Source organism: Heloderma suspectum, chromosome 4 (genome assembly GCF_057233095.1).
Source record: "Heloderma suspectum isolate Gila_16-S chromosome 4, 16-S_ref, whole genome shotgun sequence".
Classification (NCBI taxonomy): domain Eukaryota; kingdom Metazoa; phylum Chordata; class Lepidosauria; order Squamata; family Helodermatidae; genus Heloderma; species Heloderma suspectum.
In genome coordinates this window covers 280,670,994-280,815,172 of record NC_139461.1, presented here as the reverse complement: position 1 = coordinate 280,815,172, position 144,179 = coordinate 280,670,994, and the positions used below count along the sequence as shown (strand labels likewise).

The following is a 144,179-nucleotide window of genomic DNA, read 5'->3' as shown; positions in this document are numbered from 1 at the left end:
GGGAATGCTGATCAAATTTGCAGATGACACAAAATTGGGCAGGATAGCTAATACTTCGGATGACAGAAACAAAATTCAAAGTGATCTTGATAGACTGGAGCACTGGGCAGAAAACAACAGAATGACATTTCATAGGGATAAATGCCAAGTTCTGTACCTAGGAAAAAGAAGCCAAATGCACAGTTACAAGACGGGGGATACCTGGCTCAACAACACTACAAGTGAGAAGGATCTTGGAATTGTGATAGATCACAAGCTGAATATGAGCCAACAATGTCATGCGGCTGCAAAAAAAGGCAAATGCCATTTTGGGCTGCATTAATAGAAGCATAGCTTCCAAATCCCGGGAAGTACTAGTTCCCCTCTACTCAGCACTGGTTAGGCCTCATCTGGAGTATTGTGTCCAGTGCTGGGCGCAACATGTTAAGAAGGATGCGGACAAACTGGAGAGGGTTCAGAGGAGGGCAAAAAAGATGATCAGGGGACTGGAAACAAAGCCCTGTGAAGAGAGACTGAAAGAACTGGGCATGTTTAGCCTTGAGAAGAGAAGACTGAGGGGAGATATGATAGCGCTTTTCAAGTATTTGAAAGGTTGTCACAGAGAGGAAGGCCAGGATCTCTTCTCGATCATCCCAGAGTACAGGACACAGAAGAATGGGCTCAAGTTACAGGAAGCCAGATTCCGGCTGAACATCAGGAAAAACTTCCTGACTGTTACAGCAATACGACAATGGAACCAATTACCTAGGGAGGCCGGGGGCTCTCCCACACTGGAGGCATTCAAGATGAGGCTGGACAGCCATCTGTCAGGGATGCTCTGACTTGGATTCCTGCATTGAGCAGGGGGTTGGACTCGATGGCCTTGTAGGCCCCTTCCAACCCAACTATTCTACGATTCTATGATTCTCTTTATGCTCCGGTCTTCCTCTCTCTGATCTTCCTTTCACTGGCTCTCTCTCTCCTTTTTTATCCCCTCCTCTCCCAAAACTGAAAGTACTGTTTCAGTCCTGAAGAAATGAAACTTAATTCAGGAAAATGAAACTTAAGCAGGGAAATGAAACTACTTTTCTCAGGGATACCCCCTCCCAACAACAATAACAAAACCCCAGGCCTCTGGCCTGACCTTTTCCTTTTCCTTGCCTCTGTAGGCTTCAAACCTTCACACACCAATCAACTGTGTTTATTAATAATCAGTTGATAGACATCCTACTGAGAAGAATATCCTTCTGAATTCTAGGAGACTTCCTAATATCCCACTTCTCACAACTATATGTTTTCTTAGGGAAGAGTAGTGGGGCACATGCTTTGCATGCAAAAGGTCCCAGGTTCAATATCTGGCTGAAACCCTGCAAAGCTGCTGCCAGTCAGTTAAGAATATACTCTGTTAGATGGCCTCTACTCAGTATAAAGCAGCTTCCTATGTTCCTAAGCTTAGGATTCCATCCAAAGGTTCATGTCCCTTCTTTGAATTTCATTGAGTGGCCCTAACATTCCCTACAGGCATGTTGCAAGGATCAAATGAGTTCAGGATATACTGCAGCCTATCCTGAAGCCTTTGACTGGAGGAGAGGAGAGCACTTCACACTACTAAATTAAGGGTGCAATCCTATGGCCACTAGACAGTGGCTAGATGGCCATAGGATTGATTGGTTCCTGGACAACCACCTCCCTGCCCCCGCTGCCTCATAGGTGCTGCAGATCGTCCCCGGGCTGTGTGCTCGTAAGAGCAGCGCGGAGTGGGGAAAAGGGGGGCTTCCCCGGAGCAGGGAATGTGGAATTGCCGGTACACGCTTCCTATGCGTCGTCCGGCCTCCTGCGCTCTGACATCCTGTGGCTAGACAGCTGAAATCAGCCATCTAGCCGTGAATGCAGGGTGACTGGAGCATAGAGGAGAGGATCCTCTCTGTGCTTTTCCTATGTGCAGTCGCCTCCGAGTTTGGAGATGGCCGCCTATCCCAATAGGATTGCTTTTTTATCCTCAGCCTGTGAGATTAAACATGGGGACAAGTAGCTCCACCAAAGAATAAAATTAAGCGAGCAAAGTTCTTACATGTGGAACCTAGTTTGCAAACCACTATCTTAAAATGAGCTGAGAACAGCCTCTTAATGGAACCTGTCATTTGCAGGAGGGAAAGAAGGGAAGGAAGGTACCAATGCAGGATATGAAGAGAAGAGGGAACCTCAAAGGTGCATGGGAACGGGTTTCTTAGGTTATCAGATAACAAGTAAGGCTGTATAAGCAGTTCTTTGAAGAAATTGATTCAGTTGTCCCTGAGGAAGAGCCTCTTGACTTGAAACACATTGAGCCCTAATCAAGCCTAGTATTCCCATATGGCATCCTTTGGTGCCGACACTTGCCCTGGGCTCCCCTTTACCTCCCTCGCCCCCAAACTTAGGGCTGAGTGACTGGGTGGCTTCCACTTAAACTTCCCACAAAGTCCTGGAGTGACGCTACATCAGGGACATTGTGGGAAATTAGAATACCTGGCACTGAGTACTATCCCTATTTAAGCCCAGTGGAAGAAGGCACTGACATGGGGGGGGGGGGTGCAGCAGCATTGGAGGCCATTATCCAAAGTCTGCCTCAAGCCTGGAGCTAGCTCTAGCCCTAATTGCCTGAGTCCAGTGCACCTCTGAGGTTTCCTCTTCCCCTCACTCCCTTCCATTTGGCAAGACACACCCATACATCACTGACACAGTTTGGTAGCTGCTGTCACCAGAAGCTTCCTCATGATCATGCTGTACATTGTACTGGCAATGTACAGAAGCCCAGGTCATGAGAGTTACCTGGATTACAAAGTTACTTCCAGTCTGCGTAACCACGTGATCTGGACTACGCCTGTAATCAGAACTTCTGAGAGTTACCAATGTGAGATGGAGCCTGGCCCTGGGGAAGTGTGCGAGAGGCCTTGGGCAAGACATCCTTAATGGGGCCTCTGCCTCAGGGAGTCCACCTTCTTACTGCCATTGTCACCAGCTGCTATTGGTTCCCTTCTTCTTTCTCATCACTGCTACCACTTGCTTGCTTGACAGATGAGCAGGTAGGCTCTAGCATCTACTGCTCCTCCTGTTCACCACCACCACTGTCTGAGCCACAGAGTGAGGCAAGTGAACAAGCAGGTTTGAAAGATGAAGAGGAGCGAGCCCAGGGGTCCTTTGTCATGGGCCCCTGCTTGGCTGTGGACCCTCAGCTGGTGCTCCACCATGTCTACTCTTGACGCCAGCCCAGGATGTAGCTATTACGCCGTATTAGGAACATATGAACTAGGCCCCATCTATATGGCAGCACTTTGACTGTGCAGCAATGCGGCTTTGAATCAGCATGCCCTGCGATACACTCATGATTCCCTAACACGTTTCCCTAACAGACTCGCCATGCCCTTTTTATTTTTTTGCTATTATACTGAAATGCACAGCTGTGCAGTCCCGTGAGTGTGGGGGTGCAACACTTCAGTGGCTGTCTTGTATCTGAGGGGCTCTGCTGTGTCTTTACGTCCCTTTTTAGGTTAAAAAAGTGGGTGTTTTGTGCTCCTTCATTTCCACACCACCAGTTTGTCAGTTCCTCAGCCCGAGACTCTCGCGATGGTTCGCACTCACAAGCGTGAGCGGTACATGTCAAGCCATCACTCTGAAATGGTGACCAGAGCGATGTTGGTCTCTCCCCCCCCCCTCCTGGCCCTTGGGTACTTCGTGCAAAAGCAACCATTGTGAAGATACAAAGATAAGAAGATGAAAAAATGTGCGAAAGTGTGATTAAATAGATTAAAACACCCCTCTGTGCCTTTGTAACTGCGCAGCTGCTAAGGGATGGGGGGAGTAAAGGGGTGTCACAGAGTGACGCAAACACTACGCACGCCTACAACACACCCGCTGCAAAATGCAAAGTTGGTTTGGGGAAGGGACAGATGGCTCACAAACACGGGGAAACCCGTAGCAAACGAAAAACATCGCAGCTAAACGACTCCTCGGAACTCCGCATTTTCCAGGCAAAAACCACGGATGGCTGCGGAGGGACCTCAACTTGTACCCACCCCGGAGTTAAAGCCAGGTTTAGATGGGCCCCTGGGCCACTGAGAGGCTTTCCGAATTAGTGAAACTGTGGAGATGCCACGAAGCCAGACCACAGTGTATCTTTTCTAACTGGTCCAAGACCTCCTTATTTGGCTTTTAACCTACATTTGTAACATATGTCTTTGTTAAAATGTTGTTAAATGTCCTGAGTCTTGGGACAGACTTTCAACACCAAAGTAGACATGAAATGGAAGATCCAAGACCGGAATTCTCTGCTATGGGTCTGTGACAGTGGGCAGTCGGGCGGGGGAGGGGGCGTAGCTCCATGGTAAAGCACATGCATTGCATGCAGAAGGTCCCGGGTTCAATACCCAGCATCTCCAGTCAAAAGAAGTAGTAAGTGATGCAAATGTTGTCTGTTTGTAGGCAAGCTGCTGCCAATCAGAATAGACAATATTGGGCTAGACAGAGGAACAGTCCAACTCTTGTAAGTCAGAGAAAGACAGCTTTCTCTGAGTTACAAGCTTCAAATGCAGCTGCCAGGAGATAAATTGGATCAGAGCTACAGTACACCCCAGTATAGCATTTTCTCTGATTGAATCCCCACTGTCCCAAGGCTGCTAGTCATGGAAGGTGGGGGCAAATGCCAGATAGGATATTGATATTGTAAGTCCCTAAATAAATAAAGTGGAAGTTTGTTGAATTGTGACCTGCAGGGGGTGAGGTTGGGGGGCTTTGAGCATCTTCAGGGTTTGCTCACTTCTGTTGACATTGGGGGGGGGGACAGAAGTACCATCTGGTCTTCTCTGGGATTGCCCTGGTAGCCCTGGGGGAGGGCATTGGATGGTTTGCTCTGTCCACAGAGTGAAGGGATGTACGTGTCGGCCCTTTTGCAAAGAAGGAATTTTCCTCTCTGTGGTGAGCCAGCGATACTGGAGATAAACAAACACATAATTTGGAACAGTCTGACCGGAAACCACTCCTCTCTACCTTGCGTTGGGCCGTGTTTCAGTGTTGCAATCCAATTTTTTTTCCCCAGCGGCACATCTGAAAAAGGAGGGGAATCCGAACCAGTCGTTTCTAATGAGGAAATGTTGCGGGGGGACTTAACAGAGTTCCACTTCAACTCACCCCTCCCTGCCAGAAGGAACATACAGCTCCAATTTACAGTTCCCTGGGACAGCAGATTCTGGCCTCATCCATCAGCCAGAGAACCAAAAGCCACCAGAAGGCTGCACAGCCCCTCCCCCCCCCCCGCCTTGACTTCCAGGATAAACACATTGGCAAGGGGGATACCAGCTTAAGCCCCATGCAGCAGCTAGAGAAGGAACAGCTGCAGGGAGCTTGTTTCACCCTTCCCTGCCAGAAAGAACACCCATAAGAACTTTGAAACTAAGACCTGGTGCCTAGGTTTTGCTTCCCCCCCCCCCCCGGCGTCATCCCCCCCCCCCCCCGTTCTCAGCCTCATTTCCTTTTGTGTCGTGCCTTTTAGATTGTAAGACTGAGGGCAGGGAGCAGTCTGATTATTAATTTGCGTAAATTTCTCTGGGATCCTTTTTTTTTTTTTGGCTCAACAGTGGGGTGAAAATACTATAAGTAAAATAATAGATAACTATCCTCCTGCCCATTTAGGGTTACTGTTGGGCTGGCTGGTGGGCTAAGAGTGGTATACTTCTGATGGGATAAAGGTTTTATAGAAACTGTGAGAGTGAAATGGTTGGATACTAGCAGCTGAAATTTTGTATTTCAATTTATTTAAATATATGTGCAGTTAGTATACATAATCCACCACTTTTATTTTCTTTACAGAGGGGAACATGACCGGCAGACCACAACTCATTCATATTGGCACATTGAGGGTTCTACTTTGAGATTTTAACAAATCCTTTACAGAGTTTCTGCAATAAGGAAAAAGTGTTAGGAAAACAGGGGAGGGTTATAACCGGAAGGTGACAACCTTTAGATCATGAATGAGACATGGTGACAGTGCAATAAAAGCCTCCTGGAAGTGCTCTTGCAGAGAGTCCAGTCAAGGGCCCAGCTAGACCATGAGCCAGCAGTGTGATACAGCTGCAAAAAAGGCTAATGCAATATTTTGTTGTTAAGTTGTGTCCGACTCTTCGTGACCCCATAGACCATAGCACGCCAGGCCTTCCTGTCCTCCGCTCTCTCCCGGAGTGTGCTTCAAGTTCATAAATGCAATATTAGACTTTATTAAGTAGAGTTCCAAGTCATGGAAAGTAATTGTCCCATTTTATTCTGTAGTATTCAGTCCTCATCTGGAGTACTGTGTCCAGTTCTGGGCTCTGTACTTTCAAGAACGCCATGGATATATTGGAACAGGTTCAGAAGAGAGCGATAAAGATAGACAAGGGTCCTATGAGGAAAGATTGAAGCGACTATGTATGTTTGGCCTGAAGAAGAGAAGGCTGTGGCAGGATATGATCGCAATCTTCAAATATCTGAGGGTGTGTCACATAGAATAGGGTAAATACCTGTTCTCTGCTGCCCCAAAGGGCAGTACTAAATGTAATGGGCTTAACTTACTGGAGGGTAGATTTCAAACCAATCATGAATCAGCAGTGTGATACAGTGGCTAAAATGGCTAATGCAATTCTAGGCTACATCAGCAGAAGTATTGTGTCCAGTTCATAAGTACTAATTATTCTGTTTTGGTCAGACCTCACCTAGAATGCTCTGCCCAATTCTGGCCACTGCAATTTAAGAAGGCTATCAACAAGCTGGAATGTCTCCAGAGCAGGGCAACAAAGATGGTGACTCAGGGCCTGGAGATGAGTCCTATGAGGAAATGTTGAAAGAGTAGGATATATTTAGCCTAGAGAAGAGACGATTAAGATGTGATGCAATAGCCATCTACATGTATCTGAAGGTTGGCCCTCTCACATAATTGATGAGGCAAATTTGTTCGCTGTTGCTCCAGAGGATTCAAATGGATTCAAATTACAAGAAAGGGGATTTCAACTAAATGTTAGGAGGAACTTCCAGACAGTACATACTGTTCTACAGTGGAATAGTAGATTCTTCAGCTGGTAGACTCTCCATCATTAGAGGTTTGTAAGCAAAAGATGGAGAGCCAGGGTGGCAGGGTGAATTTCCTGCCTCAGGCGGCAGAGCAGGAGAAGCAGCAAATTGTGCACTCCTCTCCCACCCACTGCCACCGAGTGCCTCCATTCTTTGCCGCTGCCACCGCTTCTCTCTCCCACCCACCCCCATTGCTGCCGCCCACTCTGTGGATCCTCTCGGAGCAAGTGGCAGGTGACTGAGCTCTCTGAAGAGCTACATCGACTGGAAAAGCGGATTGCGCAGCTCTTCAGAGCACTGGCCAGGCCAAATGCATAACTCTGAGGGCTCCTTCCTTGGAGCCAGGCATTGTGGGGGGACGGGTGTCCCTGGAGATCACCTGTACCAGCTCTTTAAAGAGCTCGAGCCACCCAGTGCTGGCTCTGAGAGGAACTGCAGAGCGGGAAGGGATGGTGAGCGAGGAAGGGGGAGGGAGACAGATGTGGCACAGGAGGGAGGGAGGAACTGCGGCAACAGAATAGTGGCAGCAGCAATGGTGGGCACTGGCAGCATGTGTGTTTTCCTGCCACCTTGCCTCAGAGGGTGGGGCACCTGCAAAACCCCTCTGGTTCCAGTTCATATTCACTCTCACTCTTCCTCAAGCATCCGTACTCTAGAGCAAGGTGGCATGGCAAAGAAAACGGTAAAGGTAGCAATTAGCTATTTTTTTCATGCCATAGGAGTCAGAGGCTGGGGCAGGGGAAAGGGAGGGGAGCATTAGCTTGGTCCGAGAACGGTGGAGAATGTGCGGAAATTAAGTGGGAGAAGATGACAGTTGTAGGGGAGGGAGAATTAATGGACATTTTTGGCCATATGCAGTGGTTGATAACACATTTCTAAGACACTGGAACTTCGGCCAGTTCTGTCCTATATATCTTAATTAGCGTAAATAGAGCTTCAAGTGGGTGTTAAGCTATGCAAAAAATCCTGTTGTTTTTGTGGAGATTCAGCACTTTCAGTTAAAACAACAACAACCCCACAATACTCAGAAACAATTGTGACTGGACTCTTCAGGACTTCACTGTTTTGAGTTTACCTACCGCACAGGCTGTTGTGAGGATTAAAATTATGGGACCGCTGGGGGTGGGGAACCTTGTTGCCACTGCAACATTCAGACCCTCATCACCACTGAACTGTAGCAGCAAACTACCACCTTGTGGGGCTAACGGTGATAACCAGGTCAAGAATCTTTGCTTTGGCACAAACAGCATTGCTTTCCCCGATTGCATCGAGATGGCTTTTGATTTAAGACTGCAGCCTGCAGCCCTTTGACTGATCGGCTGGAACCCGGGAGGGTTTGGAGTTATTTTCCACCTTCCTCTGGCCTCACCCCTTTTACCCAATCACTGATCCTTTAGTGGTTTCTTGGCTTTTTTGCAGCCTCTCTCCCCCTCTATTCTTAAAGGGCTAAGATGGCCCTCCTAGGGCTTAGTTACTGGCTGAAAGAGCTTTATGCTAATGTATACTGGTATTTTTGGCTCTGCCCCTTGTGCCTTTGGATCAGCCCTGCCCACCACTGGCACACAAACCCCAAGAGCATCTCCAAAATGGCATTCCACACTCTGGGCTGAAAGAGGTTCAATGCCCCTGCCCTAACGGCTCATGGATAAGTGGTGGGGTGGGGGAAAAGAGCCTTGCAGAACTGTAGCACAAGCAGTCTTTTATATGAAAACTGCGATAGTTAGCTTATACTGTACAGTTTGGAAAGCAGCAAATGGAGGCTGAAAGAGCTTTGCTCTTTGGATTGTGGCAAGGAAACTAGAGTCTGTCTTGGTTCACTGAAATGTCTCCACAGCAGGCCAAGATATCCAGGGCTTTCTTTGCAAAGCAACATGCCATTGTGCTGCCGTTTCACTGTCTCTCCCAGGGCTTTGGAGCATTCAGACCATTTCTTTGGTTCCAAAGCAGAGCCAACCCTGAACGGGAAGCCTCTTTATGCAAAGAAGAAACTCCCCATGCAAGGTCTTGGCTTTCCCAGACCTTGTAAGGTACAAATCAGAGCAATGCTATTTACAAGTTGCTTCCACCCAAAGTATAATTCTCCCCCCACCCTGTCCGACCTCAAATGGATGTCATTAAGGGGGGGGGGGTAGAATGAGATAGCATAGCTCAACTTTACACAGCAATCATGCACTCAGAAAAGCAACAGATTTATAGCACTGATAAACAAATACAAGTGATTGCTTCAGATACCAGGGCATATGGTATGGCACCATCACTGTGCATTGGTCTACAAATGGTGTGAATTTATGAAGAAGTACACAACTGGTCAGCTGCATTCAGAACCAAGAGACAGATTCTTGATATTAGAAAGGGGGGCATGAGGATGAGAGGGGACGGTAGCACTGAAGATACTATTTTTGATGGCAGAGGTGTTATACTAGTGTCCCACTGACCTGTCGCTGCCATTCTTGTGTGAACATAAAAAGATCCCTGCTGAATTAGATTAAAGCCCCTTTTAGGACTAGCCTTTTGGGACCATCTTTCACTGGAAAAATGACAAAAGAGCCTCATGTCTAAAGAGGCACAAGATTATTTTTGCCACAAGAAACGTGGCTACTCCTCTGGAAGCAGATACCCCTGAGAAGCCTACAAATAGGATATAAAAGCAACAGCCATTCCTTATTTCAGCCTTCCCCCACCAGATGTCTTGGACTGCAACTCCTATCATTCCCAGCCAGTCCAGCATGATGGGAGTTGTCAGTCCTACACATCTGGAGGGAAGCAGGTGGGGCAAGGCTGCCTTGTCTGTCCCCACTTTCTGGCTTGCCTCCTCACAGATTTTTGTAACTGCACCAAGGCTTTTAAGTCCCAATCACTGATGGCTCCCTTTTTCCCACCAAAGACTAGTTTAATTGTGGCCAATGGGTATTAACATTCATCAGTGTCTAAAAGGTTGGAACACCAGCAGTGCTCATCCACAATTAGGTTAGACCCACTACACATGTCCTGATGAAATGGGACTAATTACCCCCACACCCCCAGTTCCACATGCTTTGTGTTCACCACTTTGCCCATAAGCACCTAAGCAGTGGTATAAAATAGGCACTTTAAATTACCTTGATTGCAAGTACAAGGGAACATAGAAAGATGCCTCATACAGAGTCAGACCAATGGTCCATCTAAGCTCAGTACTATCTACACGGACTGGCTGCAGTTTCAGACAAGTCTACCTGGGAGGTACCAGGAACTGAAAAAGGCATCATTAGCATGCAAAGGAAGGGTTTATCACTGAGCTATGGCCCCTCCAATCAAAAGTACAGGAGACCTACATGAACTGACCCTGCAGACATACTATCTAATACACAGATGGCCAACTTCTGGGAGCTGTACTACACTCTCACTAAATTTGCCGCTGCAGTCAAAGGCAGGGAAACAAGGAAACATACCTTGTTTCCAAGCAGAATCACAACTAATAGACAATGGAAGGCAAACTTCTACCTGGAAAAGCAGCCACATTCATTGTCTTGTACTGCTGACAGCAAGTTGGTTTCTCTAGGCCCTGTACAAAGGGGTATTTCTAATTCTTCGCATGAGTACAGAGAATCATCACTTCAGTTTCAACACCGGCACCATACACACAAGAAGGGACTGCTTTTGGGGTACAATGTCAGGGATTTTAGGACCTGCCCCATGTTAAGAGGGAAAAGGTGTTAACTCATATCTCTATGATTTATTGCCAGAGTTCAATTATGCAAGAGAAAGCAAGAGTTTTAGAAAGTACCAGTTTATTTTATCAAATCAGTGACAGTGAAAACAAAAGCCAATATACAGGAAATATAATCCAAGCAATCAGAGGCAGATGTGGGATTCATGCTTTCCAAGCAATAGTAATAGAAAAGTGTTAAGTGTATACTCCTTCCCACCCACACCCACCCCAAAACTAAACAGTTCCAAGCTAAGCTGTGTTTATTGCAAAGCGGAATCCTTCATACAGACTTAACTTTACCCATATGTTCATCCTAGCAATCTCACAAGGACATAAGAATCATAGCATGAATTCACTGCCCAAAGTAAAAATGGAAGAGCGATCCTTATATTGTCTGGGTCAAGCATTGGTGGAGTCTTGCATAAGCCACTTTTACTAACTAAAGTTAGGCATAAGACAATGTCAAGGGTTTTTTTAAGCTATCGCTCAAAGGAAGGAAGTGGATTAAAAGTTCAAGACTGTGGCAGGACCGGTCTAATCAGAGATGGCATTGGGCAGTGTAATACCCCATCCCCTGCTTGGTAAATTAAAGAGTGCTCACACCTCCTGCTGTATGGGCAGTTCCTTAAAGAAAAAAACAAAAATAGGAGAAGACGGGATATCAGTGCTGATGCAAACAGATCACATCAGAATTAGGAGAGCTCCGCAGATGGAACTTCTGAAGTGACTTGTGTATTTCCTAGTAAACCCAATTATTGAAAAACGCACAACCCGATTCTACACATCACTGCATCAAGGCAGCATTTGACATGATGCAGCATAAGGGTCTAATAATAGCACTGAGCTACATCCCCACCCCATATACAATGAACTAGGGCCTCGACCCAGCAGTTTCACACTACCCTCCAATTCCTGCACAGCACAAGCATGCCATTCAAAAGGTTTTATACTGTTCTGGCATAATCATGGATGCATCAAGATGCATGGACTCGATAGTCTTGTAGGCCCCTTCCAACCGTACTCTTCTAAGATTTCCCCCCAAAACATGCCAACTTCTCCAGTCATTGAATCAAGTAGAACCAGCAAAACCTTTGTTCCCAAAGAACCTCTAAGGCGGGGTGCAAGTTTGAGACCCGCAGGCCAAATCTGGCCTACCTGAGGTCATAATCTGGCCTTCTGGGGTTCCCCAGATGGCCACACCATCTCCCTGTGGCCTCACTCCCTTCCCCCTGACCTGTGATAGTTTGGTGGTTTCCCAGCTTTTGGCAGTTTCGCACCCCATTCTAAAAGTGTGAGATGCTTTTTCTAAGGCTTAGTTACTGGCAGTAGAAGCTTTAAGCTACAATATGCTCGTGTTTTGGCCTCATCCCTTTTGCCTCCAGACTGCCCATCACTGGAATGCGGCACCAGAAATCTTCTGATGTGTAATTTGGACCTCGGGCTGAAAGAATTTCTATGGGCAACAGCAACATGCCACTCAGAATTAGGAAAGCCAGTAGCTGCAATTAAGATTACGAAGGCAGAACAAAACCTACAGCATCAGAGCCTGTTGGAGTCCTCCTAAAAAGGGAACGACTATTTGCAGGGAGAAGTCACTATTCGTACCAGGTGCTTTCAAATTGTGTTCTACATTACCCCTTTAGCAGACAGACACATCTATAGTGGGGTAGCAGTCAACTAAGCTTGTGTCCAAGCTGTGATAACTCTATTCGGAACAGGAAGACATTAAAAGAAACTCCACAAATCAGAGAGAGAGAGAGAGAGAGAGAGAATGAATGAATCCCATCACCCCTGCAGGAAGGCTGCACAAAACCCATTCTGGTATTTTTATAAAAATTGTGCACTTTAATGAAAAAATATAGCTCTATAGCACTGATAATATATTACAAGGCTGAAAAACTGTTCCCCTCCCCCCATTATATTTTAGTTATGTTCAAAGAAATCTGATTTTATATATAAACATTAATTCTAGCAGAAGTTATTGCCTCCAGGATATAATACACAGAATAATGCTTAAATAGTTTTCACAATCATTAGGAGTTTCATTATATTAGTGTTTTACATATAAAAAGAAGAGTTACCAAAAACAGAGCAGCCATCTTAGAAACTATAAATAGTTCTATTTTTTTAAAAAAAAAAAATCAAACACATCTTTGCTTTTATTCTGGAAAAATATATAAATATTCTCTTCTCAATTGCCTAGAGTAACCTATGATATGAGCTGTAACATACTGTAGTTGCTGCTTCAGTTCAGGCAATGAGTGATATGAAATACTAGCCATCTAGAGAGATGTCCAGCAAGAGGAAATAAGGGATTAAAAATTAAGTCATGAAAAACTACAAAAGGATTTAAAAAAAATTAGCAACATTTTCTACAAACTTATATAGGCAGGCTATTTTTATTGAAACCCTCTTATAAAAACAAAAAGGTATTTTTTCAAACTCCATTAGGAAGTGGATACATTCCCCCACAATGTTTTGCTTTTGTAGGCTACTGAGCCCCTTCCCCACCAAAAGAAGGAATCACTTCTTCACATGTAGCCATTCTTCATAGGAAGACCCGAATAATATATAGAGATGCTGACCTCTGCAGGGAGCAGCTTTGCTCTCTACCGAGACTAATTTTACACTGTAGTGTAGGAGATTTCATAAATAAGTCCCTTATAGAAAAAATGCCTTACATGGCTGGCCTGCTGCAGGACAGTCTTCTTACAGGCAGAATTTACACCTTCTACAAAACAAGGCAAGCTGGAGCACTGCAACCTGATGCAAACAGTTTCACATAAAAATCCTTTTACCCAACCAAATATAACATTCGGCAAATTTGCTTTGCATTTTAGAACACTCATATACTCCATATAGGGTCCCCCAGCCCCCAGGATTCTGCCTTCTTATTTTTTTACTTTGCATCCTCATTAAGTTAGTGGGAAGGGTCACAAAGAAAGATTAAAAAAAAAATCACGTTGACATTAGATCCAAGGGAGCATTTGTTTCTGAGCTTCTTGTCCGTGGTCCAAATGCATTTTTTTTTCCTTTTCCTTTTTTACAATGTCCATTTCTCTCAAGTGCGTATGTGGGATTGGCAAGCCTTAGGCGTAGAATTCATTTGTAGGCGCTTTCTTGTAGATTGGCTTCTTGCCAAGGTCGTAACTACCCTCATCCTTTTTCTTCATACGATAGACCAGGAGAAGGATCAGGAAGACAGCGAACAGCAACCCAACTGCTCCACCTGCAATGAGAGCTGGAAGGTGGGGAAGTAACACAGAGTAAGTATTCTGGGAACTGAAGAGTTTTGGACCTACTTCCAACACATCTCATGCCATGCAACTTCCATCTCAACCATCTGCTACTGCATAACTTTGGTAATAACTTCTGGGAGAAATTTTCTGATTCATACTCTGTATTAAATACTGTCTAGCAATATAAAAATCAGAGCTGTTTCTTTTGTTTCTGCTGATGAAGGCCAGAAAGAAGACGTGACAGTTCAGGATTTATTTATTTTTTTTGAAAAGGAGAAAAACTTGTTCAGTTACAAGATAGGGGAAGGATTGGAAAACTTACATAGCAAATTAGAAACAGTGTTGATTTTGGCTTTTCAAATGGATGTTAGCATAACAAGACATGCACAGTGACCTAGGAAAGCAGAAGGGGATTTCTCCATGCCAGTTGCTTTTTGTTTCTCCCTCTTGAGGTGGAGTTCACAAGATTTCAGAATGTTCCTGAGTTAACCCTTTAGATCTAACTCAGTGCTTCACTTAAGTGAAGTTCCCTTATGCGTTTGCTAAGGATTACATCAGACAACTTCACTGGAAATGCCAGGATTTGTAGACTAGGTTTTTAGAAGACAGCAAACATGGGCACAATAGCCCTATTCAGGCATTCAATCTGTGTAGGAAATAAACATGCCAGAACAGTGGTCCCGCCCTGCCCTCGTCCGCACACGTTTCTGTCACCCTGTACTCATGGAGGGCGATGTTCTGAAGAGGAGAGCCTGCTGTATCCATGGAGGTTCTCCACATGAGCCATGATGCTGGAAAATCTGCATTCTGGCTCACATGGAGAGCCTCAACAAATACAAGAGACTCTCCTCTTCAGAATGCCACCCTAGAGCACTCCCTGGCCTCATGTGTTTACTTCCTACACAGACTGAATGCCTGAATTTGGCTATGATTGAAAAGTAAAACATACCAGGGAGGCAGAAAAGATGGTAGCATTATCACACTCACTGCCCCCTTCCCCTTCTGCATTCACAAAGCCCCATGGATTGATCAGGATGTCTACATGATAGTCTATGCATGCAGAGTATGAGATGCATAGGCTCTGCATGCACAATCTGTATCCTACTAAAGTCCAGAGTACAGATCACACATTCATAAGCTAGACAGATAGCCCACTATGCAGATTTTCCATCCAAGTCATGGAGGGTGGGAGCAATGAAGGGACAGAACCAACTTGTGCAATCCCCATCTCCGTGCTTATATTTCATCACTGATCAAAATAGTGGCACAGGGCTCCTTTCTCTAAACACAACTTCTTGTACCCACTCTTATGAAGTTGGGGTGGGGGGAGCAGTGACACATGGGAAAACTTGATCAGGAGACCTCAGCATAAGTGAAATGCACTTTTAAGTAACTGAACATATCCCTTACTTTTTAGGCAGCAGTGAGAGTATGTGACATCAAGTTCTTCAGACCTGTTAGCTACAGTTGGGTACATTCACGTAAGTATTTAGGACTTCTTAAATATGGTGGTTACTTACACCCACTGTTTGCAGGTTTAGCCATGTTGTTTTAACATCTAACTCTTGTTAAAGCTATGCCATCTCCCCACCATCCCTGCATCTTTTGTTTTCTTTGTATTTATGCAATAGTCATCTTTGTTTCGTGTCAGTTCTTTGTATTCCTGATAAAAGGCTTCTCTTCAGATAGCATGAGTTCTTCCCATTTTAGGGAATGGCATATTTAACCTTCATCAAAAGGGTGGTTACCTGCAAGAACTTCTGTTCTCTCGAAGATGCTCCCATTGGCTGTGCTAGCCATTGAGATCTTGTTGGACAGGTCTTCTCCTTCAGGGAGTTCACCCTTGTTGGGAACGATAATCTCATTTTCTACCACAGCTGGTTCACTTCTATCCTTGGTCTCCTTTTTGGAATCAGGGATATAGTTGTCCATAGAGTTCTGAATAAAGGGAAAAGGTGCATCACAGCTTTAGTACACAACTAAGAGCAATACTTCATCATGAAAAGAAAGCAGAGCTGTTGAGCCCAATTCAGGAGCTAGTCTCTTTTCCCCTCGCTCCAAGTGATCGTATCTAGAGGACAACACACCTGGAGGCAATGTGTCAAGACCGACCTACCAGAGCAGAGGCTGAAGAACAGTTCTATGTTAGAATTAATAGGCAGGCAGCACATGAGATTTATATAGCAGGGGCATCCATGCCATATTGCATCACACAGCACGCTAGGAATGGATAGCACTGTCAAGTTTCTAATGTGCTGTTCGTTAGCATAGTACATGCCATTTCTGTTCACTATTTACCTTGTAGAATACACCTTAAAAAGATACCCAGATGTCTTTAGTATGCCCGTGATAAGAATATGCAGATGTACCCAATACCAAAACCTGTTGCCACTTCTCATTTCCAATTCTGAAAGTTACTAGAGAGATTTGATAACATAGTTTAGTAAATACAATTTGCATCTGGTCTTTTTCCAGAAAGTTGGATATATGTCTTTCCATACATATATCTAGAAAGCAACCTAGATGTATGTATGCTGACTGTAAATCCTCAATGGCACATCATCAAGTGAATGGTTACATCAGTAAAGGATAAAATTGATTTTATTTATGTCTTTATTTCAGAAAATGTACATACCACTTTTTTTTTTAAATCCCAAAGCAGTTCACACAAAAAAATAAAAAAAAATAGTAAAACATCTAATTAAAACAGGTGGGCAAACCTCCAGATGTTTTGACCTACATAATCTCTCAGTACTGGCTATGCCTGATAGGGCTAATGTGAGTTGTAGGTCAAAACACCTAGATGGCACAAGCTGGCCACCCCTGAATTAAAATAACCAGGGGTATGGAAAGAACCTGTAAATACCTACCATAGGACTGTCAGTGGCTGAAGCCAAGGCATCCTCAATGTCTGTGTAGTCTGCATGGCATAAAAAGATGGTATTTAATCACTCATCAAAATGAAGAATTACAAACTGCAGCAGTTTACAGTCATTACCTTGATCTGTGTGTTCTTAAGTCGTTTTTGCTAGTTTGCATCAAACAGCATGTAGTCTCTCTGGCACATACCTCTCATTCACATCTCTACCCACCCCTACTTCTCTGACCTAGTGGCTCTTGCACCCAGTTACAAGGACTTCCAATGCAAGTCCACACAGCATGCAGTTTGACTTGCTTTTAAGAGGAGCTGCCCTTTTTGCAAACACCCATTCCTTGAGGATAATTGGCTCATGTAAACCACCAGATCTGCCTCAACGTGTTGTGTGCTAGTTTTGGAGCTTGTTTTTCCTTGAGAACACAATGTGCATGAAGGCAACAAGTTGCTGGAAGGAGCTTGTGTTGGAAAAAGCAGAGAGAACCGAGTGTGGACCATCCTACAGTCGAGGGCATAAGTTAAAGAGAGAAGAAGAAGGAGAAGAGCAGCAGTTTCAGAGCAAATTGACATTAGGGTGGGATGTCAGAGAAAAAGCTTGTCCCAAAAATGGTCTTGATGGGGGTGTCCAAAATAACCACCAGGTAGCAAGTTTCCCTAGTCAGGGTCCAGTTGCTGCAAATTAGTTAGGATATAAATTTCTACAACTGGTTGTTTCAGACAATACAGGACACCCCCTCCCCCATTGTTGGGCTTGTGTGAAAGAAAGGCATGTGAAGTAAAAAAAAGCCAGACATGGGAACCAGATAATATGGACAGGCATTTAGATTTTTAGGAGATTGTGAAACGACGACTCCAACTCCCCCTATTCCATGCACCCCTGGCTTAGGGTGATTTTGAACACATACACCCCCAGGACCAACCCAAGGAATTCAGCACTCTCACCTCCAGTCTAAGTTAGCCAGATGGTCTTCATCTATTAGAGATGTGACCTCAGGTTTATCAGCTTTGGTCTATGACAAGCTCAGGCAACAGCATCACAGATTTATACATGCAAAACGTTGTTTGGTTTTGACCAAGAGACAACTCAGAGCAAAATATACCTTCTTCATTTCCTGAACCTGAGAAGCTATCTTCTTCCTCAATTGTGAAGTCAGGCCTTGAGTCCTCATCATCTGGCAAATCTCCTGAGGGAAATTCTTCAGTGTACAGTTGTGGGCCCATGGTCTCAGTTTCTCTCACCTAAGAAAAAAACAGAAAGGAACAGTCTTGATGGACTAGAGGACAGACAGGTTGTTCCAGAGACAGGCAGAGTTCCAAGATGGCAGCCTTTGTAGCCTGATCAGCTGACTTAGAAGGACAAGAGCAAATGCCACCAGTATTTGTTTCTTTATCAGTTACATACAAGCCTCACACAGAACTGAGTTACTGTAAGACTTACCACTGGAAAGTAGCAATACTGGTACCACTGGGGGTGGGGCAGTAGCACTAGCAGAACATCTAACTGACAGTGCATGTTGTACTATACTGGTGGCATGCCAACACCTTCGATAATTAAGATGAAGGGAACAGTTTCCAGGTTATCACCCGAAAGTAACATCTGCCTCTTTAAAAGCTCAGAGACAACAGGTGAGGACGCAGCTGTTCCATTTGCTGCACTGATCTTGTGGCCCTTTGGGTGCTACTGCATTCACGTCCTGCTTGTGGGCTTCTCATGGGCATCCGGTTGGCTCCTTGTGGGAATAGAACGCTGAACTAAACGGGTCTTTGGTCTGATTTAGGCAGCGTGGCTCTTCTTGTGTTCACCCTCCTCTGCCATATGCTAGGAAGCAAAATAAGATTTGCTTGCTATCACAGACGGGATAGAAGAAGGACTGTGTCCTCTCCTAGTGACAATTTTTAAAGAGGCAGGTACCACTTCAGTTGAAAACCTGGCAGCAGCAACGCTACTTTAAAGGTCTTGCAACCATCTTCCATATTGCTCTATGAAGTTAATGGGAAGAGTGAATGTCTGGCCCATCTTCCCCCACAGTACTGATGCCTCAAACCAGCCATGATTAAAGTGCCACTGTTTGCTTCTCTAATGACTCTGCATTCAAATACCACCATTATACAAGAGTTAAATACGATAGATTTGTTTGCTTTCCCATCTGAAAATTCTACTGACAGAGGATCAAAGGGTTTTGTGTTTTTTTTTTTTGTAATAAATACTCACTTGAATTAAGTACCCCATCAAGAACATTCAGTTTAAAAAGCAAACTCAGCACCTGCCCTTTGAAAATTAAAAAAGAGACCTCAATGCTGGAGCCTAATACAGCCACAGATATGGTATTAGCACAGCAATAGCAGCAAAAGATAAGCTGCTCTATAGTACATAAAAGCCAAAGTGACTTTGCTGAGGTTCAGATGCCAAGCGGCATGATTTTATCAGAGCCCATTTACCCTCCACCTTCAAAGAACCAGGGGCAGCCTGCATTGCTGCTCTGAGATAAGACAACTTCCCCCTGGAGTTCAGCACACCTTGGGTAACACAAGGAGCAGCATGGCAACCTAAATCTGTAGGCAACTGAAGTCCATAATCATTCGGTCTTTTGCTAATTTGGGGACTCTTGTGCCTGTTCCTGGGAGCATGAACTTCACCTGCCTGGATAGAGGAGCTAGAGTTTCCCTGTTGCAAGGCACCTTCATTCATTGAAGAGAAGGATCGGGTTATTAATGATGAGAACTTGCTATGAACAGAGAGAAAAGCTACACGAGGTAGCCTTATGCAGGAAAAGTTGGGGTCCTATCAGAATTCACAGCCGTAGGGATCAAGAGACTGCAGCACCAGTTGGTGGTTTGTATCCAATGTTAGTCCTACTTAGAGTACACTCATTGAAATGACTGGGACTCAAGTCAGATGCAAGCCACTGGCATTAATAAGGAGGAAGGCAGATTAAAAGACAGAGTTGGCAAATCCTTTTGCTACTTCTTTGTCTCAAAGTACAATCTACTCTGTTTAATCTTACAGGCTAGAACTAAGATACCTGACGCACGCTCAGCACTGGTTACAGAAGCTACCAGTGGTTGCAGAAATGCCAAACAGATCAGGCATGGCAGTACCCTGCAGTTGCTTCTAGCCAGGGTAAGTCTCGGCCAGGAGACTCCAGCGAAATGCTGCAAGATCTAGAGACTTTGTATAGAAGGAACTCCTATGAGCAAAACTCTGCAAACAGGATACATTCTGCTGGCAGAATTTGGTCCTTGTTGCCACAGAATTTGGGGTGTATACCTGTGTGTCAGTCATTACCTCACGTACTGTGACCAGCTTTTGTCCCCTTTACAGGGTAGACAGAAACAAGCAGGTGTTGCCTGCTGGGCCACACCTATGTGCCAACTCAAACTATGTTCAGGATGATGAATCACTGACAGAACTTTCTTTTGTGTCTGTCTTTTGCTGACAAGGGACTTGAAAGACTGAGCAGACCTGACGAGAAAATGACTGGGAGAAGAAGATGGTGGTGTGGGAGATGAGAGGATGAACAAAACTAGAGGGAGACATGCACACAGTCACTTGGGTACTTAGGTTAGCTATTGCAAGAGCTCATTTGCAAAGAATGTAGAAATCTTTTAGGGACTGAATGGGGCACTTCATCCTACCAAAGGCTTGACTCAAAATGATGGCAATGAAGTTAGCTGCTAACACCTTAGAAGCCACTGTAATCTAGCAGCCCATCTCTGCCATGCACAAATCACTCAGCATGAGTGACATGCAAGAGCAAAAGCCCCTTATATGTAGAGTAGGGCTACTTTGTTCAGCAGTAACTGTAGTCTTCATCTACAGAATGGTTAGAAAGGAGTTGAGAATAGCCAGTCCCCTGACAGAAGACACAATAGATCCATCCACTATTTACAGACCAGGAGTTCATTCTGAACCTCTCCCCCAGCTGGGGCCTCAGGCACAGTTCCCAAGTAGAGTAAGCTGCGCCATGCCCCAAGGCAGCTACAAGTCTAACCTTGTAGAGCAGACTTGTTGCTTTGCTTGCTTGAAGCACAGCCTGTACTTTATCTCAGATTAGCTTCCAGAGTGTGCTTCCTGCATAACTCCAGATTATCCTGCTTTAAATTATCCCGCTTTGCTTCCTACCAAGTTTCTTCAAATGCAACAGGACATCTGACTCACTCAGAACCACAGAGCTTGCTAATGAACGTAAGAAATATAGGGTCATTTACTTGAGTATGCCCTCCCATGTCACCTGAAGGCTAATGCTGAGCAGTGGTCCTCCTTGATATGTATTCCATATATACAGGGCTGTAGCTAGACTTTATGTCCTGGGGGGACTTAAATCTGCATGCCCCACCACGTTTCGATTACAGTAAAAGAAATTACAATTCTGCAATGCTGCATATTGGACTTCTGTAGTCCTTGCTGTAGTCCCAAAAGAGAGCTGCATCCATGGTGTCTCACATGTCTATCTACACACCGCCTTGTTTACATACATGCCTCAAATGACAAAGTTCATATGTGCAAACCAGCACACTGCCCCCCAACCCAAGCCAAGCCCAGGACATTTTGCTAAATCTTGCTTTAAGAACCCTCAAAATTTCTGAAGATGTTTTCCCTGAACAGGACCCTCCAAATTTGCTTCCAATTTTGCTCTTTGCAAAATTAGTCAGCAACTCCACTTGGAGAGCTATTAGACTCCCATCGAGTTACAGGTATCAATTGTTTTTGGAAATAAGGTGTTTACAGCTAGGTTTCTGGCTTATTTTTAAAAAAGAGAAATTAGTTTGTTGTCCCTGCTAAAGACCTAGGAAGTTTAACCTTCCTATCTAGCTTGTATTCTGGATTCTTCTAGTGAGCCAAGATCAAAACCCATTCAAAGTTCTCTATAGGTTCCATATCCCTATGAAGAAGGGCAGGACGGGGGCAAATTTATATGGCCTGCTTGCTGTGCCCTATGCTTTCCTTAAAGCCCTACTTGGCTTCAGAGCATGAAAGCAGACATGCCAACTTTGGTTTTTGCTGTTCTACCATTATTCTTCTGTTTTTCCAACACAGTAGCTGCACCAGGAGAGATCTGATGGACAAGTTTTTGACTAAAGGTGCTATGCAAATTCCATGAAGCTCTGGAAACATATAGAAGCCTTGCTATTAATATGCTCTCTAGCTGAATCCTTTAACTACAGGAGCCTGTCACTTCTACATTTAATCCAGTTGCAGTGTATCTTCAGAGCATTAAGCAGCTTTTACCCATGCCAAGTGCCAAGTGAGATTAACAAACATCACTGGGCGGAGTAGAGGGGCGGGGAAGCAGTTTCTCTAGCCTACAAATTGCTGAAAGATTTACTTCTCAGCTGCCAGCCACAGACTGTGTGCAGGCGCACACACACACACCTTGACACTGATAGCCACAAGCTATTGCAGCACTTGCTGAAGGATTATGACAACTATTACTACACCAAGAGATGCCCCAAGATTCAGAACAGCCGTTGCTAGAGCAGGAATTTGTTAGTAAAAGCTACATCCAATAGGTAGGGCTCCCTCGAAGGTGGCAAAACTAACTTTGTCACAGTTAGAATACATTTTGAGCTCCACTAGACAGTTTCCACTTGACTACCTTTCAGAATGAGCTTCCCACCACTGCTACTAGCCCAGAAAGCACATCTGCACAGCACGCTGGAGACGATCAGCCAAATTATTACGAGAAACATGCCTGCGGCCCTACCACAGGACAGTATATGATCAGCTTTCAGAAGTGCTCGCTCCTATAAATCCAAGTCCCAGGATCAGACTTCCCTCACGGCTTTACTGAATGCCAGCTGAGTACGATCTGCAAGATCTCCATTCTCAAAGACACACGGCATTGCTATGCACTCTTTCTATTAGGGCAAACAATTACACTTCATAGCCTGCCTTAACTTGTACTTCCCAGCAAGGGGAATAAAACAGGCAGAGCTATCATGCTGGTATGACCAAAAACAAGGAACTGGACCAAGAAGATTGGGGAACCGAGTGGCAGGTTGCCTTTAATCACTTCCACCATGCAGAAGCATATCGATGGGATCTTTTCTCCAACGTCTCCCCCAAGAATTAAACTATGTTTACAGGCTGTAAATTCCTGGTATTCAGTCTTTTCAGAAGCTATCTAAACATCTGAAATTATGCATGCCAAACATACACATCCTTCAACTTTCCAGCTTCAAGTAACACCCCTTTCGGAGGGATGCAATTTTTGAAAGGTGGGAGATTTAATGGAGGCAAAATTGCCTAAGGCACTGCTTTGTATAGAACTAATGGTCAGATCATAGTACAAAAAACTTCAATGGGCGCAGAACATATGAACCTAGTCACATTTTTACGTGTGTGTGCGCGCGCGCACGTACGTATATGACAGGTGGGCTTAAAGGTTATTTCAAAGTTAGTAAAATATTGACTTTAATTGCCCTATGATTCTTGCCTGTCTTGTTTTTTTAAGCATGCTTGTTCTTGACTCAGAAAGGAAAAGGGTGTCACAAAAGGGGGAGGTGTGGCACCTACTGAATCTGACACAACAGCCCTGTTCCCTCCCAGCCACTGCCACACGATCTCCTCCAAAGTCTCATTTGCTCCTCAAAAGTCTCATTAGCACACTTTTCCTTTAACGGTATACCTCCAGTGTTTGCTTACGTGAGCAATCTTTGCTTGAGCTGTACTGGTAAACACTGCTCCTAGCCTGTGCTGTCTGCACCAAATACTACATCTTGGTCTAGTTTGCTCAGTTTCTATATGGGGAGAGTGGTGCTGCAAACACAAGTACTTCACAAGGTAGGTACTTGTCCTGCCACAGGCACTCTCAAAAACAATGGCTGGTCTGACAAATGTTTCCCAATTTCTCCACCCTGACAATAAGACCCTCCCTCTGCCTTTATCAGGGCTTCTCCAGTTTTTAATTTCAGTGTGATCATGCACGTGTCTACCATTTCACCAATAGACAGCTTGCGTCAGTTCTATCCCAACTTTACACACCCCAGGCCATGTTTAACATACAGGCTTGGATCCAGAGATCCTGTGAACAAATGCTTCTGTTGGCAGAAGTGGGGGAGGGGGGAAGGGAGGACATTCCCACTGATTCTCTCTTCCCCCTGCAACCCCCTGGAAATCTGTTCTGGGAGGCTGGCACACCCTCTGGAACAATGTGGGAGGTGATGCAAAATTATTTGGCAAAAAGATAGCCTACCCCACCTTCTACCAGGAAGAGTCTCCGCTGGATCAAAAGCCCTTCTGCAAATGGGAAGAGCTCTCCTGTTCATGCAAGAGAAACTTGGGACCCAAGCCACATATCAACATTCTTCTGCACATATATCCTTTGTTTATTGAGAGTTTTAAATACTAATGACATACAGTATGAAGTTCAAAGTTGCCCTTGTTTCTTAGATTCTGGGCTTCATAGAAAAGGTAGCAATGCTAGGGAAACACACAAACACACCCTCCATCTGTGCGTTGGTTTAATATGATCTTAAATAGCGCAGGAATACATTTAAGGAAGCAATGTGAATGTACATCTAAGCACAGAACATGCTGCACAGTGGACGAAGGGCAATGAGGTAAGATGTGTTAATGATTTGATTAAGGGGTATGCAACCACTGAAATGTTATTTTCAAGTGTTCTATGACCAACATGACCAAATATATGACCAATGTTTCCATGACCAAGCAGCACAACACTTAGTGGTAGTAACTAACAATGAGGACCAATCTGAAAAATTCACAGATACTTGCTAGTGGTGGCAAGGAAATACAGTATTGTTGGTAATTTCTTCCTTGGAAATTACAAAGCAGTTTTCCACTTCAAGTTTTGGAGCAATGCAATTTTACCGTGGAGTAATACTATTCTACTGGTATGAAGCCCAGCAAGAGGTGTATTCCCTTATCATTACGGATAGGCAGACACCTTTGGTTAAAGAAATATCTATTAAAAATAATTAGTATGTTATTTAATTGCTTGATTGTGTAAAATGATCCCCAAAGAAGCTGATTATACACTAAGTCTTATTAGGACTGCCAAAGAATGATCAGATATATCTGAGCCTTTTGAACACAAATGCAATACAGCTCCTAGGCAGGAGATCAGAAGATACTAGATAAAGAAAGGATTCTGCAGTATATAATTCCACTTAAATAATATGCAGTAGGTGTGGGTAATCCCAATCCTAACCTCTGGGATTCCCCACATAACCACACCCCCTTTCCCCTAACCACCAATCATTTGGTGGTTTTCCAGTTTCTGCATCGTTTCCCCCATTGTAAAACACTGAAATGCATCTCTTAAGGCTTCACTACCAACAGTAAAAACTTTTAAGCTGAAATATGCTGGTATTTTTGGAATTTTGACCCCATCACTTTTGCATTCAGCCCCGCCAGCAACCATTGGAATGCGGCCCCTGCCTGACAGGTTCTCCAAAATTTAATTCGGCCCTCGGGATTCCCCACTCCTGTTATAGAGCTTGTACTCTAGGAACTGAAACAGTGTGTCCATACCATATTTAGCCTCTTGGTTGAACAGCCAGCACAGCTGCCAAGGACTAAAGGAGTCCGAGTGTTAAATGGATCTCAGAGTCTTTACCACTTGATGTGTAGGGCAAGCACGGTAGGCACAGTGCTGTGTTTCATGTGCAACTTGTGTTACTGATGTTCTTGCCAGGACTTATGGAAGAGTTTAGCCACCAACACCGTCACCAATACCAGCACCAAGTTTATTCACTTCATCCTAGCTTCCTAGAACAAAGAACCCTTAACATTCCTTTATATTAAGCTACTAATGAATTCTAATTCACCCTGCTTATTTAACTTATATGCAGAGTACATCATGAGAAATGCCGGGTTGGGTGAATCAGAGGTCGGAATTAAGATTGCTGGGAGAATTATCAACAACCTCCGATATGCAGACGATACCACCCTAATGGCAGAAAGCGAAGAGGATCTAAAGAGCCTCTTGTTGAGGGTGAAAGAGGAGAGTGCAAAAGCTGGTTTGAAACTCAACATTAAGAAAACTAAGATCATGGCATCTGGCCCTACCACTTCCTGGCATATAGAAGGGGAAGATATGGAAGCAGTGACAGATTTTACTTTCTTGGGCTCCAAGATCACTGCAGACGGTGACTGTAGCCATGAAATTAAAAGACGCTTGCTCCTTGGGAGAAAAGCTATGGCAAACCTAGACAGCATAGTAAGAAGCAGAGACATCACCTTGCCGACAAAGGTCCGTCTAATCAAAGCTATGGTATTCCCAGTAGTAATGTATGGCTGTGAGGGCTGGACTATAAGGAAGGCTGAGCGCAGAAGAATTGATGCTTTCGAACTGTGGTGCTGGAGAAGACTCTTACGAGTCCCCTGGACTGCAAGGAGGTCAAATCAGTCCATCCTAAAGGAAATCAACCCTGACTGCTCATTGGAAGGACAGACAGTGAAGCTGAAGCTCAAATATTTTAGCCACCTAATGCGAAGAGAAAACTCTCTGGAAAAGACCCTGATGCTGGGAAAGACTGAAGGCAAAAGGAGAAGGGGACGGCAGAGAATGAGATGGCTAGATAGCATCACCGATGCAATGAATATGAACTTGAGCACACTCCGGGAGAGAGCGGAAGACAGGAAGGCCTGGCGTGCTATGGTCCATGGGGTCACGAAGAGTCGGACACGACTGAACAACAACAACAATGAATTCACTCTGATTAAATTCAATTTTGATACGTGCACGCAAATGTCACAAGACAATGTGTTTAATTAAAACTGAAGTGTAGCCCTGGAAGGGGTTTACGTCCACAGACATTATGATTGTTCCTGTTTTGTTCCTACAGAGAAGTGGTTTTCACACCATGTTCTGGGGAACCTCAGGATTCCTTGGAAGCTTATCAAGGGGTCCAGAAGATCAGTAATAGATAGGCTTCCCTGAAAGACAGCTCACCTATCACTATTGATTTTTCACTGCAATGTGCAGTGTTCTGGACTGCACCCCCAGTTTACACATGGAACAACAGCACAGCCAAGTTGGTCTTGTGGGTGCACACAATTCATGTAGAGCACTCTAGGGTAGAGCATGACCCTGAATCCTTTGCAACATACAAATGTTACCCAGCAAGTCAAGGTAACAATTATATACTGCATTTGTATATGCTCAAGAGATCAGACAGTTTCCCATCTTCCTAGATTTTGCCTACACTGCACAAAGAAGAGTTATTTCGGGCTTGTGAACTTCACTTCATTATTGGAAAAGAAAGCCTGATGTTTTTAACTCTTTCAGCCATTGTTCTCTTCCAGACTTCTTCCATCAGGGACAGCAAGGGAATAGTCTTGAAGGTTAGAAAGGTATTCTCACCTAGCCACCTTAATTTCTCTCCTTAGGAAACGGTACTCCAAGCCATACAGCCATCTTACCTTGTCCTCCAGCCACTGACAGAAGTTGGTGAGAAAATGATGAGAATGTGATTCATGTCACTTACAGGACAAGATGGTTCTGGTGAGGTCTTGGTGCTAAAGAGGGAACTGTCTCTTTACATAAGCTGAGCTGCACTCCCATGCAGCTGATGATTTTTAAAGAGGGCAAGGGTATTTAAGAAAAATGCTGTACTTAGGTCAGCACAAAGTCTGTCCAGTCCACTAATGTATCTTATGTACAAGATCACAAATAGCAGCTCCAAGGGGAGATTTGGATTAGAATAGTAGCATCGGGAGAAAGGTTAATGCCCCCGCAGCCCTGATTTGAATAAAGGGCCTACCCCAACAGCTGCCTTTCACAAAAGCATGGGTGATCTAATTATGGAACTTCTGCTATCCTGTCTAGTTTGACCCACTTCCCAAGTATTTCCCTCTCCCCAGGGAGCTCCAAAAATTGGTTCTGCAGAACGAGGGTAAACATTTAACAGGGATTCCCTTAGCACCCACAACAAACCTTGCCCTCCAAACTAGGATTGCAAACCAGCTTCAATCTGGAGTTTACAGGGAAAGCACAAGCCATCATTCAGACATAAAGGAATGGTTTGACCAAACCAGGAACTAGCTAACTGAAGCAAAGCACTTGAGGAGGCAGCATGCAAGCTCAGCTTGCTCATGAAAGATGGTGTTACATCTGAACAAGTGCAGTGTCTCAGCAACACCAGGAAACTAATGGCTACTACTCCTGATAACTATAAGCTACCTCCAGTATCACAGGCAATATGCCTATGTACATCAGCTGCTGGGGAACATGGGCGGGAGGGTGCTGTTGCACTCATGCAGTGCTTGTGGGTTTCCCCTGTGGGCAGCTGGTTAGCCTCTGTGTGAACAGAATGCTGGACTAGATGGACCCTTGGTCTGATCCAGTACAGCTCTTCTTGCTTTTAGCTTACCTGTGGACATGTATTTATGGTTAGATTACTTCTACCTCGTCTTTGTCATTGAAGTGTTTTAAAGTCATATGAATTTATTTAGAAGGGGTGTAGCAGTCATTTTATCTCACCCTCCAGCCTAATTTCTTCTGTCTTTAGGCATAAGCCAAGGTCTCCAAACTGGCTGCAAACACGTTTAGCTAGCAGCATTCTCTAGCCGGACAGGACTTCAAAACATATTAGCCCACGTTAACAAGCTTTAGTTCTGTTTTACAATTGCACCAAGCTCACTAGATTTACCCAACGTGACTTAAGTCAACAGAATATGTTGTTTAGACAGGACCCTACTAACAGAGCAGTAAAGGCAACCCTTGCAGCCAGCGCTGGCACTCTCCCACTTTGCTCTCCCCCCCAACCCACCCACCCCCAAACACATAACCAATTGACAGCACATGTCAAGGTGCCTCAGCCATGGTAAACCTTGTGCTTCCCGAGTTATTTGATTTTACAGCCTACACTTAGAAGAATGCTGACCACGACTTGCAGACCATTTGGGAAATCTATACTCAGCAAGTCTCTTGTGATTAATCAGACTTCCTTCAAAAGAGGGGTTGGCTGAGGGGTGAAGTGGTAAGAGGTCACATCTTACAAGAGCAGCTGAGCAGGAAAGCAGAAGTATCACTTTGTTCAACCGTGTGACTCGTCCGAGGAAGTTTAGGGATTCCTCCTGTCAGCAGACTCTCTGGTGACATTACAGTCATGCACCGTTTTAACTGTATTAGGTAGCTAACACAAGGTCTTACTGTGCAGAAGGCCGTGAAAGCTACTAAGAAAGAATACTAGCTACATTTTGAGGCAGTGGCCTCTGGCTAACAGCATGGGCTCCAATTCAAACAGGTCAGTGTTTACGGTTTGAGCACCTGGACCTACTCTGCACTTATGTGCTGCATTTCAAGCACCATGTTTGGAACAGTAGAAAGTAGAAGGTGAGGATTTCCCACTCATCTTATGTAAATACAACTGTTTAGCTACACACGCGCACGCACACACTTTTGGAGTATTCATATGACCATCCACTAGGCGTAAACAGGCCAAGCTGCAGCTACTCCAAGCTAAACAGCACAGGAGGGAGGAATGTGTTGGCGGCCTCTTCTCATACTGGAAAGTCAGCAAGTCCACTTTACCCAACCAGGGCTGGACCAGAGATGTTTTTCCAGTAATTTGGGAAATATCACTTGTCAACGGGTGTAAGAACCAGATCTAAATTACAGAAGATTAAGAACTTAACATGCTGGATCATACCAAAGGTCTTTCTAGTTCAGCTTCCCATTTCCCACAGTGGTCAACCAGATGCCTATGGGAAGCCCACAAGCAGGACATTAGTGCAATAGCCCTCACTATTTCTGAGCAACTTGTATTTAGAGGCATGTTGCCTTGGATTCCAGAATAGCTTATAGCCATCATGAATGTTTCGAACTGTGGTGCTGGAGAAGACTCTTACGAGTCCCCTGGACTGCAAGGAGGTCAAATCAGTCAATCCTAAAGGAAATCAACCCTGAGTGCTCATTGGAAGGACAGATACTGAAGCTGAAGCTCAAATATTTTGGCCACCTAATGCGAAGAGAAAAGTCACTGGAAAAGACCCTGATGCTGGGAAAGACTGAAGGCAAAAGGAGAAGGGGACGGCAGAGGATGAGATGGCTAGATAGCATCACTGATGCAATGAATATGGACTTGAGCACGCTCCGGGAGAGAGCAGAGGACAGGAAGGCCTGGCGTGCTATGGTCCATGGGGTCACGAAGAGTCGGACACGACTTAACGACTGAACAACAACTATCGTGAAAGTAGCCATTGATTTATAGCTATTTGTGACCTCAATATAAAATTCTCCCCAACAGAGTTGCTTTCTATCTCCATCTCTGTTGTTTTGACTACCACCTTCAACTAGTTTCCCAGATCTGATTAATTTTCCAATGCCAAGATGGCTAGGTTTAATTGCTCATGTGTCTGGCACCCCCATACCCTTTTAAGTCTGTTAAGATATTTTTGGCAGACTTGTCTTTACAGCAGATCTGACCTGCAGGCAGTCTAGGCTTGTTCATACATTTGAGCACCTATTAATGTATCTTGCATGGGTGTCTATTCTACACATTTTTATCTAATCAAGAGGCCTACAAATTAGTACAGCCTCCTTCATCTAGACCCAATTAAGACACAGCCACTGACTATTAAAAGCAATTCTGTTTTCCAGATCACACATGTTTGACGGAGATGGCTTCCTACCTACGCACTCACAGAACAAAGGAATAGGCAAGGTTTAAATACCATCAACCACCAGGTACTTTCCACTACTACATCCCAACAGCGTGCTAAATATTGCGCTAAACACAGGGAGCCGTTACATTAAATTAAGTCCATCTACATACATCCCTATGAAGTTTGAGGAATAGCAAATAAGGACACAAAGGGGGGTTAAGCAATAGCAGGCAGTGCAGAACAGTACAATGGTTCAGATTCTTTCTTTTTAAGTATTGAGTTGTAGAAGGGGAAGGGGGTACTGAATGCAAGTCCATATAAGTACGTATTCGAGAAATGTCTGTAGTTCCCTTCAGTAAAACAGTACTTCCCAGTTGCTATCCACCTCACTTCAGATGGCAGGGGCACCTAGGATTATCTCAAAGCACAAGCAGGCTGATGTGGGAAGAGGCCCCACAAAGGCCAATAAATACAGTAACTTTTCCTTGCTTTATTTATTAAATTTATTAATCGCCCATCTGGCTGGTCACCCAGCCACTCTGGGTGATGTACAATAATAGAAACACTCCACCCACCTTGCGAGACATATGTCAAAACAGCCACAAAAATGGTTAATAATACTCGCATATCTCACTGAAAATCCAGGACATTTTTATCTTACCCACAGCTTTCCAAGATTTTTGGAAGAAGTTTATTTATAATAAAATAAAAGTCCTTTGCTCAGGTCAGGTTTTCATTTTTCATTTGACATTCTCAGCATTTTCACTCATTATACTGTTCTGTTGGATACAATTTTTTTTTAGTTAAAGAAGTACATTCCTGTAACATATTAATAGGTCAAACAAATCTATGCCAGTATCATTGTCAACAATATATTTATTGCTGGCAAATTTCTGTGTACAACTCTTTGAATGTTGTCATGGTGTTCAGAAAAGGAATCTTGGTAACTTTATTACTCTGCTGCATTACATTGCAGGGATGGATGGGAGCGGCTGACCAAAAACAGAGACCCTCAGCAAGGGCCCAAGACACCTACTGTAGAGAAAAGTCAACAGACCATGTTCTTGGCCCAGGGTCACCACATTACCACACTTCATCACATCAGATAGACCCACCATTTCTTGCCAGACTTATTAACCTGCATAGTACAACATCAGCAGCCAAGCCTGACAAGTCAAACCTAGAGGCATCCATAATATCATCTGGACAACTGTAAAGTGCTGATTGAGGAGAAGCAAGTGACCACCTCAGCGTGGGATTTTTAAACAGTCAGTGCAGTAAAAATCTCCAGCTGTCTCCTTCCCAAAGAGGAGGGGGTTCCCCAAAGCTTACCTACTTAGTTACTTTGGCTTTAAGGCTATGAACATTGGTTTGTGTTCCTCCAATACTGGTAAAGAGTGTTTCTCTCCACAGCTTCCATAAAATTGCTGTCTCCATTTCATCTGAACTATTTTATGGCCTATTACGGCTGTACAAATCAGTCATTACATTAGAGATACTTAACCTCAGTAAAAAGGCTACATTTAGGTAAGATGGAAGTTCTGTTCTTTACCATTTTCCCCTCTTTTTCCATATTCAGACTGCCATTTTACATAGCAGGCTGTCTGCCCCATGTACAACCAGGCAACCTTTGAGATCTTCAAAGGCCTTACTGGTCATTCCACGACCAACAGAATGTTGCTATGTAATATCACAAAAGTGGGCCCATGCCATCCTCAATTAGACAGGCAAAAACTCTCAAGTGGCAAGTTTCAAACACCTTTTGAAAGTCAATTTGTTTACACACGCTTCCCTTGGATTGTAATGGATTATGACACTGCCCTGTTTTACTGTTCATTGTTTCCACTGTAAGTTTATTATGTACATATTGTATCACGTATATATTTTAGTGTAAGCAGCTTAGAGATTTCATTATATAAGCATTATAAATAGAATAAATTCATGTTCCATAATATATGCCAGAATTTCACCACCAATGGATGCTGAATCAATACCACTTGCATATGAAAAGCTCATTCATTCACATGCTTAGTGTAGCCACTGAACCAAGGAGTTTTTCCAAGTAACGTGCAATTCTCAGAAGTCTGAGTCAAGCACAAGACCTACTACCATTACTATTTCTGGAAAAAGAATATATGCTGATAGTTAGCAATTTGCAGTTCCTCTAAGAGATTGCCTACCAAATGCACAGTGTATACTTGTGTAACCCACTGGTACATCTTTAAGAATTCTGAATGGGAATATTCCTGCACATGCTCAGTAAAGGAGTTAAGACAGGGAGCGGCCACCATTTTAGGCAGTTACCAAAATGCAGCGTGGAAGAAGCTTGCTTTCTCCTCTCTGTAAGCCCCTCAACCCTTGAAACATGTTAGTAGGGAAGTTTCCTTTTGAGTCATAATTTTTATTTTTTTTACAAACACTATGAGTTCCTTGTTTATGTTCTATTATACAAAGGGCTGTTTAACAAGTTGTTCCTGTGCTGCTAGATCCTGGTCCATTTTGAGAAGATTGCTGCAGACCCAGACTGTTTTTTTTCTTCATCCAGCGGAAAATTCAAGTTTCAGAGAGAAGATTTATATTTTTTTGTTGTGGACTCAAGCTAAAAGGTAGAGCTTTGGGAGGGCTGTGCTCTGTTTTATTGTTTTGGTGATAAGTGAATTGTTATGCATGTAAAACTATTACATGTGCATTATTAATTTTTAATTAAGAAATTAAAATGATATACCTATGTTAATTGTCCCTGTACAAGGTCTTTGCTGCGAGTCCCTTCAGAGATCCTGAAGAAAACTGTTACACTAGTATATATGCAGATTTGCAGTCAACTCTTTCTATGGAAAAAGCCAAACACGCATACCTCTGTCCACAATTTCTTTTGCTCCATTCAGCAAGTCTTCATGTTCTGTCCTACACTGTTTCACAGGAACACATACCAAGTGCTACTACCCTTACACCATATCTGTTCACTGCTCTGAACCTGCAAGAGTTTATTCCAGGTTCTGCCAAGTACAAGTTCATACAAATTGCAGCAATATCTACATATATACAAATAATGTGAAATGCACACACTAAGGCTGCAGTTCTATACCCACATACCTAGAAATATAATTAAAAACTCAATGGGACTTTGAGTAGACATGGCTAGGGTTGCACTGCAAGCCCTGAATACCTCAGTACAAAGATGTAAGTCATCATCATGTGGTTTATATTTAACTTCTTTCAAATAAGTTTTACACTTTCCATAACAAACCTAATCCCTCCCTTCAGCTATCTGTTCCCACTATCTTCCCCACCCTTATCTACTGCTCAAAAGAGGAGAAAAGTAAAAGGAAATAATGGAAACAGGAGAACAAAAAGGGAAAACAAGCATCTGCCATCTTGATTTCCACATTCACCAGTTGGCAGATGGACACTGGGAAGAAGGACAGCATGACTAGTATTAGTTTGGATAGTACACAGACAAGACTTGCAAAGAGACCATGCTGTATCTCCCCACTCCTCTGTCAAGAGCACAGCGTAATTCCACTACCTGCCTGAAGCATTCCAACAATGCTGAAAAAGTGTAGCAGGCTTCATTTCACCCAATCCAAGCACAGACCATTAGGTACTCCTGTTGGCAGTTACCATGGAGTGTGTACTTCTGTACTGTCTACCCACATTTAGTGAGGAAATGTAGGAATATCCCAGAGTTGCCCTCAGCTCATACACTGCAAACAGCAATATTTTTGGGGATAAACAGGTTTCTTGGGAAGCAGAAGAGGAGTATCTTCTTCTAACAAAACTATGCAAGGGGTTCAGAACAGTACATACTCTGGATTCTTCCTCACCAAATTTCAGTATGAACAGTACAGGCAAGTACAGGCATCAAATAGCATCAAGGTCTTACACAGCAATTGTTGAACTGAATTGCTTTCATGATGATGGCTAGGCTCTGTCATCTCATCATACCTCTATAGACAAGCGCTGCTGCAACCACTTATGCAAAGCTATCTCTGATTAGATGTAACTTAGCTATTTGTGTTTGATTAAAAAAATACATTGAGAACTTACAACATGCCATTTTAGCATAACTACAGGACCCTGAATTAATTTCTCATGCTGTGCATTGATGCTTTCAAGTCCAATCTTACACCTTAAGAACACAGTAACTATGGCTACATCTTGGTGGGAAATGTTTTGCAGGCTGTGTGTCCCTGCTCTATTCAGAGGAGCTCAACTCTACCAGCCTACTCACAACCCCATTTTAGTGCAAATCATTTCAAGCTTCTATCCTAAAGGCTTGCATTACTTCCAAGCCTAAGCAGCTGGCCAAGATGTCATCAATAGCAAATGCCAGGAGGTCAGGCTCACTCAGAAGTTTACCTCCTGTAGTTCACAATAATGCTGCAGATGCAAAGAGGCAGGGAAGTGCCGAGTTTTCAGGATGTTTGTGTGCTTTCTATACGTACCTAGATTTTCTGCTAATCAACACAGGGTCCTCTCACCTCAGGTCATTGCTATTGTTGGTAGAACAAACGTTGCGTAACTACACTAGCCCTCCTCCTCTACACCAAACACAGAGGTTAGGTCAGATACAGAGATACTGACCTGGTTCGCACGTAATGACAACCCAGAAAACGGGCTGAATAGAGACTGTTGTTGAATCGTGGGCTGTCACTACATGCAAATCCTGCACTATAAACATAAGACCATAAAAAGAGTCATGCTGGATCAGACCAAGAGTCCATCTGGTCCAGCATTCTGTTCACACAGTGGCCAACCAGGTGTCGACCAGGAACCCGCAAGCAGGACACAAGTGCAACAGTACCCTCCCACCCATGTTCCCCAGCAACGGGTGTACACAGGCATACTGCCTCTGGTACTGGAGGTAGCACATAGCCATCAGGACTATGTGGTTTAACCAGAGTTCACAACCCAACAATAACCCCATGGGTCCTTTTCCTGGGTTGTTCGTGGTTAACAACCCATAGTTAAATCATAATGCAGGGTTTGCATGTAATGTCACTGAATCGTGGGTTATCAACCCATACACTCAATTGTCATTACATGTGAACACACACACACACACACACACACACACTTCACTAAAGCCTATTCCTAATCACTGTGCCATGCTGCCCTCCCTTCAGTTTCCTATGTGACATAAGCACACAGCATGGAGGTAGTCTCCAACCCCAAGGAGTAAGTTTCCACTAATTCATCTTCAGTCTCATGTAGCAACTTGCCAGCAATACTAGTAATCCACAGCAGTGTGTCATACTCTTTCCACATCATTCTCAACCCAATTTGACATACTGGGCAGACTCAGCAAGGCACATCAAACTATCCAAGTTTCCCTAGCCACCCATCAGCCACTATTGCGTACAATCTACGCTCCCATGCTATTTACCATTAAATTTTGTAGAATTACAACCACGCATGTAGGTCCAGGAATTCTGAACATTTTGTTTGAAAAAACAGTGGGTGTTTGACAACTGGCATGGCAGCACAAGCTGTAAATGATGGCAGCAGATAGCTGGATAGGAAGTGTCTTATCCTTGGTATGTTCAGAATATGACAATGCAACTACCTAGCTGCTGGCCCTCACTGTTAGGCTAACTAGTATAAGGTAAAAGTTTGCCCAACTCAGCTTTTTTTAAATAGGAGGTGTTGACAATGAATGTAATACACACCAAAAATAAGGCAATGTTAATATTATGGGACAGATTTATCATGGCCATTACTCTGAACAGCTTTTACATATACTCCCAAGCCAAGCTTTACATTCACTCAACCCACTCCGCTTTTTCTCTAGACTTAAGAAAGTTTGTCACAACTGCACATCCCATCCAGGTCCATGCATGGGCCATGAGAGCAGGAGGAGGCCTGGAAAGAAGGTCTGATAAGGCTAGCCCACCCAACAGCTTCTCAGAACACAGCATCATCACATTGTTGGCAAAGCATGCACCAAAGGTGGCAAGTACAACATCTACAGCTATAGTCCCACATGCATATTGGTCAACAAGCCCAATTTCTATATAGTGACAGAGTTCCTGCTTCTATCTTGTGAACTCTTTTTCTCCTTGCTGACTCAGATTTAAGTACAATACTTATAAATAGGCTTTCTCCTCTCATCCCAAGTGGGATTTTGCCTTAAAAACATGCTCATGTAACTTGTCACCATGATTATACTGGAAATGTCCCATGAGCAAGGGCTGCATTACTTCTAATTATTTGTAAAAGGGAATGGACTTTACTTCATCTGCACAAGCTCAGTAGGTGTTAAATTTGTGACAGTCATATTGACTTAGGGTACAATCCTATACACATTTAGACAGTAAAGTCTTACAACTCCCAGCATTCCCCAGCCAGCCATGTAGGACTTTTGTCTGTCTAAACACGCATAGGATGTGTTCTATTAGTATTCTTATTCCAAGTTTGTTCCCCTTGAATGTGGAAGGCTTGAAACAACCCCAGTATTGGTAAATGGGCTCATAATGAAAAACAAAATGTGGACAACTTATTATTTAGTCCCAGTTTTCAGTTATTCAGCATTTTCTGCCATTTGTCAAGCATCTCTGCAGCGATGAAGACTAGAAAATCCAAAATTGAAGACTTGGGATTATGTGAATTCTAACTAGCACACACTGAGCACATAAATGCCTTAGGAACTACATATACTCCTTGGCCATATGCTGCCTATATTAGTTCTAGACAACTGGGGGAAATGAAGTATCAAAGTTATATTTGGCTTCATGAAGCGGGAAGAACAACTGAACAGTTGTGAAGACCTGTTCCTACTTTCAGTCTTTGCAGAAGAAGCTGTTATATATCACATCGGCCAAATGAGGGCACACCTGACTGTCTGAGCCTGTTCAAATCATATGGTACAGCCCGAAAATAAAGTTACATATTCAGGTTAACAATGCTGATTTGATTGGGAAAAACAGAAAACTGGCGAGAAAGAACAAGCCTGAGGGATTCATGGCAGCAGGACAGGACAAACTGGTTTGTTCATTAATAATGCTGCACTACTTTTCAAAACAATAAAGTCTGCCAGATACTTATATTTTTGGTACTCTACTACTGTTTTAACACTGCATGAACATAGAGGAGATAAGCCAACCTGGCATATAACATGCATGCTCCTTTGCTTCTGTGACACAGGAGATTGATTTGATTCTCCATGGCAAGGCTTCCTGTATGCAAAGCAGTAACAGCACTAGAACATAGATATTTTATACCCTGCCTTTTTAGTGCAATACTCAGGATGGCTTACAAATTAAAGCTACAGAAGAAATCTATAAAACCTGTCTAAAAGCATCCAGAGCGGAATGACACTCTCATTTATCATGTACTGCATGGGACCATTGAGAGAGAGGGGGGGGGTATGTATGTTCCTGTGTATTTTGATACTTCATCCACTTCAGGCCAGCTAGTTAATAAGACTTCTTCTAAAAAGCCAGAAGATAGCCTGATATTTTGATAAGACTCAGACAGCATGTCAACAACACCTTCAACTGATAACAGAACTTCAGGAATGTTTAAAAAGGTAGTGATGAGTCTTTGAACTAAAAAGCTGCTGATAAAGCTTAGTTCAAAAGATAGCCTTGAGTGAGTCTTGGAGAATCTTAAGATACCAGGCTATCAAGAGAGGTACGTGTGCCCCAAGAGGGTTTCTGTACTGCTTAGTTAACTGACTTCTATAGTCCTCTATGATAAGCAAACAAATAAGTTAATGACAGAATGAGACCATCCCAACACATTATCAACATATTATGTTCTGTATTGCATTGACTCAATATAGCACATTCAGGGCGATTATGCAAAAGATGACACATAGAAAGCATGCAAGTGTTAAAACACTTCCAGGTTTCACATCCTATTGATTATTACTGCCAATGTTCAATTGCAGCAAAATGACCTATGGGAGGATCACAGAAGCATTTACAAAGGCTCAGATGTCAGACAAGAAGCATAACTAAACTGATTAGGAGGGGGAAAAAAGACGTTTGGACTGGCAAGGAGGGAATAGAAGTAGGTCTGAAATAAGCCAAAGAGGGAGAGATTAAATATTAAGCCCCATTTTTATAAACACCACTACTCCCAGCTCCAGAAAGTCAGAAAAGTATCTTATTCAAGCTGCTAAAACATCAACACATCCTTCTGTTCTGTTGTATGTGCTCTTTTGACCCTCTCCCACCTCTTTGGAAGCCATGATCCCCATGCCAGCATATAAAACATCTAGGCTTCCTACAGCAGGTCTGTTTTGGTTCAACAATACACACAGGAGGATAGTTGGCATGGTCAAAGGTCGAGAAGCAAGGGTGTTTACGAGAGAAATAACTACCTGTACAAACAACTAAAGGTAGGGGGAGAGAAGGGAGCAGCAACAGCAGAAGGGCAAAAGAGTTCTAGGGATTTCTGCTCTAACAACACAGAAAGGGAAATTTATCATTAGTAAGCAAGCAGACAATCAAATCCAGACTTAGAGGAAAACCCCAGATTTGTAACGTGCCAGAGCCCTGGGGATTGCACTTAATGGGTTCTGTATGACGTTAGGGAATTGCAACAGAGCCAGGCTTTGGGTCAGCGGTTACTCATTCCACAGCTATGAGCGGGAGGAAGTCCTAAATAAGGCAGCGCGGCACGTTATTTGCCAAATGCGCTGGTATTTGGAGACTTTGGGAAGCTTGCGGGGGGAGGCGATGAAACCACAAAGTCAAGGAGATGACGAAAGCCGGCCTGCTGGCACGCGGGAACAGTTGGGGATGGGATAGGGGTAAGGAGTCTCTTCCCCCCCCCCCGCCCCTCAGCCAGCGACAAAAAGGTGCAAGGCAGGCGTTTGGGGGAGGAAGTTCCCCACTGCCGCGATTGTAGAGCTATATGGGGGGGGGAGAGAATGAGCAGAACTAGCCCTTCTATGGGGGGTGGGCAGGCTCGTCGACAGGGAAAGAGAAGGAATGTGTCTATCCCTCACTTCATGTGGGTTGAGGGGGAGCCCGCTTCCAGCTCTTCCCCGCGCCTCACAGCTTTCGTGAAAAAGGGGTGCGTGTTGAGGAGGAGCGAAATGTCCCCCCCATTCCTTAAGGAGGGGGCTGAAGTTAGCCCCTCTCCCCCCATCTTGCACAGGGGAAGGAGGCGGCGACCCCACGCCTCCTCATTACCTCACCCGCAGTGCCATGAAAGGTTGAGGCGAAGCGCGTCCTCGTTCCAGTGCCCCGCTCCCGAAGCAACTGGGGGGGGGGAGACGCCCCCCCTTCACCCCACATTTCACGGAAGAGGAGGGGGTCGCAATTCCCCCCAACTTCTCGGCTACGGAAAAGACAGTTCTCTCCCCTTCTCCTTAAAGGCGCGAGAAGGACGAAGCCCAGCCCCCCAACACTCACACGCGCACACAGCCGAGCAAGCCCAGCCTGCCCCCCTTGCAGCCGCGGCCCCCCAACAGTCACACGCGCACACAGCCGAAGCGGGAACCGCACTCACAGACTCGGCGGCGGCGACGGCGGCGGCCGCGGAGAGCAGCAGGAGAGCGGCGCACAGGCCGGCGGGGCGTCGGGGCTGCATGGCGTTCTTTGGGATCGGCGAAGAGCGCAAAGGCACGGGCTGAGTCGGTCGTGGAGCAACTATGGACCCCTCCCGCCGGCGCTCAGCTTTCTTATAGGCGGCCGGCCCGGCCCTTGGAGGAGGAGCCACGGCCTCGGTGTACGAGGCGGCGGCGGGAACTTCCCTCGGCCTCGCAACTCTCACCGCCGACGCCTCCCTCTTGGTGGCGAAGGGATGCCTCAGGCAGGCCGTCCCCTCAGTCTCACCCTGGCTGCGCTGCGTGCTGTTGCGCATTTCCCACAACACCGGCCCCCGTTGGGCGGTCCACGGTGCGTTTTGCCATCTTTACGCGGCTCCCCCTCACAACAGCCCGCGTGGATTAGCTCCATGTTTATTTCTTTTGATAGGGAAGGGAAAAGCTGAGGAGGGTACGGCTACCCACCCCTTTTTTCCTGGCAGACTATCCCACACCCTGGCTGTGGAAAGACAGGAATTTTAAGAGACGCTGGGTTTCTAACATCTTAAGAGATGTTGGGTTTCTAACATATAAGATTTTGAGGGCACAATCCTAAACGGGGTTAGACAGAAAAAGTCCTAGAACTCCCAGCATTCCCCAGCCGGCTGGGGAATGCTGGGAGTTGTAGGACTTTTTTCCCCGTTTAAACATCCATAGGATTGTGTCCTAAGACAGGTTGTGTCACCATGGGAATGTCGGGGAAAACTTTACCTGTGGATTTCTACCTGCCCTGCTGGACATGGCCTCTATCCCTTAAAAAACAACGAGAAGAAGCAACTGGCAAGCCTAGCTGAAGGCCTATTCACGTGGCAGCTGCAGGTTTCAGGCGGCCTGTGCAAGCAGCAGGACTTCCAGCTAGGCTGCGTGGTCAGGCACATGCCCCTGACCAATGTTCTGAAGTCAGTTTGGATGGAAGGTGAACAGAAGATTCCACTTGTGGACTCACATCACAGCATCTCCAGTGTAAGTGACACCCCCATTATAACCCCTGACAGATGCCTTAGGATGGGTGGATTGCTGCATACAGTGTGAAACAGTCCTGAGTGAGAACAGGCCAGGAGAAACGGTAAGTTGTCCAAGGCCATGTAAACAGGCTGTGGCAGAGGTGGAACTAAAATCATGTAAATCTAAGTCCAGGTTTTTTTATTTATTTTATTTAAAGTATTTCTTGGCCGCCTTTCAAGGCAGAAGTTCTTTGACCTCTCCAGACTTTTCAACATTGCTTATAACAAACATTCCACTAGCAGTGTCCAATTGTCACAGAACACAATAGCAGTCTTTCTGATCAGGATAATCCAATAGGAACATATTGCAACATTGTCCCAAGGTCTGTACTGGATTTGGGATAACAACACTTCAGAGAGGGTAGACATTCACCCTCATTCATTCATTAGATTTCTATACAGCCGAATACCCAAAGCTCTCCAACCAGTTTATAAAGATTAAAATCCTTAAAAATACAACATTGCACATGAAATTAAAACCACTGACATACAAACAGATAAACAGACAATACACACACACACATCTCAACCCTGATTTTCACCCTGTTTTAGTTAGACCAGCCCCTCCTCTATGTGAGGCATTAGGCTACCACTATGCCTCTCTGTGCATGGGAAGGTTGCTGAAGGATATGTGTGTCCCATATGAAGAGCAAAGGGCATAGGAGGAGGAAAAATAAAGTTTCACAAAATGACAGACACTTGAAACTTCAAAATCCCCTTTTAAAGTGATGGCCACTCACTTGGTTGCCTTTAAAAGGAGATTAGACAAATTCAACGAGGTGAAGGCGATCAGTGGCTAGTAGTTATGATGTTTATACATTGGTCCAGTTAAAATGTCGCAGCAACCTAGGTTTTTTTAAACCCTGCGTTGTTGTGAACAATGGGAGCAAGTGAACATGCTGGTTCCATTCATCCAATTGCTCCCACTGCCCAATTACCACCCGATCACTCCTGCTGCAAGTGGGGAGGAGCCAAACAACCCAGGGATTCTATATCCCTGGGTTGTTTAGTGTGATGTCTGAACTGGGAATTTTGGTTTGTTGGGGGAGACACAACCCAAAGTTAGAACCCATGGTTTACCCCTGGGTTGTTTAGCCCCAGCGGGAGTGATCAGATGGCAGCATGCAGCATACACACTTGCTCGTGCTCATTCACAACAATCCAGAGTTCTTGTGACAGCCAAACTGGGCCATTACCTCCAGTATCAGGAGCAGTATGCTTCTGTATGCCAATGATGGGAACACGAGCGGGAGGGTGCTGTTGCTTTCATGTCCTTCTTACAGGCTTCCCATAGGCATCTGGTTGGCCACTGTGTGAACAGTATGCTGGACAAGATAGGCCTTTGGTCTGATCCAGTATGGCTCTTCTTATGTTCTGAAAAAATGTTTGTGAACAACTACACCAGTGATGGCATTGCACAGCACAGCAGTGCACAGCTGCTGAGTTTCAAAATTAAAAGTATTTATTTATTTTATTTCTATACCGCCCAATAGCCAAAGCTCTCTGGGCAGTTCACAAAAAGTAAAACCACAGAGTGTAGCATAAAAAATATAAAATATGAAAGATTAAAACCACAATATAACGATACAACCAGAATAAATACGACCTCCACCCCCACCCGTGCTGCCTCATAGGCAGCGCAGAATGGCTCCGCACTCTGAAGAGGAGCGCAGAGCGGTGAAAATGGGGTGTTCCTGTTGGTGGGGAGGGCAGAAGTACCGTTCTGATGCTTCCTATGTGTTGTTTGGTGTCTGCCCCCTCGCTCCGACTTCCTGCGGCTAGACAGCCGAAATTGGCTGTCTAGCCGCAAATACAGGATGGCTGAAGCATGGAAGGGACAATCCCCTCTGCGTTGCTCCTGCCCTGCATTGGATAGGTGGTCGCCTCCAAGTTTGGAGGCAGTCACCTATCCCAATAGGATTGCGCCCTAAAATGCTAAAATACTGGGAGAATAAAAAGGTCTTCACCTGGTGCTGGAAGGAGTACAATGTAGGCGCCAGGCAAACCTCTCTAGGGAGCTCATTCCACAGCTAGGGTGCCACAGCAAAAAAGGCCCTCTTCCTGGTAGTCACCTGCCTCACTTCCTTTATAAAACAAAAACAAAATAAGACATAAACTGGGGCGGAGGGGAAGGAAGTTCACAAATTTGTGTGGCAATGGCAGGGAGTTTAATCTCCAGTAATACCATCACAGTGTATCCAGTAGTTGCCTGTGACACTCCCCCAATCATATTCCATGACAATAGAAAGTGATGAGGGAAGTGTGTTTTCTGAAGTACAAAATACAGTATGCTGATTGCTTGGAAAATACAGTTTCCTCTGAAGCACAACCTTAAAGGAAGATGTGTGGATGGTGTGCATCCAAATGAGTAACAAATACACGCTTATAAGTACAAAAGGTTGATTGTGAAGAAATGCCGTAAGCTTGCTTCCTATCCGTTGCTCTATTTCCATGAGCCTACCTTTTCCATTTTCTTCCATGCTGTGAAGGTTTCCATTTAGGAGCTTATCAGTATATTTGTTATATTGTATGAAGACTCTTACGAGTGCCCTGGACTGCAAGGAGGTCAAATCAGTCCATCCTAAAGGAAATCAACCCTGAGTGCTCATTGGAAGGACAGATAATGAAGCTGAAGCTCCAATATTTTGGCCACCTAATGCGAAGAGAAAACTCCCTGGAAAAGACCCTGATGCTGGGAAAGACTGAAGGCAAAAGGAGAAGGGGACGGAAGAGGATGAGATGGCTAGATAGCATCACGGATGCAATGAATATGAACTTGAGCATGCTCCGGGAGAGAGCGCAGGACAGGAAGGCCTGGCGTGCTATGGTCCATGGGGTCACGAAGAGTCGGACACGACTGAACGACTGAACAACAACAACAAATGCATTTTGTTGCCAGTAAACAAGTAATAAGCAATGATAACAAAAGGGGTGAGCTGGAATTAATGTTGACAAGAGTTCAAAGGGAAAATTAAAAAGGGCTGCTCACAATGGGAGGTTCAACTAAGAGGGAACAAGGAAAAACAGAAAACACAGCAGATGCCTCCCTTCAAGTACTCATCCTTGCACAATACTTTGCATACAGTGGAGACTGTTCATTAAAGCCAGCAGTGGTGAAGTGGTACATTTGGAAGTGCAGGTGCTCATCATGACAGTCCCCATAGCCACACCCCCAAGGAGAGTCCAAAACTGCAGTCAGTTGTGTTGATCCATATCAACAAATCAGCTCTAGGAGTTTTTGTCTCCACCAGGAGCAGGTAACTTTTGTAAAGCTAATGGGTCTTAACTGCCCATTCAAGACCAAGCCACCCCAAAATACTCTGCATCACAGCACAGAACAATGTATTATCCTCTGGAAAATTCATTTTCCCCCAGCTACTGTGAGCATTGCAGCTAAGCTCAGAGGGAACAGGGAAGTCTAAGTGGGGTGGCAGATGACATCAGCGTCCCTCCTGATGAAGAAAACACAGGTGTGGCGTCCCCATGAGCCCTGGCCCTACTACACCCCTGAATTCCAGAGTTGTTCACTTATGAATGTAGTGGCTGCCTTCAAACCACATGTTTCATGTATAGAACCACATACTACTGACACAACTTTTTCCTGATCCTGATATATTACAAAAACTCAAGTTTACCTAGCTTTCACTAACACACAAGATACTAGGGCTGTGCAGGGACCCCCTGATCCAACTCAAAAGCCGCTTCGTGGCTTCAGAGGCAGGCCTGATTTGGCTTGGGCTGATTCAGGGGGGGCCCGAACCGACTCGGCCCCGAAGCAGGAGTCGGATGCCAAACCCCGCTTCAGGTCAGGTCCCCTGATGCCCCCACGCAACCCCCCAGTTCCTTACCTTGCTTCGTCCTCCTCCGTTGCCACCTTCTCCTCCTTTGTCGCTGCCGCCGCCACCTCTGCCACCACCTTCTCCACCGCTGCCTTCTCTGCGTTCGCCGCTGTCATCATCACCACCAGCTCTTGTGGCCTGGACGTGCCCTGACTGTTATTGCAGGGAGTTGCCATTTTTAAAAATGGCAACTCCATGCAATAACAGTCAGTGCGCGTCCAGGCCTCAGGACCTGGCAGCGGTGGTGGCAGAGAAGGCAATAATGGTGGCAGAGGAGGAGGAGAAGGTGGCGGTGGCGGCAGCGGCAACGACAGCAGTGCAGGCAGAGGACGAGGGGAAGGTGGCAGCAGCGATGACAGCGGTGGAGGTGGAGGACGAGGAGAAGGTGGTGGCGGCGATAACAGCGGTGGAGGCGGCGGAGGAGGAGGCGGCGGCGGAGGAGGAGGAGGTGGACAGCTCAGGTAAGGATCTGGAGGCGCTGGCACGGCTGGGCTGGGGGTGCCGAAGCGCCAAAGTGCACCGAGCTCTTCGGAGAGCCCCTGACCCACTTCAGGTTGCTTCGTGCCTCCTCCACTTCGCCTCGGAAGGGGCTCAAAGTGACCCGAAGCAGCCCTCTTTGACTCAGGGTTCGGGCTTCGGGCCAAAGTGGTGCACAGCCCTACAACATACCTGTGGATTAATCTGGTGATCTGAGGCAGTTGCTCTTTACTCCTGAATCACAGGTCCTCATGTTCAGCACCAGCCTGCATGGAGATGACTGCAAGTAAGGAACTTCGTGTATAGTGCACACTTGCAGATGGGAAACTGTTGCACACTGGGGAGGAGATGCAAACAGAATCTCAGACCTCAACCCCAAAGAAGTGATTATCTCTAAAGATTTTGAACATGCGTTTGGTGCTAGGAATTCAAGCAAGGAGTACAGAATGGAGCTGGATGCAGAGGGGTTTGTGTTGTTTTAAAATCCTACACGGAACACTTTTGTATGCCCAGGACCTGATCTAGAGGCAGATCTGTATGTGGATGATCCTTGCTAAATCAGGGTGGATGTTTGTGTGGTACAGCTGCAACATTTAGTCAATTAGTTTGATTATTCCATTCAAACTTTTGTTGAATAAATAGCTGCCCCTGATTAATCCGGCAGCAGATTTTTAAAAAATTAAAATATTAAATGCAATTCTTACTAATACTGTGATGGCTGGTATCATCTTAGAAAAGGCATTCACCTCTTCTGTCACACAGGAAGGAATGCTTCTGCTACAGTGTCTGCTATGATATCTGCATCAACTATTTATTATTTAATGTTTTATTAAAAGTATTTATAAATTGCTGTTCCGCCCACCGGGGCCCTTAAAGTGATGTACAATTTAAAACAACACATTAAAAGCACAACCGAATTAAACATTAACAAAGTATTCTTTAAAATGGGCCAGAAGAATATTAATATACATGAAAGACCTGGCAAAACGGTATAGTTCGTACTGTTTGTCTAAAACTCAACAAGGGTATTGCCAGCCTGATCTTCATCAGGAGGGAGTTCCCATAGTTTGAGTGCTGCTATAGAAAAGGAAACAAAATATTCTTTTTTTCTTCAAAACTGTTGTTTTTATTAATGTGCACAGGCAGAGTTAATCAATTGAAACTGATCTGATTAATCAGCTAATAGTGTGATCTTATGCGCAGTGTATTGGGAGTAAACTCTATTGAGCAATGGGATTTACATCTGGGTAGACATGCATAGGATTGGGCTGTGAGAGGTTTCTTTCATTGGTTAGCAATCCTCTTTTTAGGTGTATAGAGTTTTTGGTGTGTTTGTGCCAAAAACATGAAGTACATATGAGTTTACCTCAGTAAGATTATGTTCTTTTGGTTGGTTTAGTGGTACGTGCAATGGCATCTTGTAAAGGCAGACTGGAAGATGGATAGTACATTAGTGAATACTATAATGCATCCTGTCTGGGAAGGAAATGTTAAACTTCTCAAAACAGAAACAGGTAGCATCTGTTATGATAACAGATTTTATCTGCTCACTGCTTATTTCTATGCAGAAGAATAGTTCCCAGTTTCAGAGTAATTTGTGTTCAGTATTTTACTTAGCAATTATATACCACCCCCCTTGTTACTTTTCTTTGCATGCTCCTCACTACTTGCCTTATGGCTACTACTCCTTTTTTTCATCTCCTCCTCCTCCTCCTCCTCCTCCTCCTCTCTATATCAATACATTTTGCTTTGTTCTTCTTTGTACTTTCCATTTTTGCATGAAGTTGTTATAATGTTTTGCAGCATGGCTCTGATGTCTATTGACACCTGGTGCTATAGATGTTAATACAACTGAACTATGACCCCAAATCACAAAGTCCTACTATGTCCAGTAGGATTAATGTAAAATAAAATACTTCCTGCTAGAGTACTTCCTGTAGTTTTCAATAGTCTGTAAATTTACAAATCGGAGTAAATCTCTAAAAGTCATTCTTGGGGCTTGCTTTGTTTTGGTGGAGAGCAAGTCTCCAGAACTACAAAAAGTATACACATACAGGCTTAATAAAGGAAGGAGAAGCACTTATTAATCACAAAAATGTATACCACAGAAGTGGAAGCCTCGTTGTTGAAGGTAGTTTGCGTCCAGTCCATATGTAGGTTTTGCATCTTTGGCATTCTAACCAAAATACAATTTTTTCCTGACCTTTAAAGGGAACAAAACATTTAAAAACATTTTTGACTTAATTTAAAGTTTCCCTGATGTGATTCTTATCTGGGCCTTTATGTCACAGGAAATGCTGACATCAATAAAATAGAGGCAGCAAGTTAACTTTACTCTTATTACTACTAGTAGTAGTTTCTTTCCTGCCAGCTCTTTGCCAAGATATATACGAAACACAGAAGTGACACACTCCCTTCCAGGAGGTATTTCTCCCCTAGTGTTACAGCTCCAGTCCTCCAACAGTTGAACGATCACAATAGTGTGGTCACTGAAGAAACTGAGGAAAACATCCTTCAAAGTCTTTCATTAAGTAAACATTTCTTTTATACAGCGTTTTCTGCCCAAAAGCCTCCAATCTATGCATTATTAAAATATATGAGCACAAATATAAAGCAGAATACAAATCCATTAATCTAAAGTAATAAAATGCCACATTTTGCAGATAACAAGATATAGACAACATCAGTGGCCAAAACAACTCAATCATCATAAAAAGGAAGAAAGGGTTCTTGAACTGAGTGGAGGTATTGCTGCAAAGGAAGAGGCAGATGCTCAGTTTTTGTTTCCATTTTAAAGGACATGGCCTTCAGTCACCAAGTGGTGTAACCACAGCACATACTTGAGCAGTTGTACTATTTAAAACTAAAAAACCAACCAGTGTCTCTAGCCATGTCCCCTGGCTTCCTTGCTTGGCCCTGTTGCTATATGACCAGACAGACTTTAATTCCTTGCTTGTTGGCTTATCAGGCAGAGCAATCCTACCTGCTCTTGTGGAGAGCTCTGACGTTGGAGCCTCCAAGACATCCAAAGCTCTGCTGGCATGAGCACGGCAGGGCGGAAGAAAGGGAAAAACAGCATTTCCACCCTTCTCCCCATCCCTGGCGAAAGTATCTTCTGTTTTCCTCCAGATTCTATCCCAGGACTGATCTACGCCAGCTCCAAAGCTGGTGTAGATCACCGGCCAGTTTGAGGACATGTCTGAGGGCCAGGAGAGCTGTAGATCCATGGCTTCTCCCAGCATTCCTCCTGGCCCATGCCTGGAATGTCTCCTTTTACCCCTTCCTGACATCAGAGTTCAGAAAGGGATAACAGGATGTTTCCTTTTACACATTCAAAGGGGTAAAAGGATGTTTCCATGGTGGCTGGGAGGGAAGGCACTGGAAGTCAGATCTCCCGGCTGAGGGAAACCTCTCTCTCCACCCTCAGAGTGGAGGATCTGATGAATCCTATGGTCTCTGAGACAATGAGTAGCATAACTGGTACTAGATGACTACTAGTAGTTTGATTGGTTTTGTATCCTTTTACATATGCGAATCTAATGAAAAATCAGAGTTGACTACAATGTACATTTGACTTAAAAGGTCTCTCTTGCACCAATATATCCTAAACAGCCTTCTGACATGATGCATTCCAGACCAAAACAGTACCTTTAAGGCCAAACTATATGTTATTTATTTTCACTGAGAAGCCACCATTAGGAGGGGTCTGAATTAGACCAGAGTGAGGATGCTCCCATGCTGTTTTCCCAGTATAAATTTTCCCCGAAACACCACTGCTCTGTTCAGATTTGGAGCCCCCCTCCCCGCAGTGGCTGCTTTTAAATGAAAATATGTCAGGAGATCCAGTCACAGATTTCCCTGGCAACATATAATTTCCCCCTTGATGTTGTTTGTAAAACTGCCTTTCAGAGTGGACTTGCAAAACTGATCCTTGCTCATTAAGGCGGCCTTCTGCAGCCACCTTTTAATGAAAACCCATACCATTTTTAGAATGTTTCATTGGCTGGGTTCATACAACATGATAAACTACACTCAAGGGTTGGGTGGGGCTTGCCATTGAACTGTGGGTTGCTGTTGAACCACAGGTTATCATGTTGTCTGAACCCAGGCATGATAACAAACCATGGTTTGTTAACCAGAAACAACCCACAATTCACAACCCAACAACAAACCATGGGTTCTCTTTGTAGATTGTTCATGGTTAACAAACCATGGTTTGTTAATGTGGGCGGGATCAGACAACATCATAACCCACATTTCAGCAACAAGCCATGGTTCAACAACAGCCTACACTCAACCCCTGAGTGTGAGTTCTTGTGTTGTCTGAACCTAGTCAGTGGTCCTGTTTGGATGTCATGCTTAGCCATGGTGGTCTGGGAATTTCCTGTAACCACGAGGGCTTAGTGTGTCAAGAGAAGGGAGAGAAAACCATGTTCTGCATGGTTACTAAGCCACCCTGGGTAACTACCCCCTACAAAAAGGTAAAGGGGCCTCAGGGAGGCTGACCATGTCATCTGTTGGGCTCCCCGGTGGTTACAACAGGCTTTCGAGGATTTCCAGGCTGTGACCATAGAGCCCACTGGCTACAGCGTATGCTACTGTAGGTGATGCTCTAGCTGCCGTGGACTTTCTCGGTGGTCACACAGCCATTCTGGATGATGGAGCAGCCTCCAGGATCCCATTTGCACCATGGAGGATGTCAGGATGTGCCCTGACCACTCAGGTTAGTTTGCCTGGTAACTGGTGTGTGCGCACGCATGTAGTGGAATCATATGGTGGTGCGTGGTTCCCGGTCGTCTGACGGGTCTGCATGTAGTGGCTTTGCTACCCCACCCCCAAGTTCCCCTAACCATCCTCCTCCTGTGCATGTGTGAATAGGCCCAGTGTTTGACCTTTAGAATGGATCCAGCATGATTTGACTGCTAATACATGATGCATTTGGCAAACTCCAACTATCAAAATAGGTGGGAGTCTGGCTGGAGGGCAGTCAAATGAGTTAGACTTTTTCACATGAGTGGGTTCTACAGGGATATCCCCTTTGGGATGACTGCAAATTTGCATTTTACAATAGACAAAAAATAGTTTAGTTTTAGTTTATTGGTTATTTATATCCCACTTTTCTATTAAAATAATAACTAAAGTAGCTTATAATAAAAAGAAGTTACAACACAATAATCAACAACATAAAACAATGCATCATTTAAAAAGAACAATAGTAAGATATTCGTACCACCTTGGGGTCCTGTGAATGAAGCGTGGCTTAGGGTGGAATCCTATGGGTTGCACCCTCAGTGATCATAAGCCCCTGAACTTGGAGGTGTGCGATCATCCTATGCAGAACAGGAGGAGCGGTGGAGGCCATCTTCACCACCCCATCCTCCCACCCTGCATTTTCTCTAGACAGCTTATTTGCTGGACTAGCAACATGGTTTTGAAGGGGCAGGGAATAAGGCTGAAGAGGTAATATATAAGATAGCTCATAGATAGATAGATAGATAGATAGATAGATAGATAGATAGATAGATAGATAGATAGATAGATCATATCCTGGCCTCTCCAGTCTCATCCCCTCCCCACCCACCAAAACTCCCCCTTTTCCCCTTGTAAGGTTGTATTCCTGACCTCGGAGAGACAGCTGGTGTGGTTCTTTCTGTGCCAGCTGGGAGGGGGAGGGGGAGGGGGATCAGATCTCCAATTCCCCCCTTTGAGGCTGGAGTGCTGTCTCTGAATTTGGACTGGGGAAACTGAAGTATCCTATGGCCCCTCAGATGCTGTCTAGGGGCCATTGAATTGCTCCCCCCGAATTTAAATTACAAGCCAGTAAGGCAGCCATACTAAAACATAAATGAGAACATCATAAAACAGCAGGTTACTGATTATAAGCTAGCCTAAATAAACAATTATTACCAATCCAACCTTAATTAGGATTGAGTAGCAAGGCTGAGATGACATTTGCTTGAAACCTTGGAGGGCCACTGCCAGCTAAAGTAGACATGGCTGGGCTCAGGGTGACTGGCTGTATTCAGATGTTAGGATAAACCAAGCCTCCTCCCTTCTCCAGCATAGCTGCAAATTTAGAAGATTTTGGCTTCATTTTCAATTGACCACAGTTTTTCCTATCATCTGAACCCAACAATCTGTGTTTAATCTTAACTATTGTTGTCTGTTCAGAACAAGCTAACTTGAAAACATGGTTTATGAAGCTGGCTTGTTTCAACAAACTATCATTAAGATTAACGACAGTTTAAAGGGTTTGGATGTAACGCTAACAGGGGTTAATTGGAATCAGGAATGAGAGCTTCCAATCTCCTCCTCACAGCTGCAGGAGAAGAGGAGAGGGAAAGCAGAAGCATGAGAATGCAACCAATATAAGGCAGCTTCATATGTTTAGTCTTCCTCTGGAGATTACTTGGATTTTGATGAGGTCAGATTTTCAGTAACAAAAACTTCTCAGTGCCTTGTTTATTTACAATAATTTTTAGGATTATGTGGAACCCTCTCAATAGTCCTAACAGATATTTTGGAGGAAGAGTCTGTTCCTCTAAAAAAACCTTAGGGGTTCTGCTTGGTCATCCCATTAGATTAGTGAAATTGACAGGTCAAAGAGAACAATGCTTGAGGGAAGAAAAGAGCAAAGATGGGGTAGAACATAAAGCATAAAGAAGCATTACAGATGGACATGGAGGAATCCACAGACTGGTTTAGGCCTTTATCTTCAAATTATGTGTTCACCAGCTTATTTTTCTTAAGCAATACAGTTCAAGCTAGTAAAATGCAACATGTCTGTATGTGCAGCATGAAATTGCATAGCTTTATTTTAATCATGAATTAGTACTAGTTAATAATGTTAGCAGGAGATTTGTGTATACTTTTAATATGTACACTGAAACTTCAAGATGAAAAGTGCTAACAACTCAGTTTCTCTGGTCTATGACCAAAATGATTAAAAAAAAAAAAAAGATATCTGGCTTGAGGTCAGTGAGTAATAAATGAAACGGGAAATGAACTTAGCTGATGGGTTTTCCAACCTTGAAATATTTGCATGAATTCAGTAATGATGTCAGGGTAGAAACTGAGCTGATAGAACCCCAGAGCAGTTCTGATTCTGAGGAGGATCAGCAATCCATGGGAGAGGAGCCAGCTCATCCCTCACAGGCACAGCAGTTGGCAGAGATTCCTCCTGCTGGCATTCCTGAGATAGATAGTGACCCTGGCAGTGAGAAAGTGTGGGAGGGGGGCTTGCTAGATGCTCAACGCAGATGCAGGGAGCGACGAGCGATGGAGGGTGCGGAAAGGAGGCATAGCACCCGTTTGGCACGCAAGCAACGGCTGCGTCCCGTGGACCCAAGGGAAAGAGGGGGGATCTCTCCCTAGCCCATAAGTTCAGGGTCTTCAAGTGACTCTCCTTCAAACGGGGATCAACTGCCTACCCGGAGCATAGGCTACTCTGCTGTTCCTTGCCTAGTCGCTGGTGATTAGCATCTGAAAGAGTCATTAAGTTGTAAAAGGATTAAAGCCTTGAAAATAATCCTTTCATCTGTGTCTTGAGTTGGCTATTAGAGTGTACTGAAAGAGGCCGCTAGGGTGCTCCTGACAAACATTTCCTGAGCATACACTAATGATTTGTCTCCCTATTACCAAGATGAGAGCTTTGTGGGTTACACTGATTCCTGCCATATGGTTTCCAAACTAAATACATGGTTACCACTTTTCTGTCATACAGAGTAGCTGTTCCTTCAAAGGCCTATATAGTCCAGCATTCTGTTCACACAGTGGCCAATGAGCTGCTTATGGGAATCCCACAAGTAGGACATGAATACAAAGCACCCTCGTGCTCATGTTCCCAGCAAGTGGTATACAGAAGCATAATGCCTCTGACTCTGGGGGTAGCATATAGCCATCATAACCAGTAGCCATTGATAGCCTTATCCTCCATGAATTTGTCTAATCTCCTTCTAAAGCCATCCAAATTGGTGGTCGTCACTACACCTTTCTGTGTGAAGAAGTACTTCCTTTTAGCTGCACTGAATCTCCCACCATTTAGCTTCATCAGATGACCCCGGGTTCTAGTATAATGAGAGAAGGAGAAAAACTTCTCCCTATCCACCTTCTCCACACCATGCATAATTTTGTATACCTCTATCATGTCTCCCCTCACTCACCATTTTTCTAAGTTAAATAGTCCCAAACATTGTAACATTTCTTCATAGGGGAGTTGATCAAGCCCTTTTATAATTTGGGACAGTAAGGACAGTACGATATTGGCAGTCTTATTTTCAATTCCTTTTCTAATTATGCCCAACATGGAATTTGCCATTTTCACAGCAGCCACACACTGGATTGACATTTCTAACAAGCTATCTGCTACAGATGAACTTGAGCACACTCCGGGAGAGAGCGGAGGACAGGAAGGCCTGGCGTGCTATGGTCCATGGGGTCACGAAGAGTCAGACATGATTTAATGACTGAACAACAACAACAAAAATCTGCTACAGTGCCATGATATCTTCTTGGGCAGGCACTGTCAGCTTGGACCCCATCAGTATATATGTGAAGTTGGGATTCTCTCTTTGCCCTAACATGCATAACTTGCCTTTCATTGAACCTCATTTGCCAATTTAATGCCCATTCTCCTAGTTTTGGAGACATTTTTGAAGCTCTTTGTAAACACTTTTATTGTAATCACCCTAAATACTTTGGTGTCATCCCAATCCAGCCCTCCAGCCTTCCCCAGATGGCCACACCCCTTCCCAATGGTTCCAACTCCCTCCTACCGCCCACCAAAAGTTTGGTACCTTCCCAGCTTTTGCACATTTTTTTCCATTCTAAAAGGTTGAAATGCCTCTCCCAAGACTTAGGGTGCAATTCTATTGGGATTCCTGTCAGCCTCCAAACTCGGAGGCTGATGGGTATCCTATGCAGAGTGGGAGGAGAGCAGAGGCAATCAACACCTCCACACTTCTCCCACTCTGCATGTTTGCTAGACGGGCATTTTTGCCCATCTAGCTAGGGCTCTGTGGAGGGGGAGGGAAGGAGGCTGGAGGATTCTTTGTAAGCCAGCGTCTCAACAGCCATGGTGGCATTTAACCAATGACATAGATTTCTGGACTGGTACTAGTGCTAAGGAAAGGAACAATGAGGCATGATCTAAAGGGAAGACATCTGTATCTAACAAAAATAATTACAAATGTGGTGTCATTGCTCCAAAAAGGAATCATCTATACATATGAATAGTAAGAGAAGCTGATTAGTAATGGACAGTGTTAACAATAAAAATTAACTGAACTGAATTGAATCAAGAGAAGTCCGCTTTCCTGAAATGGACTTGACATGGCGCTTAGGTCTTGGGGCCAAACGTGATGTAGATGATTCAGTTGTGGGAGAGATCCATGACTTGATCTCCTGCTGTTTTTGTTTGTTGTTTGTTTTGCTTAAAAACACCTGCTGGAGGCAGGGGCAAATTGGATCAGAGTCATAATGCTGGAGGGAATGAATCTTTCCCCACCCCCACACTTGATCAAGATCTCCCCCCTACCAAAGCTGCTAGTAACCCAGCAAGGAGGAGAAGATAGGTACCCATATAATGTCTTGCAGTCTTTTTTCCTCTAGTGAGGCTGTTAGGGGCTGTGGAGGGGGGCAGGTTTGACTGGGAAAATGGCACAGGAAGAGGATGGACCCCCTCCTCCATATACCACAGCCCTAATCCAGTTCAGGAGCCTCTGCAGCTTCTTTTAAGTGAAGGGGGGCAAAAACAGCAATTCCAATTATGGATTTCCTACATCATGTTTAATTGGGTCTTCACTCAGTAAACCTGCGCCTGGGCTATGCCATAAGACTACAGGACAGAGTGGGGGTGTCACATGATTGAATGCCCTCTCTACAGAAATATTCTGTGCATATTGAAAACTAGCACAGTCAAAAGAAGGCTAGTCTAGAACTTTTTGCTGATGCCTGATTCTTCTTTGTAGGGGGTAGGTAGCATTTGATCATCCAGCTGCGTTCTGCAGTAATACAGCTGAGATACAGTTTCTTGCCTCTTGAGAACCTTGCTGTGGTTCCAAGTCTCTAATCAAATGCTCAGAAAAGAACTCGAAAATGGAAACTAATTGCTTCTAAAAGTGCTAAAAAAGAGGAAGTGCTGTGGTTTGTGGTTCTTTGCAAGGAGCAGGCATTGTTTCTGAGCTGGGACTTTCCCAAACATACTGGTTTATTACATCAGAATCAAATCATTTGGAAAGCTCTGTGCCAGCCCATGTTGCCTGGAAAACCTACGGCCCCACGCAGATAGAGCTTCCTCTTTCCTTTTTACTAAAGAGAAGAGGAGGTACTATAGGGGAAACGTAGCCACGTATGTCACAGCTGTGATGTCACACAGAATGACAAAGGGAAAAGGCAAGCAAAGGGAGAAAAACAAGCTAAACATAAGGAACTTCCCTGCCAAACAATGGGAAAATTCCACCTAGTCCAAAGGAATCTCACAGAGATAATGATACCAAACCTCTCACTTGTTGTTGTTCAGTCGTTCAGTCGTGTCCGACTCTTCGTGACCCCATGGACCATAGCATGCCAGGCCTTCCTGTCCTCCGCTCTCTCCCGGAGTGAGCTCAAGTCCATATACATTGCATCGGTGATGCTATCTAGCCATCTCATCCTCTGCCGTCCCCTTCTCCTTTTGCCTTCAATCTTTCCCAGCATCAGGGTCTTTTCCAGGGAGTTTTCTCTTCGCATTAGGTGGCCAAAATATTTCAGCTTCAGCTTCAGTATCTGTCCTTCCAATGTGCAGTCGGGGTTGATTTCCTTTAGGATTGACTGACTGGACCTCCTTGCAGTCCAGGGGACTCGTAAGAGTCTTCTCCAGCACCACCCATTCGAAAGCATTGATTCTTCGGCACTCAGCCTTCCTTATAGTCCAGCTCTCACAGCCATACATTGCTACTGGGAAAACCATAGCTTGGATTATATGAACCTTTGTCAGCAAGGTGATGTCTCTGCTTCTTACTATGCTGTCTAGGTTTGCCATAGCTTTCCTCCCAAGGAGCAAGCGTCTTTTAATTTCATGGCTACAGTCACTGTCTGCAGTGATCTTGGAGCCCAAGAAAGTAAGATCTGTCAGTGCTTCCATTTCTTCCCCTTCTATATGCCAGGAAGTGATGGGGCCAGATGTCATGATTTTAGTTTTTTTAATGCTGAGTTTCAAACCAGCTTTTGCACTCTCCACTTTCACCCTCAACAAGAGGCTCTTGAGATTCTCTTCGCTTTCTGCCATTAGGGTGGTATCGTCTGCGTATCTGAGGTTGTTGATAATTCTCCCGGCAATCTTAATTCCGACCTGTGATTCATCCAACCTGGCGTTTCTCATGATGTACTCTGCATATAAATTAAATAAGCAGGGCAACAATATACAGCCTTGTCGTACTCCTTTCCCAATTTTGAACCAATCAGTTGTTCCATGTCTGGTTCTTACTGTTGCTTCTTGACTCTTGTACAGGTTTCTCAGGAGACAGGTAAGGTGGTCTGGTACTCCCATCACTTTAAGAATTTGCCACAGTTTGTTGTGATCCACACAATCAAAGAGTTTAGCATAGTCAGTGAAGCAGAAATAGATGTTTTTTCTGGAACTCTCTTGCTTTCTCCATGATCCAGCGAATGTTGGCCATTTGATCTCTAGTTCCTCTGCCTCTTCGAAACCCAGCTTGTACTTCCTTCTTTGGAATTGGAATGTAAACTGACCTTTTCCAGTCTTGTGGCCACTGTTGAGTGTTCCAAATTTGTTGGCATATTGAGTGCAGTACTTTAACAGCATCATCTTTTAGGATTGTAAATAGCTCAGCTGGAAGACTGTCATCTCCGCTAGCTTTGTTGTTAGTAATGCTTCCTAAGGCCCACTTGACTTCACTCTCGAGGATGTCCGGCTCAAGTTCAGTGACTACACTATCATGGCTATCAGGGACATTCAGATCTTTCCTGTATAGTTCTTCTGTGTATTCTTTCCTCCTCTTCTTAATTTCATCTGCTTCTGTTAGGTCCCTGCCTTCTTTGTCCTTGATCATGCCCGTCTTTGCACAAAACGTTCCCTTGAGATCTCCAATTTTCTTGAAGAGATCTCTAGTCTTTCCCATTCTATTGTTTTCTTTGATTTCTTTGCATTGTTCATTTAAGAAGTCCTTCTTGTCTCTTCTTGCTATTCTCTGGAACTCTGCATTCGGTTGGGTATATCTTCCCCTTTCTCCCTTGCTTTTCGCTTCCCTTCTTTCCTCAGCAACTTGTGAAGCCTCATCAGACAGCCACTTTGCTTTCTTGCATTTCTTTTTCTTTGGGATGGATTGAGTTGCTGCCTCCTGAACAATGTTACAGACCTCCGTCCATAGTTCCTCAGGCACTCTGTCTATCAGGTCTAATCCATGAAATCTATTCCTCACCTCCACTGTATATTCATCAGGGATATGATTTAGGTCATACCTGAATGGTTTAGTGGTTTTCCCTACGTTCTTCAATTTAAGCCAAAATTTTGTAAGAAGCAGCTCATGATCTGAGCCACAGTCAGCTCCAGGTCTTGTTTTTACTGACTGTATGGAGCTTCTCCATCTTTGGCTGCAAAGGACATAATCAATCTGATTTCGATATTGACCATCTGGTGATGTCCATGTGTAGAGTCGTCTCTTGTGCTGTTGGAAAAGAGTGTTTGCTATGATCAGCGTGTTCTCTTGGCAAAACTCTATTAGCCTTTATCCTGCTTCATTTTGTACACCAAGGCCATGCTTGCCTGTTATCCCAGTGATTTCTTGACTTCCTACTTTAGCATTCCAATCCCCTATGATGAAGAGGACATCTTTTGTTGGTGTTACTTCTAGAAGGTGTTGTAGGTCTTCATAGAACCCATCAACCTCAGCTTCTTCAGCATCAGTGGTTGGGGCATAGACTTGAATTACTGTGATGTTGAGTGGTTTGCCTTGGATTCGTACTGAGATCATTCTATCGTTTTTGAGATTATACCCCACTACTGCTTTTCCCACCCTTTTGTTGACTATGAGTGCTACTCCATTTCTTCTAAGGGATTCTTGCCCACAGTAGTAGATATAATGGTCACCTGAATTAAATTCGCCCATGCTTGTCCATTTTAGTTCTCTGATTCCCAAGATGTTGATGTTCAATCCTGCCATCTCATGTTTGACCACCTCCAGCTTACCTCGATTCATTGATATGACATTCCAGGTTCCTAAACAATATTGTTCTTTACAGCATCGGACTTTCTTTTCACCACCAGACACATCCACAGCTGACTGTCCTTTCGGCTTTGGCCCAGCCACTTAACTCTTTCTGGCGCTACTTGGAAATTCCCTCTGCTTTCTTTCCCAGTAGTATATTGGACACTGGGATTTTTTGTTCTCTTCCCTGAGACTCAGGATCACTCCAAATCTCACATAGATAATGTCGTGAACTCCATCCTTTTTCATTCCACACACAAGCAGAATTTTGCTCAATTTCCCATCACACCCTGGGTAGGGATTATTCCTTCCCATTGTCCTATGCATTCAGAGCCAGAACAATAAAACTTTATCAGGGATAAGCAACCTTGGGCAACATGCAAACTTTTGCCTAATTTCAAAAGCTCTCTGTAAGTGATTAGTTCAGACCTCTGACAAGAGTCATCTGTCCTTCCTCTGGCAGCCTTTTGAATGTGAAGAAAGAGATTGATATGGTTCAGATGAAATGACAGAATTAATGACATGAAATTAACTCATCATGGGTTAATTTATCCTTGAGGAGGCACAGCACATGCTGTCCTGGCTGAGGGTTGCAGGTGCTTGTCATGTCTGAACCCAGATGGGAAGGGTTATTTGAGCATTAAATAACCCTCGCATTATCCCCAGTCTGTTCTAGGGTAATGTGAGGGTTGTTTAACCCTTGAATAACCCTCCCCGGCAGGGTTCAGATGACACGACAAGCCCTGGCAACCCCCAGCTGGGAGTTGCATATTCATAACAGAGGCCGGGATGCACTGCAGCCCCTCAAGAGTTAATTAACCCACAATGGGCTGTTGTGCCATCCAAACTGGCCCATAGAAAGAGAGAAGAGGTAGCAGGAAGAGAGAAAAAGGGGATGCAAGACTGTTTGCACTGCTAGTGAGAGGCTAAAGCATACATTTCTGCTGGCTGAAGATTTTTGTTCGATGTGTTTTACAAGTTGGACCTATGCAGTCACAAATAATCATCACTGAGTTAGATGGAGCTTACACCCAGGTAATTATGTATAGGACTGCAGTTATGGCCTAGGGTGGCCATGTATCCTACTTTTCACAGGACAGTCCTCTATTTGAAGTGCTGTCAGAGGACAGTCAGCTATTTGAAAGCATCCTCTATTTGAAGGGCTGACCAGTCCAAGTCCAGTTTAAAGATAATGAACCATAAGAAAGGAGAGCAGAGGCCTTGAAGTTGCCCATCAACAGTTTAGCACAAGGTCTGCAGACTAAGGAGGCACACCCCCCACCTGGTCACAGTATAAATGGTGAGATGTACTGTATTTGTATTTAAATACTAGTAATTAGTTCTCAATTTGCATCTCTCTACATAAATTAGCAAATACCAATGTTATGCAAATCTGTGCCCTTCTTTTGGTGACACATTTCCTCTTTTTTTGGCAATGGGTAACTAGCCATCCTGAAACTCTGGTAGAGACAATGAGCTTTAACCCATCACCAGTAATTTTACTTGCTTATTTGTTGTGGATGTTTGTGTTTTATGATGGAGTTTGTAACCACAGTGCTAATTCTTTTGAGTCTAAATAACAGAAAAACAGGACATAATGTATATCCTGGGGGAGGAGCGCGGTGTCTGTGGATTCTTGGGGGTGTTCAGATGATTGTGTAGGGAGAAAAAGCAATTGTGGCTTTTCTACCCACTCCCATGTGTGCCATGTGCATGCCTGCCACTTGTATAATTCCCTGCAATGCAGCACAGGTTGGCGTGTCATCAACGCACATGGCTTCGTTCCCACCCCACAACCCCTACTGCAAGTTGTAGGTTGTAGAGTAGGTATGAAGCCAACCCCACCACACCGCGCACTGGGTTTAGAAGACATGCCAACCCACGCTGCATGTTACTTATCCTGCAAACTATTCCATGCTTCCCATACTGAAGATCTGCCACATTCATCCAGCAAGCTGAGATGTTGTTGCTGTATAGACTGAGGAAGTCCAACAGGCAGTTTCTGATCAGAACCTGCAGAACACAGCTAGAGATACCCCCTCATGAAAATGCATCATGGGGAATTTGCTTCGTGGGGAATTATGCAAATGGCAGTCACATGCATGGCATGCACATGGGTGGGGGGAGAATCCATGATGGCTTCTTCTCCCTATGCGATCATCCAAACCCAATCCTTCTTATGGGCATGACTACGGCTGCAGCCATTACGAGCTCCTGCACTTCAAAATCTAGGACTATATCTCTGGGCTTCACAAGTGTGGAGCACATGCTTTCTGATTGCAGGGGTCAGCAATTGTGTGGCAAGAAGTGGGGCTAAGAGTTCACACCCAAAGTGTTTTCTGAAAGGCCCCTTCAAGATACAGCTTGGTGATGGTCCTTTGCCTTTCCAGAATGTATGGAGGAGAGCCATACAATATTTATTTTATTTGAGGATTTATCATCTGCTTTTCAACTCAAAGCAGAGAACAATATAAAAAGTCAGAGGAATATTCTTTCAGACATCCAAGGGAAATGCAAACTAAATCAGCAGCATTATCTTAATGGTCAGGAGAATATCTATGTGTATTGAAATTATTTTTAGACAGCCTTTCAATATAAAAGATAACCAAGGCGGTTTACAAAATAGGACCAGTATACTAAAACCACAATAACACCTACAGCAGATATAAAAAAATCAATAATTCAGTAGATTGGTACTAAAAATCAGTGACCAGGAATGCCCACATGAATAAATATATTTTTACTAATTGGTGGAACAACTGCACTATAGGTACCCATCAGATCTCTAAGGGGAGGTCATTCCAGAGACATCCCTCCTTTGAGAATCCAAATGTACCTCCACTAAATGCAGCATGACCAGGAGGGCTTCCTCTGTTGACCGCAGTGAATGGGCTGGTCTGTATGGCTGGAGGTGCTCTCTCAGCCTGTCCCTGAGCTGTTCAGGGCTTTAGAAGTCAGCAACAAAACTTTCAAGTCAGCTTGGTAGCGGATAGGCAGCCACTGCATTTCTTTCAGCACTGGTGTAATATGTGCACAGTAGGATGTTCCACGAAGCGTCCTGGCTGCTGCATTTTGCACTCCACCATACTAAACTCCATCACACCTGGAGGATAAAAGCTTGCTTTTTAAGAAGTCATAATAGCTCACCTAAATGAGCCGAGTTATGAATTCATAAACATTTTGGGTCAGACTTTCCTTCAGGTACCTAGGGGGCAGTCTACATGGAAACGGAATGAGAAGCGCTTCCAGTATTACCTGGATTTTAATGAAATCAGTTTTGATCCATCCCAGGCACACAAAGCAAAAAAGGCAGAAAAAACAGTACCTTAAAACCCACTTTTTACAGGTCAAACTGCACTTTAATCTGCCTTATTTTGCAGTTGGATGGGCAGAGTCCCGCTAGTTGAAGTGAACGTCATCAACCCCATAGATGTTGCTCAGCCAGTGAGAGAGGCTTGCTCCAGCCTCTCTCCATGCTCCATTGCTCAGTGAAGTTTAATGGAAGAGATGAGTAATGTCAGGTATACTACCCTACACCTCTCCCCCTTGCATCTACTGACCGTGAACCAGCAATATTGAAGCCTGGGGAGAAACTGACCAACGGGCAGGTAGACAGGAGGCACCTAGGTCCTGCATGGAGGGAAAGACTTGGAATTGCCTCCCTCTGCTAGTGCTCTGGAGTCAGCAGCGACAGCTGCCTCTGCTTCCCCGACCCAAACTAAGCCTCCTCCTCCCCATAAACACACAGGAAAATCACACACTCGCAGGGGACTATTCTGAAGGGGGACATGAATGAATCAGCGGCTGCTACCTCTGAATGGAAAAAGCAAACTGCTGCATTACTCTGAAGGGTCGACCCAGTGTGATTCCGTGATTGGGAAGGTTTGTTCCCAGCCCTGTCCATGCTCCCTTGCTGTTCTGGCCACCCTTTCTCCTTCCCTTCTGGGTATTCTTTAGTTGTAGGTGTATTGCGCCAGTGCAATTGCAAAATACCGAGGCTGCAGGCTCCTGCTACTAGCTGCCCTTTCTCCTTCAGCTGTATGTATTCTTTATTGTGCACTACTTATAAACGGGCTACTCCACTATTGTGAATGAAACAGCGCTATTGCTATTATGACTGGGAAAAGGAGGCTACTTTTTGTGAAAGCAGCCCTACTGCAAATGGGGAAAAAGAGGGAATGGAGGTGGGGGAAGGGGTGGCCCCACACCTTGACCATGTCATTTTTTTTTTTTATTTATTGCATTTACATCCTGCCTTTTTTCCTCTTGCAAGGAACCCAAGGTGGCTTACATTATCCTCCTCCTCGTCTCCATTTTATCCTCACAGCAACAACCCTGTGGGGTAGGTTGGGCTGAGAGTCTGTGACTGGCCCAAAGTTACCCAGTGAGCTTCCATGGCCAAGTGGGAACTAGAACCCAGATCTCCCGGCTCCCAGTCCAATGCTCTAGTCACTACACCACGCTGGCTATGATTTGCAGGTCATAGCCAGGTCACAGAGGCACACCCAGGATTTAATGCGAAGGGATGGAACACACTGCCATGGAACCGCTCAAGATTCTCATTTTAGAAAAGCAATGGAGTAAAAGGACTTTCCAAAAATGCTCATTTTTGGGACGGAAGCTGCGGGATGGCGGTGGATTGGTGACACCATCATCTATCGCAAATGACCCAATGCGCTCTACCACCGCATTAAATCAGTTGTGTAGATTGGCTCTGGGCTGCATAGGGCTCTAAAGAAACAAATGAGCGCTACACCATATTTAGATTCACCATCAGTTTTCCTCCACCTGCACTTAAGTTGTCATCCCTGCGACTTCATTGCTCCCAACCTCTCATTAAGTCATGCAGACGACTGAATTCTGGCAGTCAGGAGAGGATGCCTAAGAGTTATCATGTCAACACAACTTGTATGAATCATAGAAACACTCCTTTTTTCCCCTCCTTACTACTGGAACTGAGACATTTTTAAACGACAACTTGTTTAAATTTTGCAAAGCTACTCGGGGCCAACTGACATTGCTTTAAATTGCTTTCATACTGCCTAATCTCTTCAGGGTTTTGACCGTAGTGGAGTTCATCTCAGTGTGGGAAATTGGCTTTCATAAGCCTTCCCCAATATGTGCCCTCCAGATGTTTTTGGCTACAACTCCCATTACCCCATTATTGGTTTGCTGGCAGAGGAAGATACAGTAATCTGAGCTCTTGCTTTTTGTCAGTGCAAAACTCGCTGATGTTATTTATCCTGCAAACCATCCCTTGTTCAAAGGACCTTCTCATACTGAAGATTTGCCACATTCGTCCATCAACCTGAAACGTTGTTGCTGTACGGACTGAGAAAGTCTAACAGGCAGTTTCTGATCAGAACCTGCAAAACACTGCCAGAGGTACCCCCCTCATGAAATTTCTCAAGCCTAAAACTGGGGGAAATGACAAGCAATGTCACACATAAGGATAAGCCAGGTTTCCTAGCTTACTGTGAATGGGCAGTGTGCTCAGGGACATAGACTATTCATTCCCACTTTGCTCCTCCTTTTGTTCCATTGCAAGGGGGTAAAACTAATTAGGAAGGTATAGTTTATCATGACATCCAAACCTGAGATCCTGGTTTGTTGCTCCCAAACAAGGCAGGATTCATAAGCCAACAAATGGTTTGTTGCTGGCTTACACTCCTGGCTTATTTGGGAGCAACAAACCAAGATCCCAGGTTCAGGCATCACAATAACCATCTTTGGTTATTTGGAACCATCTTTGTCACTTGAGGCTCAGGTGGCCTCAGTGGCACGGAGTGCCTTCTACCAGCTTCAGTTGGTGGCCCAGCTATGCCCCTATCTGGACAGGGATAACCTGGCTTCAGTTGTCTATGCTCTGGTAAGCTCCAAGTTAGATTACTGCAATGTGCTCTACGTGGGGCTGCCTTTGAAGACGGTTTGGAAGCTGCACCTCATGCAAAATGCAGCGGCCAGATTGATAATGGGGACCAGAAGATCTGAACATATAAGACCAACTCTGGCCCACTTGCATTGGCTGCCTATATACTTTCAAGCTCAATTCAAGGCTTTGGTTTTAACCTATAAAGCCCTACATGGCTTGGAACCGCAATATCTGATGGCACGCCTCTCCTGAAATGAACCTACCTGTATGCTACATTCAGCATCTAAGGTCCTCCTCTGAGCACCTCCTCCAAGTGAAGCTCAGAAGGCGGCAACAAAGGAGAGGGCCTTCTCAGTGGTGGCCCCCCATCTGTGGAACGAGCTCCCCAACAAGGTCCACCTGGTGCCAATATTATTATCTTTTCAGCACCAGCTTAAGACCTATTTCTTTCCCAGGCATTTGGCAGTACATGATGAGTTTTAATCGGTCCTGGATGTGCCTTTAGTTATGACTGACAGTTCAAACTTGTTTTTAGTTCTATGATGTTTGTGTATATTGTCTGTGTGCTTTTATATAAATGGCTTTTAAACTTTTTATATTGTATTTAATGCTTTAGCTTCTGTAAACCACCCAGAGAGCTTTGGGGTGGTATAGAAATGTAAATCATCATCATCATCATCGTCATCATCGATCTATCCCTTCTTTGTTAGTTTTATCCACTCGCACAAAGGCAGGAGCAAATGGGCTGTGTGCACCAGCACTGCTCATTCACAGTAAGCCAGGATAAGTCAGGAATCCTGGCTAAGGCTTATTGTATATGTGAATGCAAGCTGTTTACATTTTTAAGGTGGGGAACGCATGGCACTCCAGATATTGTTTGACTGCAATCCCCATGAGCCCTAGCCAGCATAGCCAATGGTGAGAGACAATGGGAATTGCAGTCCAACGACATCTAGAGGACCACACGTTCCCCATCCCTGGTCTAATGTATTCAATTAATAACACTGAAGATGCTAAAGGAAGGTAGAGAAATCCCTACTGACTAACCTCTACCTTGACCATAAACGGGGTGGGATTTTGATGATCTAACGAATGGCCACATATTTAAAATCATAGGCTAGGATCCAAAGAATCTGAAGAAGTACTTCCACGTGCCGTTCGTTACAGTACATCATCAAAACACAAGGGGGCTTTTCATATATTTTCCTTAAAGAGCTGCCCATGTTGCATGGCAAGCCACTTTTGAAATTAAGGGGAAATTAAAAAATGGTTTGGGAATATGGCACATGGGTTAGATGATTAAAGAAAATGCAGTCAAAAATTCCACTGGGCAAGCAGAAACCCCTTGCATGAGCCTAAGCTGCTCTTTGGATCCCTGCCATAATAAACAGGCATTGTTACTGCTATCATGTCACCAATGTTTGCAGATCTTCAGGAGAAAAACAGATCCCTGCTTAATACTTATTACCTGAAACTAGACAAGGGGAGCAAATGAAAGGGGGAGAAGTGAGGAAAATACAGTGGGGAATATCTATTTAATCTATTGATTCAAAATAAATAGGGTGCAAGCTGCAAACACCCAAACTATATATAACTTCTATGATTATACTAATAAAACCCCATCCACATAGAGAATTCCCAGTCTCTTTGATGAGAGGAAAATATCTTGTATGCAATGGGAAATGCCAGTGGATGTACACAGAGACCAGGTTTGGATGATCACGGCGGCAAGAGAAGCCATTGCGGCTTCTTTTCCCACCCCTGTGTATGTCATGCGCATGACCATGATTTGCATGATTACCTGTGACACGGATGGCTCCTTACCCATGCCACAACCCATGTGTATTGGCCCCAGGAGCGTAGCCAAATCATTTATAGTGTTAGAGGGGCCTAGAGATCCATAATGCTTGCTTAAGTTCATTATTGGTGCAATTCCCTTGTTAGTAAGCCTCGGAGCATCTGCAGATGAGTCAAAAGGCCGATAACAGCTCCAGCGCATTCCATACTAATGAATGCTAGAAGGCCTTATCAGGCCGTGCCTGGGAAGTGAAGCTATGTGTTTATGCTGAGATACAGGTGGCTGTGCTGAGAACGTAGTGCTGTTAGTCTATGCTGGGAATGAACACTAGGGGTGCTTGCTGCTGTTATGCTGCCTTATTGCTAACATGTATTGTATAAAACCCATTGTACCAAATGGCTCTGGGTTCAGAGAAGCTGTCTGATCCAACCATTGGGTACACCTGTGTGCTGTAAGTTACCCAGTAAAGTCTCCTTGTAAGTAAACCTTTGGATCTGATTTATCACTATCTTGGCACCTCTAAAGTACGAGGTCGACGCCCACAGCTGGGGCAACACATCATGGCTTGTAGTAGGGGTTGTGGTATTGGCAAGACGCCACCTCCACTGCGCACTGCTCTGGTTTCAGGGAACACAGCAACCCACGCTGCATTGCTGGTAATTATGCAAACCGCAGTCACGCACATGGCATGTGCAGGGGTGGGGGAAGAAGACACGATGGCTTCTCTCTCTCCGCCACAATCGTCCAAACCCAGTCACTGTGTACATCCACTGGCATTTCCCATTGCATGCAAGATGTTTTCCTCTCATCAAAGAGCCTGGGAATTCTCTCTGTGGATGGGGTTTTATTAGCATGGCACCCATGGGGCAGGGGGAAAAGCCACAATGGCTTCTTTTGCCCCTGCGATCATCTGAACACAGCCAGCATTTCTCTTTCGAAAAAGGCAGTGGAAAAGGTAGTGGAGCTCTTAATTCACCTTCTCCAACCTGGCACCCACCAGATGTGTGGGACTACAATGCCCATCACCTACAGCCAGACCAGTCAGTGGGCATGCTAATTGGGGATGATAGGAAGTGTAGTCCAAAAATATCTGGAGGTCGCCAGATTGGGGAAGGTTGCTCTATATCATTCCCTATATGCATATGAAGATACCTGAAGAGACAGAGAGTTCCCAGTGTCAAAGATGAATAACCAAGAAGTCTTAACATTGACGTTATTTCAGATTCATACATTACATAGTTACTCTTTTCTCAACCCCCCTTTCCCTCCACCCTACAATCTAGGGAGAATAATACTAGCTATTGCAAGGTTTAATAAGGATCTATGGTATATAAGACAGATAAAGCAAACAACAACTCAGCTCTTAGCCAAGCTGCATTTGCAAACCAAAGTAGTAAGCTCATTCAAATTTAAGACTGATCATATCTTCTAGCAGTGGGAGGTTACAGTACTCAACCCTGTGAGAAGAGTTTCTGTTTCTCACCATTCTGCAGAACGTGGATGATGTGTTTGCTTGCATCTCTATTTTTCAAAACTATTGTTATTATTGTGCATTGATCTATTTTTGCCATAAGCTGTCTCAGACATGTTTAAAGCAAGGGGAGGTATGCATGCTGAAAATAAATAAATATTCAAATACTCATACATATATTCAAATATTAATTTATCAAATAAATTTAATTTATCAAATTATCAAATATAAATATATAATATTAAAATATGAAACTTCGAATTCATTCGATCAGGTTGGTGGACTATCACACTTGCTGTAACATTTTGCTTGTCAGGAAACTCTCAAGAACAGCCTTCCCCAAACTGGTGCCCTCCAGACGTGTTAGACTGTAACTCCCATTGTTCCCAGCAATGACCACGCTGGCTGGAAATGATGGATGTTGCAGTCCAATACATCTGGAGGGCACCACGCTGGGGCAAGTTGCTCTAGAACATATAGTTTGACCATGTGCTTCCCTGTGCAACATGCTCCAAAGTCCAAGTCCCAGAGTTTGTTAGTTACAGGCTTACAGCTAGCATATCCTATGCACAGGAAGGAGGAGACAACAGTTTTTGGTGGAGAACTGGAAGCAGGAGGGATGGACAAGCACAGTAAGCATCAGTGACATTAGGGAGGCAGACACGTGGAAAGAACGCTTGAGGGGCGCGGGGGGATCCATGCCACTGATGCATGCTCCAACCATACCCCTGCCACCTGTGACAGAAATGCTTCCATACTGCCTCTGCAAGACTGCATTTGGCTGTTGTAGGAAAGGGCTCTACATGCATACTGATGTATATGCCTAGGGCTCCTTAATGAGAAAGACCTAATCAGGGTTCCCCCTTGCTTGGAGGAGCTCTATGTGTGTACATCAGTGTACATGATGTTCCCACAACAGCTGGGAAAGTGCTCCTACAGTGCAAAATAGAGATGACATTGTTAAAATGTCAAGTGCTGCTTCCCTCAACTTGACTCACTTGGGCTAACATATAATCATATATTATCTACCGCAGGAGTGGGCAGAAGGTAGATCTACTACTGGTAGATCTCCAGGTGATTTGAAGTAGATCAGCAAAGGTTTCTCATTCCCAATGGTTCAGCAATTGTAGCAACAACAACAAAATTTTTGACTCCTAGATTACACTGATGAAATCAAGAAAGCTTTAGTGGTGGTGGTGAACAGGAGTAGATTTGTGTGTGAAAGGATCTGTGCACATGCTCCAGTTCTGTTACTGAAAAGAAATCCCTGGGCTGAGCATGTGCTCAGAGGCACCTTGTTCTGCAAACTTATGCCAACCTTCTTGAACCACTCTTTTTCACCTGGCTCTGGTTGACAAACCTCAGAGTTCTAGTGAAAAACAAAGTAGATCCAGTAGCCTAAAGTCTGCCCATCCCTGATCTATAGCCCTAGGATTGCTGACTAGGTATTGTAAATGTCCTGGGTGGGAATGGTTTGCCTCGCACAGACTCCAGTGGTTCCTTCCACCCAGCCCATTGGCTCAGAAACAGTGGTGTGGTGGTAAATGTTGACGTACAGGTGCTCAGCATGACAAACGCCATAACCACACTGCCAAGGAAAGCCCAAAAATGAAGGCACCTGTGTTGATCCATATCAACAAATTAGTTCTAGCAGTTTTATCCAGCTTGTGCAGAATGCGGCTGCCTGAGTATTGGTGGGGGTGAGGCGATTTGATCATATAATGCCTATACTGCATCAGCTGCACTGGTTACCAGTGCGTTTCTGAGCCCAATTCAAAGTGCTGGTTTTGACCTTTAAAGCCTTAGTTGGTTTGGGACCAGGTTATTTGAAGGACTGCTTACACCCATATTAGCCTGCCTGCACTTTAAGATCAGAAAGAGAGGCCCTTCTTATTTGCCCACCCATGAGAGCAGTCAGGTGGGTGACCACATGTGCAAGGGCCTTCTTTGCAGTGGCCCCACACCTTTGGAACAAGCTGCCATCAGAGTCCGCCATGCTTCGTCATTGCAGACTTTTAAGAAGGCCTTGAAAATGTATTATTTTACCTTGGCCGTCTATTGATATGACTGCTATTGTTGCTGTTGCTGCTGTTAACATCATTGTTGGTTTTATTGATGTTTTTTATTGTTTTTATATTTTTATCACTTTTAATATTTTAATTGGTTTTATGTATTTTATTGTTGTAAGCCACCTTGGGAGGGCTTCTGCCCTGAAAGGCAGCCAAGAAATATTTCAAATAAATCCATAAATACATACATAAGTAAATATCTCCACCAGGAGCAGGTCTTTTGTAAAACTAATTTGTCTTAACTGCCCAAAACCAAACCATCCCCAAATACTTTGCATTACAACATGGATGAACTTATTGGTTTTCACATGTCACACTAAGCCACCCTGAGAAGAAGCCATGGTGCGTGAGTGTCTTGTCCCTTACTCCCAACAGATGATCGCTGCTCGGTGGCTTCCCATGCCTTGTTTCACCCTCTCAGTCCGCCAGGCCGCTGCTGGCACATATCCTAGGGGCCTTTGTGGCAGAAATCCTCACTTCCTCTTTTGCTATGTTAGCACCCTTTCTGCAATTGGTCTGCTGGGGTTCGCAAAAAGGAAATAGTTTTCCGAGCCCTTATGAACATGGGAATGCCTTCGCAAGCTTTTTTTTTGTGTGGTCTTGCACAAGATTGAAAAACTGCCTGTCTGCTATTTAGCGAAGCATACCCATACCCCACTCTTGTTGATGTCCTCCCCTTCAGCACTTCCCTTACACTGAAGTAAAGTGCCTCCTCTCCTGCAGCTGCCAGCTGCCTTTGCCCCCTCCCCCACCCTTTGTGCTTGTAGTTTCCCCTTCACTGGTCTCTGTTGCTAGCTGTCAGATGTACATGAGGGTTAGATCAGATTGCAAAAAGGACATAATTTCCTGGGAACGTGTTCACAAACTTCTCTGTTTTTTTAAATTTACCTGGGGTGGGTGGGTGGCTCTATTGCTAGAGTGAAAGGTCACCTGTCCACTATTTGCCCCCTCTTGTCAATGTCCTTGTCAATTTCATCCTCCATTTCCCTGCTTCCCTTGCTAGCCAACACCTTTTGTAAAAAAAAGTTACACTTTTTAACAGTAAGAACACATGCCCCTAAAATACCTTCTCTCCTGCAGCTGCCAGCCGCTTGTCCTTGTCAGTTTTATCCTCCACTTCAGTGCTTCCCTTCCTAGCAAACTTTTTTATTTTAAAAGGCTGTTTTTATTTCCTTTTTGCAATCTGATGTGTGTGTGTGTGTGGGGGGGTGAGTTTCCCTTGTCAGCTGGCAACTGCAGTGGACCAGCTGCAGAAAGCGTGCTTCACACACAATTAAAATCTATCCTGGGGCTGAGAAAGGATAAGGGAGAATGGCAGTGGCACTAGCAAGATTGCAAGGAGTGGCAGGGTTTTTTGCTGCCCTTGCCAGCTGGCTCTCTAGCCATTCCCAACAATGCATGAAAATTTGGCCCTGGCAGGTTTGCATGTAACAAAAAACCACTCTGAGGACAAGCCATCCTAAACAACCCTACTACAAGCCATGGATTCGCAGTGTGACTTGTTTGCACAAAACTACCCACAATGGGAAACCCACTCCAGGCTCGGATGTCACGCTAAGCCACTCTGCGACCACCCATGATAACGAGCCAGTGTGGCTTAGTGTGACCTGTGAACCCAGTCATTGTTGCTGGGAAAATTCATTCCCCCCACTACTGTGAGAATTGCACCTAAGCTCAGAGGGAACAGGGAAGTCTGATGGGGGTAGGGACGGTTGCAGATGACATCCTCTGCTAATAAAAAAGTGCCAGTGCTGCTTCCCTGCGAGCCCTGGCGCCACTACACCACTGCTCAGAAAGCAGCCAAACCCACACTCATGCTTGTCCAGGCATTAGAGGTTAGCCTAGAAGATCCATCCCCCACTACCCCACTCTCCTTCGTCTCTTATAGGCAAGCTCTAAAGCCATGCCCATTTCCTGTTCTGCACACCACTTCCCTATTCATGCATAGGCAGAAACAGCTTCAGGTCTGCATGGTCCAGTGGAGGCTGGTGGCTCCAATGTCAGTGGGGCAGTGAATCCGCTCTGGGTTTCAGTCAGAATCAGTCAGCACTCTAAAGGAGCTATCCAGCTATAAAGCTATCCTTTAGAGGGCTGACTGGTTCTGACTGAAACCCGGAGTGGATTCACCGCCCCACTGACATTGGAGTCACCAGCATCCACTGGCATGGTCCCTTGGCATGCTCCCCTGCTATATCCCCCACCCCATTACACTGGGCAATGGGTAGCTCTGGATCCTCTCTCTTGTCCTCCCCCCCCATAAAAGTCCACTTTCGGTGGACAGGTTGGTGGCCAGTATCTCCTAGCACACAGCTGGGAAGGAGAGGAGAAGGCAGCCACAGCATAGCCAGAAGAAGTGACAGTGCAGCCAGGGTAGCTGCAGAGGGGCCATTGGCAATGAAGTGGTGCTGGCCATCAGCAGGCGCCTGACCATACGCTTGGTGCCATTGAGCCTGTAGGTAAGCCTTTGTTCCCAAGCATAAGTGATAACGTCTGTGTTTGGTACCCCGTAGCTGCCATAAAAGTCTTCAAGTTGTAGTAGAAGTAGTAAGCCTCCAAAGAAAGATTGTCCACGAATCAATTACCTTCCAACTAAGAGATGATTAAAACATTCCCAAAAAGCATATGGTACAGTCCCACCTGGAGTGGAGGGGTCATATATTTGCTCCCCCACATCAATGGCACAGGAAGAAGGTTTGTGTATCTCATCACTTAGGACAGACCAAACAACCACATTTAGCCACACAACAATCACAATAAATATGCTAATATGGAAGAACTGTCTTTCCCACATATGAAATAAACTATCCAAGACTAGGAAAATGTATGTCTCTATAACTGATGTGAAACGTGAGGAAAGTCACCTGGATGTGTGCAGTGAAATGTGTAACAAGTGCACACTTGACGTGCTTCAAACAAATTAGGCAGAAAGGTCTCAAAAGTTATTGTTATACTGCCCAGTCGCTAAGTGCATAACAGAAGAGACTTGCCACCTGGTGACAACAGTGTAGTACAACTTCAAAATAAGTAGCCTACAATATTTTAGGGCAGGATATCCAAACTGTAGATACTGATTTCCTACAGGGAGAAGGGGGAGAGGGAAACTGAGGTAGTGAGACATGGAGTGAAATGGGTCAAATTGAGAAAACAGTATTTGCCTTGTGTTTCTCCCAGGTACACAATGTAATACTCAACTGTCCCTTTATCAAGTATAATAACTCGAGACAGGGGTAATTTATTATCTTTTATAAGCTTAGTTCCTTGCCATTTAGTGGATTTTATATGACTGTTTTGATGCTGTTTTAATTTGGCTGTTGTAAGTTGCCTTGGATGTCCCTATTGGGACCAAAAGGCAGGGTATAAATATTTTAATACATAAATCTTGAAGCAAAGCATGGCAAAAAAAAAACCCAACACACACACACACACACTTAATCAAAAGCTCAGCTCCAGGGCTTTGGAAGTGTATGGGACCGTATCATGGCAGAAAAATGACAACTGTACTAAATGCACCAGGTGATGAAACGTCAATATTTCCTCCCAAGTCACAAACACAGTTCATCATAATGACAAGATGTTGCTCATCTTAATCAGCCTTCAAGCTGGATTTCCCCTACTTCCTCATGCCATTCTCATCTTTAGATAGAGTTCAGGGCTTCATTTGAGCCAGGTCTGACCAGAACTTAACTCCAGAGCTGATTGAACATATCCATAGTCACAGATTATATGTCCACTAAGCCTTTCTTCCAACCCTATGTGGAAAGCTGCCATATAGCAGATCAGTGTTTGCCCAGTGCTTCCTATTTTTGACCAGAAGCTTTCTCATCACCTGCGTTAACGGGAGATGTCAGAGGCTGAATCTTGGACATTCTGCATGCAAAGCATCTGCAATACCACTGAGCTAGGGCCCTTCCCCTAATCAGCCCCTAAACATCTGAGATTGATGAGGGAAAGGCTTCTGGGTCAGAGGCTGTAACTTCTGCTGACCTGAGCCATGTCATTGATCATTTCAGAAATTGTGCACCGTCAACATATACAATATCAAGGATGGCCACTTACGCATCAGCAAAAAAGAGGAACTGCATAACCAAAAAGGAATTAAAAAGAGGACAAAAGAGAACACAGGACTGCAGAAACTTTGTGTATGCTAATTTAGAAATACAGTACATCTCACCATGGTGATGACCTGCGGGCTTGCTCAGTCTGCTGTCCAGGTGCCAAGTCTTGATTGGCAACTAACTCTTGATTGGCAGTTTCAAGACCCCTGGGCTCTCCCTTCTTATGATCTTTATTTTTAAAATGGACTTGGACCAGGCTGCCCTTTTAATAGAGGATGCCTCCAAATAACTGTCCTTTGACAGCCCTTCAAACCAAGGATTCTCCTCTGTAAAGTAGGACACATGGCCACCGCAGTAAGATCAGTACAGTAACTGAACAGCCTTGTGTGATCACCCTCTATGGAGGTCTTCAACAAAAGAATGGAAAAAAAGATAACCCTGACAGCCTGATCCTATGCATCTTTATTCAGAAGTAAATACCATCATTGCTTCAAAGGACGTGTGCATGGGATTGCAGACTCAAATGTTTTCGGGCAGTGACCACCTATGTCCAAGGAACAACAGAAAGGGGCACTAGAACCAATTTATTAATGCCTAACAACACATTTCGAGCTATAGGACTCTTCAACAGCGGCAGCTGAATTGATCACCGCAGGCGACAGCTAAACCAATCTTGTATGCTATCTGATGGAGTAATTATTTATCATAGAATAGTAGGGTTGGAAGGGGCTTACAAGGCCATCGAGTCCAACCCCCTGCTCAAAGCAGGAATCCAAGTCAGATAAAGAATTAGTCAGTCAGATAGCATGCAAGATTGGTTGAGCTCCCCCTTGATGAGATGGCTTCAACTGCTCTTATTGAAGGGTCCCATGAGTCAAACCACGTTGTACCTCAATAAATTACTTCTAGTGCCCCTTGAGGTTCCTTCTTTCCTCATCATAGCCTAGGGAGAGGGTGAGACTAGATGGTCCATTAGAACCCTGCTGGGAGTTGTAGGACTTTTTTCTGTCTAAACATGCAGAGGATTGTGCCCTTAGGGTGCTTCCAAATGGAGGGGTCCTCACATATCTGAAGGCATTGTGCAACTATTCCAGTTTTTCTTTCTTAATGCATTTTCCACGGTAAGAAAAAAGACTGAAGCAGCAATGGGAAAACATGGGAGGATTAGAAGTGGATGGCAATGACATTAGAGCGCCCCTCCCACATTATATTATGGAGGGGTCGTAGCTCAGTGGTAGAGCACCTGCTTTGCATGCAGAAGGTCCCAAGTTCAATCCCTGGCCTCTCCAGGTAGGGCTGGAAAAACCCCTATCTGAAATCCCAGAGTGCCACTGCCAGTGTCAACAATACACTGATGGACCAATGGTCTGACTCAAAGGCAGCTTCCTATGTGTAAATCCCGTGAATGAGGCAAGGCAATTGCACATTAAAAGCCTTGCTTGGCAGCATCCTTAATGAAAAAACAAATATTTGGCTTCATAGCATTTGAGATGAGGCTGGCCGGGAAACAAACTACCAGGAGACCTAAGAGGGTCAAAATAGGTGAGGAAGTCAGGGGGTCTTTGTTTTCACAATTAAAGCTGTTATAGCGTAGGGCAACTTTCCCCAACCTGGTGCCCTTTGGACCAACTCCCGTCATCCCCTGCCAGCATCTCTAGTGTTCAGGAATGCTTGGAGTGGTACTCCAAAACAACTGGAAGGCACAAGATTTGAGAAAGCAGAACCAGGGGTTAAGAGCACGAACTAAGGGACAGTTGAATCTCAGCACAGCCAGGAACTTGCTGGGTGGCACTGAGGATGATACTCTCTCTCAGCCCTGGAAGATACTGAAATAATAATAAAGAACAGTCGCTGTGGAACAAGCGCTTTCAGTATCGTCCTGCCATGCTTTTTTCAGACCTGATTTGTCCCTACAGGTGCACAAAAGTCTGAAGGGGGCTTCTAAGCAAATTCAGCTGGAAACAGTTTGAAGCCTCAGCAACCCTGCATTATCAGCGTTCCGACCATGCAGAGACTCCTGAGCGCATTCATCTGAAGGCACTTAAGATTATGGACTCCACACTGCAGTTGGGTGGGAGAGAAGCTGAGAGATACCATATTATGTCAATGATGGGGAGGGGGAAGGAGTTGAGGTTGATAGAAAGTGGCTTACGGCAAACGTGTAATGTAGTTCACTGTTAATAACCCGTTGTACTGTTTTATTGTGTTTTATGTATATTATAGAGGGTGGGTGATTCCCACAGCCCCATTATTATCACGAATACTATTATTATTCATTTATTTCATTTCTATACCCCCCAATAGCTGAAGCTGTCTGGGCAGTTCACAAAAAATACACATCACAGTACAAGATAATAAAAACATAATATAAAACGTCTAACATAAAAAAATTGAACAATTTAAACAGCAAAAGTATTTGCAATAATATACTGGACCTGATAGAAAGAACAGACATAAATTCCCCATCATTTGCCATCAAATGCCTGGGAGCAGAGGACAGTCTTAACCTGGCGCCAAAAAGATGATTGCATTGGAGCCAGGCGGACCTCAGTAGGGAGAGCATTCCATAAACAGGGGGCTACCACTGAGGAGGGTTTCTCCCTTGTTGCCACCTTCCCAGCTTCTCTCGGAGGAGGCACTCTGAGAAAGGTCTCTGAGGTTGATCGTAGTGTCTGGATAGGTTCAGGTTGGGAGAGGAGCTCCCTCATGTATTGTGGTGCTGAGCCATGTAAGGTTTTATAGGTTAAAACCAGCACCTTGAATTGGGCTCACAAACATACAGGCAGCCAATACAAGTGGGCCAGAACTGGTGTTATATTGTTGGACTGCCTGGTCCCTGTTATTTATCTGGCTGCCACATTTTGCACAAACTGCAGCTTGTGAACAGTCTTCAAGGGAAGTCCCACATAGAGTGCACTGCAGTAATCTAATGTGGAGGTTACTTTGAATTTATTTTAAATGAGGTAGAAACTTTTAAATGAATTAATAAGCAAACCTTGTAACATTATTAAATCCTCTTATCACTCCCATTTTGCAGATTGGGGATGGGCAAGCTGAGGAGCAATGGCTTATTACTTATTCCTTTTATTATTTATGTATGTTTGTATCTAGGGTATTTATATAGGTTGCCTACTATTTTGAGAGTAGAAAGTATAAGGAAGGGTGATGATAGATAGATAGATAGATAGATAGATAGATAGATAGATAGATAGATAGATAGCAAGACTAGTTGTCTAAGGTAAACATTAGGTAATATTTATGTACTACATACAAATCAGATACAGGTTTTTAAAATAGCTAAAGATTTGAGTTTGAGGGAGAAATAGTAATAGGACAAGATTTTAATTGTGTTTTAGATATTAATAAAGATAGGAAAAGTGAAGTGCGCAGAATAAACTTACAAAACTTTACCAAAGCAAGTGATATCTTATTTTGAGACATTGCAGTTGATAGATATTTGGAGACATTTTAATTTAATTTTTTTTAAGGACCACCTTTGTTCAGTTATTAATAGTAATTTGAGAATTGACTTACTTCTTAGACAATTCAATTCAGTGACAAATACAACAAATATAGGAATAGGAGCCCGTTTAGTATTTGATCTTATTTGCAGGGAGGCAGGTATTAAACATTAAAAGAACTAATAAGCAAAACACTTATTCATTTTTGATAGCTAATGAGGAAGTGACAGAATCACCAAGAAAGCAGATAGAAGAATATTTTCTGTTAAACATTATACTTGAAATTTCTTGGCCAGCTATTTGGGATGGCGCAAAATTATACTTTAGGGCAGGTGGTGGAGAATCTGTGGCCCTCCAGATGTTGTTGGGACTACAGCTCCCATCATTCTGATGACTGGCCATGTGGCTTGAGGTTGATGGGAGATGAAGTCCAACAACATAAGAACATAAGCCATGCTGGATCAGACCAAGGGTCCATCTAGTTCAGCATTCTGTTCACATAGTGGCCAACCAGCTGCCCACAGGAAACCCACAAGCAAGACATTAGTGCAACAGCACCCTCTCACCCATATTCCCCAGTAACTGGTATACATAGGCATATTGCCTGAGGTAGCATATAGCCATCAGGACTCGTAGCCATTGATAGCCTTATCCTCCAGGAATGTGTCCAGTTCCCTTTTACAGCCATCCAAATTGGTGGCTATCACTACGTCCTGTAGTAGTGAATTCTATAGTGCAACCATGCGCTGTGTGAAGAAGTACTTCCTTTTATCTGTACTGAATCACCCACCAATCAGCTTTATGGGATGACCCCGGGTTCTAGTATTATGAGAGAGGTAGAAAAATGTCTCCCTATACACTTTTGCCACACCATGGATCATTTTGTAGACCGCTATCATGTCTCCTCTTACTCGCCTTTTCTCCAAGCTAAACACTCCTAGCTCTTGTAACCTTTCATAGCCGAGTTGCTCCAACCACAGGTTCCCCACCCCTGTAATGCCTGCCACTAAGGGCCTTGGACAGTGGGCTGTGTAAAGTGGAGGAGCATGGAATGGAGGGAAGAGGGAAGTTGGAAAGGGAAGGCAGCTGGTGCCAGAGAAGAGGAGGCAGGAGCAGGAGAGGGAAGGAGGAGATTCAGGGAAACTAGCAGCATGGTCAAGAAGAGAAAGAAACAGATCAAGCAGCCTTCAGCCAAAACAGTGAACCTCCACAACAGAGATGGCAAAAAAAGAGTAAGTGTGCAATCCTATGCATGTTTAGACAGAAAAGAGTCCTACAACGGCGAAAGTTGTAGGACTCTTTTCTGTCTAAGCATGCATAGAATTGCACTCTAAAGGAACTGGGACAAGCAACTTTTGTGGGTCTAGCAAAAGTAACGCTGTACTTTACAGCGAACTGTGCCTCAGACCTGAAAGGGGGGGATGCCCCCCCTAAATTTTTCTGCCGGCTCTAATTTTGTTTGTTCGGATAATTGAAAAACTGTTTATAATATTGTCTCTAAACAGCCTGCAAACCAGATGAATTGCCCCCCCTACTTTTTTTTGGCAGATTCCCCAGAACTTTTAGGCTGGCTTCAGGCCTGCTGTGGCTTAAAGTTAGAGTTGTTCACATTTGGTTTATAGTCCTACTAATCATCTTAATATTGTTATTTACCAAACATTCTAAAGTAAATACTGTTAAATATCTATTTGTTTGTCTCTGAAGTGATTGCAGTCTGCCCCTTCTCATCCTAGTTATAGAAACCTGAAACATTATACTGTGTTTTAGGGGCTTATTTCTCAGTAAGATTGCTTACAGTGCAATCCTATGCATGTCTACTTAGAAGTAAATCCAGCTGCATTCAATGGGACTTAGTCCCAGTTTGTGTGCATTTGGGATTGCAGCTTTATTGAAAGAAAAGTAAAAAATAAAGTTGAGTGCATGAATGAGATAATTTAATTAGAAAGAATTAATAACTGTTGGACAGCAAACTATCAGGCAAATTAGAAGAAATGTAGATGTACATTTGTAAATAAACCCTATGAAGCAGGCGGGTTTATTTACAAAGCAGAAATATTTGGAAAAATTGAATAAAACCTACCAATTATTGGCCCTATATTTAGTGGGGCTTTCTCCCACGTGAGTGTATATCGGACTGCAGCCTTTCACACACTTCCCAAGCCCCTTGAACACAGCTGGGCCTCCTTCCGACTAAAATATAGGGTCAGGCTTATAAAGCATGTATAATCATCAGGCCATCATTTTGAAAACAACATTAGTACACCAAACTAATAATAAATAATTGTTTTGTTTGTTCAGTCGTGTCTGACTCTTCGTGACCCCATGGACCACAGCATGCCAGGCCTTCCTGTCCTGCGCTCTCTCCCGGAGCGTGCTCAAGTTCATATTCATTGCATCGGTGATGCTATCTAGCCATCTCATCCTCTGCCGTCCCCTTCTCCTTTTGCCTTCAGTCTTGCCCAGCATCAGGGTCTTTTCCAGGGAGTTTTCTCTTCGCATTAGGTGGCCAAAATATTTGAGTTTCAGCTTCAGTATCTGTCCTTCCAATGAGCACTCAGGGTTGATTTCCTTTAGGATGGACTGATTTGACCTCCTTGCAGTCCAGGGGACTCGTAAGAGTCTTCTCCAGCACCACAGTTCGAAAGCATAAATAATTAGTTATTATTATTAAAAAATCCTCCACTCCGCAAAAGGTCTCCTTCTGCACAGCACTCTCCATCGCTGCACCCAAACCCCGCCCTCCATTGGATGCAGGGGCGCGGGCGCTGCGCTCCATCACTTTCCACCTACGGCAGAATTCCCAAATCAGCCTCGAAGTAACTGAGCATGGACTATTCCGTGTGCCAAAACTACGTCTTCCTCCCGTCCCGCCCGTCTCCATAAAGACGCGCTGAAGGGCCGGCTTCTTCCTGACTGCGCATTAAATCGCTTGCGTAGCGTGCCGCAAACGTGTAAGGTTGACCTTACTCCCAGCCCTTACGCGTATGCAACCGCAGAGCTCGCCGGTGATCGGACCTCCTGCCTATAGAGCTCAACGTAACATCATAGGGATTAAAGAAGAAAGAATAGCGCGGCACGCCGCGTGCACTTCTGGTGAATATGGAAAGCTCCCATAGGCACCCCGAGGTATGCCGAAAACCCCACCTACTTTGTATTGAAAACTGAAGCGGGAAAGAACGGCTCCATTTTGGGCCGGAGAGGTATCAATCCGACTTATGGTGATGTGTGATTCTAGATTTCCTATCTCTATGGCGACGGAAGAGGAAATTCAAAGGCTGAGTCACAGCCACATAGACTTATAGCGCACACTAGACGGAAGTAAGCCTCACCGGCTTCAGTGAAACCCATTCCCAAGTAAGCGTTTACACCGGCCGCCGCCAACCTGGTGTCCTCCGGATGTGTTGGACTACAACTCCCAGCATCCATGCTGGGAGTTGTAGTCCAACACATCCGGAGGACACCAGGTTGGCGGCGGCCGTGTACAGGATTACAGCCCGCGGTGATTTCTAAGGCGTAGACACCATAGAGGTCACCAGCTCCCCGACGCTCCGGCTGTAGCCTAACGTCACTTCCTGCCTCCGAGGTGCCCTTCTAGGAACGTGGCGGTTTCTCTGTGGCTGCTCGGGGCAAGCGATGTTTAACCCAGACGCTGTTCTTTCTAGGCGGCGGGAGGGCGGCTGACTCGGTGGTCGGCCGAGCGGAGTCAGCTGCGAAGACGGGCCTGCCCCGGCCTGGCCTGCCCGTGGGCGAGGAGAGTTTGGAGCGTGGCGGTTGCTCGGAGCGGTGGATGGAAAGAGGGCTCCCGAGGCTCGGTGAGGACGGGGGAGAAAGGTAAAAAAAGGCGGAAGTTCGAAGGGGGAAAAGGGGGCGGCGGGTGACGTGGCTGCCAGTTTTCATGGCAATCATGTTGGTGGGGCCGTGTGTGTGTGTTCCTGGGGTTGCCACTCCTTTCTTTTCTGGCCCCCGCCCTCCCGTGCCCTTTAAACAGCTTCATGACAGGCAGACAACCGACAGGTATGGTTTGTTTGTTTATTTAGCCTGCAATCCTGTACCCACTAACCTGGGACTAAGCTCTATTGAACTTAGTGGGACTTACTTGAGAGTAGACACGTACAGGGTGCAATCCCATGCTGTTTTGACAGGGAAAAAAAGCCCTACAGCTCCCAAGGTGCCCCAGCCAGCATGGGTTCGTAGGACTTCTTTTTCTGCCTAAACATGCATATAAGATTGTGTCCTTAATTTATATCCTGCCCTTCTGCCTAAAAATGGCACTCAAGGTGGTTCCCAGTTTCTCCCAATATGGTGATGCAATGATGGGGAAAGCCTTACTTTCTTTGTTTCTGTTTGTTCGTGTCTAAAGCCATGGGAAGCTCTTGGCACAAAAAGCCGGTAGTCCTATGAGTACCACTATATATACATAGCACCTTAGTTAGTATTAATAGGGTACATTACATTTCTTAGATGCCTTTCTCAGAAAAGTCTCAAAGCATCTTACAACATAAAATTCAAACTTATAAAAATTTACAACAGCAAAAATCATGTAGCAATAAAATACCACAACCTGATAAAACAACAAAATTAAGGAAGCAATCCTATGGTCGCTAGTCAGCGGCTAGATGGTCATAGGATACATTGGTTCCCTGAGAACCAACCAACCCCCCCCCCTCACGCTGCCTCAGAGGCAGCTCGGAACACCTCTGTGCTTGGAAGAGGAGCAGCGAAAACGGGGTTCCTGGGGGCGTTCCAGGGCAGGGAAGGCGGAAATGCTGGTATGATGCCTTCAACATGTTGTCCAGCAGCCGCTTCCCCCGCTCCGCCTTCCCACAAGTGCAGAGTGGCTGAAGCGCAGAGGGGACAATCCCCTCTGCACTTCTTTTGCCCTGCATTGGATAGGCGGCCGCCTCCAAGTTCAGAGGCGACCGCCTATCCTGGTAAGATTGCTCCCTAGAAGCCCATCATAATGCCTGGGAGTGAAGTCTTAACCTGGTGCTGAAAAGATGATGACATTAGCCCCTTAAAGGCTCTGATTATCCAGTTCCATGGAGCAGACATCCTGCCTCTCTACAGTATTCCCCTATCAAGGTTGGCATGTTGAGGCTCTGAGAAGGCTGTTGTGCCTTTTAAGAGAGCGGTTCACCTGGTGGGAATCTTGCCATCCAGGGTGCTGGTGATGGTGCTATGCAGCTCCTCAAAGTACAGGGTCTGTCTCAGGGTTTGGCCCTGGTAATGCTGACTTTTGCTTACTCTATAATTTAATGTAGCTTCTCTTTCCATCGTAATCCAAGGGTTCAAAGTAGGTTACAGTGTATCCTTTCCTCATTTTACTTTGCATCCATCTCTGATAAGTAATAAGTGCCTTCCATAAAACGGCACAGTTAGGGTCTGGGAGATAATGTTTTGACCCCCTGCTAGCCAAGGGCCCATATGGCCACTAAGTAAGTCATCCTTCATTCCCACCTCCCATCTGTAAAATGTGACCAAATTCACATGGTAGTAGGGAGGGTGAACACAATAAGGTTGGTGAGCATTCCTATGCACACTAACATGAAAGTAACCCTTATTGAACATAGCAGGCTCAGACTTACTTCTGAGTAAACATACCTAAGATCGCTCTGTAAAAGTGAATTATAAATAAGTGGTAGCAGTGGTTTACAGTGCAATCCTATTTGTGTCTGCGTAGAAATGAGTCCCAAATTCTCCCAAGTGTGTGTATATAGAATTGCATCCTAAGCCCCTCTACTCCTAAAATAGATGGTTTTAATAATAGTGGTTGGTAGATTTGCTATCTATGAACACGGAATTAATGGAGGATAATAGCCATGATAGTGCGGTCACTGAACTTGAGCCGGACATCCTCGAGAGTGAAGTCAAGTGGGCCTTAAGAAGCATTAGTAACAACAAAGCTAGCGGAGATGACAGTATTCCAGCTGAGCTATTTAAAATCCTAAAAGATGATGCTGTTAAAGTGCTGCATTCAATATGCCAACAAATTTGGAACACTCAACAATGGCCGCAAGACTGGAAAAGGTCAGTTTACATTCCAATTCCAAAGAAGGGCAACGCCAAAGAGTGTTCAAACTACCGCACAATTGCGCTCATTTCACATGCCAGCAAGGTGATGCTCAAAATCCTACAAGCTAGGCTTCAGCAGTATGCGAACCGAGAACTACCGGAAGTACAAGCTGGGTTTCGAAGAGGCAGAGGAACTAGAGATCAAATCGCCAACATTCGCTGGATCATGGAGAAAGCAAGAGAATTCCAGAAAAAACGTCTATTTCTGCTTCACTGACTACGCTAAAGCCTTTGATTGTGTAGATCACAACAAACTGTGGCAAATTCTTAAAGTGATGGGAGTACCAGACCACCTTACCTGTCTCCTGAGAAACCTGTACCAGGGTCAAGAAGCAACAGTAAGAACCAGACATGGAACAACCGAGTGGTTCAAAATTGGGAAAGGAGTACGACAAGGCTGCATATTGTCACCCTGCTTATTTAACTTATATGCAGAGTACATCATGAGAAACGCCGGGTTGGATGAATCACAGGTCGGAATTAAGATTGCTGGGAGAATTATCAACAACCTCCGATATGCAGACGATACCACCCTAATGGCAGAAAGCGAAGAGGATCTCAAGAGCCTCTTGTTGAGGGTGAAAGTGGAGAGTGCAAAAGCTGGTTTGAAACTCAACATTAAAAAAACGAAGATCATGGCATCTGGCCCCATCACTTCCTGGCATATAGAAGGGGAAGAAATGGAAGCAGTGACAGATTTTACTTTCTTGTGCTCCAAGATCACCGCAGATGGTGACTGTAGCTATGAAATTAAAAGACGCTTGCTCCTTGGGAGGAAAGCTATGGCAAACCTAGACAGCATAGTAAGAAGCAGAGACATCACCTTGGCGACAAAGGTCCGTCTAATCAAAGCTATGGTTTTCCCAGTAGTAATGTATGGCTGTGAGAGCTGGACTATAAGGAAGGCTGAGTGCCGAAGAATTGATGCTTTCGAACTGTGGTGCTGGAGAAGACTCTTAGGAGTCCCCTGGACTGCAAGGAGGTCAAATCAGTCCATCCTAAAGGAAATCAACCCTGAGTGCTCATTGGAAGGACAGATGCTGAAGCTGAAGCTCAAATATTTTGGCCACCTAAAACTCTCTGGAAAAGACCCTGATGCTGGGAAAGACTGAAGGTAAAAGGAGAAGGGGACGGCAGAGGATGAGATGGCTAGATAGCATCACGGATGCAATGAATATGAACTTGAGCACACTCCGGGAGAGAGCGCAGGACAGGAAGGCCTGGCGTGCTATGGTCCATGGGGTCACGAAGAGTCGGACATGACTGAACGACTGAACAACAATGTCTAATAACTAGTGTTAGCCATGGTAGCTAAATGGAAGAACTTTCCTGTTCAGAAGCAATATACCTCAGATTACCAGGAGCTGTATTAACCTTTTCCCTTCACAGCCTGTTTGTGTGGTTTGAGAGGCATTTGGCTGGCCACTGATGGATACAGAATGCTATATCTGATGGACCTTTGTTATGATTCGGAAAGGTGATTCTTACGTTCTTTGTTTGCAAATGGAATCCCACTGAAATATTTGTTTTCCTAATTCTTAACATGGCTGTTCAATTTGTGCTGAATAGTACCTTGCCCTATATCTCTATGGTTGGATGGGTTAAAAATCTTTAATCCTGCAGTGCCCATGCAGCCAGAATCACCATGTGTTCCCTTCCTCCCCTTTCTGTGTTACCATTGCCAATGCCATCTATGCAGCATTCAGGCAGATCTGGGGTGCTTTCATTTGTTCTCACCGGTTTCTGTCTCTGCTAGCTTTCCCAGTGCCTCTCTCAGGGCCAGGAACCTCACGCTGGGTTACCACACAAAAGGAGTAGCAATGTTGTAAATGCCAAAAGATGCTGGTGCTGCTCTTAAGTTTTAGAGGATGGGTTGGTAGGAGGCCCCTTCCATAAGCTGTGGCTGGGGTGACGTGTTGTTTTGTTCCCTTTCAGGTGCTGATGGACTCTCTCTGTGTGGTCTCTAGGCACTGACCTGTGAACTTGATGCTGTAAGACGTTGCTCGATTGTGCATAACCAGCCTGTGGGCACCTCCTGGAATGGCTCCGCAATTCCGCAGTTACATCTGGGATCCTGCCCTTATCCTCTCCCAGATTGTGCTCATGCAAGCAGTTTACTACAGTTCGCTGGGTCTGTGGTTGGCTCTGGTGGACAGCCTGGTTAAAAATAGCCCATCCCTTGACCAGATTTTCAGTTACGAGGTAGGAAGTTCTTCTTTGGGCAGGCACTGAGGGGCGGGGGAAATGGACAGCTAAAGGGGAAACGGGAAGATTTTGAAGTCAAACATTGCAGGCCAAAATGATTGCTGTCTGGGGTCGCTGCCTTAGATACCCAGGAAAATTCTGGAGCCAGATTTTTTTTTTAAAAAAATGGCCATAATCCAGATTCCTCTCCTCCTCCATCCAGAGAGGGAAGGGAGCAGAAGTAAAAGTGCAGCTGGAAATGGAAGGAAAATGCTGGACAGGAAAGGATTTGGCCTACAGATGTAACTTTCTCCCTATCTGAGATCAGGTATGTAGATCAGTAGTTGAGGGGAGCCATGTGTGCATAGGTTCGGGGGTGAGGAACAGTGGGAAGGCAGAGCAGAGGAATTTCCGATGTTGTTTTTTTCTTTCTATCTTTCTCCTGGCATCTCCAGCCTCCCCTTTGCTTATGACCATGACCTCCAGATACATGGGCTGCATGCCCACCTCCTCTGGCTGGGGTGGGGAGATCTGGATCATGTTTCCATATCTGAATATCCACTGCTTAAAAAAATAAAAATGGGTGCAACATTACCCAGTTTTATAGACTATGTTCTATAATGTTTGAATCTGCATGCTTTTTGTTATTTTTCTCCAATTACATTACTTTAAGTAACTGAGTTTCTGGTTTACATAGTAAAGGAAGTTAATCTGCACTGCTGCAAATTACTGCCTTTACTATATCAACATTAAGGGTACTATCCTATGCATGTTTAAACAGAAAAAAGTCCTACAACTCGCAGTGTTCCCCAGCCAGCATGGCTGGTTGGGAAATGCTGGGAGTTAGAGGACTTCTTTGTGTCCTAAGACTATGTTGTCCATTTTTCCAAATATTGCCCATTGTGGAGAAGTCATGTTTTGTATTGTTGTTGATAAGAGGAACTGATGTTATGCACCACACAACCTTGCAAAGGTTTGATATGGAGTCAGCCCCTCATTTTTTCCCCAAGGAGTAGCTTCCTCTTCGCTGTGAATGTTCAGTTTTAACTGTCGTGACCTTCGCTTTATTTTCCTTTCTAGCCATTTAATTCACTCTCTTCACTGCCAAAAGCAACTAGTGATATCAAGGATCCCCAGTTAAATGCTTAAACAGAGGCATTCTTACAGTGCAGATCTGCTGTGGAGAATAGGGGTGCTGATGTTCTTTCTTTGGGGGGAAGATGTGTATGTGGGTGGGAGGAGGGAGTTGATACTGGTTACTTGCCTAGGGACTCATAAAACTCAAGCTTAGGTGGCTTTTAAAAGGATAAGACAGATCCATAGTGGATAGCTTTGTAATGTTAATGGATATTAGCTGTCATAGCTAAATAGAGTCTGGAGGCAGTATACCTCTGAATACAAGATGCTGGGGACAGAGGCTTTCCAGGGGCATCAGGCTGGATACTGTTGCACACAGAATTTGAACTAGATGGCCCCTTGGCCTGATCCCGCAGGGCTGTTCTTATATTCTTAACATGTGACCAGCCCTGGAGGAGAGATGGCCATGACTGGGGCAGAGAGCAGATTGGCTTGGGTCGTGCTTTCCCTTCCTTGCTCTCCTCTGCTGTCATTTGACTCACCCAGGGCTTGTGGGAGCATGTTTCATCTTTCTCTCCCTCCCTAGGCTCTGAAGTAGAGAAGAGTGAATACAAGCTCTAAGTGAGCCAGATGATGGCAGAAGGGGTTCAGAGAGGGGAAGACCACACCCTAGGCCAAGGGTGGGCAACTTGGGGCCCTCCAGATGATATGCTGTACAACTCCCATCATCCCTCACCATTGGCTATGCTGGCTAAGGCTGATGGGAGTTGTGGCTCTCTAGATGTTTTGGCCTATGAGTTAAGAACATAAGAGCTCTGCTGGATCAGACCAAGGGCCCATGTAGTCCAGCATTTTGTTCACACAGTGGCCAACCAGCTGCCCACAGGAAATCCACAAGCAGGACATGAGTGCAACAGCACCCTCCCGCCCATGTTCTCCAGCAACTGGTGTACAGTTGCCCACCCTTTGCCTAGGCTCTGAAGTAGAGAAGAGTGAACACAAGCCCTCGATGAGCACGATGAAGGAAGAAGGGGTTCGGAGAAGGGGTTCGGAAAGAGGAAAACCAACCTGCTGCGTTCTGTCCCTATCATCTTGCTTCTCTCCTTGAGGCTGCCCAGCAGAGGTGAGCAGCTGGAGCACAAGCCTCACCTGTGGTGAATCGAGTGGCAGCACTGAAAGGGCTGGATGGTGTGGGAAGAACCCTGCCATAACCAGTCTGCACTTTTCTTCAGCCATTGCAAGATTTTGAGCGTCCAGAACCAGCCAGTGGACATGGCTCTTCATTCCCTGTGGTTTCTGAGTGAGAAATGGACAGGTGGTGACCTTGTTCCTATCATGCTTCTAATGGAGGCAGGGCTATAAATCAGTCCACTGAAACGGAATGTGCACTGCTGTAGGGCTCAACCTCTTTTGATCCCATGAGTCACATTCCCTGGGAAGTGTTGGCTCTGCTTGTCTTCCTGTGCCTGTAATATCAGGGAATGTTCATATGCAGCCTTTGACTCAGCTGATTCCAACTTTAGCAAGCAGAAATCGCCAGCCTGGGGGCTCTGTGGAGTGTGCCTTCTCACAGCCTGCTGACCTCAGTGTATTGCAGGGGGAAGTGACTCATGATAGTATGGATTTCTGTGGCAGTTGTAGAGTTTTGCTTCTAGAGTGTTGTCATTTTGAGTTCTGCAAGACCATAGTTAATGTGCCCTGGCAGGGAGCCAGTAGGCCATTAATACCTTCAATCTCTTGAATCAATATAATTGATTATTGGGGTCCATATGGCATATCTTGATCTTAGCTAGAATCCATATGTGGAATCCCTTAACCATTGGTTGAATCATTTAGATCACCAAATAAATAATCGAGATTCATTTTAGGTGTTAATTGCAGGAAGTCAAGGGACTGCTTTGTATAATATTCTGCGGTTTCGGATGGGAAGGAGGGGACTTAACCTCAAAAGATAGGAACATCTGTTATGTGGACATTGGATTTCAGGTTGTATTTAGATACATTGATCCAAATTCAACCACAGTGCAGCCTTAAAAAAATGTGTGCAATAGCATTGGGCATGAATTTATTTGGTCCTGGTTGATTTTGAAAGTTTGCTAAGACCTTTACATACAAATCTGTACTCTTTACGGAAGAATGTGCTTTTCTCCCCTAAAGCTACTTTGGCTATATTGTGAATGGGGGTTATGGAAGGAGAAGAGTTAAACTGGAAACAAGCTCAAAATCTATGTATCTCAGTGGCTGCTTGTCTTTGTAACCCTGTGTAGGTTTTGGGATTCTCCACCCCTCTTGGGAGACTTGCCATGATGGCTTTTATCCTGAATGCACTCACCTGGTAAGTCAGTGTTTGGACTGTATTAATCTCTGACACAAATACCTTTCACAGAGATGAAATAACAGGCTATGCTAGTGTGAAGCTGCCCTTTGCTGAAAACAGAGGCATTCAAATAATCTGTGTTGTATATGTTCTAAACTAAGGAATGTTGTGATGAAGCTTCTGGTAGTGATTGACAGAGGGAGCAATCCTATGGCTGCTAGACAGCAGCTAGACGGCCATAGGATATATGGTTTTCTGGGAACCGACCTCCCCCCACTTCCACGCTGCCTCTGAGGCAGTGTGGAACACCCCCATCCTCCTCGCTCGCAAGAGGAGTGCAGAGCGGCTGAAAAGGGGCGTTCTGGGGCAGGGAGGGTGGAAATGCCTATATGACATCCAATGTGTCATATAGCAGCCTCCTCCCCCGCTCAGCCCTCCCACGGCTAGACAGCCGCAATTGGCTGTCTAGCTGAAATTGCAGGGCAGGAGAAGTGTGGAGGGAACAATCCCCTCCATGCTTCTCCTGCCCTGCTTTGTATAGGTGGTCGCCTCCGAGTTCGGAGGCAGCCGCCTATCTGAATAGGATTGCGCCCTAAGCCACCCAAAGTCTTTGACTACCATTGGCTGAACTACTCAGATCCTACAGAAGGACAGGGCATGAAGAAGAGCCCAGGGTAGGGATGGGGAACTTGTGGCCCTCCAGATGTTGCTGGACTACAACTCCCATCACCCCTTACTATTGGCTCTGCTAGCTAGGAAAAGAAGAGGCACAGGAAAAGAGGAAGCAGGAGCCTGAAAAGGCAACAAGCAAAGGAAATGGAGGATCTAAGAAAGGAGCATTGGAAGAAGGGGCTACCCAAGGAAGGAAGGGAAGAGAAGGTCAGATGAAAGCATCAGAGGGGCAGGATATCTGGAAAGATGTGATCAAGAGTTGCAGGAATGAAAAAAGTAAATGATCACAGATCAGTTTTAAATAACTTGCCAAATATTTAGCTGCTGTCCCTTAAAGACAATGAGCATGACTATTTTTATTCCTCTTCCCCCTCATGAATGGACAGAGAGAGAGAGAATGAGAGAGAGAGAGAGAGAAGTCATGCCTACAGAGAGCAGCCAGGAGAGTAAGTGAAGTTTCGAAATCAAAACTTCAAAAACATTCAGCTCTTCATTTTCCTAAGAGCCTAAAATAGCTCCGCTGCAAATGAGAAAAACAGAAAGCTCTAGCACTAGAGTTGTAGGGTTTGGTTTTTCCCCTACCTCTGGCTGTGTTAAAAACCTATTAAAAAGTCCTGGCATAAGACTGGACTGGCATAACTTGTACAGAACATGGACTGTTGGTGGAGGATAAATATAATAATTTCTTATATCTTTTTTGTTACTGAGTTCCTTCCTCCATTCCTGAATGATGCAATTTCAGGTAGAATAATATTTTTCCTCTTTATAGTGCCATAGGCTTGCTGTATTTCATTCGGCGAGGAAAGCAGTGCTTGGATTTCACTGTCACTGTTCACTTTTTCCACCTGCTGGGCTGCTGGATTTACAACGCACACTTTCCGACTGCTTTAACGTGGTGGCTTGTACATACTGTGTGCACGGCGCTCATGGCTGTGATTGGGGAATACCTCTGTATGCGAACGGAACTGAAGGAAATCCCATTAAATTCAGCCCCCAAATCCAATGTATAGACTCATCAGAGGTACTCTCTCTCTCTGTCAGCTTCAGCATCTTGGTGCTAACATGCGGTACATGAGAGTGCAATTAAAGAAACTCAACAGATCCATTTTGACTTCTGAAAGACATTGGCTGGAAGGCTGAGGTTTAAGATACAAGATGTGGGCACAAGATGAACAAAGCAGAATCTGACATAGCAATTCTTAGCGCTCGTTTAGGCATGTCCATTTTGCTCAAGTAGCACAGACCAGATGCAGTGTTGGGACAACAACATGTAAAAATATAAGTGGAAAATGGACTACTTCTGTGAATTTGTGAGCTTAGCCCTGGATTGTGGTGATCAGAGCTGTGCTTCTCTGTACTGTGGACACCATCTGGATCATGGCGTTCAAGCAGAGCACAATGAAAACTTCATATTGCCTCCCACCCACCTGGAAATCTGACATCTGTTTTACTTCCAGTTAAAATCTTAAATTTACTTCCAATTCAAAAATACTTTTGAATTAAAAATCAAGAAGATACAACAATGTAAGAGGACAAGATACTGTATTCCTCACTCAGCTGCTGTGATTCCAGGAAGCTTGACTAAAGACAAAGAGGAAAGTGACCATATTTATTGGATTGAAGAAACTATTTTTTTAAAATAATAAAAACTGCAATTTTCCATTGGAGTGTTACAGCTTACTGATCAGGCAGGGTTTTATTGTTTACTTGGCAGCAAGGGAAGAAAGAGTGTAGTCAGCAATATAATTCAGGAAGCTGTGACATAGAAACTTTAAACTATCAGATCCAAGAAGGTGAACAGCACACAGCAGATTAACCAGCTAGCCAGCATTGTTCCCAATGTCTGGCATAGAGGGCCAGTTGTTGCTGATCACACATGCTGGTTCAGATGAGCCTTTTTGTTTTGTACTATCATGAATGTATTTCCATGAAGATTCAGGCCTTTCTTTGATCATCAAATTCTAGTATTTATAGGATACCTGGTTTGTACAGAACAACCTGGAGTATGGATTGAGTATGGGTTGTCATTGAATCGTGGGTTGTTGTTACACACAAACTCTGCACTATGGGTTAAGTATGGGTTGTTAACCACAAACACCCCAGGAAGAGAAGCCATAATTTGTTGTTGGATTCTGAACTCTGAGTTGTTCATGGTTAAGAACCCACAGTTAAACCATAATGCAGGGTTTGCATGTCATGACAATCCCCGATTCAACAATAACCCATGCTCAGTCCATACTCTTGGTTGTTATTGTGCGTAAACCAGGTCTTTTTCTCCATTGCAGGATGCTGTGTTGGGCATTAATGCAAAACTTGCTCTGCATGCAAATTTCAATAGACTATGAACAGAGGCCTGAGTAACTACTTTTGATGTGTGCCCCATGCAGTCAAAACTGTCTCCTTTTAAAAAGGGGATTACAAGAGAGGGTTAATCCGCAACACCCAGGTGTAGCTATCATTTTTAACAATGAATTTTTATTCCTTTCTGACATGCCACTGAGCTTTCCTTTGTACATAAATATTTGTGAATGCTATTAGTTTGTATAAGTTATATTGGCAAGATAATACTTGATTTGTAATGATTGGAGGGATAATTTTGCAAATAGAACTTGATAAACTCTCAAAATGCTCCTATTGGATTCCATGGACATTGTTGCTAAATTGCAGCTGCCGGGCTTTGTGAAGTTTCTGTGCATGGTAACGTATTTTGCTCGGCATGCTCAAGGATTGTATTAGGCACAAGGCAGATCTTTACTTGCCCCATTATTATGTTTGGGGTACATATCTAAGCCAAAATCCTCTCTTCCGGTGTTAACATGCTGTAGGGTACACTTTGTTGAACAATAGTTGTGTATCACACTTTTCCAGCAGATGGCACTGTTTTCTTTTGAGTCAACTACGGGATGGATGGGTAGGGATGTACGAAAGGGACTTACCTTGTCCCGCAGCTTTTTTCGCGGTGGGGGGGAGGCGCTTCGCTTCTCCCCCCGAAGTTCATGCGAGCGGAGGGTGTCTTCCCACCTCGCCCAGCTGAAATTCAGGCCGGGAGGGAGGCTTCCCGCCTCGCCCCTGGCCGAAATTCAGGCCGGGGAGAAGCGCCCCGTCTCCCCGGCCGCGAACTTCAACAGAAAAGTAAAAAAAAAACGCCCCGTGATAGGCTACGTAACGATTTACGTAGCCTATCACGGCTAGATCTGCAAAGTCAGCTGTGATAGGCTACGTTAGTCGTCACGTAGCCTATCACGGGTGACTTAAAAAAAAAAAAAAAGCGCGTACGCAAAGGGTGGCCCCCATAGGGAGCCGCCATTCACATTCCTTATTTGGTCGCTATAGTCTACGTAAAGATTTACGTAGACTACGGCGAAAATAAGGGCAACGCAAATAGCGTTGCCCTTATTTTCGCCGTAGTCTACGTAATCTTTACGTAGACTACAGCGACCAAATAAGGAACGTGAATGGCGGCTCCCTATGGGGGCCGCCATTAGCTGTACGCGCTTTTTTTTTTTAAGTCACCCGTGATAGGCTACGTGACGATTAACGTAGCCTATCACGGCTGACTTTGCAAATCTAGCCGTGATAGGCTACGTTAATCGTCACGTAGCCTATCACGGGGGCGTTTTTGTTTTTTTTTTACTTTTCTTGGAATGGCGGCGGCGGTGGCCGGTCAAAAGACCGGCTGCCGCCCCTACCCCTGTCAAAGCCCTGCCGAACCGCTGCTGTGACCCGCCACCGGGAGAGACATTCGAGAAAGGTAAGTCCCATCCCGGGGCGGGGGCGGGGGGGAGAATTTCTCCCCGAAACTACTTCGGGGGGCAGAATACGTTGGCACTCGGCCCCCCGAAGTTTCGGCGAGAAATTCTCTGACACCCCTAGGGATGGGAGATGCTACAGTCCCTGTTCCAAACTGTTTTTCAGGGGTCCCCAACCTTTTTGGATCAGTGGGCAGACTTGGAATTTTGAGAGTGTCATGGCACACTCAAAACAAATGGCCCACATGGGTTGGGAGTGCTGACCCGTTCATTAAAAAGCTGCCATAGTGGGCAGGTGTGGTCACAAAACACTCATTTCTCAGAAGGCAAATGGTGAGACTAAAAAGTAATTTGCCAAAGAACAATGCAGAGGGGGCGGGGGAGGGTGTCCGAGCTCCAAAACACAAAACCACTCTTTTGATCACAAATAAAGGTGGTGCTGAAGGCCAGCATTTTGCTTTGCAGCATGCCACCAAAAATAATTTTTTAAATTTTAAGAAATAAAAATCAGGAGGGGCAGGCAGCCTGGCAGCCAACAAGGTAAGTGTCCATAGGTACTATGCTGGAAACCCCAGGTATAGGTTGTTTTAAGCAATTTGTTCGCAGGACTTTCTTCTCTGTGTTGGCATGGAAAGCCATCCCTTGTGAGTATTGCAATAGCATCCCTGTGGCAGCATGTGTCATCTGAAACTGGGTATTTTCTAATCCAGCCTTCCTCAATGTAGTGCCCTCCAGATGTCTTGGACTACAGCTCCCATAATTCCCAGTTGGTGTTGCAGTCTAAGACATCTGGAGGGCACCAAATTTGTCTACTCTGTCAAACAGTGGCTCTTCAAAACCCCAGGCAAGAGGACTTTCCCAGCCCTGCCACCTGAGCTCCGTTTAACTAGAGAGGCCATGGATTCAACTTTGGACAGCCAAGATGGTGCCCTCCACAAGTGCCATTAGCCCCAGCCATCATGGCCAATGGTCAGGGTTGATGGGAGTTGTAACCCAAACTATCTGGAGGCTACCCCCTTACGGAAGGCTGAAGAACCTTGCATTCGCAAATGACACGTTCTCTCACTGAACTTTTTGGGCAGGGCTAGAAACCTGTTCGTTTTGTTTAAGGAAATGAAGCTTTTAATTGGCTTTTAATTTCCATTTAATTAATGGGCTACCAAATTATTTGGTGTCTACCTGTCATTGGTGGTAATCAGTGGTGCAAGTAGAAATACATCTATCAGTCATTCTTGTACTTTTACCTTCATCTTTCCTTTAGTCACCCCCCTTCTCAGCCACGCCTTTTCTTAACCCCCCCCCCCCCAATATGAATAAAGTACCGCTGAACATGTACAGTGTGCCTTCCCTCACTGCTGGACAGCCCTTGGTTTGTTTCTCTAGAAGCTGCATTTTTTCGGCAGGATGCTCAATTTCTATTGGGTCATGTGAAAGTAAGTGTTAATTTATACACTTTTCTTGCTATTTCATGTACCAAAACTGAGTGGCAACCTTTGTCACCTACTCATTATTTTGAGTTCTAACAAGGCTGTAATACTATGCCCACTTGCTTGTGAGGAAGTCCCACTGAGCTCAGGGCTTCTGAATAGACATGTATTGGATTGGGCTGCGAATCTGTTTCCCACAAACTTTGCCCGGTGCTCCCCAGTTTCCCTTGTGTTTTGAGCAGCTTTTGTCTGCATTTACACTGCTCCAGAGCAGGTAAATGGCAGATGGCTGCCTTTCCCTAATGAACCTGGTCTGGTGTAGGCACTTGAGGGCTTGCTCTCAGAGTGTGTTTCTGCAACAGCTGCTTCTATTCCAGGGTCCATTGGCAAACTCGAACATTTTGTTCAACACTGCTAAATTTGGTCAGCAAGGAAATGAGTGCGGTAGCTTTGTTACAGACTTGCAGTTTGATTTAATTAGCAAGATCCGGCATTTTGCAGTGTGAGTCGGGGTGGCAGAAGGGAGATCTCCAGCTGTTTTGGACTTCAACTCTCAGAAGGCCCTTCCAGCATGGCCAATGGTCAGGAATGCTGGGAGTTGAAGTCCCAAAGTCTGGAGATCTACTTCTTGCCCACCCCTGGTATAAGTGATCCCTCAAGGATTTTTAAGAGCAGTAGATAAGATGGTAGAAACACACTGCTAAGTAGCATAGTACTCCAGAATATTACATGCACCTTGTCTGATCTTGGTGGGTAGGCCTGGATAAAATCATGTGGTCTGCCCATTTTGGCTCCCTTAAGGTCACACTTGATGGGACAGCCTTGTTTGTTTATGCACTTCTCTGCCCCAGTCATAAAATCAGGGGTGGCTGGTACAACACAAAGCATGAGGAGTGACACTGGGCTTCCCTCAATGCATTCGGTTACTTGAAGCCCATTTCACCTAGCCCAGGTCGGACAGCAAACGAGCCAGGCTGCTGGGGGGCATTCAAAGAGAGTTTGGGGAGGTAAGGCTGGGGGGGGGGGGAATTTGCTTCATCTCACCTAGGTGTACCTTCAGAGGCAGCCCAAGACATATTGCCTCAAGCAAAGGACAAAATGCCTGCCTCCCCCCGCTATAAGCCATCTGCACAGGCAGTTGACGCTTTCTTCAACAGTGGTGAAGGGACATGAGGGAAGTAGGTTTGCTTATAGTAGGGACGGGGAACCTCAGGCCTCTTCCCCCCAACACCAGTTATTGGACAGTTGCCCAGTTTTTCCCCATTCTGAAAGGTTGAAGTGCCTCTCTCAAGGAAGAGAGCCTTGAAGAGGCTTAAACGAGGAAGAGCCTTAAACGACAATATGCTGGTATGTGTTGACTTTTGGCCCCTGCCCCCTTTGCCTTCAGCCTGGCCAGCCACTGGAATGTGGACCCTGAGTGCTCTGAAATGGAAGTAGGCCCTCAGGCTGAAAGAGCATCCCCACTCCCGGCTTACGGGGAGCAGGGCAGACCGCCTGGTACATACAGCTGTCTTCTACCACCTTACTACGGCTTATTACCACCAGCATCTCCTGCTGGAGGTGGCTGCCTCACTATACCTAATGCAGGGATGCAGAACTAGTTTAAGGGGGGTGGGGTGGATTTGCCCCCATTAGTGGGTGTGGCCACACCCACTGACATCACCACCCCCACTCATTTTGCCTTTCTTCACGCTCCTCCCATCATGGAGAAAATAACTCTGCCGGCATCTCTGGAGGTGGTGAGAGGCATGCAAAGGAAGACTCACATGGTGCTGGGAAGAGCAGCTGCAACTCCTAGTGCTGGCTGAGCCCCATCACTCACATCCACCTATTATCTCAGGTAATGATGGCCACCAATTTGATGGCTATAAGAGGGGGTTAGACAAATTCCAGGAAGAGAAGGCTATCAGTGGCTACTACTTCTGATGGTTATATGCAACCTCCAGTATCAGAGGCAATATGCCTATGTACATCAGTTGCTGGAGAACATGGGCGGGAGGGTGCTGTTGCACTCATGCCCTACTTGTGGGTTTCCCCTGGGCAACTGGTTGGCCACTGTGAACAGAATGCTGGACTAGATGGACACTTGGTCTGATCCAGCAGGGCTCTGCTTATGTTCTTATCTCAGATACCAGCAGGGATTCCTCCAGGGGATGGAGCTTGGGGGACAAGCCCTGCCCCCTGGAGGGACCAAGGAGGCTCCGTGGACCAGACACAGAACCTCTGTGGGCTGGAGATTCACCATCCCTGACCTAATAGAAGGGCTGGCCTATGTTCATTTCATTTTGTTTTTTGTTGTTTTTAAGGTAGGCCTTCCAATGCTCTTATTCAAGTGGGGCAGGCACTTGAATAAACCAAGATGGCTGCATTGGCCCTCAACAGGCAGCAGCCATAGGGACTCTGCAGCTGCAGGATACAGAATGTGAGATGGCCACAATTTCTGCCCTCTCCCCACCCTTTGCTGGTGCCTCTAACAGCAGCTTGAGCAGCAGAAATGGGGAAGGACTATGGCTCAGTGGCAGGACACATGTTTTCCATGCAGAAGGTCCCAGGTTCAATTTCTGGCATGTCAAAGTTAAAGAATATGAAGGCAGTTTCCCCCAACCTGGTGGGAAAACTGCTGGCTAGGGGATTCTGGGAGGTGTAGTCTAACACATCTGGAGGATACCAGGTTGGAGAAAGCTGATCTAAGGCAACAGGGCTGGGAAAGACCTCTGCCTGGGACCCTACCTGTCAGAGTAGACTATACTGAGGTCTAGATGGACAAATAAGTCTGGTGTGGTATAAAGCAGTGTTCTATGTTCGTTGCAATTGAAGCAATTGGGATGGAGGCTGGCCGTGTCATGCGGGTGGGCTCACTTGGTTTGCATGACACATCAGAATGGTGCAGGAATGCACGTGGGTCTTAGAGAAAGAGGTATATTGAACACAGGTGGCCCACTGGAATCTCCCCCGCCCCACCCACCCATCCCAATGGGAAGGGGTTCACCACCAAAGGATTGCAAGGGATCCTTCATTTCCTTGAACATTTCCCTCAGTTTCAGAAACACTGACAGCACTTACTTTATTCTCACATCACCCCTGGGGAAAGAAGGGGAGAGCAAAATTGGTTATCAGAAGAAATGGACAGTACAGATTGATTCTTCAAAAGTGCATGTAGAAAGAGTGCAAAAGTTCCATCTTACAGGTAGTCCTGAGATTCCATCAACCAGCATTGGTTCAGAGCTCTTGGTTGCCATAATGCACCACAATGTAGCATGGCTGATGTAACCTTTCTTGTGTGATCATCAACCTTTCTTGTTTGCCCTAATCAGATCTGTCAAACCCATCCATGGCCAGATTAGCTTAGTAATGCAGCAGTGTGATCTGCTGGTAGATTCTTTTCCAGGGATGAATTTAATCCATGTGAGTTTGTTTCTCTGGGGAAATCCAGTATTGAGTGCTTCTAAGAATCCAGGCTGCTCTCTTGAATCTCCCCAATATTTTCTATTCTACGGAGGGTGGATGTTGGAGGAGGTCAACACAGTAGCTTGAGCTGTCGTTTTATCAGAGTACATCCAAATTAGCAGATCAGACTGAGGAAGGCAGTGCTGCCACTTTGCTCATGATGCCATTTGCCATAGGAGCCACATTTCAGCAGTTTACATCCATGTGCAGAGATCAAACTGGAGCACTTCCCAAACTTACCCTGGATCACCACTGGAAAAACTAAAGAGTAGGGAATGCTGTGGCTTGTTTACATATTGATAACATCATCGAGGATTCACTAAACAAGCCAACAAAACAAAACCCTAACAATATTTATCAATGACCTTGGAAAGACATATATGTACATTTGTACAGAACTGCAGAAACGCTCCCTTTATAAATTAAGCCAAGTGACCATCAGAGTAATGCTTAGTACTGAAATAGCGGGAATCTGCATTGAGGTGAAATTCTGAGAGTCGTTGGAGGCGCAGAGGTCAAAAAGGCTGCCTTGAAATGTGATTTTCCTGGATTCCTTTTTCAACATCTCCCAGATTGTCACTGCCTCCCTCTGGCACTCCCAGAGGGCAGTCATGGCACAAGTGTGAAACTCATCCCAATATCTGCAGCCAGGGGAGAAAGAGGAGACTGTTAGTTCATTTCCACAAAACAAAGAGGAGAAGCAACGGGTAGACAGGGCCTAATTGTCAAGAAGAATATCTGCAGGATGCTGCGGGATGCTGGGAATTGTAGTCCAATACATCTGCAGGGTACCACGTTGCAGAAGGCTGATATACCCTTACACTTCATGTGATTTTGAACGGTATGGAATCTGCTATGGCCCCTTTGGTGGTGGTTCTGTTTATCCTAGAGGACAGGAGACACAACACAAGTCTAGAAGCACTTTATTTTGTCAAGTCTACAAGTCTAGAAGCACTTTCTCAATTCTAGACTAGTCTTATTTTATCAAATCTAGACTTGTCTAGACTAGTTTATCAAGCGCTTTATTTTATCTAGTTTAGAAGGATTTTATTTTATCAAGTCTAGAAGCATTTTATTTCAAAAATTTAGAAGCACTATATTTCCATCCATCCTAGAGGGCAAGAGACACAACTCAAGTCCAGAAGCACTTTATTTCTAGAAAGCAGAAGAACTGCTGTGATACCCTCAGACGACAGTGAACATGATGCTCCTTGTGCAGAACCTATTCCTGCGAAGGTTTAAGGTATGCCCTCCTGAACAACCTGTCTGGCAGCATTTGCCCAACATGGAACCCTCCAGATATTTTGGACTACAACTGCCATCATCCCTGACCATGCTGGCTGGGGCTCATGGCAGTTGTACTGCAAAACATCTGGAGGGTACCAAGTTGAGGAAGAGTACCTAACACTGCTTTTCTTCACAGGAATGTACTGCAGCCTAAAAATAATGTTAGGATGGCTGTCGAAGGAACCCAGTACCTGCCTGTGACTCTTAATTTCATACAAGATGGGGTACTCCAGGGAGGTTTATCTAGCTAGATGCAAGCTTCTTCCTGAGTAATCCCAAGGTATGTTTTAATTGGCCCAGAGTTCCAGTCCAGCATTACCAGCCAGCAATCGATGCAATAACTAGGTTACTAAACTGGCATTAATTGACAGTGCTGGAAGCCAGCAGGGATGCCTCCCATCTATCTGTTTGCACTCTCTTTTGCTTCTGAAAGATGCCTCCCCTGTGCACCTTCCTGAAACCATGCTACCCCTGAGACCCTGTTCTCTTTCTTTCCCTCCTCTACTTGCCGCTGTGCTAAGAGCAAGAGGACTGCTGCCAGGCAAAATAATGTACTCCGTGATAGCCAGTTTGCAGTAGCTTGTTCATGTGTGGATGCTGTTACTATATAATTTAGCCACTAGATGGCACTAGACTCAGTGGTGTCTAGAAGGAGTCAGGCATTACTGGTAGCTGTTCTGTTCTTGCTGGAGAGAGATAATAAAAGCTCTTATCTAGCTTCCTGACCGGTGTTCGTTTAAGGCACGGATAGGTGTAGTACTCTCCAAATATTTTGGACTACAACTCCCATCACCCTGAGCCCTGCAGGACAGTTCCAGTGCAAGCTCTCTCACAGCCTGCAGTGGGAAAATGCCCACTGCCTCTTGCCCCTTCTGTCCCACCTGCTGAAGGCAGCGGTGCTTCACAGCCCCCCTTCCCCTCTCCCACACCCCTCCTTACCTTTGTCGCAGCGTGGCCAGAATAATGGTCTCCTAGGTCGCCTGGGAGCTCACCCAAGTCTTGGGAGACCTGGCCAAGCTCTCACAAGAGTCCCGCAGCCACTTCTACTGGTTGTGTGGCTTTCGAAAGGGAAACAGAGCAGGCGGCTGCTCCAGAGAGCCCCACCAGCCCCTCTTGCTAGCGCAAATGCCACAGTGGGAGAGCGGCTGGCAGGGCTCTCAAGAGTACCCGCTAGAGGTGGTGGGCCAGCAGAGGCAGCAGGCCCTCCTGGCTGGGGCAGGGTGGGGGAAGCAGCACAATTTGCCACTCCTCCAGATCTGCCTTATTCTGCTTCATGGGTGGGCTAGTCCTGCTGCAGGGTAGGCAACCTGGTGCCCTCCAGATGTGATGGACTACAACTCCCATAATCCCATGCTAACCACAGGGCTGGCCCTTCCATCACAACAGGAATGCAGAACCTCAGACCTGCAGAGCTTCCTTGGGAACGAGTTCATTTGGGGGGTCACCAGGTTGCCTACTGTCTTGCATGAGCTACCCCTCACTTGTATGTATGAAGTCTTGAGTGTGATTCTCACAAAATATATTGTAATCTGCTAAGGCAGGGGTGAGCAGAAGGTAGATCTCCAGATGTTTGGTATTTCAACTCCCAGAAGTCTTTGCCAGCATGGCCAATGGTCAGGAATGCTGGGAATTGAAGTCCAAAGTATCTAGAGATCTACTTTCTGCGTCCCACCCCCCACCCCCTTTGTGCTAAGGGATATATTGGTAGCAGTGGTGGTGATTGTGATTATTTATTTATTTATTTATTTATTTCATTTCATTTCTATACCGCCCAATAGCCGAAGCTCTCTGGGCGGTTCACAAAAACTAAAACCAAACAACACACAATAAAACAATTTAAAATATATAGAACATTAAAACCACAATATAACAATACAACCACAATAAAACCTAGCAGCAGTACAGGAGTTTAAAATACAGATTTAAAACAGCAAAGATAAAAATTTAGAAAGCTAAAATGCCTGGGAAAATAAAAAGGTCTTCACCTGGTGCCGAAAGGAGTACAATGTAGGCGCCAGGCGAACCTCACTAGGGAGCTCATTCCAGAGCCGGGGTGCCACAGCAGAAAAAGCCCTCCTCCTAGTAGCCACCCGCCTCACTTCCTTTGGCAGGGGCTCACGGAGAAGGGCTGCTGATGATGATCTTAAGGTCCGGGCAGGCACATATGGGAGGAGGCGATCCTTCAGGTAACCTGGCCCCAAGCCGTTAAGGGCTTTGAATGTTAACACCAGCACTTTGAATCGGGCCCGGAAATGGACTGGCAGCCAGTGCAGCTGGAAAAGTACTGGCGTAATATGAGCTCGCAGGCCAGTCCCTGTTAACAATCTTGCTGCCCTATTTTGGACCAGCTAATGTTTCTTTAAGACACATTGCTAGATTAAGATGTAAAACTCATATAAAAAAGGAGGAGGGTGGTGCCCCAGGCTTACAGGCAGCACACACAGAAAGGAACCATGTAAAGAAAAAGAAAAAAGCTTAGCATAAATGGATGCAAGAACATCACAATGAGAGGTTTCTGGCAGTGATTGGCTAAGCTTCTCTAATGTCACAGAAGGGCAGGATAAGCAAGCAGTGTCTCGCTTCCATTGGTAGACCTGCTTAGATTCTAGAAAGGGATGTGGCAAGCACGGTTGTGGCTTCCAAAAAAGCTCTATGCAATTTATTATGCATTATATATTGTCACCAATCTGCACAGTCAAATCAAGGTACAAGCTCTCCTTGCTTCCACTAAATTGCAAGTTAATCCATGTTAATCTTTTCCAGTGAATGAATGGGTCCCAACCTGAATTGCTTGGGCAACAGGGGAAAAAGGCTGGGCCCCAACTGTGTTCACTGGCCTGGCAATTAATTGAAGCAGTGTTAAATGTGAACATGCACTGTATCCTTTTTACGAGATTTGCTGTAACCTTTTTTCTCACGGAAATGTTGATGCTAATGTTCAATATCTAAAGGAAGCACAGCTTTCAGCCCAAAGCTTAGTGCTTTGCCCAAGACCAGCCTTAAGTACCACAACTTATGAACAACTTTCGCCCAGTCTCAAATCTGCCATTTTTGGGCAAGGTGATTGAGCGGGTGGTGGCGGTGCAGTTGAAGGCACACTTGGAAGAAACTGATTATCTAGACCCATTTCAGTCGGGCTTCAGGCCTGGGCATGGGACAGAAACGGCCTTGGTCGCCTTGGTGGATGATATGAGGAGGGCTCTGGATAGGGGTGAATGCTCCTTCCTTGTTCTCCTCGACCTCTCAGCGGCTTTTGATACCGTTGACCACGGTATCCTCCTGGACCGCCTGGAGGGGTTGGGCATTGGAGACACTGTATTGCGGTGGTTCCGGTCCTTCCTCTCCGGCAGGTACCAGAGGGTAGCACTGGGAGAGGAGGTTTCGGACCCGTGGCCACTTACTTGTGGGGTGCCACAGGGTTCCATCCTCTCCCCGATGCTATTTAACATCTATGTGAAGCCACTGGGGGCTATCATCAGGAGGTTTGGGGTGCAGTGTCATCAATATGCAGATGACACGCAGCTCTACCTCTCATTCAAATCTTCACCACGGTTGGCCGTAGAATCCCTGTCCAAATGTCTGGAGATGGTGAGTGGCTGGATGGGGAGGAATAAGCTGAAGCTGAACCCTGACAAGACCGAGGTACTTTTGGTGGGAGACAAGAGGAGGCTGGGGGATGTTGACCTGGCGTTGAATGGGTACGGCTACCCTTGAAAGACCAGGTCCGCAGCCTGGGGGTCATTTTGGACTCCCAGCTGTCCATGGAGGCTCAGGTGTCAGCTGTGAGCCGGACAGCGCTGTATCAACTCCATCTGATACGGCGGCTGCGCCCCTTCCTTCCCGACCATCTGCTCCCATCGGTAGTACATGCCCTGGTCTCCTCTTGTTTAGACTACTGTAATGCGCTCTACGTGGGGTTACCCTTGAAGATGGTTCGGAAGCTGCAGCTGGTACAGAACGCGGCAGCTCGCCTGATTAAAGGCAGCCACCGGCGAGATCACATCACTCCAGTGCTGAAGGAGTTGCACTGGTTACCAGTTGTTTTCCGGGCCAAATTCAAGGTGTTGGTTTTGACCTTTAAAACCCTATATGGTTCCGGCCCAGCCTATCTTAAGGAGCGCCTCCAGCAACACCAGACAGGCCGCTTAACAAGATCAGCCTCGGATGGCCTTCTCTCTGTCCCATCAGGCAGGACAGCTAGACTGGTGGGGATGAGGGAGAGGGCCTTTTCTGTGGTGGCCCCCACTCTGTGGAACTCCCTCCCTAGGGAACTCCACCATGCCCCCTCTTTAATGAGCTTCCGTCGTGCATTAAAAACGTGGTTGTTCAGGCAGGCATTTGGGGTGGGTTAGGGTATTTTAAAAAAAAATGTTTATGGTAAAATTTTATTGTTTTAAATTGTTTTATGGTGGGTTGTACATCGCCCAGAGTGGCTGGGTGACCAGTCAGATGGGCGATTAATAAAACAAACAAACAAACAAACAAACAAATAAATAAATAAAATAAGTACATAAGAAGGGCCATGCTGGATCAGATCAAAGGTCCATCTAGTCCAGCATTCTGTTCACACAGTGGCCGACCAGATGCCCACTGGAAACCCACAACCAGGACATGAGTGCCGCAGCATCTTCCCACCCACGTTTCCCAGCAACTGGTGTACATAGGCATACCGCCTCTGATATTGGAGGTAGGATATAGCCATCAGGACTAGTAGCCATCGATAGCCTTATCCTCCACGAATTTGTCTGATCCCCTTTAAATCCATTATCATCCAATGGTCCAACTGCCTCCGTAGCTGGTTTCCTGCTTCACTGGCCTTGATGTTGTTAGCGATAAGAACATCACAATGCTTAAAATGCTTTTTTGCATCTCTTTATTGTCTGTTTGCCTCTCCTTTGTGCAAGCTTGTGCTTCCTTTTGTTTTCCTTATTTGGGCAAGACTTCCATTTTCTGAAGGAAGCCTCTTTTCTCTAATAGCTTCTTTGACACTGCTAGTTAAATCACACTGGTGACTCTTGGACTTGGTGCTACCTTTCCTAACCTGTGGCATACATTCTAGCTGAGCTTCTGTTATTGTGGTTTTGAGTAACCTCAAAGCATTTTGAAAAGATTTAACCCTCTTAACTCCTCCTTTGGACTTCCTTTTTACCAGTTCCCTCATTTTAGAGAAGTTTCCTCTTTTGAAGTCAAATGTGACTAAGTTGGACTTCCTTGGCAATTTTTCTTAAATATATATGGAGGGAGCAATCCTATGGTCGCTAGTCAGTGGCTAGACAGCCATAGGATATGTCAGTTCTTGGAGAACTGAACTCCCCCCCCCCCCGTGCTGCCTTGCATGCAGCTTGGAATGGCCCCACATGCCACGCTCAGAAGAGGAAAGCAGGGCATTCCGAGGGGGGCATTCTGGGGTGGCGAAGGCGGAAATGCCAGTACAACACATCCTATGTGTCGTCAGGCCTCCCCCACTCCGCCTTCCTGTGGCTAGACAGTCAAAATCGGCTGTCTAGCTGCAAATGCAGGGCAGCTGAAGCACAGAGGGGATGATTCCCTCTGTGCTTCTCCTGCCCTGCATTGCATAGGCGGGCACCTCCGAGTTCTGATAGCACTGTGGTCACTGTTTCGAATTGGTTCTACAACATTCACATCTTGTACTACGGTCCTGGGTGACACCACTTAGGATTAAATCCAGGGTCACCTCCTCTTTGGTCGATTCCATGACCAACTGTTCTAGGGCACAGTCGTTTAGGGCATCAAGAAATTTAACCTCTTTGTTGTGGCTGGAATGTGCATTTATCCAGTCAATGGGGGGGGGGGGAATTGAAGTCACCCATGAAGTCACAACACTCCTTCATTTGGAGGCCTCTCTGATTTTGTTTTCCATCTCACCCTGGGTGTTCCAGTCTGGGGGAACGATAGCACGTTCCTAGTACTAAATTAGTTTTGGAGCCCGGTATTGTCACCCACAGCGCTTCTGTGGAAGAGTCTGCCCCTTTTAGGTGTTCTAATCTGCTCAACACTATGCCCTCTTTGACGTACAGAGCAACACCACAATTCCCTGACCTTCCTATAGAATTTGTATCTAGAGATGACTGTATCCCGCTGGTTCTCTCCATTCTACTAGGTTTCCATAATACCCACTATATCTAGATTCTGCTTTAAAATCCGGCACTCCAACTCTCCCATTTTGGCTCAGAATCTTCCCCAACTTGGGGCTCTCCAGATATGTTGGACTGCAACCCCCATCATCCCTTCCCTGGCTGTCTAAGGCTATCTCTATGCCAGTCTTCTCCAACCTAGTACCCTCCAGATGTTTTTAGTACAATGCCTATCAGCCCCAGCCAGCATGGCCAGCCGTCGGGGTGATGGGAGTTGTCCAAAACATCTGGATGGCACTAGGTTTGGGATGACTGCCCTATGCAATCATGGAACAGCATGGTGTGATTATTATTATTATTATTATTAAAAAGAGCATTTATCCAAATGCCAGCTGTAAAGAGCTCATTAAATAGAACTATTGTGGCAGAATAAATGTCCTGAAATAATAATGAGAGAGGCTGGTGCCAAACAAGGTAAACTCAGTTTCGGGGCCTTTCCCCTGAAACCTTCAACAATGTAATTGCTGTGGGGTTTGGTGAAGCAGTTCAGTCAGGGAGCATTTCAAGATTAACTGATTTCAGACAAAGGAAGGCAAAAGCAAAGAATGAGGGCTAAGTGCCAACATCCACTGCAGGTTATTTGTTTGTTCCCCCCACCCCACCCCGTCCCACTCACCGCCTCCTTTCACCTGGGTGATTGCAATTCCCAGAATGCCTCAGTTTTTACAGCCTCCATCTGTTCAGCAAGGCAGGCCATGGTCATGTGACCTGTCAGTGTCAGACTCTGGGGGAACATTGTATAAGTAAAACCACACAACCCCCTCCCTCCAACAAATGCAACCAATTTCATAGTAGGTTGCTTTCAGATGCATCAATTATTCTGATCTCCATATTCATCACTGACTGGCCTTTTCTCACTAGTAGAGAGAAAGAGAGAGAGAAACATGGAACAGGAACATCCTTGGAAAACCCTCTTGTTTCAGTTACATAACACCATGACAGAAGGCCAAGGAATGTCCTGGCTTTAATTTAATTTTTTCCAGTTAAAACACTGGTAGGCTCAAAATAACCTAAGTCTTGCATCGCAATGATAGGTGCTGTTTATATTCTGCATTAAGATAAACCCTGTTGCTGTGCATCAATAAAATGTGGATTCTCTAGGATAAAGGATGCCAATTAAGCTGTTTTACATATGCTTGCATATTTTGCTCAACATATTCTGCTTCTCCTATTCATGGGAAGCAGCAAAGAACTGGGCAGGGTATTGACCACTTAAAACTTGTCTCCCTAGTAGCTTCTGATATTTTATCCAACATGGCCAACACATTTTCACATCAGACTGACTGACATCTATTGACATAAGCTTAAGTGCTAGAAGCTTCTTTTTTTAACAAAAAAAAATCAATTATCTGGATGCTAAATGCTTTGCTCCATACTAAATATGACATGTGCACAGAGTGAGTACACAGAATCTCTGAATATATGGAATACCTGACGGAGCGCCTCTCCTGGTATGAACGGACCACTCCACTACGATCAACATCTGAGGCCTCTTCCAAGGGAAGTTTGGAAGATGGCAAGAAGGGAGAGGGCTTTTTCAGTGGTGGCCCCCAGTTCTGGAATGCTCTCCCCAGCAAGGCCTGCCTGGTGCCAGGTAAAGACTTCCCTCTATTCCCAGACATTTGGTATCAGTTGAATTGTTTATGGTTGTCACTGATATTTTAGTTGTTTTAGGGGACAGTATTTTAGTGGATTTTAAATTAGGTTTTAGCTGTTTTAAAATGTGTATTTTAATTTTTTTGTTGTAAGTCTCCTTGAGTCTTTTTTTTTTCAGAAAGGCATCGAAGAAATCTAAGAAAATAATAATGAATAATATAATAATGAATAATAATATTATAATAATAGAGTATACATGTAGCTCTGATCCAGGTCTGTTCCTAACACTTTCAACAAGGTTGGCTCCAGACAGAAGGAAAGCATCAGTTCCTTTTGCTACCTCATTTCGCATCACAGTCATACTGGTACATTGTTAACGTGCTGACCACTGAGACCAAGAATTGCTCAGTTCTGTTTTTCTTTCCTTTTGGATCTCCAGATGTGACCTTATGCCTGAGCTCTGCACTTTTCATTGATACTGCAACTAATTTCCCCCCTCTTTTTGAAGCATCTTGTGGCAAGTGTCAGAAGGTCCTGTTCTCAGTAATCTAGATGTGAAAATAGGGACTAGAGAAAGAAGGTCAAGCAATTTGAATAGGGAGTGTCTGGCACTGTATATTCCATTCAAGCTGTACAAGTGGGCATCGTCTTTGCCATTCCCTTCCATAGCTAGTGCGGTGTAGTGGTTGAGAAACTGAGCTACAGATCAGAAAGTCCCTGGATCAAATCTCACCTCTGCCATGAACTCACTAGCTGGCCTTAGGCAAACCACCCTCTCTAAGCCTCAGCCTCCCACCCCCCATTTGCAATGTCAGGGATAACAGTATTGACTTACCAGCAAGGGTGTTGCTAGGTTCTTAAAAGATCCGGGGCACAGGCCCATAACACAAATTTGCATCTATCTATCTATCTATCTATCTATCTATCTAATATATCCGAGTCTAAGTGCACCTCTAATATATATGTATATATGGGGGGGGGGGTGCGTGTGGTGTGCTTGCATATGTGTATAGATTCCATACATACATAAGAAGCGTGCACTGACCCCACCCCCCACCCCACTTCAACTCAGACCCCGATTCAGCATTTTCGAAAACATCCCACTTCTGCTCAGGCCAATTTTTAGTCGGACCATTTCAGTTCAGCACCAAACCTGAGTTAAGGTTTGGAAAAATGAATCTTTATGCTTCCTGTTGACTACCATTGGAATTTTTTTTAAAAAAACAAAACCTGTAACTTTTTTCTCTTGGTCAGAACTGGATGATAATTTAAAGCATAGTAGCCCCCTAGAAGGGGATTACACCTGCCCAATGTCAGAAAAATAGGTGCAGAGTTTATATTTTGATTTTCTTTTAATGGGAACTGCCAATAAAATGTTTATTACTTGGGAGAATTGGATACACATTTCAGGATTCATTGCCCCATCAGAGGAGATCATGTATCCAAATTTCAGAATGATAGCCACAAGGATTTCTGTGCAAGGATGGCCTTGACATTTTGAGAGCTCCAAAAGAGGACATACTTCTGTCCTTATTTTCCTTGTGGACCATTGTTCTGAAAATTACAGACAGCCTAGAGTTGAAAGTTTCAGAAGGATAAGTGCAGCAGTTCATGTAGAAGGGGAGTTCTCCAGTTTGGGGAGGGAGTGATTTGCTTTCCCTTTCACCCCTCCCCCAATAGTTTTTTGGGTAAATTTGTATGAAAATGCATAGGTCATTAGAAGTGTCTCCCAGGCAAGAAACCTGCAAAGTTTCTGAAGGATATACATACATGCAAATTTAGAATGACTAGAGTTTATTTACATTTCACCAATATTAGCAGCAGGGGAATATGAGTGGGAAGGTGCTATTGCACTCATGTTCTACTTGTGGGTTTCCCATGGGCATCTGATTGGCCACTGTGTGAACAGAATGCTGGACTAGATGGACCTTGGTCTGATGCAGCATGGCTCTTATATTCTTAAATAGAGAGTGCCTCTGAGCATATGCAGAATCCTTTTCTTTCACCACTAAGCACTTACATTCTCCCCCTACCAATTCTATTCCCCTCCATGCAACCATCCCTCCTCATCCTACCACCCTCCAGCAACTTTTCATAAAAACAGATGTCTTGTTTTGTGCAAATCCTCTCTACCTCCTCCTTGTTATGCACAAGCTCTCATTGTATCTTCCTCCCTATAACTTCATTTGTGCCAAGACTTCACCAGGATTCAGCCAATGAGTCTGTTTTCAAAACTAGGGCTAAGTTATGGAGAAGCTCTGAGCATGTACTAAGTGCCTTTTCTTCACCACTGAAGCTAGAGTTCATGCAACCCCCCCCCCCCCAACTAAACCCACAAATGACAAAACATGCATAGGACTGAGCTGAAAGGATAGTCAATTCATTAGACAGAATTGGGTAGGCACTGTATTAAGTCTGCAATACCATGCTCACAACTCAGGACTTATTTCTGAGTAAACATCCAGAACATCAAAGTGCAAACGTCCCTGCAAAAGTAACTCATGCTGGAATCCTATGCACACTTTCCTGAAGATAAGCTTCGTTAAACATAATGGAGCTTCTGAGTAGGCATACATAGGCTTGTATAAATGAGCAGTGTTTATCTCCCCTCCTCTTAAAAAACAAACCAAAATCTCCTATTTTTATTAAAGCTTTCTGTTCATAGAATCATAGAATAATAGAATAGTAGGGTTGGAAGGGGCCTACAAGGCCATCAAGTCCAACCTCCTGCTCAATGCAGGAATCCAAGTCAGAGCATCCCTGACAAATGGCTGTCCAGCCTCGTCTTGAAGGCCTCCAGTGTGGGAGAGCCCACCACCTCCCCAGGTAATTGGTTCCATTGGCGTATTGCTCTTATAGTCAGGAAATTTTTCCTGATGTTCAGCTGGAATCTGGCTTCCTGTAACTTGAGCCCATTATTCCGTGTCCTGCACTCTGGGATGATCGAGATCCTGGCCTTCTTCTCTGTGACAACATTTCAAGTACTTGAAGAGTGCTATCATATCTCCCCTCAGTCTTCTCTTCTCAAGGCTAAACATGCCCAGTTCTTTCAGTCTCTCTTCATAGGGCTTTGTTTCCAGTCCCCTGATCATCTTTGTTGCCCTCCTCTGAACCCTCTCCAGTTTGTCTGCATCCTTCTTCAAGTGTGGTGCCCAGAACTGGACACAGTACTCCAGATGAGGCCTAACCAGTGCTGAGTAGAGGGGAACTAGTACTTCCCGGGATTTGGAAGCTATGCTTCTATTAATGCCGCCCAAAATAGCATTTGCCTTTTTTGCAGCCACATCACATTGTTGGCTCATATTCAGTTTGTGATTGACAACAATTCCAAGATCCTTCTCGCTTGTAGTGTGGTTGAGCCACGTATCCCCCATCTTGTAACTGTGCCTTTGGTTTCTTTTTCCTAGGTGCAGAACTTGGCATTTATCCCTATTAAATGTCATTCTGTTGTTTTCTGCCCAGCGCTCCAGTCTATCCAGATCACTTTGAATTTTGTTTCTGTCTTCCAAAGTATTAGCTATCCCGCCCAATTTTGTGTCATCTGCAAATCTGATCAGCATTCCCTGCACCTCCTCCTCCAAGTCATTCATAAAAATGTTGAAGAGCACTGGGCCCAAGACTGAGCCCTGCGGTACCCCACTCGTTACCTCTCCCCAGTTTGAGAAGGTCCCATTGATAAGCACTCTTTGAGTCCGATTCTGTAGCCAACTGTGGATCCACCGGATCGTTGTTTCATCTAGCCCACTTTCAGCTAGTTTACTCATCAGGATATCATGGGGCACTTTGTCGAAAGCTTTGCTGAAGTCAAGGTATATGATGTCTACAGCATTCCCACGGTCTACAAGGGAGGTTACTTGATCAAAAAATGGGATCAGATTTGTCTGGCAGGACTTGTTTTTGACAAATCCATAGGAACATAGGAAGCTGCCTTATACTGAGTCAGACCTGGGTCCATCTAGCCCGATACTGTTGACACTGACTGGCAGCAGCGGCTGTCCAGGGTTTCAGGCAGGATTCTTTCCTAGCCCTACCTGGAAATGCTGGTGATCGAACCTGGGACCTTCTGCATGCCAAGCGTGTGCTCTGCCACTGAGCTACAGCCCTTCCTATTGCTGGATAATGACAACTGACAGACAAAACAGCCCCACATTTGTTTCTCTGCAACCATGTGAACCCACTCTTCTCAAAGACTTGAGTGAGAAGGAGAAAACCCAACCCTCCTGTCTGTTTGAATAAAGTGAAATACAGTTCAGAACTTCTCTTGCCCACTGAAGAGAATTCTCTTTAAGATTTCCTCAAGATATGCTCTGGGTGGAATAAAGAAGACAAAGAAAGGACAGGATAGGGGAGGGGAGGGGAGGGGAGGGGAGGGGAGGGGAGAAGAAGAATGGTGATTGGAAATGTACGTGGGGGTGGTGGGTAGAGAGAATTCCCTAAGCCAAGTGGCTCCTTTGAGAGAGGTAGTACTTCAGAGGAATTTAGGAGGCTGTGGAGGGTTTGTAAGGACTACATATACTTAAATGAACTTTATGAGGTGAGGTGGCTGAGGGCTTTTTCTAGGTTTTTTTAAACTATAGAACCTGTTTAAAAGCCTTAGCAGTGCCTCGATCATGATGCCACATAGTCCTAACCCTCCTTTTGAAATAATTTGAGTCCTACAACTATTTAGGAGAAATTAAAGTGGAGGGGGAGAAACAACTTTGTGGAGGCTGATTGGATCCTTTGCTGTACTGAAGCTACTAAACTTCTGCAGAAGCCAAAGGTTCCACTTTGGGGCAGTAAAATCAGGTGCTGTGTGAAATACCAGTATTTCACATGGAGCTCTTTCTTCCCTTCCTTTTCCCTCTTCAAAATTTCATTGCAAGCAAGCTCCCAACGGTGGTCATGTAAGAGCAGAAAAGTAAGGGGAGAGAGGTTTTTTGTACCTAAAAAAAAAAACACCTACACCAGAGATTAGGGATAGTAACCTCATAATGGTCACCTTAAATACCTTCTGATTAGGATTTCTAATCCCCTGTGTAGCTTGGCAGTTTTTACTTTTTGTTTTAGTCTTTGAGAAAAGGAAACTTTACGCATGGATAGCACAAAAGCCACTGGACCTGTCTGAAATTTGGCAGGTTCAGTCAGCTCCATAGGGGCTGTCAGGTCCCCAAATTCCATGCATGTATGTGAAAGCACACACACACAAAAATAGCTCTTTGCTTTGACACATTTTCTTGAAAATAGCAAATTTTACCTGTGACTAGCATAAAAGCCACTGCACCTAACTGCCTGAAAATGGGCAGGTTCAATCAGCTCCATGGGAGCTGCCAGATCCCCAAATTCCATGTGCTTATGTGGAAGAACAAAAAAATTATAGCTCTTTGCTTTGACACATTTTCTTGAAAATATCAAATTCTACCTGTGGCTAGAACAAAAGCCACCATGCCTAACTGTCTGAAATTTGGCAGTTTCAGTCATCTATGTAGGGGATGCAAGGTCTCCAAATGTCATGTATTTACCTTATAAAAGAAAAAAAGTTATGGCCTTTTCTGTTTTCCAGTGCAAGTCAATGGGAAAATATATTTTAAAAATGGCAATTAGGACAGCTCAAAAGATCTGGGGCACAGCTCAAAAAAGATCCAGGGACTGTGCCCAGGTGGGCCCTCGTCTAATGATGCCCCTGCTTACCGGACAGGTTTGCTGCAAGGATTACAACTAGACAATGCATGTGGAACAGTTCAAAGCACTATGCCAGCTGTAACATCTGCTGGTTTTGTTATGTATGTTTTTATATTGTGGAATATAACCCAGCTAAGATAGGGTTAATAGTATGCCAGAGAGTGAGTGAAGGTGGGAGGGGCCTGAGTGTATGTGTGAGGATTTTGAGGTTATATAAGGAATGAACTGGCAGTTAGTCAGTCAGATGGGGTTTATGGGTTGAAGAAGCAACATCTAAGTAGTGGGATTTGTGTGGGGGATTTTAGGAGGGTAGAGTAGGTAGGGAAGTTAGGAACAAGCATTGATTAATAATAACTTATAACTTTTCATGTTTTAAATAAATCTTTGTTTTTAAAAATCCGAATTCCCATGTGTTGATTGAATTGTTATGCTACCATTATTAAATCTATGTACAGTCAGGGCCAGAAATATTGGAACAAGGATAACTGTTTTGGCAGTTAGCCTCTGCACACCACCACATTGAAGCTGAAAGGAAACACACCCAGATGGGAGCGAAGTCAGGACTTTCAGCTGTAATTCAAGGGGTTTGACAAAAGTGGGGCGCTAACCATTCAGGAAGTACAGCCAGTGGCATACACACACACCCATCGTTGGTGGCTCATAAATAATGGAACAAACCAACATCATTTCAGACTTACAGATCGCCTTTAATACCTGGATGAAAATCCTTTGCAGTCAATGACTGCCTGAAGTCTGGAACCCATGGACATGACCAAATGCTGAGTTTCCTCCCTCGAGATGCTTTGCCAGGCCTTTACTGCAGCTGCCTTCAGCTGCTGCTTGTTTGTGGGTCTTTCTGCCTTCAGTCTTGTCTTCAGTAAGTGAAAAGCATGCTCTATTGGGGTGAGATCAGGTGACTGACGTGGCCACTGAAGAACATCCCACTTCTTTGCCTGGAGAAACTCTTGGGTAGCTTTTGCTGTATATTTTGGGTCATTATCCATCTGCAATATGAAGGGGCGTCCTATCAGTTTGGCAGCATTCGGTTGAATCTGAGCAGAAAATGTAGCCCTATACTCTTCAGAATTCGTCCTGCTGCTTTTATCAGCACTCAGGTCATCAGTAAACACCAGTGACCCGGTTCCATTGGCAGCCATACATGCCCATGCCATAACACTGCCTCCACCATGTTTGACAGAAGATGTGGTATGCTTTGGATCATGAGCTGTTCCTTTCCTTCTCCATACTTTTCTCTTCCCATCATTCTGCTAGAAGTTAATCTTGGTTTCATCAGTCCAAAGACTCTTATTCCAGAACTGGGCAGGCTTTTTTAGGTGTTTGCTGGCAAAGGCTAATCTGGCCTGTCTGTTCTTGAGCGTTACCAGTGGTTTGCACCTTGTTGTGAAGCCTCTGTATTTACATTCATAAAGCTGTCTCTTGACTGTAGATGTTGACAATGACATGCCTACCTCCGCAAGAGCGTTCTTGACCTGGCTAGATGTTGTGAAAGGGTTCCTCTTCACCATGAGCAGAATTCTGCGGTCATCCACTTCAGTTGTCTTCTGTGGTCTTCCAGGCCTTTTGCTGTTGCTGAGCTTGCCAGTTAATTCCTTCTTTTTCAGGGTGTTCCAAACTGTTGTACTGGCCACTCCCACTGTTTTTGCTATCTCTCTGATGGGTTTATTTTGTTTCCTCAGCCTAATGATGGCCTCCTTCAATCGCATGGACACCTCTTTGGACCTCATGTTGGGGGTTCCAGTGAACAGCTACCAAATGCAAATGTAACACTCAGAACCACCTCCAGGCCTTTTGTCTGCTTGATTGGTCATGGGGTACCCAGGAAACAGGCCATACCTGGCCATGCAGCTGCTTGTCAGCCATTTGTTCCATTACTTCTGAGCCACCAACAATGGGTGTGTGTGCATGCCACTGGCTGTCCTTCCTGAATGGTTAGTGCCCCACTTTTGTCAAACCCCTTGAATTACAGCTGAAAGTCCTGACTTCGCTCCCATCTGGGTGTGTTTCCTTTCAGCTTCAGTGTGGTGGTGTGCAGAGGCCAACTGCCAAAACAGTTATCCTTGTTCCGATACTTCTGGCCCTGACTGTACTTGTTACTTCTCCTGTCGTGGGTTGAGAGAACCAATTGAGCATATTGAGTTTCTCTGGAACCCAGAGAAAGTAAAAGGGCTGAAGCTTGGGTGTCAGCGGGAACAACTGATCCAGGTGAAAGCAGGCGTTTCCCGACGGATTTGCTTCTCCGTTTCAGAGGTGGGGGCTGGAGAAAGGTGGAACCCCAGGCAGGAACACCACACCAGCTTTCCTCAACCTGGTGACCTCCAGATGTTTTGGACTTCAACACCCATCAACCCCAGCCAGCATGGCCATTGGCCAAGAATTCTGGAAGTTGTAGTCCAAAATATCCAGAGGCCACCAGGTTGGAGAGCATTGCACTGTACAAATGCTTAGTAGTGGTGATAATGGTAGCAGTATTCTACCTAAGGCTAGAATTCCGGTTCCAGTGTAAGATAACTTGTAACCCTTACAAGTTATCTTCCCTTCATCTTCCTCCTCCAAGACCTTCTTGTCACCTTCATTAACCCTGCTACGTGAAAAATATCGTCCCTGTCCTTTTCCCAGTTCCTATTCTTATTTATAAATGTATCTGCCTTTCTGGTCTCAGCAGCCCTTTTGTGAGCCTGGTTGGTTTATGCCTCCCCAGAGTTTCTGGCTTTTCCTTGATTGCTTTCCACATTTCCTAATGTCTTCCTTGGCCTTCTCAATCCAGCATATTCACATTTGGAACCTTCACTGACACCCATTTATCTCAGCAAAACTCTTTATGTCTTCCCTCTCCCTCGCTCACTTTTAATCAGGCCTGCTACCCAGACATGCTCCAGGCTGAACTTCAATAGCCTTGACACTTGGCTGCTTTATTGCCTTCCCCTTGGTCCTGATTAGATTAAGAGGAAACAAATGGCTGCATCCACCATAACCTCAAGCCTCTCACTGTGAAGCTACTCATGATATGGCCAGACCACATCTTCCCAGAGATCAGTAGCTGAAGTGGGTTTCAAACTATCTCAGGCTGGTTCGCTTTTAGGCTAATTAATGCATTTCACTGTTCATCATTATCCATAGTTATTACATGAAGGCAAAGCACTTGATACGCTCTTGCTGTAACGTCCTAGCAGTGCATGCAGCCATCCCAGTATGGCCAGGGGTGCAGTGGTGGCGGGTCACGCCAGGTCAAAGACCTGGGGCTTTTTTTAGAGCCAGTTCTCAGCCGGGTCCCTCCCACTCCCAGACTACCACAGTGGGCCGTGCTCTTCCAGCCGTCCCCTCCCCTTCCCTGCCGCCCAGCGCTCAGTGCCCTCTCAGGGATGGGACCGGAAGGCGATTTGTGCCGCTGCCGGCAGCTCTCCCTTCTTCCCTCTCCCCCTCCTTTCCTTCCTGCTGCTGAGCAGCCCTGCCAGGAGGGCCCCACTCTTCATGCTGAGCAGCGCTGCCTTTTGCTCTTTGCCTCGCCAGGCTTTCGAGGCCGCCGCTGCACCTTGAAGGGGAGAAGAAACGCCTGCGCAGCAGGTAAGGGGCACTTTTATTTTTTGGCGCCAACAAGCCCTGTCCTGGACCTGAGGCTTTGCGCATGTTGGGCAGGAAACACTCGGAGGGAGCTTATCGCCTGTCATAATATCTGCCTCTTTTCCCTCAGACCTCCTTCTCTCCCTGCTAGGAGCAGCTCTCTGCCTGTGACAGAGGCGTCCAAGGCTGATCCTCACACATAAGAGAGGATAATGCTGGTCCTTCAAAGCCAGGCTCTAAAATGAATCCCAAATTGAAGGGGGAAACGTTTTATTGGCAGAGGAGCAAGCCGTCCTCTGGCTTTTTTTTCTTTTTTTTTTAAGGCCCTCCGTCCCTTAAAAATGGTTTTGTACAGACCTTCTCTGGAGGCATGAGGTGATGTCAGGAAGAAAAACAAGTTTGCGGGACCAATGTAAGAGAGCAAAGCTTCAACCCCTCCTATATGGAATATTAATATAGGTGACTGAATGCTGAGGGAGTGAAAGGGTAGTGGGAAATATTGGGGGTGGGGGAAGTGCCCACTACCCCTTGCTGCTCCTTGTATGAATTACCTTGTCACCTTCTCCCTAAAGATAATTCTTGCAGAGCTGACCTCACAGGGTAATGAGGGGTAACCGCTCCCTCAAATATTTCCCACTACCCCATTCACTCCTTCAGCTTCCAGTCACCTATATTAAAATTCCTTGTAGCAGGGATTAAAGCCTAATAATGGTCTTTGCCATCCCTTTAAACTGTTTATTCACCAATAATAGACATCAAGTCCCCTTTTCTCAACTACAGGGAGTGCAGGCGGCATCCATTTTTGCTGCGTTGTCTAGTAATGAGGCTTAGTACCAGAGCTCAGTTGTCAGCTGTTTTTAATACCAGCAGTTGGTTTTGGAACCTATGAAATAAGAACAGATGAAAGTAGCCCTGAGGAGACAAAGCTGAATTTCTTGTGTGTTCATGAGGTGCCATTTCCAAAGTAATACTCAAAGCTCATGACTAGATCTCTTAATGGGATCATGTGGGCACGTGCATGTGGAAATGTTGCACTGGAGATTAATAATCCATACAACTTTATCCCTGGATAGTACACAACAGAAATCTATGATTCTGTTCACAGATACATGTAGGAAATGGGACATTACATTCCACATGTAATGTTTCCACATGGATGTGCTTTAAAAATTTTGTCTGTGAGCTTCAATGGTGACGTTTTGTGGTTAATGCAATGCAGCAGTCTTAGCCCCATGAGCTCCAAATGTTCAGAAATGAAATGTATTGTACCACATGAAACACAAACCCTGACTCTGCCATATTTTATGGAAACTCTGATGCCCATCACAGATTCACCTCAAAGAGATCAGATGAATCTGTCCCCAATGAATCTTTTGTGAAAAGATTTTTTGTCTGTGGAGCAGCTGAATATAACTTGCTAACAAGGCGGTTAATATTGTCATTACAAAACTCTTCCATAGTCCAGCTTCTCCACATCCAGTGGAAATTATGCAAAATTGACCAAACTGGGATTACTGTTTCAATTATCGCTATATGCCTTTCATGGTTCCCTTTAGTATGCTGGCAAGAGATATAATGAAAGCACTTAGGAAAGGCTAATGGGTAATGTTGGGGCACTAAGGGAGTGTGCAAGGGGGCTGTTTAAATGAGAAGGGATCTGTCCATGAGGGCTGAGTTGAGAGGGTGAAGTTTCCATAGAGGATCATATTCTGAAAACCTAAAATGTTTATGTTTGAGTGAGTGGGTGGGTGGGTGAGTGAGTGAGTGCGTGCGTGCGTGAAAAAGATTTCAACACCTCTGCATTTTTTCCTCAGACATCCAATTGAAATACCCCTGCCTTACTCTCAGCTGCACTGTTTCTGGATCCCATTTGAAGGTTGTATATCTTACAAGGTTGTGTAATCTTAGAAGGGGGCATGGCTGTGAGGGGGTGTGGCTGTGACTGTCATGAAGGGACCCTGCACTTCTGAATTTGCCACTACACTACTGAGTGTGGCTATATGCTACCTCCAGTACCAGTATGCCAATGTACACCTGTTGCTGAGGAACATGGGCGGGAGGGTGCTGTTGCACTCATGTCCTGCTTATGGGCTTCCTGTGGGCATCTGGTTGGCCACTGTGTGAACAGTGTGCTGGACTAGATGAACCCTTGGTCTGATCCAGCATGACTCTTCTTCAGTTCTTATGCAAGGAAAGCCACTACTGGCTTCCATTTTACAGATACGACTGAGGATCAAACCACACCTGATGATGATGTAGGACAGGGGTGGGAAACCTTTTTCAGCTCAAGGGCCGAATTCAGTTTCACAGAAGCTCTTGGGAGGCCATATTCCAATGGTGGGTAGGGCCAAAGGAAAAGGGATGTGGGGCAAAAATACAAAAAAAGAAGCATATTTTAGCTTTAAGCCTTTATTGCTAGTAACTAAGCCATAGGAGAGGCATTTCAACCTTTTAGGATAAGGGAAAAACTGCACAGAATCCAGGAAACCACCAAATGATTGGGGGAAGGGCATGGTCTTCTGGAACTCCCCCAAGAGGGCTGGATTTGGTCCCTGGGCCTGACGTTCCCCACCCCTGGTTTAAAGGATCCTTGGAAGGGGGAGATTAAGTTTGGGAGATGTGCAAACCTCACTGACCCCAATTTCCTTCATCCATATAAGCTTGAGGCCAAAGGCAAGTCACTTGCTTCCCTTCAACCTAACAGCCACCTAGAGATGGAGGGCTAGTTCCTGTGCTGTACTTTCAGGGCCGGGCCAGGCAGGCACATGTTTATTAACAGATGTACACCACTTTTGCTATAAAACAGTTTTGCTATAAAGCTGGGGAAGGATCTTTTCTACTAAAAGGAGCATGGGAGGAGTGAAAACCACCCTTCTCTTGGCTTGCCTCCCCACACGCTGCTGTTTTTAAAATGCTTCACCACCACCACCACACTCACTCCCAGCTTCTGAGCCAGTCTGGGGCTGAGGGGGGGGGGGGAGTATTAAAGCAACAGAGTGCAGAGAAGCAAGGCAGGGTAGATCTTCTCTCTAGTCCCCCCACCCAGTTCCATTTAAATGAACCCCTGCTTTATAGCCAAACTACCATACACATATTTAATCAACGTTCATGCATCTGGTTTGACCCTGATGCTGCCAGCACATATATGCTGCCCTCCATCTTTCCATTTTGGATTTCCCCTCCATTTCACTCTTTTTAAAAACCCAAATATTTTCTGCATACCTGGGGCTCCCCTGGATATGCAGCAACATTCCCCTGTTTTCTGTGGGGAGTCCCATTTTGCTGCCCTGCTGGTTGACATGGGGCCAACCACTGTACTAGAAGAGAAAATTGTGTTGCAGTCTTTCAAAAATAGCTGATCTTCAATGTCAACATTCCCAAAGGAGAATTTGGAGCAGGGGGTGGGGGGCTTGGAATTAATTTTTGATCTAGAAGCAAGGTGTGCCAGTGATGGATGCACATAGTGGAGCTGTGTGCAGGCAATAAAGAGATCAGAGCGTTTGCTGCTCACCCACAGACCGCATGCAGTCCTTGCACCTGGCTCTTTTCATCTTCCTCTTCCTCTTCCTCCTCGTAACTGGCCATATTTTCTCCTAGTTTTAAGATGCAGTCAGAGAAATCTTGATAAATATTTTCACACTGAGTTTCCGCACTCAGGGACTTGAGCATATACCCTGTAAATGGAAAGGAGATACATATAGCTTTCCCGGTGCAAAGTTCTGGGTTCAAGCTGAGGACCTGGATCTCAGCTGTGCAAGAGCCTAACCTAAAGACCACGTACACTGCCCTGAGGTCTTTGGAAAGAGGGGAGCATTAAAAATATAGTTAACAAACATATACACTGAAAGGTGAGATTGATTCATCCTGAGATAGGTTGCTGTGTTTGCCGAGAGCCTGACCAATTTAGGTTTAACACATGGAGTGCTCTTTGTGATATTTTATCTGGAGATGTGAAACTAATTTAGCTTGAGGTTGTCAGCCCCCCACCCCCCACCCCCAGACACACACACATCACCTGGGCTCCTGCGCCTTTTTAACAACTGCAAAAATTTAGCAGGCAGCGGTTTTCCCCTCATCTCCATATGAGGGTGGAGGAGTGGGGATCTTTACTTAACGGATATCTGCCTGCGAAGGTGTCCCCCTCCTCTCCATACGATCTTTACTTAACGGATATCTGCCTGCGAAGGTGTCCCCCTCCTCTCCATACGATCTTTACTTAACGGATATCTGCCTGCGAAGGTGTCCCCCTCCTCTCCATACGATCTTTACTTAACGGATATCTGCCTGCGAAGGTGTCCCCCTCCTCTCCATACGATCTTTACTTAACGGATATCTGCCTGCGAAGGTGTCCCCCTCCTCTCCATACGATCTTTACTTAACGGATATCTGCCTGCTGGGATGCAGACACAGGAGCACTGCTTGGAAAAACGTCTTTGTGGCAGATGACGCCCTGCCACACACGCTCTCATGATCAAAGCAGAAGAAGCAGGCCTCGCATTAAAGATCAGCGCAACTTTTTTTTTTTTTAACGGAAGTGAAAATATGTCAAGGGGGGAGAGAACTACCCTTTTGGAGGTGGCAAGCATGCGCCACCTGGAACGGGCTGCGCGCCTCCGGGATACAGCAGAAGACTTTGAAAGTGGCTCCCGTGCCGGCTGCAGTAAGCCTGACCCGCTCCATCACGTGTCTGCTTCATATGCCTTAAATAGCCTTCCTCAAGCCGGCGCCCGCCAGAGGTGTTGGACTACGATTCCCACCATCCGCGAACATGCTGGCTGGGGATGATGGGAGCTGTAGACCAACAGCCCTGGCGGGCGCCGGCTTAGGGAAGGCTGCCGAAGAGATCTCCAGTCCGAGCCATCCCGGAGGACACCCCCCTACTGCGGCCAGGTGCCTCCCGGCGAGGCTTGGACTTACCCAGCGCGAAGAGGAGCAGCAGCGCCGTCCTGGATCGCTGCCCCATCGCTGCCTCCTGCAGCTGCCCTCTTCAGGGGCTCCGGCTGGACTCCATCCTTGACCAGCAACAGCATGCCATCAGCAAGCCCATATAAATATTTGTCCTCCGACGCCTCTTCAGCCTTCTCCTCCAGGGGCTTCTCGGTGCTCCCGATGAGTAAGTCAACGCAGGAGATCCCCGGAGGTAACTTGGAGGGAGAACTCAAGCTGGCGCGTCCAGCCAGCCAAGCACGGCTCTCTCCTTCCGTCGCCTCCCAGGGAGACTCGGCTCAGCCCATCTGGAAAGCTAATGCCTGCTTACGCTCGCCTTCACTCCTGCTCCCCGGAGCCCTGCCCCCCCTCCCGAGGAAGGTGGTTTAGTCCAGGAAGGAGTAGCCACGCTATGCCGTGGCTGGGGGGAGAGATAGCAGAGAGATGCGAGTGAACAGGCAGGTTGATATGGGAGAAGTGTTCTCAGGGCTGGCCCTACCATTAGGCAGAGTGAGGCAGTCACCTCAGGTAGCGGATGCTGGGAGGCAGGAGCAGCAAGGTGTTAGAGGAGAGAGCTGAGCGCCAAGTGGCCTGCCCTGCGCCCTCTAAGCTAACCTGCTCCTTCAGGTGCAGTGGAGGATGCTGTTCCATTGTCAGTCTTGAAGAAATGGTCCAGTTGGCTTTTGTTCATGGAATGGGAGAGGGCACCATCTTGTTCTTTGCCTCAGGCAGCAAAATGTCTTGGGCCGGCCCTGAGTGTTCTGGTTCCTCGGGTATCCTGGTCCCAAGTTGTTTATGTCCTTGAATGTCAATAGCATCACCTTGAACTTGGTCAGGCAACATATTGGCAGCCATGCAGTTCTTTGAACAAAGGTGTAACATGCTTGTGGTAGGCTGCCTCACTCAGCAAACCTAACCAGCGAATTCTGCACTAGCTGCAGTTTCCACACTGGTGCACTGCAGTTTCGAAGCTACAGCTTCCTCTCTTCCTCCTCCTGGTGACCCCACAGCAGCCAGCATTGCTGCTTCTGTGCCAACGACTGTAATGCGCTCTACGTGGGGTTACCCTTGAAGATGGTTCGGAAGCTGCAGCTGGTACAGAATGCAACGGCTCCCCTGATTAAAGGCAGCTGCCGGTGAGATCACATCACTCCTATGCTGAAGGAGTTGCACTGGTTACCAGTTGTTTTCTGGGCCAAATTCAAGGTGTTGGTTTTGACCTTTAAAACCCTATATGGTTCCGGCCCAGCCTATCTTAAGGAGCGACTCCAGCAACACCAGACAGGCTGTTCAATAAGTTCAGCCTTGGATGGCCTTCTCTCTGTCCCATCAGCCAGGACAGCTAGGCTGGTGAGGACGAGGGAGAGGGCCTTTTCTGTGGTGGCCCCCACTCTGTGGAACTCCCTCCCTAGGGAACTCTGCCATGCCCCCTCTTTAATGAGCTTCCACCATGCATTAAAAACGTGGTTGTTCAGGCAGGCATTTGGGGTGGGTTAGGGTATTTGTAGAAATATGATGTTTTTCATGTAGAATTGTATTGTTTTAAACTGTTTCTATTATTGTACATCGCCCAGAGTGACTGGGTGACCAGCCAGATGGGCGATTAATAAAGTTAATAAATACATACATACATACAAATAAAAACAACAGCAACATGAAAGCAGCTATGCCAGCTGGGGTCGCCACTTCCCCCCAGTGACCCCGCACTAGCTGGCATCTCTGCTTCCAGTGCCTGTTGGGGTCGCTGGGGTAATGGTAGAAAAGGTTTTAACCTCCACCTCCCTCAGTGACCCCCAAAGCAGCCTTTCTGCCACCTCACAGCATGTGTGTATCTATTTCCATGTATATGTATATATGTGTGTGTGTGTGTGTATGAGTGTATATGTGTGTGTGTACACATTCATTTGTTCCCCCTCCCCCCAGCTCCCTGCACTTCCTGATATGGCCCTTAGCCCAGAAAAGTTGAGCACCCCTGATATCAAAGTTGAACAGCATTGGGAACAGGATAGTACCCTGCAGCACCCTGCAGTGCAAATGCCACGAGACCATTGTACAGTCATTCAGAGCAATGCTCTGAAACTGACCCTGCAAGTAGGATCGAACCACAGTACGATAGGTCCTCCCACTTCTAACCCACAGAGCCAGTTCAGAATATTCCATGGCTGATGGGATCAAAAGCCACAGAGAGAACAAGGAGAATCAACAAAAATGCATTCTCCCTGTCTCTCTAAAGGTCATCTATCAGGGCGACCAAGTCTGATTCTGCCCCCAAACCAGGCCAGAAACCAGATTGGAATGGGTCTAGGTTGGTGGTGAGCAACTTTTGTTCCTCCAGATGTTTTGGCTTACAATTCCTGTCAACCTTTTGGGTATGCTGGCTTGGGAGGACGGGAGTTGTAGGCCAAAACACCTGGGGGGCCACAAATTGCCCACTCCTGGTCTCAATAATCAGTTTCCTCAAAGAGCACCTAGGGCTGACCTGCCACCACCCACTCAAGCACCTCACCCAGAAAGAGAGTATTTGGTACTGGACAGTATCATGTAACCCTGGGTCCAGCTTGGGGGTTTTCAAGACTGGTTATGCTACCTCCATTTTGGCAGGCACTGCTCCCTCGTGCAAAGAAGCATTTACCACACCCTAGACCCACTCGGTCAACAACACCCTAGTCCTACTTGCTCAAGCCAGCCAAGATGGCCAGGAATGAAGAGGGTCTGTGGTTGGCCAAGTCACTACAAGCACCTTGCCCACATTCTCTGGCCTCAGTACCTGGAACCGATTCCACAGATCTAAACCAGACAGCGCACTGGACACTAAAATCAGATCCGCAACAAAAATGGCATCAAGATTGTTGCGGAGACAAGCAACTTTACCTTCAAAATGCCTTGATAACTGGTCACGATGACATTCCGTGGGTTCTACCACCCCATTCACCAGGATAGATGTTAACCAAACTTCAAACCACATGGAATAACTCACCTGGCCAGGTACTAGAAGATGCATTGGAAGCAGCAAACTAAGCCTTCTTTGCTGGTTTCCCTGCCAAGCTAGAGGCACTATTATGTGTTCTAGCACAGACGTGGGCAGAAGGTAGATCTCCAGACGTTTTGGACTTTAACTCCCAGAAGCCCCTGCCAGCATGGCCAATGATCAGCAATTCTGGAAGCTGAAATCCAAAACATCTGGAGATCTACTTTCTGCCCACCTCTGCTCTAGCACATGTTTGGTCATCCTCATTCTGAGCCTTTTTGCTCTGCCCATTGTTAACAAGAGATTGTGCTTAACTTCATGCCACAAAAGATTCACGCCATTGATTGCTGACAATCAAGCTGCTGTTAAAGGCACAAAAGCATGATAGACTCCTGTGTTGTTGTTTTCCCCTTGCCAGCTGGCAACCCTATTCTGAGGGTGTTTTTGCATGAGGTGCTTAAAATCTCACTTGAGCCTCTCCTGTGCTATTTTTGTCACATGCGAATGATGCTGATGTAGGAGAGAAATCAATTGTACATTCTAGCCAGTGCAGGTTTTATGATCATGTTGCACAAGGCAGTTGTACAAAAAAGCACTTTAGCCTCTCATGTGAAAATACCCTAACATACTGGGTGGTTTTGGAGTTCTGCCGTCGTTTCTTTATGAAGAGAGGGCACTGGAGATTTTGGACCCCCCCCCCATATTCATTTATTGATCTTGATTAGCAGACAAATAGAACAGAGTTCCACAATATGGAATCTTCTTGAAAGTCAGCTGCAAAACTCAAATGTTATCCTCTTTTGCTAGTACCAACTGCTTCTCTGACTCCCACTTAAGTGTATGTGAATGTGGGGGTGGGGGTGTCTTCACTCAGTAGCCACCAGCCATCAAAGTTCATTGAAGAAAATGGGTTGGATCCAGACTTAGTCATGAGTAGAGCAGACCCACTGAAATCAATTAGGCTTCTGTTAGTCATGACTAAATTGTCTCATTGATTTCAATAGGTCTATTCTAAGCATGACTAAGTCATAGAGTTGTGGGAATCCAACCCACTATCTTCTGGGGATGTTGGAGAAATCTGCCGCGGACTCAAATGAGGCCGGATTCTTTGGAATCTGGCCTCCGGAATCCACGGTGGAACGGCCCCACTTACCTCCAAGTCCGGAGGATTCCCTGCGGAATGGCACTCCGGCTCCGCAGCGTTTGCAATATGGTAACGGCGTTTGCCATTACTGTATTCCTTGGGTTAATACAGCCACAAATGGAGTAGTGGACGCCACTTGTGGCCTTAAAGCACTGGTTTTTATGTAAATAGAGCCGTAAACAGCTGCAATAAGGGTAAACACAGGGCTTTACGGCCACAAGTGGCGTCCAATACACCATTTGCGTCTATGTTTTTAACACAGATGCAAATGGCGTATTGGACGCCACTTGTGGCCATAACACCCTGTGTTTAGCCTAATTGCAGCCATTTACAGCTCTATTTACATAAAAACCAGCACCTTACAGCTGCAAGTGGTGTCCACTAAACCATTTGCGGCTGTATTAACCCAAGGAATACGGTAATGGCAGACGCCATTACCGTATCGCCAGCGCTGCAGAGCAGGAGTGTGGCTCCGCAAAATCCTCCAGATGTGGAGCAGCCCTGGAGGATTCCGGGGGGGAGGAATGGATCGCCTCCCCCCCCCCATGGACACTGTCGCGGAATGGATGGTGAGTGATCCGCCCACCCCTACATCTAGCCATCAGACGTCATTGAGCAGTTATCTTGAGCTAATTCTAGAAATATCAACTGACATCAACAGTTTGGGACCAGGTTACTGGAAAGACCACCTTCTCCCATACAAACCTGCCTGGGTTTTAAGATCTTTGGGAGAGGTGGTTATGTCTGCCACACCAATGACTGAAGTGCATTTGGGAGTGACTCAAGAGTGGCCTTTTTGGTGGCTGTTTCCCGGCTCTAAAACATCCTTCCTAGAGAGGCCCATTTAGCTCCATCTCTGGTGGTCTTCCAAGGATAGGTAAAAACCTTATCAGACCTTTGGCCTGTATACTCAATCAGTTTTTTTCTTCTGCTGCCGCTGTTTTTAATTAGGTGACCTGTTGATCTGGGTTTTTTAGGGATGTACGAAACCCCTATCTGGCTCCATTGAGGGGCATCCGTGGGGGGGGGAGGCACTCCATCCCTCCCCCTGGAATCCTCGATGGGGGGGGAGGCAATCCATTCCTCCCCCCTGGAATCCTGCCTGGCCGGCTCCGCTCCGCGGCCAGTCCATGGAGCCGCCAGCTGGGCCAATCCGCAGCAGGGCCCCTAGAGTGCTGTGGACGCAAATGGTGTCCTGTGTAGGGGACACATTTGCATCCCTACGCTAGCCCGTGATAGGCTACGTATATATTTACGTAGCCTATCACGGCTAAAGGAGGGATGCAAATGGCGTCCCCTGCGCCATTTGCATCCCTGCTTTAGCCATGATAAGCTACAAAAATATATACGTAGTCTATCATGGGCTAGCGTAGGGACACAAATGGTGACTGCTACGACAGCCGCCATTTGCGGCCGCAGCAGCCTGGCAGCGGCCAGAGCCACTGCTGCCGCCACTTCAGCTACCACCGCTGCATCTGCTGCCACCGCCGCATCTGCTGCCACCGCCGCATCCTCCACCAGGTAGGTCCGTCCTGGGGGGATTCCGCAGGGTGGCGGGGGGGGGAGGCCATTCCGCCACAGACTCCGGGGGGGCGGATTCCAAAGAATCTGGCCTCACTGGAGTCTGTGGCAGAATTCTCTGACATCCCTAGGTTTTTTACCTGCTTGTTTTATACATCTGTGGAAGTTTCAGGCCTACAGAGGCAAGGAAAAGAAAAGGCTCAAGACTAGAGGCCTGGAGGTTTGTTTGTTTGTTTCTTTGTTTTTGAGGGGAGGGATATCCCTGAGAGGAGTAGTTTCATTTCCCTGGTTAAGTTTCATTTTAATTTAGGTTTGAAACAGTAGTTTTGGTTTTGAGGGAGGAGCGTGTATAAAGAGAGTGAGAGAACCTGTAAGAGCAGAGTCAGGGAGACCAGAACCTAAAGAGGGAGCAGGAAGAAGCAGCCTGGAAAAGTCTAAGTACAGCTAGGGTAAAGGAACTTGTGTTTTGTAGCTTTTATTTTCTCTTAATGCCTTTTGTGTCACTCAGCCCTATTGTGTACATAACGTTCGTTGTAACTTGCTTGCTTGAATTCACTGGTAAACTGTTGTGGTTAAACCCCATGTCTAGAATGTCAACCACCCCACATCTACAGGCTAAACCCCATGTTATGGGGAAGGGGAAGGTAAAAGAAGGAACGTGGGACTCTTAAGGAGGCAAGAGGTCCTTAAGGAGTTGCTTAGGGGGCCCAGGTGATAAGGAGAACCCTGACAACACCGTTTTATTTTCAGTGTTTGTTTGTTTTTAATTGGCAGTTACTCACAGTTACAGATACACACACAATGTTTTATATGGTTGTTTTATGTTGTGTTGTATCTGATTTGTTGTTGGCCATCTCGGACACTATTGTGTGGTAAGGCAGGGCAGAAATGTAAAGAAATAAATATTCATTAGCAAGCAAACAAGTTAAAAAAAAAAAGGTGGCCATCTCCAGTGGAGGCTGGTGGCTCGAATATCAGTGGGGCAGTGAATATGCCCTGGGTTTGAGCAGAAGCACCTCGGTTAGCACCTTTAGAGTTCTGACTGGTTCTGTCTGAAACCTGCAGCGGATTCACTGCCCCACTGACATCAGAGCCACCAGCCTTCCCTGGCCATCTTTTGGGGGGGGGGGGTGGCATAGCATTAGATTACATTCTTTGTATAGTATAGCGCAAAAGCATAGCACCATCTGCTGGTATTCCTTGCAGCCAGCAAGAAATCCAGGTACTCTTTTCTAAAAATTATTAGAGTAACATTTATGCAATATCCTCAGAATTCGTCCAGTGAACACTTCTGCAGTTTGGAGGTAGCATAGGTATTTAAAAAAAATAACATTCACAAGGACACAGACATGTAGAATCCCATGCTAAAATATATATATTGCAATGTCAATACTCAGAGGGGGGAAATCATTCTACAGATAAGAGCTGGGATCTAAAGGGCAGCATTGGCTTTGGAAAGGGGCTTTCAGTAGTCCAGGGGAATTTTGGCTTCTTTTTTAAAGCCAATCCCATGCCATATCACAAGCTGTGCCTTCAAAAAACACTGAAAAATTACATCGTATTCCTGGTGACTAGGGGTGAACTGAATTCCCTTTGCCATAAGCAAGGCCCTTTGTTTGGCTCTGAATCAAGAAGTGTTGAATAATCTAACTCTCTGTGCCTCAAGTTCCTTACAAAATAAATGCGAGTTACTAGAACCCACAGCCCTTTTTCCTCACAGCTGTGCTCAACACTGGCGGATGGGTGGGCCTGGAGGGGGGGGATGTCTTATTTACACTCCTCTTCAGATACTGAGCCAAAATTTACCTTCTCACCAGAACATAAGAAGAACCATGCTGGATCAGACCAAGGGTCCATCTAATCCAGCATTCTGTTCACACAGTGGCCAACCAACTGTCAAAACACAAGCAGGACATGAGTGCAATGGCACCCTCCTGCCCATATTCCCCAGCAACTGGTGTACATAGGCATTCTGCCTCTGATACTGGAGGTAGCATAGAGACATCAGGACTAGTAGCCATTGATAGCCTTCTCCTCCAGAAATGTGTCTAACCCCCTTTTAAAGCCATCCAAATTGCTGCATCTTGTGGTAGTGAATTCCATAGTTTGACTATGTGCTGTGTGAAGAAGTACTTCCTTTTATCTGTCTGGAATCTCCCACCAATCAGCTTCATGGGATGACCCCAGGTTCTAGTATTATATGAGAGAGAGAAATGTCTCCCTATCCACATTCTCCACATCATGCATAATTTTGTACACCTCTATCATGTCTCCTCTTACTCTTTTTCCAAGCTAAACAATCCCAGCTGTTGTAATCTTCCCTCATAGGGGAGTTGCTCCAGCTCCTTGATCAGTTTAGTTGGCCTTGTCTGCACTTTTTCCAACTCTACAATATGCTTTTTTAGGTGCGGTGACCAGAACTGTACACATTATTCCAAGAGTGGTCGCACCATAGGTTTGTATAAGTGCAGTATGATATTGGCGGTTTCATTCTCAGTTCGTTTTTAATTATGCCTAACATGGAATTTGCCTTTTTTACAGCAGCCACACACTGGGTTGACATGTTCATCGAGCTATCCACCACATTCCCAAGATCCCTTTCTTGGTTGGTCACTGCTAGCTCAGATCCCATCAGATTATATTTGAAGTTGGGATTTTTTGCTCCAACATGTATCACTTTATATTTGCCTACACTGAACTACATTTGCCATTTAGGGCGCAATCCTATGCGGTTAGGCGGCCACCTCCAAACCTCTCCTCTGTGCTCCAGCCACCCTGTATTTGCAGCTAGATGGACGATTTTGGCTGTCTAGCTGCAGGACTTCGGAGTGGGGGTGAGGAAGGCTGAAGGAAGTGTTGTACCAGCACTTCCACACTCCCCACTCTTGGGAACACCCCCTTTCACTGCTCTTCTGGGTGCGGAGCCTCGGGCAAACCGCACCGCCTATGAGGCAGTGGGGGCAGGGAGGTGGTTTTCTGGGAACTGACCTTGAAATGCAGGCTCCAAGATCAGTTCCCAGAACCGAACAATCCTATGGATGTCTAACATCCATAGGATTGCTCTTGTAGATGCTCATTTGCCCAGTTTAGAGATATCCTTTTGGAGGTCCTCACAATCTCTTTTTGTTTTAACCACCCTAAGTAATTTGATAACATCGGAAAACTTGGCCACTTCACTAAAAAAAAAGGTATAGGTGTCCCCAACCAGTCGTGTCCGACTCTAGGGTGTGGTGCTCATCTCCATTTCTAAGCCTAAGAGCCAGCGCTGTCCAAAGACGCTTCCGTGGTCATGTGGCCGGCATGACTGAACGGAACGCTGTTACCTTTCCCGCTGAAGTGGTACCTATTTATCAACTTGCAATTTCTTGCTTTCGAACTGCTAGGTTGGCAGAAGCTGGGACTGAAGACGGGAGCTCACTCCGTGACGCAGCACTCGGGTCTCGAACTACTGTCCTGCCGACCTTCCAGTCTGCAGTTCAGCATCTTAACCACTAAGCCACCGCGGCCCAGATCATTTATGAATAAGTTGGAAAGCATTCCCAATACAGATCCCTGTGGGATCCCACTATTTACATCCCTCCACTGGGAGAATTTACCATTCTTACTGTCTGCTTTCTGTTCTTTAACCACTTACTGATCCATAAGAGGATCTCTCCTCTTATTCCGTGACTGCTAAGTTTGCTCAGGAGTCTTTGGTGAGGGACTTTGTCAAATGTCTTTTGGAAGTCCAAGTAAACAATGTGTACTGGATCACCCCTGTCTACATGTTTATTGACACTCTCAAAGAACACTAAAAGGTTAGTGATATAGGACTTACCTTTGAGGAAGCCATGTTGATTCTTTTTCAGCAGGGCTTGTCCTATATGCTTACTAATTTTATCTTTAAAAATGCTTTCAACCAATTTAACTGGAACAGACCTTAAGCTAACTGGCCTGTAATTTCCTGGATCCCCCCTGGATCCCTTTTTAAAAAATTGGTGTTACATTGGCCATCTTCCAGTACAGAGGCTGATCTTAGGGACATGTTGCATATTTTGTTAGAAGATTAGCAATTTCATATTTGAGTTCTTTAAGAACTCTAGGATGGATACTATCTGGGCCCAGTGATTTATTTGCTTTCAATTTATCCATAAGGTTGAGAACTTCATCTTTTGTCACCACTATTTTCCTCAGTTCCTTCCTGAAAATATCAGTTCAGGCACAGGTATCTGTCCTATATCATCTCTAGTGAAAACAGATGAGAAGAATTCATTCAGCTTCTCTGCAATCTCCTTGTCCTCCTTTAGTACTCCTTTAACTCCATTGTCATCCAACGATCCAGCTGCCTCCCTAGCTGGTTTCCTGCTTCTGATATGTTTGAAAAATTCTTTATTGTTGGCCTTGATGTTGTTAGTGATATGCTCTTCAAAATGCTTTTTTGCATCTCTTATTGTCTCCTTGCATCTCCTTCCTTTTGTTTTCCTCATTTGGGCAATGTTATGCACTGAGATCCCTTTGCATATGTTGTTGATCCAAGTAGAAATGTAATAGATAAATATAATAAAACTCCCACGATCTGAATTGCTGTGTGTATTTCCCATCACCTCATGGCAGTGTAAATGCCTGGTTCCAGGTTTGTTGGGGCTAAAGAACCCTGTGGGACAGAACCTTTGCTCTGTCAGGGGGCCCTAGTAGGTGGTGACGGGCAGCCACTGCTACAACACCTTACAGCTGGGTCTAGCCACCATTTTTATTTTCACACAATGCCCTTGATATAGCATGACTCCAGGGCATTGTGGGAAAAATTACAATTAAACCCAGCTGGGGGTGGGAGGAAGCTGCCTCCCCCTATATACACCCAGCTAACCTTTAAGATCTTTAGAGGAGGCCTTGCTGACCATTCTGTAACCAATGGAACGTCATCACATAACATCTCAAAAGTGGGCCTTCTCAGTAGTGGCATCTGTGTGTTTAACATTCCTCCTGAAAAGGTACTTCTTGCTGCAATCTTTCACTGGTTTGTAACCAATAATCATGATGCTGCTCTGTTTCATTGTTTTTTTCACTGTTTTAAAATTTTATTTCTGTAGTTGTAATTGTTTATTAACAGCGTATTTAACAGCAGTCATTGATAATTTAATATGTAAACCACTTAGAGATGTTACTATATTACATTTCATACCAGTATTAATAAATACATTGATAAATGAATAAATAGCATTCAACATATGGACAAAATCAAGCATTTATCCAGACGTAAAACTGCTATGATGGCCTTATGGCCATGAGGGAAGTCTGTCTGGTGATATCAGCAGTGAAGGTGATTTGAAAATGTATTTGACTGCTAAGATTTTGCATTTGCCCAGATCGCCCCCCACCCCCACCCTCCAGTTTCTTCTTTAGTCTTTGGACTAGGAATAGAAATGACAGATCTTCTCTTTATGCATGCATGAGGACTTGCAATTTATGGACAGCCTTTCCTAGGATTTCGCAGAACAAATGTTGCTTCCAAATTCAGATCCAATGTACATTTAACAACTTCTCATCCCAGGAGCCTCCTCTGGAATACTATTGAACCCACTACAGTTCTGCTTTAACTTTCTTGGGATCAGATTGCTCTCTAGTGAATGTAGATTTAATGGGCACTAAAGGCAATTCCTTCTCCATAAGAAAGACTCCTCAGGTCCACAACAACTTCATTGCTATGCAAGCTAGGGAAAGCTGTTCATGTTTGCAAACCAAATGTACCTGTTTCCTTCACAAACACACACTTTATTCTAAGCCAGAGACAAGTTTTCTTTCTGACGGACGCTCAATATCTCCTTTATTGCAGGAATATGAGTCAATAGGATCTATGTCTTCAAGGCTCCTCTCAATATCTTCAGAACATCTGAAATGAGTGTCAGTCCAGTCAGTCCAGTATCATAGAAGATGCAGCAAGGATTCTCAAATGTAAACATTCTCAAATGACTATTCCAAAATGCTATGATTACTGCATCATCATCATCATTGCCTCTTGGCCACTTTGGAAATTTGAATCAATAACCATAATCATCATGGGTCATTCCACCCAGCCAAAGCCTACTAAACATCAGCCCAATTATCATGCTGCAGCAAGGCTATCCACCCAAGGCCTTCCATTAACCCCCATGCAGAAGGACTTGGAGGAATATTGTGCAAAGTCTAAAATGCAGTTGTGACACCCTTGAGTTAAGAGTGCAAAAAGACCCTTGTTTCCTGTTTCCAATCTGTTTACTGCCTGGAAATGAAACCAAAACACAGTTCAAGGAGACACCCAATGGTGGTGTTGCTTGGGCTTCTTCTTGCTTGATTAACCTGATTTCTGTTCACTTGTGCTGAATTAAACTTAGTTATCCTCTACAGAGGCTTGGACTCCTGCCTACAAGTTCAAGTTCTACAGTTTAGGACCATGCAGGGCTGGAACTGCTGTAGAGATATTATAGTGACTGGGAAACATTCCCAGACTGCCTTGTGGTAATGTACTTTGGCCATTAACAAGACTCCATAAAAAGACTCAGGCCTGGTGCTTAGGAGAGTCCTGATAGCATAGACTCAACCCATCCAGAGGCAAAACCCCAGAATTTTTTTCCACCCCTGGCAAAAACAATTGAAATTTGGTTGCTTACAGAATATGACTTCTGACACCCTGAATAACAGATGGTAATGACATGCTCCAATGTCTCATTACATGATCGAGTGCAGCAGGGCTTGATCCATCTCAAAGCTGATGGTCTACAGAGCATCTTGGGGGCAGGCATTTGAAGCCGCTGAGGCAGGCCTTTCAAGCAGAGGGCTTCATATAGTTCTGAAGATGAAGCCTCTAGGGATGTTTCAGCGGAAGGATAAGCCCCAACCTCCTTGTCTGTAGTAAGCTCCTTAATGTCCATGATAGGCTCAGCACCCATATCTTCTTTAGGCCTTGGAGGATCCTCAGAGGTGATACTCATCCTATCACATGAGCAGAATGGAAGCATTGTTATGGATCTGCATTATTTTTTTTGCCCAGTCTTTCTACCATGGACCGTGGGAAAACAAGGCCCGCTCGATTGCTGCTCTCCTGGAACTGCCCACAGAAATGACACTTGGTTGTGACAATAATGCAAACAAGGAAGATCATTGAACAGAGAAAGAATCAGAGGAAAATATGATGGGGAACCACTGTGTGTGGAGGAGAAGCTGCTGATAAGGGCTGTGGAACTTGCAAAATTTCAGTGCAAATACTAGCCAGCCTGTGAGAGAACCTCATACAGTTTTTTCATTTTGTCACAGTGTAAGGACCAGATACTTGTGGGAGACTTGGAATATTTCCAGGTGAGGCTTTTATGGTACAATCACCCTGCCTCATTCACGGAATTTTATGGGGGTCCAGACATTGATGTCTTCCACTCGTAACCCTCCTGTGCTTCCCCACCACTTCTTCCATCTTTTTTTATTACTGCAAAAAAATCTGTTAAGGAGGGGAAAAAATGGAATTGCTGCCCAATGCTTTCTAACTGTTAGTGTCAAGAGCTGGACATTTTGTTATCTGAGGCAAAGAACAAAATGGCGCCTCCTCCCATTCTACCTACAAAAGCCGACTGGACTGGCAGATTAATCTGTCTTCAGCACTGATGGTGGGACAGCATCCTCCACTATATTTGAAAGCAGCAGGCTAACATAGGGGCACAGAACAGGCTGTATGGCACACAGTTTTCTCCTCCATCACCTTGCTGCCACCTCCCAGCATCTGCCGCCTGAGGTGACTGCTTCACTCTGCATAATAGTAGGGCCAGCCCTGTCCAGGAGCTGTCCATCTGGAAGCACAAGTTTTCCCACCTCTCAGGTAGGGTAACAGAACAGCAGTCCATCAGAACAGCATTCCATCCCCACTAGCAAGATGCCCACCAAGCGGTGGAAATGTTTGAAATTTGCAGCATGATCTGACTTGCCATTATGAGGTTGGAATTTTCAAATATGCCAACAGGGAAGAGGGCAAATGGGAGGATTGGCCTATTGAGTGTTGATGTCACAACGGCTGTTAACTCTGGGCTGAGAAGACCCTTTGCTTTACTGCAGTTGCTAGGAGAAGGGGGCATTGGGTTGTATCCAATGTTAGTCCTACTTAGAGTAGACATATTGAACACACACACACACTTTGCGAATTCCCAGCTTGATACACACACACACACAGATTCCTGCCTATGATCACTCACCCTGCAGGGGAAGCGGAGAAGTCCAGAGGACCCCTGAGCGCTAGCATCTTCCGGTATTTGTGGGCTAATTCACAGAGCCACTTGATTCTGCGATTCTGGCTCTTGAGCATTTTGAGCAGAACCAGCTTCTTGATTATCTGTCCAAGCAGAGAGAGAGAGAGAGAGGAAATTCACAAAACCATTCCACCGGTTTCTAAATTGGCGGCTGCTATAGGGCTAGGGCCTCCTGTTGGAATTCCCCCTGTTTGCAGCTAACCTTTCCAACTGTTGACAATGAAGCTGCAGACATCTCCCTCATACCATTCTCGCTAATTTAGGATTTGTCAGATCTTTTAAACCTTGAGGTGAGAGAATGGAAAAGCACCTTACCCCCTTCAGGTGACTCCTGACGTGTACCAAATTGCTTGTCTGAGATGCTCCACTCTCCACATCATTCATCTTGGAAAAAGGGAATAGTAAGAGAAGAGTTATGGGGGCAACAAAAGACCATGTGTACTTAACGTACTTCATTTACAGCGGTGCTGACTATATCAATATAACAGCCTCATCTTCCAAATTAGGTTTTCCTGACCCAATGGTGCAGTATGACCCTGTGCCAGCTATAGCAGGGGAATGAAATATAAGTGGCTATTGAATTGCATCCTTAGAATAAAGACCAACTGATTTGGAAATGGGCCAAGTAAAAGGCTAAAATTGACTGCAATGTGGTGGAGTATAATGCTCCTAGATGAATAAACTAGATGGAGGTTGTTGTTGTTGTTCAGTCGTTAAGTCATGTCCGACCCCTTGTGACCCCATGGACCATAGCACGTCAGGCCTTCCTGTCCTCCGCTTTCTCCTGGAGTGTGCTCAAGTTCATATTCATTGCATCGGTGAGGCTATCTAGCCATCTCATCCTCCGCCGTCCCCTTCTCCTTTTGCCTTCAATCTTTCCCAGCATCAGGGTCTTTTCCAGGGAGTTTTCTCTTCACATTAGGTGGCCACAATATTTGAGCTTCAGCTTCAGTATCTGTCCTTCCAATGTGCAGTCAGGGTTGATTTCCTTTAGGATGGACTGATTTGACCTCCTTGCAGTCCAGAGCACTCGTAAGAGTCTTCTCCAGCACCACAGTTCGAAAGCATCAATTCTTCGGCGCTCAGCCTTCCTTATAGTCCAGCTCTCACAGCCATACATTGCTACTGGGAAAACCATAGCTTTGATTATACGAACCTTTGTCGCTTGTGATTCAGTGAGTCAACACAACATTCATAGGCACTAACAAGCAGTGGAGGCTGGTGGCTCCGGTGTCAGTGGGGTGGCTTTGATGTCAGTGCAAAGCACCTTGGGGCGCACCTTTAGAGTACTGACTGGTTCTGACTGAAGCCCGGACTGGAGTCACCACCCCACTGACTTCAGAGGCACCAGCCTCCACTGCTAACAAGAGCCCAACGTTTGAACAGCACTGCTTCATAACTTTACTGTACAGAGCCTCCCCAAGACACAAGTATTATTTAGCCCTTCATGAAACGGAGTCTGTTCATATATTTGTTAAAAACAAGTCCTGAGACCTAATTTCGGGGCGAGGTGGGGGGAATAAATAAAAAATACATATGACAAAACAAAGATGGGTAGCTTAGCTTTATGACCCAAGGGCTAAATCCTCTGTTTGGGAGCCCTAAGACTACAAACTCATGTACACTCATTTGGGAATTAAACCCCATTGAATTCACATTGGATTGGACTGTACATTGATTTTAATGTATCTCTTCATTAAAATATTGTTACTGTGCCTTCCAACCCAAGGTTCTCAGGGCAGTCTAGATCATAATTTAAAATACAATGGGTTGAATCCAGACTTAGTCATGCTTAGAGCAGACTAGGGCCGAATTCCACTTCAGAGAAGCTCTCGGAGACCTCATTCCAGTGGTGGGCGGGGCTAAAGGCAAAGGGCGCAGGCCCCAAACCCCAACCTATCAAAGATACCAGCATAATTTAGCTTAAAACTCTTGCTGCCTGTAACTAAGCTTTATGAGAGGCATTTCAACTTTTTAGAATGGGGAAAAACTGCACACGAACTGGGAAACCACCAAACAATCATTGGCTGAGGGAAAGGTAGTCAGGCCAGGGAAAGCGGCATGGCCTTTTTGGGGATCCCTCCCTGGAGGGCTGTATTGGGCACCCCAGAGGGCCAGATTTGCCCACACAACCCAGTTCTGAGGTTCTGCACCCCTGGAGTAGCCCCATGGAAATCAATGAGACAAGTTAGTCCAACAACTGCCTAGACCTAGGACCGGGAATCTGCCACACATGGGTTATATGTAGTCCTTGGCCTAATATAATGTGGCCTAATTTCATATAGCCTGTAGGGCTGGGCTGGCACAGAGAGAAAGTGAGAGGGAAGTGCTGCTAGAGATTGTTATTCAAAGCTGCAAGCTCCTCCCACTTTTGGTTCTAGCTCCACCCACCATCAACTGGCTCCACCCATTATCAGCTGCAGGCCCCAAGTGACTTTTCCCATGGTTCAATAGCCCTTCATAGGAAAAAGATTCCTCACCCCTGATCTAGAACTCCTTAGGCAGCCTACCTCCCACAATGAGAGCCATGGCTTAACATCCTCAGATTTTTGGACTTCAACTCCCTGAAGTCCCTCCTAGCATGTCCAATAGTAAGGAATGCTGGAAGCTGAAGTTCAAAACATCTGAAGTTCTACTTTCTGCCTGGCCCTGGTTTACAGGCTGTCAAAGTGACAGAATGGCCACCATGCCCTCCGCTAGATCTACAAGTACTTGCTAATATGTAACACTATGATCAATCCGAAAAGCTAGTTATGGAGGAAAGAAGGAGTGCCATAATTTTCAGTGCTATACTAAGAATTCAATGTCTGTCGCTAAAATCAGGCTTTTGATAATTTTAGTCCACAGGCCAATTTTCATCATTACACCTCCTCATCCACCACACATATACCACACTTTCAGCCCTGAGTAAATACAAACTTCTGGTTTCTTATGTTATTTATTTATTATTTTACATTTATTACTCACCGAATCACTTAGACTGCAACCCTGCATACGCTTACCTGGGATAAGTCCCACTGAACTCAGTGGGGCTTACTTCTGACTAGTCATGTATAGGATTGCACTGCACATGCTCTAGGTGACATGCAACAATTTAATCAACAAAAATTAAAACACACAAAAAATAATACAATAAAATATCAAATCAGATAGAATACAACATCAACACACACACAAAATTATAAATACATTGAAAGGGCTGCAATAATCCCATAAGGATAAAAAATTGTGATCAAAGCTTGTCATAGTAGAGACTACCACAGCTGGGCAACATGTGACCCTCCAGATACTTTGGTTTACAACTCCCATCAGCCCTAGCCAGCATAGCTAGTGGTGAGAGATGATGGGAGTTTCAGGCAAAAACATCTGGGGAGGGCCACAAGTTGCCCACGCCGGGACTGAAATCTGCTTTAAAACTCATATATACCGTATTAAAAATGTGAAAAGAAGATGGTGTACCTTGAAGCATTCTTTCTTCTTCTCTAAGGCCTTCATTTTCCTTCAGGTGGTTCTACAAGAGCTTCAGCAGTAGGGTCTGTAGCACACAGGCAAGATAGCTGAGAGAAAGGTGGCTGTTCCCTCTGGCTCTGACATGCTACTGACCCTTTTAGGCTTTGGGGAGCCATGAGTGATGGTAAGCTACACAGGTGCTGTGACATCATTTCTTTGTGACATCAGAACCAGGAGTTAGTAATGACAGGGGAATTAAGAGGGGTTAGGGGAGGAGGATTATGGAAAAATGTGCAAGTCTGAACAGTGACCTTTCTGAGGGGCAGTGGTAGGCTGAGATGAGAGGGCGGCCTACATCGGAAGCAAACATGACCCTGGTTACTTCATATTACATTAGGGGCAGGGGTATCTCTCTGCCTGTGTGTTCATAAATCCTCAAAAGGGATCTATCAGGGTGCAATTATCATTGTCAGAACTAACTACTTCTCCTCCCTGATATAAGAACATAAGAAGAGCCTGTTGGGTCAGGCCAAATGTCCATCTAGGGCCAGTATTCTGTTTCTGACCGTGATTAGCCAGGTCTTGTAGGAAGCCCACCTGAAGGCTACGGCTTTCCCTTCTGAATGTCCCCAGTATACTGCCTCTGGATATGGAGGATTTAGTTAGTGATAATGGATTGGATCCTAAGATAAGTTGACTTAGAGAAGTTGATGGAAGGTTCAAGTACCCTCCTCCTTCCAACAGTCCCCAAGTGTCCCATCCCTCATTGTTAAGGAGCCCCTCCTCCTCTGGAGAGGTTTGGGGACGTGTGTGTGTGTGCGTGCAGTTGGCTGCAATGGGGAGATGGAGAAGGGAACTTTCCTTACATAAACATCCTTAACTTAATTCATCTAAGCATCCAAGCCAGTGACAAACAACAATAGATAGAACTATCTTCCCTGAATTTGTCTAATAATACCCCTTTAAAGCGATCTGAGCTGCTGGCCATCACTACATCTTGTGGCAGTGAGTTCCACAAGTCAATTATGCATTGTGTGAAGAAGTACATTTTTCTTGTATGTTCTTGGAGTAAAGCAACAATACTTATGATAAGTCACAGTGGAGGCTGGTGACTCTGATTTCGGTAGGGTTATAATTCCATTTGGGATTTCAGTCAGAATCAGCCAGAACTCTAAAGCAGCTATCCAAATGGGTACTGAACCTATTTTGGAGATAGGGTTCAGCCCCTTGGATAGCTCCTTTAGAGTTCTGGCTGATTCTGACTAAAACCCAGAATGAACTCACAGCCCCACCAAACTCAGAGCCACCAGCTCCCACTGATAAGTCATCTGAAAGCACAGGGGGCGGGGACAGACAAAGGGGAACTTGTTTTCTTCCTCCACTAGTTTCTTTGTGTAACTACTCATTGATGTAGATTGCAACTCTCAGGTTTTCCTTCCTTCCTTCCTTCCTTCCTTCCTTGGTAGTAAGTGTTCCTTTGCCTGAACAGTGCAACCTTTTCTTCAGAAATTCTTCAGATTTGTTTGCCCAGGAACTATGTATTCCCAATACAACACTGTTTGCTTTTGAAGTAGCAGTGTGTGTGTGTGTGTGTGTGTGTATGTGTGTGTGTTTTCTCTAGCATTGGCCTTGCACCAGATACATGCTGAAACTACACAGCTATAACTTATCAAACAAATATAACTCTAACAATTCTGACACCAAACTATGTGTGGGACTAAATGAGGAACCAAAGGGCCCACAAAGGGAATTTTTAAAAAGTCCACACCAATGAATAGAATTGGTTTTATGATCCAAATAATGCCCTGAAAGTTCTGCTGTATGGTATCAGAAAAGGCACTATATGGTAAAGGCAAAATCATCAATAATCAAAATCCAAATACTTACATTGTCAATGCCTCTGTATTACAAATCAGGGGTTGGATACAACATTGTGCAAGCAGATTTCCACCCGCCCAATAGGACTTCACTATCCTCTCCTCCCTCTGCAGCCCCACACATGCCCTACACCTGCTCTGTATGGGCCCCCCAGCTGTCTGGAGCCAATCTGGGGGACTCATGGGGGGCTGCAGAGTGGGAGGAGAGGAGATCCGTTCCACTAGTGGTTTCCGTTCTACTAGCGGGTGGCCAGTGATAGATCCAACCCCAGTTCATCTATATACTGTTCTGGACACTGCAGTAAAAAGAAACGTTGAGACAGATAATGGCTGTGTTCACATGTATTGCTAAACCATGGTTTAGTATGAGAATGAGCTGCAGTGAGTCTTGGGCTTGCACACTCCCTCTTCCCCTCTCCTTCTCCAGCAAAGCTGCAAGGAGGAGACTAGATGCTTCTGTTTAAGTTTTAGAGTAACTGCAGTTTAGTGTGTTATCAAACCCCTAAACTGTAGTTAATATTAACTATATATTTTTAACAAACCAGCTTCAAAAATGATGGTTTGAAGTTGACTTAATAAACCATAGTTAAGATTAACCACAGCTTGTCTGAGTTTTGATGTCAAAATAAGCTCTGGTTAATCTAAAATGGAAGGCAAAGATTCCAAACACATCCTCACAACTGCATCAGAGAAGGCCAGAACCAAGGCTCACTGCAGCTGATCATAACATTAAACCATGATTTAGAGTGACATGCAAATGCATCCAATGTAATCCAATTACTGTAAAATTCCCCAAAAGGGTTTCTTCAGAACCTTAATTCTGAACCCATGCTTGCTACATGTTTCTATGCTCACTTGCTCCAAATATCCATGTATGTTTTTACGAAATTCTAGGCATAGAATTCTGGAGCAAGCAGAATATATGGATTGGTTTGCAAGAGAAAGACATTGGCAATTTAACATTGATTGTTGATTTTTTTTCATCATTTGATGTTTTATTTTCCAGTTCAGGACATGATGACATAATTTACATAATTTGAAACCAAAGATGTTCGTAATGGTGGAATTTTTGTATTAACTTTTTGGCCTTTATTTGAGCAAGACTGAGTATGAGAGCTTAGCCTTGGTGCCTTAGGACCTGTTTCCATGAACCCAACATGCAAAACAAGATAATGTTAATCTAAGGACAACAGCTCTCAACGATTTGGCTCACCAAAGAATTGCTCAGTCGATTAGATGGGCACTCTGGCCTTGTAGAGGTAGTATGAGTAGAGTATCGTAAAGCAGTCGTATTGTGAGTTACTGTGGAATGACATACTTCAGAATATCAGCACACCAGATCTCCTTGGTGGCTTTGGGGAGATGTTTGCAGCCTCTTCCCCCATGGCCAACAGTATGCATACTGCCTGCACAGTATTTGTAACTATGGTGGGAAAAGCACTCGTATTGCCCTTCTTAGCGTAGTTGCATTGCAAAAGAAGAAGCAACTTATGGGGTCCCATTAAAGAGGAATTCCATTGCATGTTGAAAGGGAATTACCTAACACTGGTGAGGCTGATGCTAGAACAGTGTGTTCTGTTCTGGGCACCACACTTCAAGAAAGACCTAGAGCTATTGGAAGGATTCAGAATTGGAGGGGAAATGGTGTAGCATCATCAGCGGTGTAATGCAGGTGCAAATCATGACAGACTCTATAACCATACCACCAAGGGGAGTCCAAAAATGCAGACAACTGTGTTGTTCCATATCAACAAACTGGTTCTAGAAGTTTTCCTCTCCACCAAGATCAGGTCTTTTGTAAAGCCAAAGAGTCTTAACTGCCTATTCAAGACCAGTCCACCCCAAAATACTTTGCATTGCTACAGGGAACAATATATTGTTGTTAACAAAATACTTTTCCCCACCCCAATGACTGGGAGGACTGAAGCTAACCTCAAGGGAACAGGGAAGCTGAGAGGAATGGTGGACCATATCATTGTCCCTGCTTATCCAAATGTCCAGCTGTCAATGGAAGACCCACAAACAGGGCATGAGAGCAACAGCACCCTCCTGCCCTTGTTCCCCAGCAACTGGCGTACTTCAATCCTATGAACCCTGGCTCCATTGCAACCTGGAGACATGATGGTGGGTTTGCTGCACCGGTGCCAGCAGCACCACAACAAGGTGCGTTGCCACAGGCAGTGTACCACCAGGGGGACATTGTTGAGCCTGTTTTTATGTGGTGCTGTTACTATGTCGATACAGCAATTCATAGGGCTGAGTAATTAGCTGACGGTACACTTCATGCCAAGGAATGCAGAAGAGATATTAAGGTGGGACTCATTTTAAGGCATTTTCTGGGACTGATCCAAACTGCAGCAGCTTTCTATCTATAGAACGCATTAGAACTCTTTAAATCATGTCCTGCGCTACAAGTTTTTTTAGCTGGTCCACATCATTGGAGTGCAGAGGTGCTGTTGGAAAGCATTTATTGGCTCCTATGGATACAGGATAGCTGGTTGTTGAGAGTTTGTGGGGGGAAAGCTCCATGATTTTAAAGGGGGGGGGGTTGGTGCAATTTGTTCCTATTAGGCCTATCCAAGGAGAGGAGCAGGGCAATATGAGATGGAACTAAGTTTACCAGATGCCTATTATATTAATGTTTGTGTTTGCATTGTTTGTTAAATGTGACCCGGGTAAGATAGGGTTAAGAATGTGTCAGAGAATGAGTGAAAGCTGGGAGGGGCTTTTATGTGTCTGAGGATACTGAGTAGTGTTGTGCCAAAAATTGCTCCCACATTTTCTGTAACCATTTTCATTCAGTTTGATAGAAGATAAATTGCTTTCGAAAGAAATTAAATGGTGAATAAATTTTGGAGAAATTCTCATGGGTTGGGTTTGGGTTTCTTGGGCTTACCTTATTTAGGAGGTGGCCAAGGAGTGAGCACAAGTGTCCTGTTTTTCATTGCACAATCATCTCTCTGGCCACCTGTAGCCTCCTCAGCTTCCTACACTTCAGCAAAGGTCCAGTTTAGGGCACCATGAGGTTATTCCTCCCATAGGGCTTTTTCAGATCAGGATGTGCAGGCAGCCTGGGAGGCTAGCTGTGATTTGGTAAGCTCAAAAACACCCCAAAAATAAATTATAAAACATCTTGAATGAGGCAGAACAATGGAAGCTTCTTTCATGGGGGGAGAAAACTTTCAGAAAATTGGAGAATAGATTTTGGCAGACCACTAACTCCACCTCATCCCTGGAGCTAGAGACAACACTGCCCCTAGCTGCATGGCGGTGGATGCAAACTGGGGGCTGGCCTGCCAAAAGAGTTGATGCTGTTGCAGCATGAAGACCTTCAAAACCCTTACCAAAAAAGAAAGAAGCTGTGCTACAAGGAGAGCCCTACCTGGGAGAAACTGTTGAGAATTTCTCCTCCCCCTGGAGAAATTTGGTGAAATGGTCTCCCAAATTTCTCAGCCCACAAAGTGGAGAATTTTGAGAGGCCATTTGCGCACAGCTCTAATTCTGAGGTTATAAGAGGAATAAGCTGACAGAAGTCAACAGAGCCTTAGGAATTGAAAAAGCTACATCTAGATGGTAAAAGGGGTTGTGTATAGGATTTTAGAAG

At 45.2% G+C, this 144,179-nt stretch overlaps 4 protein-coding genes across 7 annotated transcripts; 1 reads left to right on the top strand and 3 right to left on the bottom strand.

The window, feature by feature from the left end:
• Nucleotides 1-10,806: 10,806 nt before the first annotated feature.
• Nucleotides 10,807-40,042, bottom strand: SDC4 (syndecan 4). Its single transcript, XM_084853973.1, has 5 exons — nucleotides 39,894-40,042; nucleotides 17,956-18,094; nucleotides 16,851-16,900; nucleotides 15,729-15,918; nucleotides 10,807-13,982 (listed from the first exon to the last, which is right to left on the bottom strand). Exons 1-5 carry the CDS (start codon nucleotides 39,972-39,974, stop codon nucleotides 13,831-13,833), a joined length of 612 nt encoding a protein of 203 aa, XP_084710099.1. The 5' UTR covers nucleotides 39,975-40,042; the 3' UTR covers nucleotides 10,807-13,830.
• Nucleotides 40,043-80,256: 40,214 nt separating this feature from the next.
• SYS1 (SYS1 golgi trafficking protein) lies at nucleotides 80,257-143,037 on the top strand. 4 transcript variants are annotated; one of them, XM_084853976.1, is made up of 6 exons: nucleotides 85,402-88,888; nucleotides 99,281-99,732; nucleotides 107,004-107,201; nucleotides 118,258-118,319; nucleotides 129,408-129,457; nucleotides 132,815-143,037. In XM_084853976.1, exons 3-5 carry the CDS (start codon nucleotides 107,030-107,032, stop codon nucleotides 129,414-129,416), a joined length of 243 nt encoding a protein of 80 aa, XP_084710102.1. In that variant the 5' UTR covers nucleotides 85,402-88,888; nucleotides 99,281-99,732; nucleotides 107,004-107,029; the 3' UTR covers nucleotides 129,417-129,457; nucleotides 132,815-143,037. The 4 variants fall into 4 exon arrangements, with proteins under 4 accessions (XP_084710103.1, XP_084710101.1, XP_084710100.1 ...); XM_084853975.1 differs by lacking the exons at nucleotides 99,281-99,732; nucleotides 107,004-107,201; nucleotides 118,258-118,319; nucleotides 129,408-129,457; nucleotides 132,815-143,037 and adding exons at nucleotides 80,905-81,032; nucleotides 90,312-92,740 and having other exon boundaries at nucleotides 85,228-85,494; nucleotides 88,821-88,888; XM_084853974.1 differs by lacking the exons at nucleotides 99,281-99,732; nucleotides 107,004-107,201; nucleotides 118,258-118,319; nucleotides 129,408-129,457; nucleotides 132,815-143,037 and adding exons at nucleotides 80,905-81,051; nucleotides 90,312-92,740 and having other exon boundaries at nucleotides 85,228-85,494; nucleotides 88,821-88,888.
• Nucleotides 97,760-121,783, bottom strand: LOC146348765 (neuritin-like). The gene is made up of 3 exons (XM_084853978.1): nucleotides 121,361-121,783; nucleotides 119,955-120,117; nucleotides 97,760-98,806 (listed from the first exon to the last, which is right to left on the bottom strand). Exons 1-3 carry the CDS (start codon nucleotides 121,404-121,406, stop codon nucleotides 98,581-98,583), a joined length of 435 nt encoding a protein of 144 aa, XP_084710104.1. The 5' UTR covers nucleotides 121,407-121,783; the 3' UTR covers nucleotides 97,760-98,580.
• On the bottom strand, nucleotides 131,860-138,743 carry TP53TG5 (TP53 target 5). Its single transcript, XM_084851683.1, is given in 5 exon segments — nucleotides 131,860-131,883; nucleotides 133,629-133,950; nucleotides 135,171-135,331; nucleotides 135,564-135,632; nucleotides 138,708-138,743. Coding segments are annotated over 5 exon segments (612 nt in total).
• Nucleotides 143,038-144,179: the final 1,142 nt, after the last annotated feature.

Coding starts and splice junctions, on each gene's coding strand:
- SDC4 (XM_084853973.1), bottom strand. CDS start 39,974: ATGCAGCCCCGACGCCCCGCCGGCCTGTGCGCCGCTCTCCTGCTGCTC. Junction 18,095..39,893: donor CCGTCGCCGCCGCCGAGTCT/GTGAGTGCGGTT, acceptor TTTTTTTCTTAG/GTGAGAGAAACTGAGACCAT. Junction 13,983..15,728: donor GAGAACAGAAGTTCTTGCAG/GTAACCACCCTT, acceptor CCCACCTTCCAG/CTCTCATTGCAGGTGGAGCA.
- SYS1 (XM_084853975.1), top strand. CDS start 85,333: ATGGCTCCGCAATTCCGCAGTTACATCTGGGATCCTGCCCTTATCCTC. Junction 85,495..88,820: donor ACCAGATTTTCAGTTACGAG/GTAGGAAGTTCT, acceptor AACCCTGTGTAG/GTTTTGGGATTCTCCACCCC. Junction 88,889..90,311: donor ATCCTGAATGCACTCACCTG/GTAAGTCAGTGT, acceptor TCCTCTTTATAG/TGCCATAGGCTTGCTGTATT.
- LOC146348765 (XM_084853978.1), bottom strand. CDS start 121,406: ATGGGGCAGCGATCCAGGACGGCGCTGCTGCTCCTCTTCGCGCTGG. Junction 120,118..121,360: donor GCTGCTCCTCTTCGCGCTGG/GTAAGTCCAAGC, acceptor TTCCATTTACAG/GGTATATGCTCAAGTCCCTG. Junction 98,807..119,954: donor GGACTGCATGCGGTCTGTGG/GTGAGCAGCAAA, acceptor CCCTGGCTGCAG/ATATTGGGATGAGTTTCACA.